General features: G+C 47.4%; 29 protein-coding genes across 29 annotated transcripts; 19 read left to right on the forward strand and 10 right to left on the reverse strand.

The window, feature by feature from the left end:
• The first annotated feature begins 4,278 nt into the window (after window positions 1-4,278).
• Window positions 4,279-5,306, forward strand: F5J12DRAFT_338947 (uncharacterized protein). Its single transcript, XM_051738959.1, has 3 exons — window positions 4,279-4,347; window positions 4,407-4,582; window positions 4,635-5,306. The coding sequence occupies exons 2-3, from the start codon at window positions 4,492-4,494 to the stop codon at window positions 5,258-5,260; spliced, it is 717 nt and encodes a 238-aa protein (XP_051596847.1). The 5' UTR covers window positions 4,279-4,347; window positions 4,407-4,491; the 3' UTR covers window positions 5,261-5,306.
• Window positions 5,307-6,316: 1,010 nt separating this feature from the next.
• On the reverse strand, window positions 6,317-6,601 carry F5J12DRAFT_851485 (uncharacterized protein). The gene has a single exon (XM_051746545.1). It carries the CDS (start codon window positions 6,580-6,582, stop codon window positions 6,325-6,327), a length of 258 nt encoding a protein of 85 aa, XP_051596848.1. The 5' UTR covers window positions 6,583-6,601; the 3' UTR covers window positions 6,317-6,324.
• Window positions 6,602-6,771: 170 nt separating this feature from the next.
• On the reverse strand, window positions 6,772-8,738 carry F5J12DRAFT_785172 (uncharacterized protein; the record flags this gene model as incomplete). The annotated part of the gene is made up of 7 exons (XM_051743189.1): window positions 6,772-7,007; window positions 7,122-7,186; window positions 7,245-7,593; window positions 7,630-7,903; window positions 7,952-8,356; window positions 8,410-8,500; window positions 8,659-8,738. 7 exons carry the CDS (start codon window positions 8,736-8,738, stop codon window positions 6,772-6,774), a joined length of 1,500 nt encoding a protein of 499 aa, XP_051596849.1.
• Window positions 8,739-13,749: 5,011 nt separating this feature from the next.
• On the reverse strand, window positions 13,750-14,259 carry F5J12DRAFT_338864 (uncharacterized protein). Its single transcript, XM_051738958.1, has 2 exons — window positions 13,885-14,259; window positions 13,750-13,824 (listed from the first exon to the last, which is right to left on the reverse strand). The coding sequence occupies exon 1, from the start codon at window positions 14,220-14,222 to the stop codon at window positions 13,935-13,937; it is 288 nt and encodes a 95-aa protein (XP_051596850.1). The 5' UTR covers window positions 14,223-14,259; the 3' UTR covers window positions 13,750-13,824; window positions 13,885-13,934.
• A 602-nt stretch (window positions 14,260-14,861) lies between these two features.
• On the forward strand, window positions 14,862-15,321 carry F5J12DRAFT_906961 (Metallo-dependent phosphatase; the record flags this gene model as incomplete). The annotated part of the gene is made up of 4 exons (XM_051748850.1): window positions 14,862-14,948; window positions 15,006-15,033; window positions 15,070-15,245; window positions 15,298-15,321. 4 exons carry the CDS (start codon window positions 14,862-14,864, stop codon window positions 15,319-15,321), a joined length of 315 nt encoding a protein of 104 aa, XP_051596851.1.
• Window positions 15,322-18,794: 3,473 nt separating this feature from the next.
• F5J12DRAFT_706721 (uncharacterized protein) lies at window positions 18,795-19,034 on the reverse strand (the record flags this gene model as incomplete). Its single annotated transcript, XM_051740575.1, has 2 exons — window positions 18,795-18,915; window positions 18,964-19,034. Coding segments are annotated over 2 exons (192 nt in total), but the record flags the coding sequence as incomplete, so codon positions are not given.
• Window positions 19,035-19,476: 442 nt separating this feature from the next.
• On the forward strand, window positions 19,477-20,131 carry F5J12DRAFT_338430 (uncharacterized protein). Its single transcript, XM_051738956.1, has 2 exons — window positions 19,477-19,529; window positions 19,675-20,131. The coding sequence occupies exon 2, from the start codon at window positions 19,829-19,831 to the stop codon at window positions 20,084-20,086; it is 258 nt and encodes an 85-aa protein (XP_051596853.1). The 5' UTR covers window positions 19,477-19,529; window positions 19,675-19,828; the 3' UTR covers window positions 20,087-20,131.
• Window positions 20,132-20,317: 186 nt separating this feature from the next.
• F5J12DRAFT_705671 (P-loop containing nucleoside triphosphate hydrolase protein) lies at window positions 20,318-21,070 on the forward strand (the record flags this gene model as incomplete). Its single annotated transcript, XM_051740563.1, has 3 exons — window positions 20,318-20,350; window positions 20,401-20,600; window positions 20,653-21,070. Coding segments are annotated over 3 exons (651 nt in total), but the record flags the coding sequence as incomplete, so codon positions are not given.
• A 577-nt stretch (window positions 21,071-21,647) lies between these two features.
• On the forward strand, window positions 21,648-25,212 carry F5J12DRAFT_338655 (uncharacterized protein). The gene is made up of 7 exons (XM_051738957.1): window positions 21,648-21,793; window positions 21,844-21,918; window positions 21,978-22,051; window positions 22,101-22,134; window positions 22,183-22,379; window positions 22,431-22,782; window positions 22,846-25,212. Exons 1-7 carry the CDS (start codon window positions 21,659-21,661, stop codon window positions 25,015-25,017), a joined length of 3,039 nt encoding a protein of 1,012 aa, XP_051596855.1. The 5' UTR covers window positions 21,648-21,658; the 3' UTR covers window positions 25,018-25,212.
• A 2,645-nt stretch (window positions 25,213-27,857) lies between these two features.
• Window positions 27,858-28,367, reverse strand: F5J12DRAFT_895869 (uncharacterized protein; the record flags this gene model as incomplete). The annotated part of the gene is made up of 1 exon (XM_051747881.1): window positions 27,858-28,367. The coding sequence occupies one exon, from the start codon at window positions 28,365-28,367 to the stop codon at window positions 27,858-27,860; it is 510 nt and encodes a 169-aa protein (XP_051596856.1).
• Window positions 28,368-29,509: 1,142 nt separating this feature from the next.
• On the forward strand, window positions 29,510-31,048 carry F5J12DRAFT_851576 (uncharacterized protein; the record flags this gene model as incomplete). The annotated part of the gene is made up of 7 exons (XM_051746546.1): window positions 29,510-29,593; window positions 29,647-29,680; window positions 29,731-29,930; window positions 29,983-30,132; window positions 30,155-30,734; window positions 30,791-30,859; window positions 30,949-31,048. Coding segments are annotated over exons 2-6 (1,029 nt in total), but the record flags the coding sequence as incomplete, so codon positions are not given.
• An 813-nt stretch (window positions 31,049-31,861) lies between these two features.
• On the forward strand, window positions 31,862-36,313 carry F5J12DRAFT_339063 (uncharacterized protein). Its single transcript, XM_051738960.1, has 2 exons — window positions 31,862-32,111; window positions 32,175-36,313. Exons 1-2 carry the CDS (start codon window positions 31,983-31,985, stop codon window positions 35,892-35,894), a joined length of 3,849 nt encoding a protein of 1,282 aa, XP_051596858.1. The 5' UTR covers window positions 31,862-31,982; the 3' UTR covers window positions 35,895-36,313.
• Window positions 36,314-37,031: 718 nt separating this feature from the next.
• On the forward strand, window positions 37,032-38,988 carry F5J12DRAFT_725336 (uncharacterized protein; the record flags this gene model as incomplete). Its single annotated transcript, XM_051741628.1, has 9 exons — window positions 37,032-37,243; window positions 37,304-37,410; window positions 37,472-37,521; window positions 37,582-37,674; window positions 37,749-38,018; window positions 38,078-38,221; window positions 38,281-38,439; window positions 38,524-38,703; window positions 38,863-38,988. 9 exons carry the CDS (start codon window positions 37,032-37,034, stop codon window positions 38,986-38,988), a joined length of 1,341 nt encoding a protein of 446 aa, XP_051596859.1.
• A 965-nt stretch (window positions 38,989-39,953) lies between these two features.
• On the forward strand, window positions 39,954-41,147 carry F5J12DRAFT_906963 (heterokaryon incompatibility protein-domain-containing protein; the record flags this gene model as incomplete). The annotated part of the gene is made up of 3 exons (XM_051748851.1): window positions 39,954-40,007; window positions 40,354-41,059; window positions 41,083-41,147. The coding sequence occupies 3 exons, from the start codon at window positions 39,954-39,956 to the stop codon at window positions 41,145-41,147; spliced, it is 825 nt and encodes a 274-aa protein (XP_051596860.1).
• Window positions 41,148-42,991: 1,844 nt separating this feature from the next.
• F5J12DRAFT_339259 (uncharacterized protein) lies at window positions 42,992-43,794 on the forward strand. Its single transcript, XM_051738961.1, has 6 exons — window positions 42,992-43,060; window positions 43,119-43,230; window positions 43,286-43,342; window positions 43,389-43,424; window positions 43,495-43,547; window positions 43,601-43,794. The coding sequence occupies exons 2-6, from the start codon at window positions 43,138-43,140 to the stop codon at window positions 43,749-43,751; spliced, it is 390 nt and encodes a 129-aa protein (XP_051596861.1). The 5' UTR covers window positions 42,992-43,060; window positions 43,119-43,137; the 3' UTR covers window positions 43,752-43,794.
• Window positions 43,795-44,157: 363 nt separating this feature from the next.
• F5J12DRAFT_746075 (uncharacterized protein) lies at window positions 44,158-46,496 on the forward strand. The gene is made up of 8 exons (XM_051742078.1): window positions 44,158-44,369; window positions 44,425-44,519; window positions 44,588-44,696; window positions 44,748-44,793; window positions 44,853-45,520; window positions 45,574-45,689; window positions 45,737-45,869; window positions 45,922-46,496. Exons 1-8 carry the CDS (start codon window positions 44,183-44,185, stop codon window positions 46,329-46,331), a joined length of 1,764 nt encoding a protein of 587 aa, XP_051596862.1. The 5' UTR covers window positions 44,158-44,182; the 3' UTR covers window positions 46,332-46,496.
• A 957-nt stretch (window positions 46,497-47,453) lies between these two features.
• On the forward strand, window positions 47,454-48,006 carry F5J12DRAFT_851643 (uncharacterized protein). The gene is made up of 2 exons (XM_051746547.1): window positions 47,454-47,583; window positions 47,641-48,006. Exon 2 carries the CDS (start codon window positions 47,654-47,656, stop codon window positions 47,873-47,875), a length of 222 nt encoding a protein of 73 aa, XP_051596863.1. The 5' UTR covers window positions 47,454-47,583; window positions 47,641-47,653; the 3' UTR covers window positions 47,876-48,006.
• A 470-nt stretch (window positions 48,007-48,476) lies between these two features.
• Window positions 48,477-49,722, forward strand: F5J12DRAFT_895874 (uncharacterized protein; the record flags this gene model as incomplete). Its single annotated transcript, XM_051747882.1, has 4 exons — window positions 48,477-48,680; window positions 48,730-48,985; window positions 49,061-49,468; window positions 49,526-49,722. 4 exons carry the CDS (start codon window positions 48,477-48,479, stop codon window positions 49,720-49,722), a joined length of 1,065 nt encoding a protein of 354 aa, XP_051596864.1.
• Window positions 49,723-49,970: 248 nt separating this feature from the next.
• F5J12DRAFT_906966 (uncharacterized protein) lies at window positions 49,971-51,767 on the reverse strand (the record flags this gene model as incomplete). The annotated part of the gene is made up of 7 exons (XM_051748852.1): window positions 49,971-50,396; window positions 50,447-50,769; window positions 50,793-50,936; window positions 50,987-51,059; window positions 51,117-51,339; window positions 51,392-51,548; window positions 51,596-51,767. The coding sequence occupies 7 exons, from the start codon at window positions 51,765-51,767 to the stop codon at window positions 49,971-49,973; spliced, it is 1,518 nt and encodes a 505-aa protein (XP_051596865.1).
• A 9,081-nt stretch (window positions 51,768-60,848) lies between these two features.
• On the reverse strand, window positions 60,849-62,439 carry F5J12DRAFT_851648 (putative 1,4 benzoquinone reductase). The gene is made up of 6 exons (XM_051746548.1): window positions 62,145-62,439; window positions 61,838-62,086; window positions 61,726-61,783; window positions 61,304-61,671; window positions 61,035-61,211; window positions 60,849-60,916 (listed from the first exon to the last, which is right to left on the reverse strand). Exons 2-5 carry the CDS (start codon window positions 62,061-62,063, stop codon window positions 61,081-61,083), a joined length of 783 nt encoding a protein of 260 aa, XP_051596866.1. The 5' UTR covers window positions 62,064-62,086; window positions 62,145-62,439; the 3' UTR covers window positions 60,849-60,916; window positions 61,035-61,080.
• Window positions 62,440-62,869: 430 nt separating this feature from the next.
• On the forward strand, window positions 62,870-64,012 carry F5J12DRAFT_851654 (flavoprotein-like protein). The gene is made up of 5 exons (XM_051746549.1): window positions 62,870-63,034; window positions 63,090-63,147; window positions 63,198-63,351; window positions 63,406-63,619; window positions 63,679-64,012. The coding sequence occupies exons 1-5, from the start codon at window positions 62,980-62,982 to the stop codon at window positions 63,804-63,806; spliced, it is 609 nt and encodes a 202-aa protein (XP_051596867.1). The 5' UTR covers window positions 62,870-62,979; the 3' UTR covers window positions 63,807-64,012.
• A 1,496-nt stretch (window positions 64,013-65,508) lies between these two features.
• On the forward strand, window positions 65,509-70,069 carry F5J12DRAFT_851659 (ATP citrate lyase). Its single transcript, XM_051746550.1, has 11 exons — window positions 65,509-65,692; window positions 65,747-66,063; window positions 66,128-66,695; window positions 66,751-66,969; window positions 67,018-67,166; window positions 67,221-67,287; window positions 67,337-68,087; window positions 68,145-69,130; window positions 69,182-69,333; window positions 69,455-69,553; window positions 69,612-70,069. The coding sequence occupies exons 1-11, from the start codon at window positions 65,680-65,682 to the stop codon at window positions 69,777-69,779; spliced, it is 3,489 nt and encodes a 1,162-aa protein (XP_051596868.1). The 5' UTR covers window positions 65,509-65,679; the 3' UTR covers window positions 69,780-70,069.
• A 27-nt stretch (window positions 70,070-70,096) lies between these two features.
• F5J12DRAFT_929024 (hydrophobin-3 precursor) lies at window positions 70,097-71,223 on the reverse strand. Its single transcript, XM_051749474.1, has 5 exons — window positions 70,717-71,223; window positions 70,504-70,662; window positions 70,408-70,451; window positions 70,209-70,352; window positions 70,097-70,149 (listed from the first exon to the last, which is right to left on the reverse strand). Exons 1-4 carry the CDS (start codon window positions 70,840-70,842, stop codon window positions 70,322-70,324), a joined length of 360 nt encoding a protein of 119 aa, XP_051596869.1. The 5' UTR covers window positions 70,843-71,223; the 3' UTR covers window positions 70,097-70,149; window positions 70,209-70,321.
• Window positions 71,224-73,533: 2,310 nt separating this feature from the next.
• On the forward strand, window positions 73,534-73,950 carry F5J12DRAFT_725253 (uncharacterized protein; the record flags this gene model as incomplete). Its single annotated transcript, XM_051741619.1, has 1 exon — window positions 73,534-73,950. A coding segment is annotated over one exon (417 nt), but the record flags the coding sequence as incomplete, so codon positions are not given.
• A 370-nt stretch (window positions 73,951-74,320) lies between these two features.
• On the forward strand, window positions 74,321-76,042 carry F5J12DRAFT_906972 (uncharacterized protein; the record flags this gene model as incomplete). The annotated part of the gene is made up of 7 exons (XM_051748853.1): window positions 74,321-74,489; window positions 74,541-74,614; window positions 74,636-74,780; window positions 74,829-74,878; window positions 74,932-75,270; window positions 75,295-75,658; window positions 75,714-76,042. The coding sequence occupies 7 exons, from the start codon at window positions 74,321-74,323 to the stop codon at window positions 76,040-76,042; spliced, it is 1,470 nt and encodes a 489-aa protein (XP_051596871.1).
• A 5,937-nt stretch (window positions 76,043-81,979) lies between these two features.
• F5J12DRAFT_785185 (uncharacterized protein) lies at window positions 81,980-83,249 on the reverse strand (the record flags this gene model as incomplete). Its single annotated transcript, XM_051743190.1, has 4 exons — window positions 81,980-82,068; window positions 82,117-82,315; window positions 82,408-82,610; window positions 83,015-83,249. 4 exons carry the CDS (start codon window positions 83,247-83,249, stop codon window positions 81,980-81,982), a joined length of 726 nt encoding a protein of 241 aa, XP_051596872.1.
• A 1,318-nt stretch (window positions 83,250-84,567) lies between these two features.
• On the forward strand, window positions 84,568-87,344 carry F5J12DRAFT_956987 (uncharacterized protein; the record flags this gene model as incomplete). The annotated part of the gene is made up of 11 exons (XM_051749877.1): window positions 84,568-84,624; window positions 84,682-84,772; window positions 84,811-84,885; window positions 85,029-85,075; window positions 85,193-85,276; window positions 85,333-85,508; window positions 85,561-85,658; window positions 85,710-85,711; window positions 85,779-86,077; window positions 86,400-86,608; window positions 86,995-87,344. 11 exons carry the CDS (start codon window positions 84,568-84,570, stop codon window positions 87,342-87,344), a joined length of 1,488 nt encoding a protein of 495 aa, XP_051596873.1.
• A 13,196-nt stretch (window positions 87,345-100,540) lies between these two features.
• On the reverse strand, window positions 100,541-102,158 carry F5J12DRAFT_956988 (uncharacterized protein; the record flags this gene model as incomplete). Its single annotated transcript, XM_051749878.1, has 7 exons — window positions 100,541-100,751; window positions 100,936-100,973; window positions 101,056-101,403; window positions 101,453-101,506; window positions 101,558-101,629; window positions 101,677-101,913; window positions 101,961-102,158. The coding sequence occupies 7 exons, from the start codon at window positions 102,156-102,158 to the stop codon at window positions 100,541-100,543; spliced, it is 1,158 nt and encodes a 385-aa protein (XP_051596874.1).
• Window positions 102,159-102,407: 249 nt separating this feature from the next.
• On the forward strand, window positions 102,408-103,326 carry F5J12DRAFT_339467 (uncharacterized protein). The gene is made up of 2 exons (XM_051738962.1): window positions 102,408-102,677; window positions 102,756-103,326. Exons 1-2 carry the CDS (start codon window positions 102,643-102,645, stop codon window positions 103,195-103,197), a joined length of 477 nt encoding a protein of 158 aa, XP_051596875.1. The 5' UTR covers window positions 102,408-102,642; the 3' UTR covers window positions 103,198-103,326.
• The last annotated feature ends 2,814 nt before the right edge of the window (window positions 103,327-106,140 follow it).

Raw genomic sequence — 106,140 nt, forward strand, 5'->3', positions numbered from 1 at the left:
GTGGTATACCAACAGCAAAACTAGCACAAGGAGCAAAGCCCTGGGCAGTAACTCTGATAAACTCAAAAATCAGCACTAACACTTGGGAGCAGGTCAACTTCCCATCTGTGGATGTGGTGGTTATGAGACTGAGAATGACAAAAGGAACATACATGCTGTTTAACATATACAATGATTGCAAGCACGACCACATGGTGGAAGGCATGGGATCCTTCTTAATGGCAAACATAAGGGACATCAGAAGAAATGAAGGCAACAGAATGATATGGGCAGGAGACTTCAACAGACACCACCCAATGTGGGATGAAGAACACAATCACCACCTGTTCATGGCCTCCACAATCGTGTCAGCACACAAGCTACTAGAACTGGTAGCGGACTACAGCATGGTCCAGGCCCTGCCCAAGGGCAAACCCACGCTCCAATCCTCCTCCACAGGGAATTGGACATGTCCAGATAACGTTTTTTGTACAGAGTCTATGCTAGCGGACCTATCCAAGTGTGACACCAGTCCAGAGGACTGTGGTCCCAACACCGATCACCTTCCGGTGCTGACACTGCTCGATATGACCCTCACCCCATTGTCGACATCCCCATCCTTTAACTTCAGGGAGGTCGACTGGAAGAGGTTCAACAGCTCACTCAAAGCCAAGCTGGCGAAGATCGGCCCTCCAGCAGCAATAACTAATGAAACAGTGTTCCAAAGAACAGCCAGAGGCATAGACGAGGCCTTGTGTAGGACCATGGAGAAGGAGGTCCCGAGGACACGCCTGCACCCTCACAGAAAAAGATGGTGGATGAAAGAACTAATGACCCTACATAATGAGCTAAAAATGCTAAGTAAAGCATCATACACGTTCCATGCAATATGCAATCACCCCAGTCACAGCCAATGAAAGATGAAAGCTAAGGAGTATGATAGGACCATTCAATCTGCCAAAAAGAGCCACTGGAGGGACTGGCTTGAAGAGGCAAACAACGACAACCTCTGGATAGTGAACAAGTACATATCCAAGCCCTATGGAGATGGCAGTAACACCCATGTACCAACACTGAAAAAACTAGACGACAATGGAGCTGCAACCACACTCAGCACCAATGAGGACAAAAGCCAAGCCTTCGCGCACATGCTCTTCCCACCCCCTCCACCCCAGTCCTCGGTACCACAAGACTACAGATACCCACCACCAGAAGTGCAATGGTTGGCCATCACAAAGGACCAGCTTGCTCAAACAATCAAAAATCTCAGCCCATACAAGGCCCCAGGGCCTGATGGGGTAGCCAACATAGTATTTCAAAAATCTCCAGTCCTGGAAAGCTACTTACTACACCTCTTTAACACAGTGTTCATGCTGCAGACCTACTACGACCCATGGAGAGAATCAACAACAGTAATTCTCCATAAACCTGGCAAGGCAGACTACACTACACCAAAGGCCTATTGCCCCATCGTGCTCCTCAACACCACCACTAAACTTCTATCAGCAATTGTAGCAGAAAACACCACATACATCCTTGAGAAACACCAACTACTCCCAGGCACACACTTCAGCAGTAGGCTGGGCCGTTCAACCAAAGATTCGCTGATTTTACTCGAGTCCATGATACAACACACCTGGTGACAAAAGCAAGTGGTATCAGCACTCTTCCTTGACATTGAAGGGGCATTTCCGAATGCCGTCACAGACTGCCTACTACACAACATGAGAAAGCAGGGTCTGCCTGTGGAAATTGTTAGTTACACAGGATGACTACTCTCCAACAGAAAAACCAAAATCCACTTTGACAACTACGAATCCAACTGGTTCGAAATAAAAAATGGTATAGGCCAAGGGGATCCATTATCAATGATCCTATATGTAATATACAGCTCGGATCTGGTCGATACAGCCAAAGGTAAAAATGAACTAATGCTAGCCTTTGTAGACGACACTGCCTTTATAGCTATCAGTAAAACCTTTGCAGCGACCCACACCATCCTACATGACATGATGGAACGAGATGACAGTGGCTTCATCTGGTCCAAAGAACACAATTCCCACTTCGAAACTAGCAAGTTTGCACTCATGGACTTCATGCTCAGCCACAACAAATCCAGACCACCACTAATGCTAAGAGACACCACCATAAATCCGTCAGCTACTCACAGGTTCCTAGGGATTATCCTCGACCAAGAGCTAAGGTGGAAAACACAAGCAGCACAAGCCTTAGCGAAAGGAACAAAGCAGGCCCTCCTGCTACGAAGACTCTCCACATCCTCATGGGGCATCCCCATGAAACAGATGCAACGACTCTATCAAGCAGTAGTGGTGCCAAAGATAACATATGCAGCATCAGTATGGCTACACCCACCCTACACTGGGGACCTCTCCTCCAAATCAAGAGGCTCAAGAGGTGTCACAGTGTGCATTACCACAATCCAGAGAATGGCTATTCTAGCAGCAACAGGAGCCATGAGAACCATGCCCATGGATGCCCTTCTAGCACATGCACACATGCTCCCAGCTCCCCAACTTGTCCAACAAATACTACATAGAACGTCCCTACGCCTGGCATCGCTGCCAGTTATGCACCTGCTTCACCAACACATCAAAAAAGCAGCAAAAAGGAATGTAAAACACCACCGCATGGTACTACACCGCCTCTTCCACAACCTGGAGGTCAACCCAAGAGCTGTCACAGAGATCTGCCCATGCCTGCTACCCCCATATGCCCTCCCCATGCACTCAACTGCCATAGCCCCAGATAAAAAACCGGACTCTAGTGTTCACAGATGGGTCGTGCACTGATGGAGGAGTTGGTGCAGCAGCAGCCTTGTACGTAGATTACCAACACATCATCACCCTACACTACTGTCTAGGCAGCACATCAGAACACACAGTCTTCGAGGCGGAAGTGGCAGCCTTGCTCCTGGCAGCCCATCTTCTGGCTACTAGGGACAAGGTTGACTTCCCAGCCTCCATACTTGCAGATAATCAAGCAGTTATACGATCCAGTGAGTGACCATCAGCCAAACCCAGGCACTATCTACCTATGCGCTTCAGGTCAATGATTTGAGATATATGCAAAAATGGATGCCTGACAAAAAAGGACATCACCCTACAGTGGATAGCTGGCCACATGGAAATAGAAGGTAATGAACTAGTGGACAGAGAAGCCAAATTAGCAGTGAAGGGAGACATACCCAACAGTCCATCAGGAGACCTCCCATCAACACTAGCAGAACATCTACCCATCAGTGTCTCAACCCTAAAGCAAGCCTATGCAGCCAAGCTTAGAAGCCTCTGGAACAGAGAATGGCAGAGATCCCTGCGTCACAGCAGGATCTCTCACGTCGACCCATTCCTGCCCAGTAACTCATTTGTAAAACTGACTGCTCCGCTCCCTAAAAGAAAGTCAGGCCTGTACATCCAACTCCGTACAGGTCACATCCCGCTCAACAAACACCTGCACCGCTTCAAACGCAGCGATACACCTCTCTGCCTGCAATGCAGCGAGACCACCCCAGAAGACGTACACCACTTTTTGTTCCAGTGCCCAAGGTACGACAGGGAAAGGCACGTTCTCCGTAATGCCTTGGGTAGGGACGCCAGTTCACTGCCGTACGTCCTGTCAAACGCTAGAGCTCAGCCTCATCTCCTCAAGTATGTGTCAAACATGAAACGACTAAAGGAAACATTTGGTGAGATGTATAAAACCAGATGAGACACCTGATAAAGCCCTAGCATAGGTAACATGACCGCTCCCCCGAGTCTACCCAATAGACTGTCCACCCCACACCTCACCAGGCTACTGCCTAAAAACCACAATAAACCACGACCTCATCCCCACTCGACTCGTCCGACTTGCACACGCCCCAACCCCTCGCTCCATCACTCCCATCAGACTCCAAAAAAAAAAAAAAAAAAAACCCTCGGCTTAAATGCTACCTCCGTTCACAAGCTCCCCAGTCATCTCACCCTACCATAATACCGCCACCACTGCAAAAAATGCAGTCCCTACAACATAGTCATCAAACAGCAGAGCTAAAGAACGCGATGTCTCCCTTACCAGCTTGCCTAACAGCAGCCGAATTAGTGTAGCCTCAGTTTAATGTCTAGAAACGTCTTAAGCCTACCCCACTCCAAGGCGGAGTGTCTAAAACAGCCGGCGGGAACGGAGGACTGGTGGGGGGCCGTAGGCCCTGCCACCAGGGCATTCACTCGCTTGTGGGAGTAGGCGGGCCACAGGGGGCCACCACTAGACAGCATAAACAGACGATAGTATAGTGCGACATAGGTTCGTTAGAACCTCATGCACTTAAAACTATGAATTAAAAAAAAAAAAAAGGCAATGGGCAGGCGGAATGTGAGTGTTTTCTATTACACTTCGGCTGGGGCACTGAAGAACTGACACCTCTACGACAGACCGGAATGCAATATTTTGCTGAATCTTGTTTACTGCTGTCAGATGTCCCAATCTCTTCGCTCTTGATAGGATTGAAGGTTGCGAATGGAGGACGCGGAACAGGTGGCATTCTCCCTCCTTGGTCGGGCCTCGGCAGATGTCTCTAGTATCTACGACTGCAACATACGCTCGGAGAGTATGTAGATTAATCCGATTCTACTAAATCAGAAGATTGAGATGTCCGTCAGGCTTTCGTTCGTTCGTTACCCCTTCGCTAGCAGGCTCAGATGTGCGATCTCCACCACCCCATCTTCGTATCCTTGAATATGAATATGATTGGGTAAGTAACGACAGGTGCACAGACAACCGGAAGGTGGGCCTTGTGCTACCGTCATATCCCTCATCTCCACTGTCTTCTCGCTCGAATGAAGCGCTGTCACGACGACGGCCTCTGGGACAGTGTTCGCGAGTAATGATCTGCGCCGTAGTCAGAACTATCAGTTCCCTACCCAGTGCCATCAGCTACACAGGCTCCACAGAACACACCTCTAGTCCCACAAGCTGGGCAAGTTCGCCTAATCAATCTCTCGTTGACCCGAAAAAGTTGCATCTGCGGAGGAGGGAAATGGACTGGTACCCTATCAGTGGAGCAGACGATGATAAAAAAGCCACGACAACGTACGAGGAGCAAGCCATTGGTGATCACAAGTGGTCGCCCGTAGTGCGGAAGCTGTTGTCCAGAGAATCCACTCAATTGCGTATGGGGCGTGTCATCGATCACGCTCACGTTGCCTTGCAGGGGGAAGACACTGTGCAATGCCCATGGATGTCCAGCGAGTGGGTTAGCCTGTTGGTGTTTCTCTGGCGACAATAACCCCAAAGGGCACTGTTCGCATCAACGGAGAAACGCTAGAGAATCGAAGCGGAGTGCTGGTATATGGCGTATCATACAGGTGAGATGTCATCTAGGAAGAGATAGTGATAAATTCACGCGACTTAGGGTCAACGTATGCACTCCTTTTTCGGCCGAGGAACAGCATCGATGAAACTGCTGATACCTCTGCAGTCAACTTCAGTATCCCCGAGATGCATTGAAATTTCGTACCGCAACAGCAGATTGTAAATGCGTACCACTTGGCGAGCATATCCATGTGACTATCCGATCTACGGGGTACCCGTACAGGATGGTATTGACTGAGTCAAGGATTTCTCCTCTTGTTCCTCCATCTACCAACCTCATCCTGCTCGGAAGGGCCAGCGCGTTTGCCAGGAGTACATGAGGTTCGTTGGCGTCCGTTGACGCGACGAGAACGGTCGGGGCTCGGCGTCGTCCATCAATCGTGATGAAGAGGGTGGACAGGGGAGTAGGTGCGCAGTACGGACGATGATCGTTGAAGAGGAAGGTAGGCGTGCAGAGCGGACGACCTGCGTGCTGAATCTATAAGGGCAGCTGTGAGCCTGACATCTGATTTCGGGGGTACTTTCCGGGTCAGCCACCTTTTGGCTGCCGGCTAGCCGAAGGGACGAGGCTTGGTACGTGATCATCTAAGTTTCAATGCATATCCGCACTGCTGGTTGTGATGCGTAGAGTCTACGAGACGTTGGTAGGATTCTCCCTCTAAGACGACTCGCAAATTGGGAGGCCGACATTCGATTCCGAAGGCTCTTAGATGTATGTACCACAAACAACCATTGGTAGAGCTCTCCATTGTCGCCCTTGTCCTCGAAGGCTAGTCGGAACCTGCACTCGAATTGAAGGTCGGAAAGGATTCACAACGAAACAAAATGGAACACCCACATATATGCCTCGTCGGTTCGTCAACTCCAACCTCCGTCCTCTACTAATTCTAGCCTCCTTCAATACGTACCTATCCAACCATCGAATCCCCATCTCCCTAACATTCGGTGGTGCGTGACACCCATAAAGAAACACGAATATCATTGGGTAAGTAACAGAACAAAGCACGTTTTGGAATACGTATGAGGTAAATACATCGTGTCGGTATATTCGTAGATAGATAGCTTTTGTTGGCCCGGATAGGGCCACGTATATATGCGACAGATGCGACGATGTCGGGAGGGGTATGATGAGAACGATGAACAAAGACAACGAAAACAGCACGAAAATACGAACACAGAAATGACCGCTGAAGGGAGAAATACAGACCAGATGTAACAACCAGCAGTCCCCCACATACACGTCAAAGGATTTCTAGCACTTTCACTCGAATGTTCTTGGAGGTAATGTTGGTTCCGAGCCCCGAGACGACAATCTCCCTCTCGGCAGCGACCCTCTTGTACGTTCCATTCTATTGTTGTACGAGAAGAAACGCGTTGAAGGACTGTCCGAGACGAGCGATCATCTCCAGTGCCCGGGTATAGCTGTCAACCTGTGGTACAGGGACAATCCAAGTCAGAATCAGGGTCAGATTCCGAGTCATTTTCCAAGGTAACACCACTGCTCAGGCCTCGGGTATGATCGATCCACGGATGCGCGAAGGCGAATTTCTGTGTCCCGTTCAGCGGGAGCTGATCTATGGTCGTGAATTCCACTTCACCAAGCCCCGATACCCGGGCAAGATATAACTTTTCATTGCCTCCACATGGCTTCTCGAGACTTCCTACAGAGAAGACGATGCATGGAAGGTGCAGACGTCAGGTTGTAAAACGGGCGAGGGAAAGATGGTTGATCTTATTATATATAATTCGCGCTTTTTGTCTGGGAAACTTGTCACGTAGCTTCGCGATGCAACTTTTCATTTCTGCCCCTTCGAGTGATGAGGGGTCGTAAGGAATTTGGCTGTAAACGGAAAATCGAAGCCGGGAGACAGCTGTTGTATGACGATGAATTCCCTGACCACGCAAGTACGGTGACCTCTCCATTGCGGGCCACGATCTCCTCCAGGAGATGTCCGAGAGCGTCGCTTCCTTCGCCGTAGTGGGGCCTAATATCAGACGTGAATATCCCGATCAGAGAGTATGCGACGTCTTCATCGAACTTCGCATTGCGCGTCGAAGCGAAACGAAGTTTTTCGCGCACCCCAAGATTGTCTGGAAAGAACGTGACGATGGTTCCGGAGGGGATCTTGATAGCATCCGCTCGCTCTTGCATGATCCCTGGAGATTGCTTGTGGCTCACGCCAGTATTGCCGAAGTACGGTTTCCACTCGGAGTCGTAGAAAAAGATGACATTTGGTGAGAGAAACTCTTATAATGTCCAAGTTCGCGCCATCCATAAACTACGCGAAAGGTCCCCGGGCTTGGGCGGATGGGTTACACCGGCAAGGAATACGAGCGTGGCCGCCGAATTCGCATTCCACTTGTACATGGAGGTAAGGGACTGGTTAAGGACAGAGCTCGCGGACTTGTCGATACAACACGTATATGACCATGCCCAATTGTGACCGAACCTGCGCGTTTCCAGGCGAAAAACATGCAACTTGTTATTCAGGGGCGTGTCGGGAAGGTCCCACACGGAGTTGACTACATTGACGTCCTGGAACGACGGCTCGTTCCCCTACCATGCGTGCGAGAACATGACGTATCCGAAAAACCTTTCAACCACATGTCGGATCTCCGTCCTGTCCACTTTTTTTGTCATGGATGAAACAAGTCCTTTGAACCTCGTATCAGCCTTGAAAATACGCATCCGCCCAGTATCATTGCAAAGGCAGCCGGTAGTGACATCAATGACGACGAGGGGACAACAGATCTCGCCGACGATGGAATCGATTGCAGCAATCACGTCGGGTGGTGAAATGTAGTTCTTACGGAGTTCTGTGAAACCGTCACTTGGGGTATTAGTTTCATAGAGGAGGTACATACGGGTGGTTGCGGGGTCATGGGACTGATCCATCCTATGCAGCATGGACTTGAAAGCCTCGATTGCCTCGTCATACTGCTTCGCGCCATGAAGCACCACATGCGTGGCCTCATAGCCCCAAGGACTGGAGGGATCCGCTTTCACCTCCTATACAACAACCGTAGGGGAACCCACTCATACAAGAGAGATACCATGCATACCTCGTTCGCATCCTGTATTGCTTCCTCCCACAACCCTTTTGTAGCGCGAGTTCTGCTTCGTTTGATAAGTAGACTCGCAGGACTTGAAGGACTGAGTATTATTTTATTGCGTCGTCATGTTCTGAAGATCCGAAAGCATCGTCGCCAAGACGCTCAAGCGTCGCAGCACATTTTTGGGTGAAGTCTGACGACAGATATGAATGTGAACGTCAACTAGCGGTTACAAGACATACCTGCGATCCAACCCACAATTGCATCTCGCTCCTTGTCTGACGTCCTGATGATATTGAGGAGGATCTCCGTGGCTTCGGCAGTACGTCCTTCAGCATAGAGGGTCTCACATAGATGTTGCCGGGCGGTGGTATCCGGTCCGTTGGGACTCCGCCCGGGTGTCTTCGTGGGGCATTGCATTAATAGGCAACGCTAGTAAGAGCAGAGGACCTACAAGTGAGATCGTCACTAGCGGAGGACGTTGTTTGTCCTTGGGGGCCAGGTTCTTCCCATGCTCGATCAATGATATCGCACGTCCGTAGCTGTCTTTGTTCGTGTACATGACCCCAAGCATCTGCGGGATGAATCAGCAGTGATACTTACATGTCGGCGTCACGCGAGGCACGTACCTGGGTATAAAGGTAGGAAGCGTTGAAATCGTTGTCCTCGCCCGCTATCGTAGCGAGGCGTTCTGCGCGCATTACGCGCTCCTCTTGATTTCCGGATTCAAACACAAGGATCGACTGAGCGGAACGCAGATTAATGGTGAAAAGGACGCAGATTAAGTCGCGCACCTTCAGTAGTAAGAGAATTCTGTGGTCATGCAGCTCACAATCATAAAATGCAAGGTCGAATGTGCGCAGCGCACCCTCCCGATCGCCCTGGGCAAGTGGAGCAATCGCCATCGCGATATGGCTGATAGGTGATCGCCGAATCCGGTGGGACTTGGGGTGCATGTGGGCAACCATACACATGGAGTAGTGAGGAAGCGGACTCACCTCCTTGACGTCCTCTATCACAGGTGCCGAATGTTTCAGTCTTGTTCGTATAAGTGCGCGGTTCGCTAGCACGTAGTGGCTAGGGCTAGAAGCGCCCGCAATCTCCTGAGAGTAACACTTCGTTTTTCGTCGGCTCGTCCTGTATCTGCGACTCGAAGGTCTTGTTACTCAAATCTACGAGCGGAAGCTGAGAGACGCGGAATTAGCGACAGATTAAAGCGTTACACAGGGCACAAGAATAGCATGGTGATTGTTAGTGAAGCGAGCTTCATGAGTGGATGTACACTTACACTGTAGTCGAGATACTGATCGCGGATTGTAATATTCTTGCCATTTCCACATGCGAGATACCACCCGCTTGGTGAGACGGCGGCGCATCCGACCGCTATGGTATGTGTGATAATGCTACCGATCTGCTTGTGGGACGCACAATCCCATAGCGAAACCGATGAATGTGCGGCACATGCGATGAATCTGCTGTTAGATGTTATAGATGGTTGGGATTGGTTTTCATGGATCGACCATTCTGAAGTCAAAGACTTGGAAAGGCCAAAACAGATAATTTTGCCTTCGTTCGCGACGAGCAGTTGCTGGTCATCAGGCGACCAGGCTAACGGAGTGACGAAATAACCGCTGGCGCAACCGCTTTGACCTGAATCGAACAAAATATTGTCGGTGCTGTAGACACGGAAACCTTGTGCCGTCGAGACGGTAGCAAATCGAGTGCCGTCCAGAGAGAACTTGATGCCAGCAACGGTAGAATGTGAGAGGGGAAGGAGTCGGTCGCCGTAAGGGATGCTGAATATTCGGGCACGGAAGAAGTCCGCAGTGGCAAGTTTAGTACCGTCGCTCGAGGTATCGACCGAATTTACATGGTAGCTGTGTTCTGTGAACTTACGCACATTCGCCTGAGTGGCAGCTGCGTTCCAAAGGATTGCATTGTTGTTGTGGTCTCCGAACACGATCCACTGGTCATCCTGGGACACGCCAACAGACCAGACAGGGCTACTCGCTTTCATGGTTTGCCCCTGTTGTCGTCCGTCTTCAATCTTCCGTCGTTGAATGTCACCTCCATAATCACCTCCTACGACTTGACTTTCGCCCGCAAGGGCGACTCCGTGTACATCATTCCGAAACACAATTTCGATCCGTTTCGCATCTTAAACACCAGAGCGAACATTCAGTAGGGCTGTCTCAGCCTCTCTGACTGCTGGTACGCACCTGTCGTCATCGCTAACAAGCCTGCTAACACAGTCTGTCCTGGAGTTTAGAGGGGAGAAGAATGATGCATCGTAAACTTGCTCGCAGTGCTCAATATATGGCCTACAGTTCCTCGAGCTATCCATACGGTAGGACCAGTGCGTACAGCCAAAGTCACATCGTGTTCTTCGAGATCAGGAAACCGATGCAGATTTGGCAGTGCAGGTCCTAGTAATGATCCCTGAGCTCCACAGAATCCGGACGATGTCACACAGGGTAAGGGTTGGTGGCGACATGTCGAAGGAAGACGTGGTGATGCTATTGGCCATATCTACAGCCGTCACCAACCTCAGAAAATTGTCCACCGCATGCACTGCCCTCTGCCGCACCCTCCGTGCCACCAAATCTTTGGGCTCCACCATGTCCTCACTCGTCGATACCCTCAGCCCCTCACATTTCCTCTCACCAGGATCTGAATCTGCCCCAAAAACCAGTGCTCACGCGATGATAAAACATGTCCGGGTCGCACCTCTGTTTCACGTTCATCAGTACGCTTGTCAAAACACGTGCGCCATTCCACTGAGATGGGAGAGGTAAGATGTAATACAACAGCAACATCGTCACCAGCAAACATCTCATTTATCGAATCGTGCGGCACCTGGATTGTCGATAAGTATCCTCGTAGGGATGCATCTGAATGTCGATGTTATACTTGAGACCTTTCAGTCTCGTCGGTGTTCCACTCAAGACCAACTTTCATGACGATCTCATCTTCACAGCGACAGCCAGCAACGTCTTCGCTGTACTCGATGCTACAGACGGATCATTAGATGGGCACTGGGCAATCTAATATTTAGTAGAAGTTCTAACTCGTCGCAGGCGTGGCGGAGCATCCACGACGACTCAAGAACATGTCTTGGTCTGGCGTCTCATCATCTAATAAATATCCTCTGCAGATGTCGCACTGCTCTCTGGACCCGGTGGGTGCACTTTGTGCACGTACGGCACATCTACAGGCCACCGTTCCCTCTAACGTCGCCTCCATAACCATGCAGACACTCAAGCACACGAAGTACTACACATAGCGATCACAACAGGGCGAGTTTCAGTCGAGGGGGGCACGGGGTTCTTCCACTCACCAATCACGACACGGTCAGTCACATAGACAACCAGTTTAACGACGTCGTGTGTACATGGAACTCTCCAGACAATGGGTTTGCCCAGTATCCTCCTTTACAGCAACACGATGATACCATGATAGGTCTCTTGTGACGTACTCCCAGATCGGTACGACACCAGACGCCATCTACGCGATGGTCTCGCCAAGTCCAAGGCGGCGTACACTCTCCACGTCACCAGTATGTTCATAGGCAACGGATCCGCCATTGCATTTGTCAACATCCCTGCACACCTCGCAAAGCACATACCTGGTTTTATCCTCTTTATGCAAGACATCGGACTCGCAGAGGCGGGACAGTTTATCGCATCACACAGGATGGGTCTACCCATGTTATAAGGTACAACGGTGAGTCCCTACGACCGATAGGGGAATTCACCGACGCGGTACGTATCCAGCTGGTGTATTCTGCGTCGCAGCCTGACAGGGACAAGCAGGCACTGTCACACACACCCCGAGTCGCATTTCGGAGGGGGCTTTGGTAAGGACGGCGAACCTCGCATTGCGTGAGTGTATTAGTCACACGCAAATCGTGTTTGTATCCTCGTCTCTGGCCATGCTTATGACGGGATCGAAGACTTCGATGATATAGCGAGTAATCCATCAGACGTCCACCCCGCGTCTTTCTGAGGGTACAAGACAAGCAACGGGATATGCATTTCCATTCCCAACACACGGTGCAATTCGACACGTAAGTGATCATCTCTCTTTATACTCTGCCACTTACTTCTCACCCCACTCAAAGATTACCTTCGACGGACGATCTCGTAGCTCTCACGAAAGGTATTGAAATGCCACACTGTAATAGTAACTTAAGTTGCAGATGCGGAAGATCAGCAGAGTACGTTCGTGTAACTATGCGACGAGGTCTCGACCAGGTCAAGGAATGTTCCGCTCACCCCTCCGTCTGTGGAGCTTGTCCTGCTCGAAGAGCCAGTGCGCTTGGCAGGAGTACATGAAGTTTATTGGTACTTGACGTCTTCTATCAATCGTGACGTAAGGGAGACGGGGGGGGGAGTATGTGCATAGTAGGTTGTTGATGATGGTTGAAGAGGAAGGTGGGCGGGAAGGGCGGGCGACTGGCGTGCTGAATACATAGGGGCAGTTGGGACCCTAACATCTGATTTCGGGGAGTGTACTCCGGGTCAGCCCCCTTTTGGCTGCCGGCTCGCTGAAGGGATGAGACATGGTACGTGATCATCTAAGTTTCAATGTATGCTCTAACTGCCAATCATTAGATGCGTAGAGCCTATAAACGTTGGTAGAATTCTCCCTCCGAGACGACTGGCGTGCTGCATTTATAAGGACAGCTGGGAGGCTGACGTCCGATTCCTAAGGCTCTTCCGGTCAACCACCTTTTGGCAGTCGACCTACGAAATATGTGGAACAAGCAACCGCTGGTAGTGCCATTCGTAGCCACCCTTGCCCTCGAAGGCTAGTCGTAAGCTGCTCCCGAATCGAAGGTGGGATAGGATTCACAACGAAATAAAACGAAACATCCACGTCTATACCTCATCGGCTCGTCAACTACAAAAATCCAACCCCTCGTCCTCTCCACCGATTCTGGCCTCGACCTTGTATAGCCCCTCCTTCAACGTCCAAAAGGCTTTATACGCAGACATCCACCTTGACTGGGCCCCTCTGTTTATGGAGGTTTCGTTAGTCTTGATTCGCGTATCGCTCAGAATCCTCGAACATGAACCTTGCAACCATCCTCCCCCACATTCGGTGGCACCTGACACTCACAAGGAAACGCGAACACGATTGGGTAAGCAACAGAACAAAGCACATCCACCTAAGCAGGCGAGGTAGTTGCAACTCCTGCTTAACGACGTCAGCTTTCCGCACTCCGTCGGTTACATGGGGACGCTAACCGTACCTCTTACACTGCCAGTCGCGATCTCAGTGTTCCACACTCCATATTCACCCGTTGCCGGAGGAACCCTTTCCACGCGAACCAAGAAGAGAGACCGGGGGCGTCTAATCGGCACCGCTCAGCCCATGAGATATCCTGGAGCGATACCGAGATCGAGAAAATGTTGCTGTGAACTGCAAGACCCATTAGCTCCAGTTATCCCTCGATCGTTAGCTGGCCGAATTGCAACTTACCTCTCTTATAGCTGTTTCTACGTCCAGGGAAACGCATCCTTCGCCCGGTTTTATCCTCGGCGTGACAGTCTATCGCACATAACCTGTAGGAGAACTAAATTCTTGGACACGCTCAGTGTCGTAGACACAAACGACTGAGGCTCACCAAAGACAAAAACATATCTATAAGTACAAGCACCATGGCCAACCACGTGACCATTCATTCCAATACATGAACGAAAAACACATACAGGGAAGCCATACGTAAAGAGAAAACCTGCGTAGAAAACCAGACCAGGGAAGAGCGGCCGTTGAAACCTGAACCCAGCGCCCACTGGAGAGTGAAAGACCAGCAGCATGCGAGGCAGCGTGCCAGAGACAACCTATCTCTTCATGGCACGTAGGTGTTCCTTGAGCATCGCAGCTTCGACAGCTCATATCACACTTCGTAGGGTGATTTCGTCGACTGGAGCCACTACAGTCTTGAAACCATGTCACTACTCCAAGTACTCAAAGCAGGGCAAGCTGTTCCGATCATTACTTGGCCCCTATTATTGTTTATGGTTATTCAGATATCCTGCCAAGGTCACGTTGTTGCGAGGAAATCACGAAAGTCGACAAAATCACCCAGGTCTACGGGTTCTATGATCTGTCTCTGCATGCACTCTTCACCCCGGTTAATTCTCCCCAGACGAATGCCAACATAAATACGGAAGCGCCGCAGTACGGAAAACTTGCTGTAACGTGTTCGGCTATCTGAATCTCGCTGTAGTACGTCGCCACACATTCCTGACGAACATCACTTATAACCCATCTCAAATCATCGGCGGAGAAACGCTATGCGTACATGGCAGACTCTCTCCGGATATACGCACCCTCGACTAAATTCGCGTCCTCGCAAGAGCCCAGGAGATTCCCCACGAATGCACATTCTGCGGTGCGTTTTATTTCAGCCTTCCTCAAGTTGGAATCATTTGATGATGTTGCACACAGGCTTCATGTGGTCAGATCCTGACGACATCGATAATTGGGCTGTAAATCCCAGCGGTGCGAGTTGGCTATTCGGAGGTAACGTAACTCGAGAGGTACTTCGTTCATGCCATTCAGGTTAATCGCATATACCCAGCCTAGCATCTTCACAGTTCAACCACGTCAACTCAATCTCACTCAGTCTTATCGCCCGCGCCCACTAACTGGTTCGAGAAGGCTACAAATACATGTTCGACAACGCCCTAGTCACCATATGGTCCGCACCCAATTATTGCTATCGACGTGGGAACATGGCGTCGCTGTTAACGCTAAGAGAAGGTGTGGAACATGAATTCAAGGTATTTGGTCTGGTTCCCTGGAATGAGAGGGACAAGGGGATGGGCAGGCCGAATGTGAGTTTTTTCTGTTACACTTCTGCTGGGGCACTGAAGTGCTCTACGACAGTCCGGAATGCAATATTTTGTATAGTTATGCTGTGTCTCGCTTATTGCTGTCAGATATCCCGGACTCTTCGCCCTTGATAGGATTGAAGGTTGCGAATGGAAGACGCGGAACCGGTGGCATTCTCCCTCCCCGGTCGGGCCTCTGCAGATATCTCTACGACTGCATCATACGCCCGGAGTAGGTATGTAGACTAATTCGATTCTACCAAATCAAAGATTTCTGTCAGGCTTACGTTCGTTCTTTATCCCTTTGCTAGCAGACTCAGACGTGCTATCTCCATCACCCCATCTTCGTATCCTCGAATATGAATATGATTAGGTAAGTAACGACAGGTGCACAGACAACCGGAAGGTGGGCCTTGTGCTACCGTCATATCTCTCATCTCCACCGTCTTCTCGCTCGAATGAAACGTTGTTACGACGACGGCCTCCGGGGCAATGTTTGCGAGTAATGATCTACGCTGTAGTCAGAGCTATCAGTTCCCTACCCAGTGCCATTAGCTACAGAGGCACTACAAAACGCACCTCTAGTCCCACAAGCTCGACAAGTTCGCCTAATCAATCTCTCGTTGACGCGTCTGCCAAGGAAGGAAACGGACCGGTACCCTATCAGTGGAGCAGACGATGAGGGTAAGGATCAAAAAAGCCATGACGACGCACGAGGAAGTGGTCGTCCGTATAGCGGAGGCTATCGTCCAGAGAATCCACTTAATTGCGTATAGGGCGTGTCATCGATCACGCCACGTTGCCTTGCATTTCCAGCGAATGGGCTAGCCTGTTGGTGTCTCGCTGGCGACAATAAGCCCAAGGGTACAGATTGCATCAACGGAAAAACACTAGAGAATCAAAGCACAGTGTTGGTATATGGCGTATCATACAGGTGAGATGTCGTCCAGAGAGATAACGATCGTCTCATGCGACTCATGTAGACCCAACGTTCAGCGACGGAACGGCATCGATGGAACTGCTGACGCCCCTACAGTCAACTTCAGTACCCCGAGACGCGTCGAGGTTTCGTACCGCGACAGTGGATTGCAAATGCGTACGACTGAGCGAGCATATCCATGTGACTATCTGACCCGCGGGAGTACCCATGCAGGATGGGATCCACCAGGTCAAGGATTGCTCCTCACGTCTCTTCGTCTACAACTACCCGGAAGGACCAGCGCGTTTGGCAGGAGTACATGAGGTTCGTTGGCGTCCGTTGACGCGACGAGAACAGTCGGGGCTCCGCGTCGTCCATCAATCGTGACGCAGAGAGGGGACGGGGGAGTAGATGCGCAATGCGGATGTTGATAGTTAAAGCGGAAGGTAGGCGGGCGGAGCGGACGACTGGCGTGCTGAATCCATAGGGCAGTGGAGAGCCTGACATCTGCTTTCGGAGGGTACCTTTCGGGTCAGCCACCTTTTGGCTGCCGGCTGCCGAAGGGATGCGGGCTCGCCTTGAAGTGTTCATTGAATACTGAAGCGATCCCATCTCTCCATGTCTGCGTTCCGTTGGCACTAGCAGTGTGAACGACACCAACTGACGATCATGGTCTGTAGATGAACGCACACACGTTATTCTCGGATATAGGCCCTCGTTGGGGCGCTCTGGGGCTTATAAGTTTTTGATGCCTACCTGAGGGAATCTGGTCATTCAACTTCAGCCAGTTTGTAGGATTACACAATCCATCCCAATCCTTCCCCCACGCTAAGTCCTACCAACTGGTGCAGTAGGCCACTCATCCCGTTGCCCTTGCGCCGACTATAATGATGCTGGTGATGATCTGTGATTCCAGGAGTACCGTGTCTTTCATCACGCCAATCATCATTGCAATACCATTCGCCGTTATCTCTATTAGCCCGGAATTATACGTTTGCAAAATGTCGATCCAGGAACTATCCCCGGACCAATTTGAATCGGTACGTCTACCCCCTAGCATGGCATTCGCCTCTCCTTCGTGGACACGAAAATATCTGTCCTCCCTTCTAGCGTGCTATGGATTCCAGGCTTCCAGTTGCAAGGATATACGCCTGGAAAGGATACGCACGTATGTTATGTCGCATACGGTCGTGATTTTAAGAGCTGTTTTGAGACACAAGGCAGGACCCTCCATACGATGTGCGAGAGCGTCATGGCTACGACAGTGATTTGACGAAGTAAGAACGCATAAGCGTGGCACAACGTGAGCTAGCGGTGCATCGAGTGATGCAACTACGGCGAATGACATTGCTAACGGTAGCACTGTGGCCGCATCTTCAGCCTGTCCGAAGAAGTCTTTGGTCTCCAGCCGAGTCTTGGAGGTTTTCAGGGGGAGTATAAAAATTGCAGTCGGCTCTATATTGTACATCGGAAAGAGGGAACCGAAGGAAGTGAGGTAGTGTGGAGGAACAGACACATTAGCGCCGGAAGTTCCCTTTTACAATGCGGAGAGATTCATAATCCCGTCACTATCGTCTGCATTCCTCGGGAAAATGTAATGAATTGATGACCTGCTTTCCAATGACGTGCCGCAAGTTAATTCCTCGTGGTGTGCCACTTGAATATGAGGTCAAACGTGTTCCATGCTGTTGTCCTCGTTGTAACCTCCCCTCGAGCATGTTTTTGATGTCCCTGTTGGAGTTAGGTCTGGTCGCCCTCCACGCCGTCACAGGCTGGCTAATAGCGGAACTCTCCATTATAGATTGGGTAGAAGGTGCGCCCTCTTCGCATGTTCCGTTTTCAGTTCCCGGTGACATCGGGGACAATACACGAGTCCTTTGTAGAATAACCAATACTTACCGTGAAATTCGATACAAGCTGGTACGAGTACTATCGGTTGGGATGACCCAGGTGGCATTGCTGCTCAATTTGTTGAATGTGATTGGCACGGTTGCTCTCGATGGAATCTGGCAACCGCTGTGAATGGAGTGAACAGGCTGATAGCGCATGATTTTATCGGGTATCGTCGCAGGTCTTGGATCACGGGTATCGGATAGAATGGCGTGAGACGTGGGTTCACAGGATTGGGACATCTGGCTCGACCAAGTCTCTCTCCCCCGCTAAAAGTAAGTCTGTGAATTTTCATACCGAATGTATACAGGAAGAGTAGGAGAAGTAACGGTGAAGAAAACAATTGAGGGGTGCACACAGCACAAGTCAAAACTTTGGGAGCAACTTACTGACCTGGCAGGTATAGTTCGATCTTATGCTGTGGATCTGCGTGAGTTCTGCGTCGGTGAATAACGACCAAACGGGGGACTTACAGATTGTGGCTTTTTAAAAAAGTGCAGTGCTAAGCGTCTGAAGAAGGGGATTTTCAGTTTCTCCATGTCATCCCACGTCTTCTGAAGTTTGGCTTCAGGCTTTTCCCGCAGTCCTCTCGTCTAGCCTGCTTTCCACATCCACCAGCTCTTCCTGAACGAAAATGGCCTGCCCTTCCCCCGTCAACCCTCGAATAATTTCCCACGCAGAACCCGAAGAGTTGTTGAATCGTTCATGGCGAGCCCCTGCGTCAAGTAGCGGCTTCCAGATCGCACACGCCCGACAGCCCTGTCTCCACACAACCGGCTCAACATGTGGAGGTGCTTGCATATTGATCCCGACATCCGATGATGCGTGTAGATGATGCCGGTCAGTTTGACCTCGTTGCGGTATCTGTTTGCGCGTGGGTGAGTGGTTAATCTAACAAACTCGGTCGCCCACTTCTCCCCCAGCCACCCAGCGATCGTGCGGAGTATATCTCGCTCTGATCGATAAGTGTTATCGAACCCCGGTGGAGCAGTGGGAGAGAGCCTTACGAGCGATGAGCTGAGCTCGAGGGATGATGTATCTACCGAACTTGTCCACGTCCGTGTCTACCACCGTCTGGCTAAGCCTAATGTGGCTGTGTCCTCACCTCCGGCCCCCAGGCCTCCCTACTACACCGGGATGTCGACGAATGCGTATAGTTGGTTGTTGGAAAGATTGACTGTGAGTTCTCAAGGGCCTTGCGTATCCGATTTGAGCTCGTGTGCTGAACTGTCCTCTTTTCTTCCCATGAGTTGGCTGATGAACTACATGTCTCTTTGGTGAATGAATCAGGAGAGATCATTCCTTCACTTACGTCGGATTTCCCTGTTCCCGTAGGACTCATCAATCAGGGACAGTGTAGTTAAAACGAAAAGGATCCACGGGGAGGACATACGCGATGATAACAAGCTTGGAAGACATTCTATGCGCCAGAGGATTTCGCCGTGGGTAGGGTAGAGCTCGCAGGGTTCAACGTTCAGGTATGTATAATACCGTCCGGGCACGTGCCAATACACCCGTATCAAGCTGTCCGCATGTTCTATCACCATCATTTATACTCTCAAATCTACCCCTTCTAATTGTGGCTTATTTCGATCGATCACTTAAAGCTCCTTTCATTCGTAGGACTATGACTATTCCCCTTTGAAGATCAGTGCTTTTGGCGCTCGATTCCGGGAATTCGGATGTCCGAAGAGAACGTTGTCCGTCCTCGTGTTTGTGGAGCAATAGTGATACCTGCCCTTCAAGGCGTGTCGTACCTCCTTGACGTGCCTCCTAAATGCGGCGTCAAATACTATGCATTCCATGCTCCAGTCCTTGTTGCAATCTCCTCTTTGCTGCGTCCTCCATTTTCCTGATGTCGCCGCCCAAGCCCAAGGTAAATCCCAAAGTCTTGCATGCACTCTCTTTGATAATAGCGGATATAGTCTCTTTCCCTGTCTCATTCTCCATTAAGGGATACCGACGACACTTCCTCTTCATCTACCCCGTTTGCGGCTCTTGGGGACATCAACTATATCTCAAGTTCTTTAAGTGACATACCTGAATGGAATGTTCGCGATACACCACCGAGGGGTAACCAGGATGTCCAAGCTTGGGTAAACAGCAACGCCGCCCTCGAATGCCGGTTCAGTGATAGTGCAAGTGATCTAACTGCAATTTCGACGTCTCCGCTCGGGGAAATTGCAATTGATGAGAATGATATCGTTGTCGCGTGCGTCAGTATTACTCCCCATATCGGTGTTTAACACTAATGCTCGATGCCAGTGTCATGGGTCCTACTGGCGCTGGGAAGAGTACTGTGAGTATTCCATGCATGCTCACAAGCTCATTCGAATTGAATGAACCCAGTTTGTTGACTGCGCGGTTGGAAGACCCGCTGTGAATGCCGGTCATGATATGATGTCATATACAAATGAAATGCGCCCGGTCCGATATCCTCATTCCGATGGCATCCGCAACATTGTTTTAGTTGATACTCCTGGGTTCGACGATACGTTCATGACAGATGCCCAGATTCTTAGGGAAATTGCGCGTTGGTTGAATGCAACGTAAGCCAGCCAACTTGATTTTTGCGCAGTCTCAGTTCTGACAACGTTTCAGCTACAAAAAGAACATCAAACTGAGCGGCGTGTTGTATTTTCACCGAATTTCAGATAATAGGGTTTCAGGGACACCGTTAAGGAACTACAATATGTTCAGGGAACTATGTGGAAAGGAGAACTTCAAGAATATCGTCCTCGTTACTACGATGTGGGATGAAGTAACTGAAGAGGTTGGCTCAGCACGCGAAAACGAACTGCAGTCCGACTTCTGGCGGTCCATGATCAACTTGGGATCAACCATTCATCGCTTCGATGGGACAGTGGAATCTGCTTGGAAAATTATTAGTTGCCTTTCCGTGGCACCACCCGTTCATCGCCGTCCACTTCAAATCCAGCGAGAAATGGTTGATAACCATGTGCCACTTCACATGACAACGGCAGGAAGAGCCGTCATGGCAACTCTCACTGACCTCATGTCGGGTGTCAAGGGAATTTTCAAGCGGCTCAAGAATAGTACAAAGAGGTCTCGCAGACCGGTTCCACAGGATAGCAAGCGTCTTCTTCAAAGATTGCCTTCGTTGCTTTCGACAAGTTCATTTACTACCTCCTCCGATACCTCCTCCAATAGTCGGTCTACTGAGTCGGGGATCATAAGTCTTAGAAGTTCTGGAACTTGCAGCATAGAGGGTTACCGGTGTAATTTGGTTCGGGTATTTCCTGTTCTGCAAGCTGCTCTTGGCGTGGCAGAACTTGTTCGTATACCTCATCTCAAGGACGTGATTTCTCCATCTCTCAGTATTGCTCTGTCGATTAAGGTGAGTCTTCGTCGCTGACTTCGCGTCGAGAATGACTTCATACTGTCCTGTCCTAGACCATGACAGGAGCGCACCACGTACTTTTTCAAGTCTTGGCAACTGCTACACTCCTGATTAACGCAGTAGCTGAACATACAAGACAAACCAGGTTACCAGCAAAGATAAAGACAGCAATCAAAGATTTTGCAAAGTAAGAAGATCATGGATTACATACAGATATAGCATGACCGTCTTCTACCTCTTAGGCAAATGAGTGATGTGCAGGGAATTGTCCAGAATGTTGCACGGAGGGAATCTGAAGTACGACAGGTCCTTCGATCGACAGATGCTCGCGTTATTTCGGCCTGCGCGAACTCGATGCGGCTCGTATGCGATGTCCTCCGCGTACGTGAAACGACCTACTCATGTTTGCCTGCAACTGACAACTTCCATAGCTGACGCCCTCCTTAAGAATGGGCATCCGCACCGTGGATGACAGCTTGGGAGCATTAAAGCGGAGCTTGGAAATTGTGAGTATTCTATCCCTTTCTTTGCGTGTTGTGGTTGCCCTCTTACGGTCATCTGCTAGGACATTTGCAGTTGCGGCATCCCCAGAGAGCTCGTGCAACTCGTCTCATCTGTTCAAAATGCTTATATAATCTTGTACGTGGCGGCATACTTCCTGAAACGTCGAGCCTAACGTCGTCGGCAGTGTGGTCGACCCTGCTGAGGCTGGCCAGAGTTTGGTAATGTTGGCATTGATTTACAGGCAAAACTTCCTAAACGGGTGCTAGTTCGCCAACCAATTGCTTGATTGCCACGGTATCAAAGTCGCAGAGATGGGTCCACATCGTTCAGAGCATGTCAAAGCATTGAGGTGCAACCTCGTGAACGGCCCAGTTAATATCGTAGTCGTCAAAATACCGTTATTCCATTCGAACCGTGAAGATCTCGATCTCCATACTGAGAATGCGATGATTAGTTGGTTAAGGTTGGGTGTGACAAATGCCCTTCGATTATAACGTTTTAAGTACTGCCACAGCTTGTCCGAAAAATGTCATTCTGGAATTCTCTTTCTCCACTCGCTCGAATCGGATCCGACAGATGGCCATACGTTGATGATACAGCGTTTCGAGTCGCTTATCAAGCGCTTTTCTAGCCAAGCCACGGTTCCGTCCTGCGTTTATGTGGTGCCGACTATCAACTTGGGCTCGCTTCTTCCCGACGAAACGCTGAGCCAACAGTTGTCGCAGCTCAAGAATACGATAGGAGCGTTGAACTGCAACAGAAACAATAAATGGCATGCATCAATATTCCCCGAAGTCTACAAAGGCCAACCAGAAACAGCGTGGAGTGCGGCACTGTTGCTACTCAAAGATATAGCTGAAATTCAGGTACATCACTCTGCACCGCATTCAATCCATCTTGGAAATAACTGTATTTTCATGCGTACGTAGGCAAAAGTGACCACCCCCCTCCCGAAGGAACCTGCCTTGAAGCGCATGCCCCTGCAACTCCCAGATGGTCACTTAGCTCTGAAAGATCTAGCCGATCTCCTTTTCAGTAATTTCAAGAGGAGAGAAAGGGTTGGTAATTGCGGAGTAATCACACTCGGGCGAACTGTACTGGAATTGACTCCGCCGGACCACCTACAACGCCATTCAGCTCTCATCAGTCTCGCTGCTCTCCTATTCGAACGGTTCCAGCGGGAAGGGACGAAGGAGGATTTGGATGAAACAATCACACTGAAACGGGCTGCATCGGAGTACATTTCCTCAGACGATCCGCAGAGACAAACAATTCTTCTCGAACTCGATGATTGCCTTTATGAACGCTTCAGGAGGAGTGATTCCATAGCAGACCTAGAGGAAATCATATCGCTTCGTCGAGTTTTGTTGGAGCATACTCCTACGCCGGATCGCTGCAGGCCTCTTCTCAACCTCGCTAATTCCCTTCACGGAAAGTTCCAAAAACAGGGATCGATAAGCGACATAAATGAGGCCATTAACCTCGCCGATGCCGCATTGGGGCTGTGCCGTCCAGGACATGCAGATCATGCATTGTCTCAAAACCATCTTGCGAGCTACCTCGAAACGAAGGTTAGCAAAGGCGCTGCCCGTGCTCATGCGACAGTTGTTCCTTCAAATTCCGGCTCCTCCGATATCAAGCAGTTCATCAAGAAAGTTGTTTTCGAAACGCTTGAAAGCATTCCACCACGTTTGTTGCATGCGCGGTCTGGCATCTTGTGTAACCGAGATGCACAGCTATCTCACTTCGAGCGTAGCCCTCAATATAGGCAGTTGCTATTGTCAACGTCTCCACCTGGCAGCCAGCAACTCCGCACGGAGATCAGTGATGCGGTCCTAGAGTTCTTTGCTTTTTCCACGCTATCTCACAGGTGGGGAAGTGGCGAGCCATTACTACGCGAGATTGAAGGTAAAAACATCTATGACTTGGGCGGTAAGGACGGTCGAGAAAAGCTCCAACGCTTTTGCATTCTTGCTCTCCGGCGTGGCTTCCAGTGGGCTTGGAGTGATACGTGTTGCATCGACAAAGATAGCAGCGCCGAGTTGCAGGAAGCGATTGGGTCTATGTTTTCATGGTACCGCCGGTCGTCGCTGACGATCGTGTACCTTTCCGATGTCTTCGACGCTGGTTCGCTTGCAAACAGTGTCTGGTTCAGGCGAGGCTGGACACTTCAAGAACTGTTGGCTTCGCACGCCATCCTCTTCTATACGTATGACTGGTCACTCTACACGAAGAGTGACACCGCGAACCATAAAACAGACCCTACCGTACTCGAGGAGCTCCAGAAGGCAACGGGAGTAGCAGAACAGCACCTTACCAATTTCTATCCCGGCGTGGACGACGCGCGGACCAGGCTCCACTGGGCGTCAGGCCGTAGTACCACACGACCAGAAGATATTGCCTACTCCCTTTTTGGAATCTTCAAGGTTCACTTACCAGTCCTCTATGGCGAATCTGTGGAGAATGCGCTCGGACGTCTCCTGGCAGAGATCATCTCACGTTCCGGAGACATTTCGGTTCTAGATTGGGTTGGGGAGGCATCATCGTTCAATAGCTGCTTCCCTGCCAATCTCTTGCCGTACCAGACGGTACCTGATATCCAGGTGATCCCCAGCAACCTTGCCAAACGCAATGACCTGGGTCCTGGGAAAGGAAAAGGAAAAGAGCTGTACGATAAACTTTCAGGGTTACCACGTGCCGGATTTGCCAATAGGAAGCTTGCCTTGCCCTCCACTGTCCATCAAGTCACAGCGGTCAAGCTGCAGAGTTCCTCCACAAGTCCCTCACGTTACACATACGAGATTCACGCATCGCGCCTAAGACCTGTAAACGTCACACTGTCGGTCAAACTTGGCAATAGGGATGCATATATTCTTGTCCGTCCTTGGCATCCAAAATCGCTCGAAACGCAGACCGAGAGCGATGACGATGCTGTTTGGAACTTGCTGGAGCAGCTGGGACAGCCGTTCATCGCACTTCTCCTGAAGAGGTTACCTCACAACGAGTACAAGAGAATTGCAAGCGATTGCGAGATTACCGCTTGCGTTCAAGACCTGGCCAGTACCTTAGATACTGAAGTGCTGATACCGGAGATTGTGTAAATCGTACTCGTCATGCACTCTCCTACTACGGCCCGTCGTATTTCTGTTATTCATGTTCCCTTTTGATATCCGCACCGGCAGTGCATTTTATTACCCAAACGCACGACGCACGAGGAAATGGTCGTCCGTATCGCGGAGGCTATCGTCCAGAGAATCTACTTAAGTGCGTATGGGGTGTGTCATCGATCACGCTCACGTTGCCTTGCAGGGGGAAGACACTGCGAAATCAATGGATATTCAGCGAATGGGCTAGCCTGTTGGTGTCTCGCTGGCGAGAATAAGCCCAAAGGGCACAGATTGCATCAACGGAGAGAATCGAAGCACAGCGTTGGTATGTGGCATATCATAGACATGAGATGTCGTTCAGAACTCACGCAACTCACGTAGGCCCAACGTTCGGGGATGGAACGGCATCGATGGAACTGCTGACGCCCCTACAGTCAACTTCAGTATCCCGAGACGCATCGAGGTTCCGTACCGCGACAGTGGATTGCAAATGCGTACGACTGAGCGAGCATATCCATGTGACTATCTGACCCGCGGGAGTACCTGTGCAGGATGGTACCCACCTGGTCAAGGATTGCTCCTCGCGTCTCTTCGTCTACAACTACCCGGAAGGGCTGGCGCGTTTTCCGGGAGCACATGAGGTCCGTTGGCGTCCGTTGACACGACGAGAATAGTCAGGGCTCGACGTCGTCCATCAATCGTGACGCAGAGAGGGGACGGGGGAGTAGATGCGCAATGCGGATGTTGATAGTTGAAGCGGAAGGTAGGCGGGCGGAGTGGACGACTGGCGTGCTGAATTCATAGGGGCAGTGGGGAGCCTGACATCTGCTTTCGGAGGGTACCTTTCGGGTCAGCCACCTTTTGGCTGCCGGCTGCCGAAGGGATGCGGGCTCGTCTTGAGGTGTTCATTGAATACTGGAGCGATCCCATCTCTCCATGTCTGCGTTCCGTTGGCACTAGCAGTGTGAACGACACCAACTGACGATCATGGTCTGTAGATGAACGCACACACGTTATTCTCGGATATGGGCCCTCGTTGGGGTGCTCTGGGGCTTATAAGTTTTTGATGCCTACCTGAGGGAATCTGGTCATTCAACTTCAGCCAGTTTGTAGGATTACACAATCCATCCCATTCCTTCCCCCACGCTAAGTCCTACCAACTGGTGCAGTAGGCCACTCATCCCGTTGCCCTTGCGCCGACTATAATGATGCTGGTGATGATCCGTGATTCCAGGAGTACCGTGTCTTTCATCACGCCAATCATCATTGCAATACCATTCGCCGTTATCTCTATTAGCCCGGAATTATACGTTTGCAAAATGTCGATCCAGGAACTCTCCCCGGACCAATTTGAATCGGTACGTCTACCCCCTAGCATGGCATTCGCCTCTCCTTCGTGGACACGAAAATATCTGTCCTCCCTTCTAGCGTGCTATGGATTCCAGGCTTCCAGTTGCAAGGATATACGCCTGGAAAGGGTAAGCATGTATGTTATGTCGCATACAGTCGCGATTTTAGGAGGCGTTTTGAGACACAAGGCAGGACTTTGCCTGCGATGTGTGAGGGCGTCACGGCTACGACAGTGATTTGACGAAGTAGGAACGCATAAGCGTGACACAATGTGAGCTAGTGATGCATCGAGTGATACAATCACAGCGCATGACATTGCTAACGGTAGCACTGTGGCCGCATCTTCAGCCTGTCCGAACAAGTCTTTGGTCTCCAGCCGAGTCTTGGAGGTTTTCAGGGGGAGTATAAAAATTGCAGTCGGCTCTATATTGTACATCGGAAAGAGGGAACCGAAGGAAGTGAGGCAGGGTGGAGGAACAGACACATTAACGCCGGAAGTTCCCTTTTACAATGCGGAGAGATTCATAATCCCGTCACTATCGTCTGCATTTCTCGGGAAAATGTAATGAATTGATGACCTGCTTTGCGATGATGTGCCGCAAGTTAATTCCTCGTGGTGTGCCACTTGAATATGAAGTCAAACGTGTTCCATGCTGTTGTCCTCGTTGTCACCTCCCCTCGAGCATGTTTTTGATGTCCCTGTTGGAGTTAGGTCTGATCGTCCTCCACGCCGTCACAGGCTGGCAAATAGCGAAACTCTCCATTATAGATTGGGTAGAAGGTGCGCCCTCTTCGCATGTTCCGTTTTCAGTTCCCGGTGACATCGGGGACAATATAAGAGTCTTTTGTAGAATAACCAATACTTATCGTGAAATGCGATACGAGCTGGTACGAGTACTGTCGGTTAGGATGACCCTGGTGGCATTGCTGCTCAATATATTATTGAATGCGATCGGTACGGTTCCTCTTGATGAAATCTGCCAACCGTTGTGAGCGGTGTCAACAAGCTGATAAGGCATGATTTTATCGAATATCGGACAGAACGGCGTGAGACGTGGGTTCACAGCATTGGGACATCTGGTTTGACAGGTCTCTCTTCTCATACCGAATGTGTACACGAAGAGTAGGATAAGTAGATGTGAAGAAAATAAGGGACAGCACAAGTCAAAACTTTGGGAGTAGCTTACTGACCGCCCAGCACGCATTTTTATTTATTTATTTTCTCTGAATTAAAGTGCTTGAGGGTGAAGCTACCCTATGTTGCACTACTCTACCTTAGTTAACGATCTAGCAGAGGCGCCCTGTGGCCTGCCACACCTTACCAGCGAGTGAATGCCCTAATGGCGGAGCTTTCGGTTCCCCATTAACCCTCCGTTCCCGCCGGCCGTTTTAGACACTCCGCCTTTGCGGTAAGGGTGGTTTAATACTTCGGCCAGTCGAATAACTCTAACTACACAGAGCGACCTGGCAGGCTTAGTTCGATCTTACGCTGTGGAGCTGCATGAGTTCTGTGTTGATGAGGAACGACCAAGCGGGGGACTCACGGATGGTGGCTTTTTAGAAAAGAAGCGTGCTAAGCGTCCGAAGGGGATCTTCGGTTTATTCATGTCGTCCTCCGTCTTCTGCAGTTCAGCTTCCAAGCGCCGTAGCTCCGCCTCGAGCTGCTTCATCAACTCCGGATCCTTCTGCGCGATGGCTTCTTCCTGCAGCCGTTTGATTGTTTCCTTTTGTTCATGCAAGACCCTCCGGAATTGCGTGTAGAGGGCTTTCCCAATTTCTGACGCGGAATCGAAATCGTCATAGAATCGTTCATGGCGAGCCCCTGCGTCAAGTATCGGCTTCCAGAAGTTCTCCAGTTGCAACACTCTGCTCTCTGCGAGATTCTCATCTTTCACCTTGCCCCACATAGTGGTCACCAATTGCACACGCTCGGCAGCCTTGTCTCCACGCAACCGGCTGAACATGTCAAGGTTCTTGTATACTGATCCCGACATCTGATTATCTTATGCGATGCGTGTAGATGATGTCGGTCAGTTTGACCTCATTGCGATATCTGTTTGTGTGTCGGTGAGTGGTTAATCTGATAAACTCGGTCGCTCACTTCTTCTCTAGCCACTTAGTGATTGTACGGAGTATGTCCCAGTCTAATTGATAACTGTCATCGAACCCCGGGGTGTCGACGAACATGTATTGTCGGTTGTTGGGAAGATTGACTGTAAATTCTCTAATGCTTTGCTTATCCGATTTGAGCCCATGTGCTGAATTGTCCTCTTTTCTTCCCGTGAGTTGGTTGATGAACCACGCGTCCCTTAACTAACGAATCTGAAGAGACCATTCCTTTACTTATGTTGGATTCCCCTGATCCCGTAGGACCCATCAATCTGGGACAGTGTAGTTAAAACGAACAGGATCCGCAGGGAGGACGTTCTACGAGCCAGAGGATTTCACTGGGGGTAGGGTAGAGCTCGCAGGGTTCGATGTTCAGGTATATATAATACCGTCCGGACACGTGCCAATATACCTGCATCAAGCTGTCCCACATGTCCTGCCTCACCATCATTTACAGCATGAGGACCCCCAAATCTACCCCTTCTAATCGTGGCTCATTTCGATCGATCACTTAAAGCTCCTTGTAGGACTATGACTATTTCTCGCTGAAGATAAGTTCTTTTGGCGCTCGATGCAAGGAATTCGAATGTCCGAACAGAACGTTGTCCGTCCTCGTGTTTGCGGAGCAATGGCGGTATCTGCCCTTCAATGCGTGTCATACTTCGTTGACGTGCCTCCTAAATACGACGCAAAATCCCATGCATTCCATGCTCCAGCCCTCATTGCAATCTCCCCTTTGTGGCGCCCTCCGTTTTCCCGATGTCGCCGTCCAAGCTCAAGGTAAATCCAGAAGTCTTGCATGCACTCTTGGATAATAGTGGAAATAGACTCTTTCCCTGTTTCGCTCTCCATCAAGGAATACCGACGCTTCCTCTTCATCTACCCCGTTTGCGGCTCTTGGAGACATCAACTATGTCTCCAGTCCTTCAAGTGACATACCTGAATGGAATGTTCGCGATACACCACCGAGGGGTAGCCAGGATGTCCAAGCCTGGGTAAACAGCAACGCCGCCCTCGAATGCCAGTCCAGTGATAGTGCGAGTGATCTAACTGCAATTTCGACGTCTCTGCTCGGAGAAATTGCAATTGATGAGAATGATATCATTATCGCGTGCGTCAGCATTACTCCCTATGTTGGTGTTTAACACTAATGCTCGATGCTAGTGTCATGGGTCCTACTGGCGCTGGGAAGAGTACTGTGAGTATTCCATGCATGCTCACAAGCTCATTCAAATTGAATGAACCCAGTTTGTTGATCGCGCGGTTGGAAGACCTACTGTAACTGCCGGTCATGATTTGATGTCGTATACAAAGGAAATGCGCCCGGTCCGATATCCTCATTCCGATGGCATCCGCAACATTGTTTTAGTCGATACTCCTGGGTTCGACGATACGTTCATGACAGATGCCCAGATTCTTAGGGAAATTGCACATTGGTTAAATACAGCGTAAGCTATCCAGCTTGATTGTTGAGCAGTCTCGATTCTGACAACGTTTCAGCTACAAAAAGAACCTCAAACTTAGCGGCGTGTTGTATTTGCACCGAATTTCAGACAATAGGGTTTCAGGAACACCGTTAAGGAACTACAATATGTTCAAGGAACTATGTGGAAAGGAGAACTTCAAGAATATCGTCCTCGTTACAACGATGTGGGATGAAGTAACTGAAGAGGTTGGCTCAGCACGAAAGCGAACTGCGGTCCGACTTCTGGCGGTCCATGATCAACTTGGGATCAGCTATTCATCGCTTCGACGGGACAATGGAGTCTGCCTGGAAAATTATTAGTTGCCTTTCCGTGGCGCCACCCGTTCAGCGCCGTCCACTTCAAATCCAGCGAGAGATGGTTGATGAACATGTGCCACTTCACAGGACAGCGGCAGGAAGAGCCGTCGTGGCGACTCTCACTGACGTCATGTCGGGTGTTAAGGGAATTTTCAAGCGGCTCAAGAATAGTACAAAGAGGTCTCGTAGCCCGGTTCCACAGGATAGCAAGCGTCTTCTTCAAAGATCGTCTTCTTTGCTTTCGACAAGTTCATTTACTACCTCCTCTGATACCTCCAGTAGTCGGTCTGTCGGGTCGGGGATCATAAGCCTTAGCAGTTCTGGAACTTGCAAAACAGAGGGCTACCGGAGTAGTTTGGTCCGCGTAATTCCTGTTCTGCAAGCTGCGCTTGGCGTGGCAGAACTCGTTCGTATACCTCACCTCAAGGACGTGATTTCTCCATCTCTCAGCCTTGCTCTATTAATTAAGGTGAGTCTTCGTCGCTGACTTGGTGTCGGGAATGACTTCATGCTGTTCTGTGTTAGACCATGACTGGAACGCACCACGTACTTTTTCAAGTCTTGGAAACTGCTACGCTCCTGATTAACGTAGTAGTTGAACATACAAGGCAGACGAAGTTACCAACAGAGCTAAAGACAGCAATCAATGATTTCGCGAAGTGAGAAAATCATGGATCACATACGGACATAGTTGATAACCATTATCTGCCTGTTAGGCCAATGAGTGATGTGCAAGGAATCGCCCAGAACGTTGCACAGAGGCAATCTGAAGCACGGCAGGTCCTTCATTCGACAGATGCTCGTATTATTTCTGCCTGCGCGAATTCGATGCGGCTTGTATGCGATGTCCTCCGCGTGCGTGAAATGACCTACTCATGTTTGCCTGTGACTAACAACTTCTGTAGTCGACACCCTCCTTAAGAATGAGCCTCCGCGCCGTGGATGATAGCTTGGGAGCATTAAAGCGGAGCTTGGGTATTGTGAATATTCTGTCCCTTTCTTTGCGTGTTGTGGTTGCCTTCTTACGGTTATCTACTAGGACATTTGCAGTTGCGGCATCCCCAGACAGCTCGTGCAACTCGTCTCATCTGTTCAGAATGTTTATGTAATCTTGTACGTGGAGGCATACAGTTCCGGAAACGTCGGTCTCAATGTCGTCTGCAGTGTGGTGGGCCCTATTGAGGCTGGCAAGAGTTTGGTAATGTTGGCATTGATTTACAGACGAAACATCCTAAATGAATGCTAGTTCGCCAACCAATTGTTTGAATGCCACGGTATCGAAGTCGCAGAGATGGGTTCACATCGTACAGAGCATATCAAGGCATTGAAATGCAACCTCATGAACAGCCAAGTCAATATCGTAGTCGTCAAGATACCCACATTACATTCGAACCGTGAAGATCTCGATCTCGATGCTGAGAATGTGATGATTAGTTGGTTAAGGTTGGGTGTGACAAATGTCCTTCCGTTATAACGTTTTAAATACTGCTACAGCTTGTCCGAGAAATGTCGTTCTGGAATTCTCTTTCTCCACTCGCTCGACTCGGATCCGACAGATGACCATACATTGACGTTGCAGCGTTTCGAGTCGCTTGTCAAGCCCCTTTCTAGCAAGGTCACGGTTCCGTCCTGCGTTTATGTGGTGCCGACTGCTAGCTTGGAATCGCTTCTTCCTGACGAAACGCTGAGCCAACGGTTGTCGCAGCTCAAAACTACGATGGGAACGTTGAACGGCAACGGAAACAGTAAATGGCATGCGTCAACATTCCCTGAAGTCTTCCAAGGCCAACCAGAAACAGCGTGGAGTGCAACACTGCGTCTCCTCAGGGATATCACTGAGGCTCAGGTACATTGCTCTTAATCGCACGCAATCCACTTGGTAAATAACGATTTTTTCATCACTACTTAGGCAAAAGAGTCCACCCCCTCCCCGAAACCTGCTTTAAAGTGCATGCCCCCGAAATCGCCAGACGCTCGCTTAGTTCTGAAAGATCTTGCCGACCTCCTTTCGGAAGAGCTCAAGAAGAAAAGAGGGAGTGCCGATTTGGCCGCCATAGTCACACTCTCGCGAACTGCACTCGAATTCACTCCGCTGGAACACCCACAACGCCACTTAGCCCTCATCAATCTCGCAGATCTCCTATTTGAACGGTTCAAGCAGGAAGGGTCGAAAGGGGATTTGGATGAAGTAATCGCGCTGAGACGAACTGCGTCAGAATCCTTGGCTCCAGATGACCCCCAGAGACAGACAATTCTTCTCCAGCTCAACAATTGCCTTCATGATCGCTTCCGGAGGGATAGTGCCATAGCGGATTTAGAGGAGATCGTGTCCCTTCGCCGAGTTTTGCTAGAGCATACACCCACCTTAGCTCTGAAAGATCTCGCCGATCTCGTTTCTGAAGAGCTCAAGAAGAAAAGAGGGAGCGGTGATTTGGCCGCCATAGTCACACTCGTGCGAACTGCACTCGAATTCACTCCGCTGGAACACCCACAACGCCACTTAGCTCTCATCAATCTCGCAGATCTCCTATTTGAACGGTTCAAGCAGGAAGGGTCGAAAGGGGATTTGGATGAAGTAATCGCGCTGAGACGAACTGCGTCAGAATCCTTAGCTCCAGATGACCCCCAGAGACAGACAATTCTTCTCCAGCTCAACGATTGCCTCCATGATCGCTTCCGGAGGGAGAGTGCCATAGCGGATTTAGAGGAGATCGTCTCGCTTCGCCGAGTTTTGCTAGAGCATACACCCACCTTAGCTCTGAAAGATCTCGCCGATCTCGTTTCTGAAGAGCTCAAGAAGAAAAGAGGGAGCGGTGATTTGGCCGCCATAGTCACACTCTCGCGAACTGCACTCGAATTCACTCCGCTGGAACACCCACAACGCCACTTAGCCCTCATCAATCTTGCAGATCTCCTATCCGAACGGTTCAAGCAGGAAGGGTCGAAAGAGGATATGGATGAAGTAATCACGCTGAGACGAACTGCGTCACAGTCCTTAGCTCCAGATGACCCCCAGAGACGGACTATTCTTCTCCAGCTCGACGATTGCCTTCATGATCGCTTCGGGATGGATGGTGCCATAGCAGATTTAAAGGAGATCGTCTCGCTTCGCCGAGTTCTGTTAGAATGTACTCCCACCTTAGCTCTGAAAGATCTTGCCGATCTCGTTTCTGAAGAGCTCACGAAGAAGAGAGGGAGCGGCGATTTGGCCGCCATAGTCACACTCGCGCGAACTGCCCTCGAATTCACTCCGCTGGAACACCCACAACGCCATGTAGCCCTCATCAATCTCGCAGATATCCTACATGAACGGTTCAAGCAGGAAGGGTCAAAAGAGGATTTGGACGAAATAATCGCGTTGAGACGATCTGCGTCAGAGTCATTAGCTCCAGATGACCCCCAGAGGCAGACAATTCTTCTCCAGCTCGACGACTGCCTTCATGATCGCTTTGGGATGGATGGTGCCATAGTGGATTTAGAGGAGATCATATCCGTTCGCCGAGTTTTGTTAGAACGTACTCCCACCTTAGCTCTGAAAGATCTTGCCGATCTCCTTTCTGAAGAGCTCAAGAAGAAGAGAGGGCGCGGCAATTTGTCCGCCATAGTCACACTCGCGCGAACTGCCCTCGAATTCACTCCGCTGGAACACCCCCAACGCCATCTAGTCCTCATTAACCTCGCAGATCTCCTATCTGAACGGTTCAAGCAGGAGGGGTCGCAAGAGGATTTGGACGAAGTAATCGCACTGAGACGAACTGCGTCAGAATCCTTGGCCCCAGACGACCCCCACAGTCAGACAATTCTTCTCCAGCTCGACGATTTCCTTCATGATCACTTTCAGAGGGGTCATTCCATAGCGGATTTAGAGGAGATCGTGTCGCTTCGCCGAGTCTTGTTAGAACGTACACCCACGCTGAATCGCTGCAGGCCTCTTCTTAACCTCGCTGATTCCCTTCACGAAAAGTTCCAACAACAAGGTTTAGTGGACGACATCGAGGAGGCCATCAGTCTTGCCCATACTGCGTCGGGGTTGTGCCCTCCGGAGCATCCTGATCATGTACGGTCTCAGACATGCCTTGCGCGTTACCTCAAAGTGAAGGTTAGAATCGGTGCTCACCCAAAGAGAGCCCAGATTGGTCTTTCATGTTCCGGCTCTTACGATATCAAGCATGTCATCAGAAGGGTCTTTTTCGAAACAGTGGAACACCTTCCGCCGCGCCTGTTACATACTCCGACAGGTGCCATGTGCAACCGAGATGACCAGCTATCTCATTTCGAAGACAGCCCTCAATACAAACAGCTCTTGTCCTCAGCCTCTTCACTCCACAGGCGGCGGCTCCAAACGGAGATCAGTAGTGCGGTCACAGACTTCTTTCAAGTTGCCATGCTATCTCACAGATGGGGGAGTGGCGAGCCCTTGCTACGCGAACTTGCAGGCAAAAATATCTATGACTTGCACGGCACGGACGGTCTGGCAAAGCTCCAAGACTTCTGCCTTCTTGCTCTCGAACGTAATTTCAAGTGGGCATGGAGCGATACGTGTTGCATCGACAAAGATAGCAGCGCCGAATTGCAGGAAGCGATTGGGTCTATGTTTTCATGGTACCGCCGATCGTCGCTGACGATCGTGTACCTTTCCGATGTCTTCGACGCCGGTTCGCTTGCAAACAGTGTCTGGTTCAGGCGAGGCTGGACACTTCAAGAACTGTTGGCTTCGCACGCCATCCTCTTCTATACGTATGACTGGTCACTCTACACGAAGAGTGACACCGCGAACCATAAAACAGACCCTACCGTACTCGAGGAGCTCCAGAAGGCAACGGGAGTAGCAGAACAGCACCTTACCAATTTCTATCCCGGTGTGGACGACGCGCGGACCAGGCTCCACTGGGCGTCAGGCCGTAGTACCACACGACCAGAAGATATTGCCTACTCCCTTTTTGGAATCTTCAAGGTTCACTTACCAGTCCTCTATGGCGAATCTGTGGAGAATGCGCTCGGACGTCTCCTGGCAGAGATCATCTCACGTTCCGGAGACATTTCGGTTCTAGATTGGGTTGGGGAGGCATCATCGTTCAATAGCTGCTTCCCTGCCAATCTCTTGCCGTACCAGACGGTACCTGATATCCAGGTGATCCCCAGCAACCTTGCCAAACGCAATGACCTGGGTCCTGGGAAAGGAAAAGGAAAAGAGCTGTACGATAAACTTTCAGGGTTACCACGTGCCGGATTTGCCAATAGGAAGCTTGCCTTGCCCTCCACTGTCCATCAAGTCACAGCGGTCAAGCTGCAGAGTTCCTCCACAAGTCCCTCACGTTACACATACGAGATTAACGCATCGCGCCTAAGACCTGTAAACGTCACACTGTCGGTCAAACTTTGCAATAGAGGTGCATATCTTCTTGTCCGTCCTTGGCATCCAAAATCGCTCGAAACGCAGACCGAGAGCGATGACGATGCTGTTTGGAACTTGCTGGGGCAGCTGGGGCAGCCGTTCAAAGCACTTCTCCTGAAGCGGTTACCTCACAACGAGTACAAGAGAATTGCAAGCGATTGCGAGATTAATGCTTGCGTTCGAGACCTGGCCAGTACCTTAGATACTGAAGTGCTGATACCGGAGATTGTGTAGGTCGTACTCGTCATGCACTCTCCTACTGCGGCCCGTCGTATTTCTGTTATTCGTGTTCCCGTTTGATACCTGTACTAGCAGTGCATTTTAGTACCCGAACATGAGTATGTACGTACCTATGGCTCTAGCAAAGATGTCTGACCGCGACGGTGTTGTGGCTGGTGATAAAGTCCTGCTAGGTACGGATTACAGGTAGTACAGGGGGACGTCGCACTTGGGCTCGTCTTGGGATGTCTACCGAATACTGAAGCAATCCAATCTCTCCATATCTGCGTTCCGTTGGCACTAGCAATGTGAACAATGTCAACTGACGATCATCGCCTGCAGACATGGACGCGTACACGTTATTCTCGGATATAGGCCCCCGCCATGAAATGTTCTGGGGTTTATAACCAACCAGTGTTTTCTACAATTAATGCCTACAGTTTGTAGGATTACATAATCCATCCCACTCCTTCCGCTTATTAGTACACGAAGTACTGCCAGCTGATGCAGTAGGCAGTTTGTCCCGCTGCCCTCGTGCCGACCTAGTGAGTAAACTCACCTTTTCAAACCCCGTAATTTATGTTTAAAACTGATGATAATGATAATGATGCTGATGATGACCTACGATGCTAGGAGTTCCGTGTCTTTCATCACGCCAATCATCATTGCAATACCATACGCCACCACCTCTATCAGCCCCGGAGTCCTACGCTTGCAAAACATCGATCCAGAACATCTCCCCGAAGCCATCTGAATCGGTATGTCCATACCCTAGCATGGCATTCCTCTCTCCTTCGTAGCCGGTCCCCACATATCAGGATGGCGGGGCTTTACTTAAGGCTTTCACGATCCCGCAACCTGGATTACAACCTTCGAGGCACACAGTATTAATCAGTTGCTTTCTTATTCTGATCTTCGTGGTAGGCACTGTATCCCCTGGTTACGATGAGCGAGAGCCTTCCAAGCCCACCGGAACAACCACCCCGTGCGATGGAGCCCGAGGAGCCAGCATCGACATCTCCTACCGCATCCACGTCCGCCTCTGCATCAATAGTGGCTGCAGAGGCGACAACACCTGCAGCGGTAGTCGCACTCCCCCCGACGGCGCCCGGAGCTCCACCACCGTCACCTTCAACGGGAGCAGTACCCCTAATGCCTGTTGGCATTGACAATGACATCTCCCTCATGAACGTCATCACAGCTATTACGACGGCCACGTCTCCGCCTCACCTAAGCCAATATCTCAAAAACTTCGCACCCAAGGAAGTCAGAGAAGTCGTTCTTGCTAGCATGCTCCCTGAAGGTCAAGACCCCTTGGCCATACTTGATATACAAGCCAATACGTTAGGCATCCTCTACATCTTGTTCGTCAATCATACCTTTGTTTTGGTGTTAATAGAAGTGACATACACACTCTTTCACAGATCTGCTCGGCTCCATGTTCCCAGTGCACCACGCCCACCCCTGAATTACATAGAGGACTTTTGCAGCAATTTCGTGGCAGAGCAAGCACGATTTGCCCCTGACCGAGGTGCGATGCTACTCATTAACATTTGTAATCTTGTGGTGTGCGTGCTGAGCCTACCATTCAGTCACGTTATTAGCAGCGGGTATCGCTCAAGCGGCTGAACAAGAAGGCAACGTAGGGTTCTATAGAATATCTCGGACTGCAAGAAGCTGATGATACGACTGCCTTCCCCAGCTTCGAGCTGCCATCTTGCCTATGCAGGCTCTTCTCCTTCGGTATTCACCATCGCCATCTCATCTCACAACCATCCACCCTATCTTCGCGAGGGTAAGCTTGTCGAAGCGTGTCTTTCTGCGACGTGGGATTCTTTTCCCGCGCTGATGGACTGATGACGTTTGCAGATATGCGTCTCCTCGCGCGTGTTCACAGTTGCCCTTCCTGTCCTTGCACACCCCATCACGACGATCGACCTTGCCATTTCTGATTTGACCTACAATGACAATTTGGTGTACCATTATGCGGGTGGCATGATATACGCCGCTTTGAGGCGGTGGGCAGAAGCGGAGGAATACTTTGAGATTTGCGCGTGCAGTCCTGGTGCTGTATCGGCTGCTATACAACTGGAAGCGTTGAAGAAACTCGTACTGGTTCAGCTAATTCGCGAAGGAAAAGTAATTACATCTTCTTTGTGCGTATGGCGGGGAGCTGACGGCACCTGTCTGTTTCGCAGACGTCGCCGCTGCCAAAGTATACTCACCCGAATTTGTCACGTCTCTTCAAGAACACGCCATACTCTGCGTTTGTGAATGCGTACCCTCACCATCGTAGTCAGTTGCGAACTATTGTGGAGGCTGAAGGTCCCTTGTTCTCTGCTGTAAGCACACCGCAACTGTTGCCAACTGTTGGGGTGGACGTTGACGCGTTGATTCATAGGAGAAAACGCTCGGACTCATCAATGAGGCTCTTGAGCGAGCACCACGTTGGTCCATTCGGAAGCTTACCGCAACATACCTGACGCTACACCTTTCGGATATCGGCCGTGCCGTTGGGATCGAAAATGAAAGCCACGTCCGAACACTCATCTTCGACATGGTCAGTCCTGTTCATACAGACTCATCTACGAATTAACCACATTGAACTGAACCAACAACGTATGGATCTCGGGGGGGAGGACAGATCCAATCTTCAGAGATATGCGCGCGTCTTTCTGCAGATGGTACCGTCTCATTCTCAGATCCGCCATTCCAATTCGGGAAAGCGGATGTAGATAAGGTATTGGGCAGTGCTCAAGAACAGTGTGCCTTGTTGGCAAGGTTGGAGAGGGAGATGGCGAGGAGTAAAGAGTACTTGGCAAAGGTTTGTTATGTTGCATTTTCACGACGCCTGTTTTTGGGTCAGCGCTAGTGCGTCCGACAGAAAAATGACCGTTGTTTCTCCGTGATACTTCTTTTTAAATTTTTTTAAAAAAAAAGTTCTCATCTTCTTAATCCAACATGCGCTGACCTTTTCACACAGGCTGTCAAGGGCAAGGACGATAATGTTTCTTGGCCAGGTGCACCTACGGCACCGATGGAAGAAGACATCTCGGTTGACCGCGTTGGATCAAATTTTAGCTGGGCCGAGGACGTGGGGTTTGTGTAGGATGTTTTGGTCGTGTTAAGCCGTGTATCATAAATTGCAGCCGCAATTCTGAGGGCGCCGGACTTGGGGTGTGTGCGGGAACTTACGGTACTTTGTAAGGGGGACACAAAGCCGCTCTTAAAAGCTTAACTTTCGGTGCGGGCGCCGTATCATACGCGGTCATGACTGCCTTGTTCTTTTACGGAGGAAACAGGGGGGCTTTCATTACGAGCATAACGCAACATAAAGAAAACAGATAAACTTCAATCAAAACAGGAAGGGGTGGGGTTTCGATGAATGGCCATGAACCCGTTCCTTGTCCGCTCTCAAGTCAGCCGACAGAAATGCATTTCGCAGTTTGAGTCACCGGGTATCCCTAACGTGGGTATCTACTAGATCTTGTGCTTAAAAACAATCTCCCAAAAACGACTTTCCGCGGTGCAACACGATCTCCAATTTCGAACGCCGAAGGTACATCTGGAATGCAGGATCCTGGACGATTACACGACAGTCCGTTTTCAATATTCACAGTATCTCGTTGGCTTAGGTATTTGAAGCTAAACTACACAGCGGGGGAATGGCTCGTTCGTGTCCGAAGATCTGTATCTGACATTGTCGGGACTTGACGCGATTGATACGGTTGAGCTTTTGACATCCTCGAGAGCGCCATGAATTTCATCATCATAGGCCCATAGTCATCCTGCGGAGGCTTTTCGACAAAGATCCATAACTCGGTTTGACGTCCGCTTTTGCTGAATTAGATGGGACCGTTTTCAAGCGGAATCCTAAGTATTGACGATAGCCATCTTTGGCCCGGTTGCAACTTGCGTAGTGGGGGGTCAAATAACAGTCGCAGTCACGTCAGCAAAGCACGCTCATGAGATCTGAGACGTGCAACTCAACATATGAGGACGCGGTCTTTGTAGTCTCCTCCCCTTGCAACGGTCGTCCGGGCACCTTACGTTAGCTTTGATACGCAAGGACACATGATTGGGAGGGCGAAGACGACATTACTTTGTATTGAGACTGCGAAGAGAATGGTAAGTAGAATGGATCAGAGAATGCTGTGTCAATGACTCAAAGTCACAGCGTGTCCTTTAGCCGAATAACATCATCCAACCCTAGCGCCTGCCGCCTGTGGCGAGGCGCTAAGGTCTGAGACGTTGGTCCAGGCCTTCCGAATGTCCTTCACTGCGCTCGTGGATCTTGGAACCCGGAACATATAGAAAGTACGAGTAACGGCTGTAATTGCTGATCGAGTGCTAAACTTCGAGTTCAGAACTTCAGGAAATGCGGCTGTTGGACGTGGAAGCTGTCCTCAATCGGGACACGGACACCCAAGGAGTCGAACACGAACTTGAGATCCTGAAGGAACTTGATGACAAGACTACTAGTTATGCGATACTGTCACATCGCTGGGGAACTGGCACGGAGGTGACGTACAAAGAGATGACTGGGCTCATGAAGATGGAAGGGCAGAAGGGGAACGAGGTCAAGCGGCGCGACGGCTACCGGAAGATCATCAAGAGTTGCGAACAGGCCATGAAGGACGGCCACAAGTGGCTGTGGATCGATACCTGTTGCATCGACAAACGAAGTAGCTCGGAGCTATCGGAAGCTATCAATTCGATGTATAGGTGGTACCAGAACTCGCAGGTGTGCTACGCATACCTCAGCGACGTTGACGAACCAACTTTTCCTACCAAACCAAACTACAGCAAGTTCAGCAACTCTAATGGCTGGCCAGAGTGGTTCATCCGCGGGTGGACACTCCAGGAACTCATTGCTCCAAGGGAAGTCAAGTTCCTCAACGGAGTCTGGGCGCCTATTGGCAATAAAGGTGACCTTGCAGACACACTGCAGGAGGTCACGCGAATACCCCTCAAAGTTTTGACGAATGGCCTGACCTCGGTTCGCCCTTCCATTGCTCAGGTCATGTCGTGGGCAGCCGACCGGAAGACGACGCGGGTGGAAGATCGAGCATATTCATTGTTGGGGTTATTTGGCGTGAATATGCCTATGTTGTACGGGGAGAGGGAGAAAGCATTTCAGCGGCTACAGTTGGAGATCATCCGGCAGTCTAGCGATCATAGTATATTTGCATGGGATCCCAAGGGAAGGATTCAGCGGACTGGTACTGTCCTGGCAGACGACCCGAGCTACTTTCAAGATTGCCATGACATCACCAAGGTCGAAACCGACAGGTTCGTCGATGAACTGGTGCGGTATGCGCATCGCCACGGACTCGGCAACTTTGCGGACAAAATGCATAAACTTGTGGCATTGCGAAACGCCGTGCGCTCCCAGCGACTCAGCAAGTTCTCTGTCACCAACGTGGGTATCAAAGTGAGACTTCCCGTCGTACCCTACCTGGCCTCTCCAACTAGCTTCAAGGTCGTTTTGGCGTGCAGCGACTGTCGTGAAAATTTGATCACCATCGATTTGGCTTGCTATGGGTCTACAACCTCTGACAGATCCTTCCACACTACGGAGATTCGCAAGATATATCCGGAGATTAGGACACTCTACCTCACTTATTCTCAAGACCTCGATGAAACTCGGCACGTTCTTGTGCTCGACGACGCGACTGCCTTGAACCGCGGGTTCACACGTTGCGGTATCTTCCCGCGCGAGATTACAGGCGATACCGTTACATTGTCGTCAATCACACAAAATCTCGTCATCGTTGTCTATACCGATGGCAGATCCCGCTTTGCGGTTGTACTTGGGCTCTACTTCAGCCAAGGGTGGGTACACCTTACTTATGATGAACACCCTGCAGCAGAGTATTGGGCGGATTTCGCCAAAAAAACGTATGACGTGATGGCGGATGCGCGTGCAGACTATGCCCGGAGCCTTATGCGCAAGCCTGGTAAAGGCAACAAGGGCCGCCGCGATGACGTCTTCGTAAAGCATGCTCACCTCCCCCAAACCATTTTGGCCGCGATTGTTGCCTGGGGTAGATGGGAAACAGGCAATCTCAAAGTCGTGGTTGGTGTCGAGACATGTCCTGGCTGTTGCATTGGGCCACGCCAATGGAGGCTCAAGTCTGTTGGTACTTTCTTTTCTATATACGTACGAATATAACGATCCCTGCTGTTGTAGGATGACCAGAACCGAGATTATGAACGCAAAGTGGAACAGTTCGAGAGAATTCGGTGAGCCTGTGACAGATGCTATGTGGTGCCGTGGACTTGACGTTTTGGAATGCAGGGAACACTTTCATACCTTAGTAAATCTGGTATATTGTCCTGCTAGCAAGCCAGGAACTCTTGATTGTTTGACTAATCATATTACTTGCAGCCTCAGCCGCAAAGAACTGGCATATATGACAAACCTTCGGTACGTTGGACAATTTCGTAGGCATATGATCATGTTCTTAGGACTGAAACAGAACAGACAAGCAGTCACCGAGGCAATCCAACTCTTTTCAGATACATTCGGTGTCAAGTACCTGCAAGATTACGTACGTATCCATTCTTTGACATCCCTACTTTTCCACACCTCGAAATGTAGGTCGGGGAGATAACATTTCTGAGAAAGCTCCCTTTGATAGTGGAAGCTGAGTCATCACTTGCTGGCGTTGCCAGAGGTCAGACTATTACATTTCAGTTTGTTAGTTCGCAAACTTACACCTGTAACTTTAGGAGATCGTTTACTGGAACGACTGCCGTTCGTTAATTGGGCAGTCACACGTAACCCTTCCAATAACAGATGCCAGTCGGCAGCGCAGGATCAGTGCGTTGAAGTAGAGTTACCTGTTCTGCGCAAGAGGTGCCATGCTCTTTACCCATCCGTGAACGAGACACGTGGGTACGTTCTCGAAGAACGAAAGGTGGAGCTCGAGGTAAATTCGGTATCACAAACTCTGGGTGCTACGGTAAGCATTGCTACTAATGAAAAGAAAGGAGGCTAAATTCAGTCGCAAAAAAGTTGCTTCGACACATCGGTATTGCCTTTAAGGACGCGTACCATAACCATAGCCGCCGCCGCCCGTAAGTACCCTTTTCTACTTAAATTATTACTTCCTTTTCACAGTTTTCTCTGGATCCAGGCAGATAGATCAAACAAACGGTGACCTCAATTTTAACAGGTCAGTGTCATAAATGCCTTCTAATACTCGATAGTTTACCTCTGAAGATTGTATCTAGACATGCTGATGTCAGCTCCATGGTGCATGAAATACAGGGACTTCAAGCAATGCATAATGCGATAGAAGATGAGGATGAAAAACGAGCACTGGGGGAGGACATCACAGGAAAGGCAAGGACAACATCAAGTTGCTACTATCCTGGATTAGTGGTTCATTTGTTAATAGATTCTGTGGATTTGCTGGTGCGGAATCTGCTCGGAAGTCGAACGACTATTACCGAAGGCAAGCTGACCTTGTCTGATCCCCGTAATTATTTATCGTGGCTCAGGTCATCGAATACATCCTCAAAGGAAGAGAGGTACTTGTGAGTGGCAACGCACACATCAGAGTGTGGTCTAAACCGCTGTCGCCAGGGTTTGCTTAAAGTTGCGCAGATTATCGAGGGGATGCGTATAGACCCAGACGACAATCATAGGCATTTGTGGCGGTGGGCGATATTATCGGGCATATGGCACACAAGATGAACTGACATTATTGCAGAATTATGCTTGATGCTGGAGCAGGCATATCGAAACATCGATTGCTGCTCGCTACTCGGGCTTCGACCCCTTTGAGGGACCAACGCACTCTCGACACCTTAGAAATACTCCCGAGTACAAGTTATGAAACACCATATACGTCGATGACTTAGCAAACGCTGGGTACGCATCCTTGGCTTTATGCGAATGTCGATCGGAAACGGACTACAGTAGATGGATACTTGGTATCGGTAACTGATCATGTGTACTGTGATCGTCCTTCTAGTTTGGACGGATTCCGTGAGTCGGCTGTGAGACCTGGACTGGCAATGCGCTCAACGTCAGTGGTTGCTTGGTGCGAACCTGGCGAGCAAAACCTACTTGCAAATTTCCGTAATGAGTTGTTTTCATTTTTGTTACCACGAGCAGACCAAACAGAAATAGGGACGTTTGGGAGCTGGGTTACGGGGAACTTAGCGGAGAGATCTAAGCACCGCACTACACGTGTTCCATATGGTACGCGCCTCTTGCCGAGATACACACATACTTAGCGCGGCCCGTGAGACATTTTGCACCTTACTTAGTTGTCTACCCTCGGAGCCTCATGTTCATCACAAGGGAGTCGGGGCCTCAGCAATGTCCGTCGGAGGCAAGTTCGGAGGGCAATCCGTTACGAGATGTTGCACCTGAAAGTCTTATGGTCGAGGTCGGGGTCTTCGCTAGGGAGAGGGGATTGATGCACATACTTGGGGACCTAAAAAAGGGGGCTCTATTAGCACAAGATGCGCTTGGTAAGTGTGACTTGGAATGGCGTCTCCATCTATTTCGCTGCTAGAACCGTGCCAGCCTACAAACGGCACAGCATCTATACACGCGCAGACATAGACTGTCTAAAGGTCGAACTCAACCACAAATGGAGACAAACCTGGCCCCTCTACTACGTGCGCACTCCAAATTTCGGCTGTCACGCATGGAATCAATATAGTTGGCGTGCGTTCCTCACCTTTAGGTGGTCGTCGTGTCCTCCCTGGCTGCTGTCGCGCAAGGCATGGATCAGGCTGTGATTAATGGCGCCCAACTTTTTTATCCGAAACAATTTGGAATAGATGCCTCAACTTGTGTGTTATTACCTTTTATATTTGGTTACCCTTCTCTCATTGTGGCATAAGTGCGTGGCAGCTGGTTGCTCGGCGTCGTTAACTCTGCGCCGTATCTGTGCGTTGTCATTACCCTCAGTTGTCTTCCTCGCCGCACTATCGATTCTCATATACTAGTTGCTGTGCAACCTTGTCATGTTGGCTAACCCATCCCCTGAACCAATGGTTTGGGCCGAGAAAAACGATTTGCGTTGCTTGCTGGCTCTCTTTTGTCACTTGTATATGGTCGGCATTGACAAATAGTTGGTGGGGTCTTTTCATCGCAAGGTTCTTCCTCGGTTTCGGCATTGGTCCTAATTCTGCAACCGTGCCCGTCTACGTCGCTGAATGCGCCCCAGCTGGAATCCGCGGTGCACTTGTGACAATGTGGCACGTGTGGACGGCATTTGGCATCGGACTTGGCAACTTAATCGATGTAGCATTCTACTTCATTCCCGATTCAGGAGGCATCAAGGGCCTCAACTGGCGTCTGATGCTTGCCTCTGCGGGTGTCCCGGGTTTGATCGCTTGCTTGCAAGTTTTCTTTGCACCCGAATCTCCTCGTTGGTTAATTGGCAAGGGCCGGTACGAGGACGCCTTCAATGAGCTGTGTCGCTTGCGTTCCTCGCGTCTTCAAGCTGCCCGGGACCTATACTATATCCACGTCCTGATCGAAGCGGAGAATGAGATAAAGAAGGGTAGAAACTACATCGTGAAGATGTTTGCTATTCCCCGTAACAGGAACGCAGCGATCGCAAGTTGGATTGTCATGTTCGGTCAACAGTTCTGTGGCATAAACGTGATCAGTTGGTTTACCTTGTTGCCTGGAGGGATATCGCAGTCTGATCCGCTCTCGCAGCATATTACTCGTCAAATATCTTCTCCCAGTCTGGTTTCTCGGATGCTTCCGCTCTCGTGGCGACGGCTGGTTTTGGAGCTTTGAACTGGATATTCGCACTCTCAGCGGTCTTTACCGTATGTCGTCTTTTTACGGTGCCTGTACTGTAACTCACCCTCCCTAGATCGACAGGTTCGGACGTCGTAATTTGCTCTTGTTCACCATTCCATGTATGGCTGCGTGCCTCCTGATGACCGGCTTCTCTTTCTGGGATACCTTGAGGGAAGGACGAATTGGTGGGGTAGTGACTGGCATCTGTATGCGAACTGCCTGTTTTGGTCCGTACAACTGTTGCTCACATTTTCCCAGATCTTTTCACCATCTGCTACTCGCTCGGCGCAGGGTCTGTGCCGCTCACCTACTCCGCTGAAGTGTTCCCCCTCTACATCCGTAACATCGGCATGTCCTTTGCAACCGCAGTGAAATGGTTCTGGAACTTTGTCTTATCCGTCACGTGGCCATCTCTGTTCCTTGAGTTTAAGCCGCAAGGTGCATTCGGATGGTACGCAGCGTGGTGTGTGGTCCTCTGGTTCCTCGTCCTCTTCTTCGTGCGCGAAACGAAAAGTATGACGCTCGAAGAACTGGATCAGGTGTTCTCGGTACCTAACCGTGTCCATGCTGTGTATGGGCTTAGACAGATCTTGTATGGCATCAAGAAGTTCATACTGTTCCAACAACCGACGCCAGAGGTGCTCTACCAGCGGGAGACAGGGATATAGGGTACCAGTCCGACGTTCGCCGGTATACCGGTGTGGAATCCTAGAAACCTCCTTTGATGTTCCATTCGTCATGATTCTGCTCTGCACAATTTTGAACTTACTTATTGCCCCGCCCCGTCGTTGTTTGTATAATTGTAGGCAGACTTTTTTTTTAAAAAAAAAGTCTGAATTAAAATGCGCGAGGGAGCGTCTACCCTATGTTGCACTATTCTAGTGTAGTTATTGATCTAGCAATACCCCCCTGTGGCCTGCCATTCCCTACAAGTGAGTGAATGCCCTAATGCCAGGGCCAATAGGCAGACTTGTTTGAGTGATTTTTCGCAGCGAGAAGGTCACCCTGTGGCTGGTCTGCACATGCGGTGGAATGATGGATCTTCAAAGCCGACTGCACACTATCTTCGTCAACTTCTGGCCTTCTTGTAACATCGGTTTGAGGAATGATTCAGCAGCCCAGAAGATTAAAAAAGGTATTCGATATACATGGTACCCAAAAGTATCGCCTAATGGGTTAAACACGCTCGTCAGACACTCGATGCATTAATGGATGAAGGGCGAAACGGGTTAGTAGAAAAGGACCTAAAGAGACAATAAAATATTGGTTCTCTGGAATGCGTACCTGTCAAGCACGCGATCGGAAAACGAGAACCCATCCGTCAATCCAATAGCGCCGGGCAAAAGGCAGCGAACAATGTTGATGTTTGATTACCAAACGTAATTCACTGTCTGGACTGCTGTAACAATCCCGTCGAGAAAAAATCGACCAAAGCACTCTGGCAGCAGTGAGTAAATACTGGGCAGCGCAAACATCACTATCTGCGTAGCACGAAAGATTGGTGCAAGGAAGCTTACTAGGTGATACCGGGTGGCCCTCTTGTCGCGGTAACAGCTCTAAACTTGCAATCATTCCCCCAATTTCAGGAATTCGAAGTTACCGGGAGAGAATCTCTAGCTACTATCCGAAATTAAAAAAACAGTTTAGATTTGTTTCTGGAGAGCGTTTAGATTTGTTTTTGGAGAGAAATTTAAATTTGTTTTAGAGATTATTTAGATTTGTTTTAGAGATTATTTAGATTTGTTTTTGGAGAACGTGCTTGGTTTTGGAGAATCGGAGATTGCCGACATCGCTACCCAGCATGTTCCAAGTTTTTAAGTCGACCAACGACGGGCGTCACCGTTGCTCGCCCCCCCCCACTGCCGTTGCTATCATAGTATGCCCACGTGCCAGCTTACTGCTTTGACTTGTGAAATATGGGTAGGTATGTGTCTTCTCTAGCTTTCTGTCAGTGCTGAGGTACTCTATTTTTGTCAGTGCTATTCCTTGGATGGCGACAACAGCAGGGTATGTTATTGCTGTGTCATTGCATCCATTGCCAGTCACCTTGTTGCATTCAGGCTGTCACTATGAATGTAATGGCTGGTGCTTTGTGGTTGGTCATCTTCTGTTTGGTAGGGGTTGTTACATGTCAACTTCATTTCTCTTGTACTCTGATACATACATTCCTGTGTTTGTGATGTTGTACCTGGGTTTGAAATGCTGTTGCTAGCAGGGGGTTTGAGCCTCTGCTTGACCCATGGTATATGCAAGGCAGGTCCTCTTTCTTTCCTCCATTGCTGACACCATTCCTGCCTGGAACAGTATCATGGCCATTTGGAAGGAGAAGCTTGGACATCTCTGTGTGGATGCATTCATTTGTTCTACTGGTATGTTCACTGCTGAAGTGTTGCTGCTTTTATGAACTTTTGAGTTTGGGTAGCACTCATTTTTCTTGTCACTTTAGCTCCATATTTATGTGCACAAAAGCAAACCAGATACTATTCTGTCCAATTGCTAACTGCTGAAAGGCTGATGGCTCTGCTCATGCAGCAAATGCAAAGTGTAAATGGCAGCCACCCTACTGTGCACAATGCTACAAGTTGGCAGGTGGCTGTGGACTTCCTGGCTACCAGCTGAAGGGTGCCCTTCCTTTGCCATTGCTGTTGCCACTCCAGCCACTGTGTGATGTATCTGAGTCCTTAGTGACCTTGCAGGTTATTGATCCTTCATTGATGGCAGTTTCCACAGAAGCTGTTGTAGAGGGTGCAACCTTGCTGACTGTTGGCTCTTCCCCAACTGAAACCTTTTCCTCTACTCCACACTCATTCTCAATGTCATCTAATTCTACCTTGATACCTTCAGCTTCTTATACTGGACCTACTACTCATTCCTATGCCCATCCCCTTGATCAGCACTATGCTCAGGCCTACTATGAGGCTCATGCAAAGACCTTTGAGGTGGAACACTTATTGAAGCAGTCAGCACAGGTGCAGGCTGATCTGCAGAGTATTGTTATTGTTGTTGTGTGGGTTGGGGTAAGCATGACTGTATAGTATGTGATGGATAGTCCTTAGTTGTTAATAGGCTCAAGAAGCTCCAAGGCATATTCATGTTGTCAATCCAACTCCAGGAACATTTGTTCCTGCAGAACACAAGCTCATTACAGACCTTCTCACTGCTGACAAGATGTCTGTGTACTGTCAAGATCTCTGGTTTGAACAGTTATCAGCTGCTTCTTTTGTGGTGCCCAAGGCTGATGCCACTGTCTTCCTATATGATGCATCACTTGCAGACTCTGATATTCTTGGACTTGATACAGAACTCACAAGGGTTTCTACCAGTAGCAAGTGCCTTCCTGACACTACTATGGAATCTACCTCTCCTCTCAAATGTTGTTGAGTTACCTTGGGTTCAGCTGGCCTAGCTGTCATGCCCCACAATCCCATGCCTCCCTCAGCTTCTTCTGATCAACTTTCCCAATGCTCTACTTTGGCATCTACACCACCTTCACTTGTGCTTCCTGGGTCTCCTCCATCACAGAAGTCAGGAAGTGGAAAGAAAATGTTTCCATGGAAATATGTCTGTGATATGTATCCAGGCATGACCATGCTTTCTGTGTTAGGAACTGCAGAGGAGATTGAAAAGAAATTCCCTTTGGCATTTCCAAACACTGACTTTGTGCTTAGCACATTCTACAAGCATAGAAAGCCATTCCTGGATGCATCTGCTCTTGGACTTTTAGGACCTAGAGTGGCATTGGATCATACAGAAGAAGGAAAATGGGCTGCATTGAAGTCAGACACTGAAAGACTTATGAAAGAAGGTATGTATATATCAAGTAGATGATTTCTATCTCATAGCATTCCTATGGTTACCCCAGGATCTTTGAACATGGGCTCCTCTGTCAATTCTTTATCCATTCCTTCCAACCCCTCTTTCCCTGAGGATTCAAATCAGCAAGATGGTCATTCCTTGAATACAGGATCAACTTCTGCTCCTGAATTGCTAGGAGTAACTGATGATATTATGGATATGTCTTTCAACTTCACTGATTTTGACCTGGCCTCTGTTGGATGAACTTCAATCAGATAATACTCTTCCTCTCACTGCAGAAGAGTCCCAGCATAATTATCTGTTTGATGATCTTCTGCAAGATGATGCTTTTTGGTTTGAGTCTTAATGCTCATTTGTTTACAGACAATTTAGTGCTAGTCTTCTCAATGGCAATCAAGTGTTTGAATCTTTTAATATGGGATGATTCTAAAACTGAGGAAAGAAATAATAAGAAACAATGTACATTTTTCAGTGCAACAGGTGGTCAATGACTATAATGCAGCAATGGGTAACAACCATGTATGAATTCCTGCTTTCTTCAGCTCTGAATTAACATGTTGATTTTGTCTTTTGATCATCTCATCCAAATAGAAGTTGTACCTATGCACTGTCATATTGCGTAAAATGGCTTGATATCCACCCAACCAAACATTTGTCTGTTCACAAATGGAAGTGTTGAAGTGCCATTTTCCATTTTCAAGGAGATCTGGAAATGCAGCTGGATTGCAATGTTGTTGACAATAGAGGTCAGTCTCCTTGTGTTTGGAATTGAAATGAAAGACATCAACAGGCAATGCAGTATCAGAGAAATGGTGATCTTGCTTGGCTTCTTGGTGTGCATGAAGTTTGCAGTTGTTATCAAAAATGAAATATTCTGGTGTGGACTGAGGGGTTGGAAACACAGCCTTTGCAAATTCCTGAATAGTAAAGATATATTAATGGATTTCTTGTCAAATTTGTGACTCACACTGACAGCTGATATTGCCTCTGAGCCATAGAATGTTGCCCAGGCAAGAATGATGCCACATGGTCTCATAATAAGCTGCTCATTGTGTGTGCATTGTGTACCAAACCTAGCTTTGAGGCAATAGGCATTTCCCTTGTCTGATTTCCCAACACATTCTGTAGACTCCTCCCCAACATCTTCACCTTCATCACCAATGACTGAATCTGATGGGACTGAAAGACCAGCTCTTGTTAGCTGTGCATGAAGCTGAAATAATGCTTTGGCAGGCTTGTAGTAAGCCTCTTCCAATTTGTTGTGTTCCACAATATGAAATGTCTTTGATCCTGGGCTACATGGGAAATTGCACCTTCATCTGCACAGATACTGCAAAGATTTTGATGATCTGAGCAAAATTGGAGCCAATGACTGTACAGGGGCATTTTACAGTCATGTACTGCACAGCATGGATGGCCAATTGTATTACCATTACATACAGCAGCCTGAATTTTGACTAAATTAAATGACATTAATAAAAGCAAACATTTAACAACAATCACACACCTTTCTGCCCATGTTCATTATCAAGTACAACAAAGCACTTGTCACATGCATGAGGATATATACCTTCCATTTCCTTGTTTCATGCAATCAGAGCTGCATCAATTCTTGCATGATGCTGGCTGTCATGTACAAGGATAAGTTGACTTTGCTTTTCAGCTTTGTCAAGAAGGAGAGAGTAGATGAAAAAACCATTGAGGACATTCTCATCTTGCATCTGCAAAGAACAAGGCCAAGATTTGCCCATGTGCTCTGCTTCTGGGGCCATGGCAAATGCATGCCTATTATTGAGAATGTAGGCATTGGAATGTGCCAAGGCAATGTTGTAAATGTGTGCACAATTCATGCTGGATAACCTTCATATATATATTATGTTAATTTTTTTGGGTAAAACAATGCATAACTTGCCAGCCAAATGCTTCTGCATTTGCAAACAACTCCAACAATGGAGTATCAATAAAGAAATGGGTGGCCACTTGAATAGTACTTGGAACTCCATAATAGTAAGTTTGTGTATTGGTGCTTTTGTGAACACTGAAGTTGTGATGATATCTTTGAAAGCACTCTTTAGGAATATTAGGTACTCATAATCAAGAGAGAAAATATACTCACTGCAACAATACATTGATGTGGTATAAATGGGCAATACACCATACTGAAGGGTGAATTGTGTTGCTTGATATGTGATTGGGTCTGTTAACACACCCATCTGATAGTTGGGGCAATCTGAAGAAAGACAGACATATGTTGGTGGATAAATATCACCATATGCTGGATAAATCATTCAGCAGCCAGATGTTAGACTTGCCTATCTTTTCAGCCTCACCATATCTATTGAATTGCTGGATATCATTGGCACTAGGTACAACAACCTCTGCTTGCCAAACTACATGGTGCAGCAGGACCCAGTAGCTTTGAATGACATCAACTCCTGTACCAAGCAAACCAACCAACAGCCTCTCAACTGATCCAGGAAGATTCCCAGGTTGATGGTGTATATCCACTGTATGATGTTCAATTGCAGGTTTTACCATGCAAGAGAACTTCATAAACCTGAGATCATGAAATGATGTATCACTAAGCACTGGCAAATACTCCAAAAACTTCCCAACTTCACTTAGAGTGCACATGGCAAATGGTGGACAGAATAGATCTACAACAAGTACCAGAGACTAGGTGGCATATATAAACAGCACAAGACAGTAAACCTGATGGAAACTAACTCACAAGTGAGCCCAAATGACCAGTAGATGCACTAGCAAATCATGAGTATGAACAACAGATACTGGCAAGGGCTAGCTACAACTTACAAGTGATCCAAACTTGTCACTCACACTACTAGTAGGGTACTACTACAGACAGTGTGTACAAAGATAGTGGGATACAGAAATGTGAAGGGAGTGGGTGGAAGTATGTATGGTAGAGTAGCTGAGGACCAAGGTAGGCTACAGAGCTGGCAGGATGAATTTCAGGTAGAGTAAACCAGGGAGACACCCACCAGTTGCAGAGATGATAAGATCTTGTCTTGTAGACAGTGCACACACAGAAACAAACACAGTAAGTGTACAGAAGGGGAAGTGACAGATGCACAGACATACAGAGGTCACGGATGCACAGAGGTGGAGATGGTGCAAGGTCACAGTTACACAGAGATTGAGGTAGGGGAGTCTAGGTAGCTGGTAAGGTCAGGGGATGGGGGCAAGTCTAGTAGCCTACACCATCACAAGTGGTCAGGAAATGTCATAAAGCACTTATTAATGTAAGAAAATGGAGAATGATGTACTCACAGTGCAAAGGATGGGTTCATTGTGACTTGTGATCAAGAAGGCTATCACAAACCTTACTAGCAGGGGTGTCTGAAGTGTCCAAAACCTGTGAACAAGCACTTAAGTAACTGTAGATATGGCACAGCGAGTGGGAAAGGTGTGGGTTGATGGGAATGGGAGTGACAAGCAGGGCAGGGCTCCAATGCAGGTTGTTGTTATAAGTATCAATGATCAGTCCCAGTGAAAACTTGACATGTCCAAGCATGGCCAGACATGACCAAATATGAGTCAGAGCAGACATCAGAATTATACCACAAGGGAACATGTTCCAAAAGAAAACTGGACAATTCTTATATTTGTAAAATGTTGGGGCAGTACTTGGCATGACCATATGTTAGAATTTTACCACCAAAATAAATTGTCACATTCCAACATATTCTTCAGTGCATGCTGTGTGCTCATGAAATCTACTTGAATCTCACTAGATATGGTTATTACTGGCTTTGCAGTTTATACAAAATATTGCCATACATGCACCAATATCATTTGCATTGCTACAATAACTAGTACACATTACCCCCTACCAGCTGTCCATGGAGACGACTACAGGAGAGCAGGGAATGACAAGAGCAAGTCTAACATGGGTAAATGAATGCAGAATAAATTAACAAAAATGCCTTGAAAGTGAGACATGTGTGGGGGAATCATTGTGACACAAATGCGAGTGCAGAGACATGAAAGTGAGATGGGCAGGTGTGAGAAGTGTGTGAGTGCAGGGACATGAAAGTGAACTGAATGTGAGTGACACAGTGTGCAAGTCCAAAGTGATATAGCAATAACTTGAGTGCTTGAATGCAAGATGAATGCAAGTTGTCCTCAGTAGACAGTGCCATTACATATAGTCTTTGGGTCCCAGCCACTGCTTTTAACCTATACTCTGTTAGTTTGAAATCATCACAACTAATGGCTACTTTACCAAACTCACAGCCTCATCAACATAGGACTAGAATATGACCTCTGTTAGTGGTGAGGGCAGTTGAAAGAAGTAGATGATACCTTGACTTTGTCAGCAGAAAGCAAATTGTAGTATTTCTGGAAGTCCTCTGTGGTTCTGTTTGGTTGAATTCTCTTGAGCCATTGAAGTGTGCAGAGGTTTCTGATAATCAAATATGTCAGACCAAAAAATAGTAACAATTTAAACATACCATCCATTCTTGGTTGGACTAGGTTGCATCCTGCCAGGCACCTTCACATTGCCCTTGGCAGACTTGGTGGTTGTCAATGGAATCACCAATCCTTCATTCTCTATCTTGCTGCCATTCAGGTCACTTGGGAGCTCAGGTAGGGACTCCTGAGCCTTGTTGGCAGCAATTGCCAAGCATGCTTTAAGAAACATCATCAGAAAAGATTCCTATTCATGTGTATACTCACAGTGGGTTAACTGATATCTTGGTAGGAATGACAGTGACTGGCTCTGGCTCCAGTTGGGGCATGCATGGCACAATCTCCTTCTCATTTGTGCATGTTGTTTCCTCTGCGACAGAAGGGAGATGGGACATGTTGCTAAGAGGCAGAGACAGTAATGCCATCAAGGCTGTGCCCTCTGTGATAGACAGAAGATGGGATGTGTTGTTGACAGGCAGAGATGGTAACACCATCAAGGCTGTGCCCTCTGCAATAGATGGAAGATGGGTCATCTTGCTGACAGGCAGAGATGGTAACACCATCAAGGCTGTGCCCTCTGTGATAGATGGAAGATGGGTTGTCTTGCTGACAGGCAGAGATGATGACAATGTTGGAGAGAGGTTTGACACCACCAAACCAGTGTCATCAATTTTGTGGTCCTCTTAAAAACTGGCTTTCACTGCGGTTCATTGAGATTGTATGGAATACACTCACATTTCATTCTTTTATCCAGTGTTTCTGACTTGACATTAGCTTTGAGGAGTTTCAATTTCTTGTCCTTCTTGTCCATCTCCATGTCCTTGTTGTCATCTTTGCAGTCCTGAGATTTTTTCATCTTCCAATTCCCCTCACTGTCCAAATGGGTCTTCCACCATGCCAGATATGAGTTGCTTGCTAAGTAGTCCAGCTTCCAACCATTCTTCACAAATCTGAAAAGTGGGAATGTGCTCTCCATGAGGTTATGAGTTAATTGCCTACCACTCACACACAACCAACCCCAAGATTTTGGAGCCAGTTTGTGGTTAGCTAATTCTGCCCACCCCCCTTGAAGTGTCTTTCAGATGGCCTTTGCTGTGCTGTCAGATGGTGGATTGCTGTTGTCTTCCTCAAGGAATCCAAGTGTCCCACACGTGCTAAGTCATCCCTCAGACAACTCAAGGAAGGTGTTCCAATCACTTTGATCCCAGAAATGGATTTTCAGATGAGTTTCAGGTGTTGGGTGTGTAAAATCACTTGGAGATGACTGTGGGACCATTTTTGTATCAAACCATGCCAGGTCTGTTTCATGTAAGCCAACTGCATCTGCTAGGTGCTGAAACATGCCCCTGCATCTGTCAATCCAAAGTTAGTAGATGTGTCAGTTAGATGTTACTGTAGAGTATTATTTTCAACAGTCAACTTGAAAGCTTGTGACTTGAGTACTTTGTTGCACTCTTGTAGTACTGCAATCTGCTTCAAGCTGGGATGACTATATGTGCCCTAAAACAAAGTGATCAGTCAAACTGACTTGAGAAATGTGTAACTTACACTATGAAATGGGGACAGTGCAGATGTGGTTGCCTCACCTGCCATTGGCAAAATGCTGAAGTCATTTAATGACTGTGAGAAACTATAGTGATCTGGCTGTATCATTGGGGTGTCCACTTGACCAAAGTCATTTAGAAGCATCATTTGAGTTCCCATCATTCCCATTGTGTGCAGAGTCATGCTTGGATGCATCAGGTGATGTGATGGGAAGACGAGCAGATGGTAGACTGCCAAAGACATGTATGCAGATGTGTGACACCCATATAGTCATGCACCCAGGTTTAGTGTCCCTTAATCTTCACCATGTCATCCAAGTCCCTGACATGTGTCCTTGATGCAGTGCAGGATGTTATATACCCTGAGGTTGATAGATTCATGTCTGATTGGAACACTCATTGTTTTACAATTGACATCACAATGCCTGGCCCCAAAAAAATTGTCTTTCATTTGAAGAATCTTACCACCACACCCACAAAAGACAAGTAAGTCTTAGTTTCAGTTTTAATTAAGCAGGGGTCACTAAGATATTTTTGCAGTCAGCCAGCTGATGCAGACTTGGCACCAGACAAGATTGCATTAAACAAAGTCAAGGAGGCTAGTCTTGAACTTGATGTCACACAGAGAATCTTTATGCAAGCATATGAGGGATCTATCAGACTCCAAGAGGCATATCTCCAAGTCTGTGAAGCAGACAGTAGGCTCAATGAGGCCTGCAATGAGCTTACTTGGCAATGTGCTGGACATGCTGATGCTGGAGCCACTTCACAAGACCTGAAAACTGAGAGTGACTTTCCAAAGTACATCTATTCTTAATATCATTGAGGACTTACAACTGATTTTCTTTTCAAGATTTGAACCTATCTCTGCTTCTCCATGCAGAATCCTTCTGAGACACTTGGGTAATCCAAATGTGCCCCCCAACACTTACAAGTGTAAGCCTTGGGCCTACTGTGTCACCCCCTTTGATCCATTCAAAATCCCTACAAATGTGGCCAAGAGGAAACTCAGGGAGGTGGATGTGAGTGTGAGCAATGCCAATGCACCAAAATGTTTTAAATCAGAATTACCTTAGAGGTTTATGTTTGTACATCTTCATACCCTCTGATGCCACTCTGTGTCTCGTTGACACTACTCTGCTTTTGTATTGATGCTATGTACCTCTGTTTTGTACTATATACTGATTGGCAATCAATTGATCATTCAACCATTCACAGCTTGGATATCAAGACATGCAGCAAATGGATTCATAACTATTCTACATCATCTCCCTTGTCATCATTGTCATCACAATTTGAATTGTACTGTATACCAAGCTGTAGGACATCCAGACCTGGCTTTTCTACAATGAAATAGCAGTCTTCTGTGATTCCTGATGTGAGTGTTGGCTTGTGTGGGATCATCCTGATGATGCTCTTGATCTTCTTCACATCAACAATGATGATTTCTTCAGTGAGCTTTGATGAGACAACAGTTTGTGATTAGAGGAGGAGAAGGGAGTCATCAGGAGGGTGTAGAGTCAAATGAGCACAATGTTGATGAATCTGTCACAATCTGGCATTTGTCCACTGACTGGCATTCTTGTAGCCAGCCTCACAAAATATCAGACCTCACCAAAATGTTCCTGACCTGCATGTATAAACTTTATCCTGTTAAAATCATTCTCGAATGAAAGAAAACAATTTCACCTTGACATTCCAAGACACACAAAGTTTTTCTGGCTGTTTCAATTGCTCTTGCCACAGTGATCACACAACCTGGCCATTGGGGAGCTGTAGGCAAGCCCACCACTGGAACTGCTGTAGACCTCCCAGGAATTGGGCTATGACAAGTGCATCTTGTCCTTCAGGAAGCCACAGTTGTTTGTCTCATTTGAAGAGTAGTACATATCCTCTGCCTAGCTGTACAGAGAGGTGGGGAGAACCTCTTGTGCCACTGTCATTGAGCTCCAGCATGCTTGCAAGTAATGCATTTACCTTAGTTCATTGTCAGTTTCATTCAATACTCTGAAAAACAAGGAAATAAATACCCTGCTTCGCTGTACACCTTCTTGTGCAAGGTTTGCATATGGTTGCAAAGGTTGGCAGATTTCTTGGCCCAGATTACTGATTGTTTGCTCCATTGTCCACTGCACATACATTATTGGGGGTCCCTTGTGCATCATCTCTGTCACAAGGTGGAGGACTTGATGAACACATGGGCATATGAAATGCAGATGGTTCTCCTGTAGTTTATAGTACAAAAGTTTGAAGTCACACTCCCAGCAGCAAAAGAGCATGTAAGCATGCTCGAGATCCTCCTTCTTGATACAGTGCTGGGACATGATTTGAATGCCATAAATGAGCTTGCAGAATTTGGTCCAATAGTGCTCAGGAAGTATTTGGTAAAGAAGTGCAGGTGCAAGACAAAATATATACAAGTGGAATTCCCAGGTCTTGTAGTCAGTGTTGAGTTTCTCTGTGGTGTTCTGCAGCTTGTGATTGAAAGAGCCTGGGATGTAGGAGCCAGCCCATTCAACCACCAGTCTGTGTGCAGACCACATGTCCTCATCACAAAAGATAGCCCAATCCCAAGACTCCTTGGTGTCAGTAGGAGTGCATTCAATCATACCTCACCACAGGGATAAAAAGAGGTCTGACAGATTACCAGCAAGATGCATAAGGTCTGTTGTCATACACAGTGGCACTCTGAGTGATCATGTCAGCTTCAAGCCTAAGATGAGAGGTGGCTTGGTAATCCCAGTCTCAGTCTTACACTTATCCCACTGTCATTGGCTAGGAGAATTGATGACAAGGTGCAGGTTCTCTGCATAGTCACTGGAGCCACCAAGAGGAAGGCAAAAGACATTGATGTCAGGGTGGTTACTTCTGGAAGGGCAATTGTTGCATGGTCACAGAAGTATGGGATAATAGTGTGTTCCATGAGTCTTTCATCGGCCTGGTGTTGGGCAGTACATGCAGCATCCATTTCTGCTGCTATGACCAACCATTCCATCCCAATAAACGAGCCCCAGCCTGTCCACTGTTGTGAACAGGAGATATAAATTTGCCTGAAACTCAGTATCACATGATGAGTCCCATATGTGAAGGCCCTTGGATTGAAGCACAGAGAGATTATGCATGCTGATGAAGAGAAAAGAATCAAGATTCTTGGGTTTGTTTGGTCCAGGTATAAACCCACTAGGAAGAACATGCATTTTCTTGTATCACTTGTCAGGAGATAGATTGAGGATGATCCAGATATAGAGCCAACAGTCAGACTGTTTGCTCTCATACAACTGAGCACCATCAAGTGACACTGAGAGAATGATGTCATTCTCCTGGATTTTGCCATCCAGAATGATGCTGAGATAGTCCCACCCTGCAGTGAAATCATCAGTTAATGATGTGGATGTAATTTCTTGGAACTTACCTGCAACAATGTCATTGATTATTGATATCAATCCAGTCTCTCAGAGTTCTGCTAGAACCTGCTGAGTGCACTCATACAGATAGCACATGTCACGAGCCTGTGCAGGATTGCAATAGAGTGCCTGTAGCTGTGGTCCTAAAGGAATAGTAGTGAATGTCTTGGTGAGGATCTTGTTATGCCCACTGGTGCCCTGCAAGCACTGTTGATTCCAGTGAGAAGACCCACAGATGGGACATTCTTTGAGGTTAACATAGGGCCCCATGAATGCAATGCAGCTGTTGGGGCACATGTTGTGCTGGACATGCTTGACACCCATAAGATGTGCTATGAGAGTTTTGACCTTGTAGAATGATAGTACATCATCAATACCATTTCCAGTAGGAAAGTTTCAAATTGTTGACTGGCAAACTTTTTTGTATGTCTCCTGCAATGAATGCTCCATAGCAAGATATACAGATATGCTGTGCCAGTGGCCAGGATTATCAATTGACATGGGAAGGTGGGGTGGATTATGAAGGCATATCAACAACTCTGTACTCAGCTTCACAATAGGATCTTCTAAAGTCACTTGGGAAAGAGCTGTGATAAAATGAAGTGTATCCTTTAGTACCTGAAGAACTGCTTTCTCTTGCAATTCTGAAAGGTTGATTGTGGGACATGGGCAATGTTCATGGTGGATTTCAACCTGCACAGGACACAGAGGTGAGTCAAGCAAATTGTTGTTGGGAAAATGAGGAGGCAAATCATGCATATTTTCATTGGGAAAACAAGGAGGCAAATCAGGCATATTTTCATCAGGAAAATGAGGAGGTGAATTGGGTATATTTTTGTCAGGAAAATGATGAGGTGAGGAAGGCATATTTTCATTGGGAAAATGAGAAGGTGAAGCAGGTCTATTGCCATCAGGCAGGTGGAGATTCTGAAATGGTAGAAGTTACATTGTACAATCAGTAAGTTGATGATAAAACATACCTCAAGTTCTGTATTGTTTTCTGGATGCACTTGGGCATTTTTGGCATGCTTGTGCTGTCCTATGAATTGGTTAGGGACCTTGTTTTCCTTGGCTCACTTGGCTAGTCCATGGCACACCTCAGCCCTATGAACACTGGGGGGCACAGAATCATCAAAAGCCTGTGGTGAGTCTGGTGTGCCTGGGGCAGCCAGTATATTGGAAACACACTCTCCCAAGAGTCTTGCCAAACATATATGTTGCCTTTCTTCATTTGTTGGTGCTTCATTGAGATGTTGTAGCCATGTAGTATGGGTGGACACCTTGTGCAAGTACCTGAAGCCATATTTCGTGCAGACACAATTGTATTGGTCCATAGCAAATACAACAGTTGGTGGAAAGTTGCAGAGGACAAGGCAAAGAAAAGCTTCACATGCACACAAAGTAAAGCTAGTAAAGCATTGCTTTGCATTTTCACTATCAACCATTGCATCAATGCAGACTTTGTGTCACAAAAAAGTTGCATTATCAGGTCGAGTAACAAAAACTAAGAATGGGTAATAGTCCTAAATAGGAAATTCATAGTGCAGCATTTCTGGCTACACCTGGACATGTCGAGTTTTCACTGGGGATCAGTGTTGATCAGCGTGGGAAAGACTCTCCGGCTTTGTTCTGGAGAGCGCAGCATCAAAAACAACACGTTCTCCAGTTTATTTGAATTTTACCTAGTTTGTCTGCAGAGAAGATCATGCTGTCGCCAGAGACTATCTAGCAATCCTCTCCCAGTGGATTATTTGCCCTCCCCAATTTGGACAGCTAAGATGAAGGCATTCGTGACAGCCTTGGATAGCCTCTGATTTGCATTCGTGTCAAGTTCATTCATAGTCTGAACCCACACGCCACTCATGCAAATATGCAGATGAGTGAGCATAAATTGGGGACGCAATTCTCAGCGCACTAGGTTTGGCATATGAACAAAACTGGCGAGCGATTGCACGTGCTTGAAGTCACGATACTTACTAAATGAGAGACTTGAATAGCTTAACTTTTAGTGCGGACGCCGTCCCATGGGCGTTCACGGCCGCCTTGCTATTTTACAGGACTTTGATTACGTGAAATATCGCGAAATTACAGTAAGAAAACAGATACAGGCCTCGATCAAAGCAGCAGGAAGACATGGCTTTCGATGAGTCACCAAGAGCTTATTCCTTGTCAGCCAACAACGCGTTCCGCAGTTCACTGGGTATCCCCAATGTGGGTATCTACTGGAACTTGTGCTTGGAAACTATTTCCCAGAACGATTTCCCGTGGAGCGACGCGATCTCAAGTTCAAGCGCTGAAGGTTGACGGGAACCGTCTGAGCCAGCAAAGGTACCTGAACCCCAAGGCGATCCTGCGCATCCGAGGCATATGAAAGAAAGGGAACAGGAAAAGAATGACTGCGCGTCAGCATGACCACTGCGACGATGGGAGTGTTGTACGCACCGCCATGTATTTCCGACAGGTTTGACATTTGCGCGAAGGTATTCTTATACCCCAAGGGAACGTATATCATCCCATGGTGGACGAAGGTCGACAAGGCATTCATAACCGTGACTTCCTGTCCACCGCCTTGCGTACCCGTGGAAACGAACATACTGCACATCTTCCCTGAAAGCGCGCCCTTGCTCCATAACCCACCCGTTGCGTCCCAGAACGCCTTCCATTGGGCGGGGAAGTTGCCGAAGCGAGTTGGCACGCCAAAGAGGAAGGCATCGAAGTTGACGAGGTCGCCTGGGACAAGGGTAGGGTAGTCTGGACGAGGAGGAGCCTTGAGGAGTTTGAGGACGTCTTCGGAGAGAGTTTCTTGAATTCTAAGAAGGGAGTGTTAGGAGGGAAGGGCCAGGTGGATCAAGGGGGAGACGTACTGGTAGATGGTGGCGTTACCGCCTGTGCTGTTAATGCCTCCCTTGACGGCTTCAGCGACTGGAAGAGGATCTCGTTTGCACATTCCCTCGCGATGGAACCGCAGTGACGCACCTTTAGCGATGTGCCCATACATAGAGTAGATGACAATAGCAACTCTTTGACCAGACATATTCTGGAGGTTATCGGAGATGGCAAGAGGTGCAGGAAGTGCAGGAGTAGCAGTGGATGCGGAAGGTTTGGGCTCTTCAGCGGCTTTAACCTCCCCAGCTTTTGTACCCGACCGCGTAGGGTCTGAATCAGCAAAGTTATTTTTTTGCTTCTTTGAAGGGAAACACATTGTGATACTAGTGTGGCGGCCGGCTTACGAGGACCGAGGGAATGTGAGGGCAGAAAGACAGAAATGGACGCAAACACGTACGTTTTTAACCAAGGAGCTGTTGTGTGCGGGAGATCTGAGAAGCTGCCAATGGGGCTTCAGGGGCTTAAATAGGATTTGTTGTGAGGGGGATTTCTACCGCCTTCTCTACCTCATGCATCATCATCATCGAAGGGGGGTGTTGCACGTGAGGGTTGAATCATCCCAAGCTGGTCTTACAAAATGGCACGGACCGGGGGGTGTAATTGTAATCACCTTGGAAATCGCCCACCCATATCGGGTTGGCGATGGAGGATGAGCGTGGTCGTGTTCAGTCCATTCGGGGACAAACCCTGAGGATGTTATCTCCACGCAGCGGCTTCGGTAAGCTGGCATTAATGACGCTGATTCAGCCATTTCCTTATATGGAAGGTGTTTCTGGACATTGCTAATGAGGTGATGACATAATCTGACATAACCCCGCCAAGAAATTAAAAACACTGGCATCGTCGTATCCTAAACTGGTAAGACGAGGTTCAGGCAGCTGTGCTATGAGGAGAGTCGTAGTAGGAGAGCCTGGAGCGGCCGCTGCTTATCCACGCTAGCCGTGCTGCCCGTTCGCCGTTTACTAATGTTGACGTCCTCGCATCAATTGGGGGAGGTCGTCTGGTTCTGCCAGCATGGCGCAAGTCCGCGTAATCAGCTAATCCATAACTTTGTTCTAATCGATGCTCATATATGGTGGATTGGTTCACAGGGGGGAAATCTCAGTGACGTCTTCTCCGTGCCTTTCAAAGCACATTAGGAGCAACGTCGGGCACACCCGAGACCTACAAATACTGGGTCAACATCTCCTCTCGATCATCCCCCTCAAACTCGTCTCCTTCCACTACTTATCATGTCCCCCCGTGTCGCCATCGTCATTTATACCCTCTACGGCCATATTGGCAAGTGTGCGTGCCCTGACTTTGTGATTTAGTCCTGGCGTCGTGTTGATTATCAATCAAGTGGCTGAGGCCGTCAAGAGCGGTGTCCAGTCTGCTGGGGGCCAAGCCCAGATCTTCCAGTACGTGCCTCCACACAATAGGCTAGGCTCTAAACAAATCACGCCGTTAGAATCCAGGAAACTCTCTCTGAAGAGATCTTGGCCAAGATGCACGCCCCGCCAAAACCGAACTACCCCGCCTTCGCACCAGGAGACCTCGCCAACTACGATGCCTTCCTCTTTGGTATCCCCACACGTTACGGAAACTTCCCCGCTCAGTGGAAGGTAGGCAGTTACCATCAGTTGCTGCTGCGCGCATTTCTAAATTTCTGATCGCAGGCCTTCTGGGACGCCACTGGCGGTCTTTGGGCGTCTGGTGCCCTGTCAGGCAAATTCGCCGGCGTCTTTGTCTCTACCGGTACACCAGGTGGTGGTCAAGAAAGCACCGTCATAGCGTCTCTTTCTACACTCACCCACCACGGCATCATCTACGTGCCCCTTGGGTACAAGCACGCTTTCCCACAGCTAGCCAACTTGAACGAAGTTCGCGGTGGTACGTATTTCGATGCACTTTTTTTCAAACAGAAGTCTGATTACTACGTTGCCCGATAGGTTCACCATGGGGAGCAGGCACGTTTGCGGCTGCTGATGGCTCTCGTCAGCCTAGCGCCTTGGAACTTGAACTCGCTACCATCCAAGGGAAGATGTTTTACGAGACTGTCTCGAAGCACACGTTCTAGGATGCTTGACTTGTCCACAAATGCGTTCGATGACTGATGCGTATGATGATCTTTCGGGTGTAGGATGTATAAATATGTATTTAAGTTGATACGTGTACGACTTTATGCAACATGCCTTGGCATTACAAAGCTCATCATCATCCAAACTTCTACTCGCTGCTGTTGTTCATGAAGGGCTGATTCGTGACAGTAGCATCCAGTGTAAAGGAATTAAAGTTGAGCTGGATTTGAATTCTGAGGCAATTCCGGTCATTGCCTCGGGACACACTGATAGTCGGAGTTAGGCCTCACACGACAGCAACCAGCGTGAAAGGCTTGCGCCTGACCACGTTAAGTCAGTGCATATCAAGGATCCGCGCCGCAGACATTTTCACAGCGCTGTTACCAACAAAAGTCGGGGAGACAGTGGGGGACTCATGACTAAGAAGTAATGGTTCAGCTCAGAAATGAAGTGACGGGTCACCCTAATCAAAACAACGTCAGTGAGCTTGAACGTCAACAGAACCAGTCGCCACATTGCCTAAATCGGTGGGCAATCCAGATTAATTCACACTTGAGGGTGAGAAGGACCATGGAAGTGTACGGACATTAGTGCCAATGCTTGCAGTAGCACACAAGTCAGCCCTGTTCGATGAGTACTGGTGGCGGTTTTTGACACCAAATATAGTAGTTCTGGTGATAAGCACGATCGAAAAGCTTTCCTACCATTCATAGGAGGAGCACGACAACGAGATACAGACACAAAGCAAGTGCATTGCATACTACAAGCCAACACAGGCGGGGACGTGGGTGAACTACTTGTCAGGGTGCACAGGGGCTGCTTGGGAACGTACGTTACTATCAAGAAGTCGTCGCCAGCATGCCCGGGGACTTCGCGAAATACGTACCGAGCAGGGAACCGAGCTGACAGCATGATAAGACTCGCCTAATAATTACAACGTCGGAAGACACAGCTAACCGGGGCCGACGATGGATGCGATGATCGTTCTCAGCGACTTCTCGTTGGCCACACTAGCCACAGCGTGCCCAGAGTCGGTGGGGAAGGAGTAACAACGTCTGGCCTATGGTATCGAAACCTACAGAGTGCACCGGTGCGCATTCTTATCCGTGTTGGTGGAGTTTAACAGGTAGAATGGGTGTGAAGGGACTGGGCAGGACATAATTACACAGCCTGGTGTGCCCTCGATAATCACGTGTGAAAGGGGTGAAAGATTGATCAAACGTTACAGGCACAGATTCTCGTCAACTGCGAGGGCAGAATTGGTAGAACCCTGTAGGTGAACGGGGAAAAGATCAGGCGAAGTAAGAGACGCAAAGGTGCCGCCTTTTTATCCTGGAACAACAACGGATTTCAGGTGGTGGCAGAGAATGTTGCTTAGATGTGTACCAGCGAAGGAACCGAGAGCCGAAACATGCGTCATAGTTTTAAGTAAACGGGAGGAAGGCAGGGAACGTGTAGGGTCCATTGGTGCCCGGGACGGTGATGGAGAAGGACACGTTGCGACACGCGGGTCAGGCATGGTTGAAAAATAGCTGATATGATCGATTGAATCAATCAGTCTTTAAATCGGCATCGATGTATCAGAGGGGGGGTGGGCTGAAACAGATGGTAAATGGCAGATGCGGGCTATGTCAGAATGTTTTCCTGGCCGCACGGCAGGAGTTCCAAGCTCCTCATCGTCGGTCGCGAACTCGGTAGAACACCCCAAAGAAACAGAAAAGTGGGCCGAGCTCTTTTTCTGGTTTTATGTTAGTGCCTGTGGCTGTGCTCATATTATCCCCGTGTGAACATTGGGGGTTTCAATGATAGACAGTGTTTTATATACCACATTAATATCAGCTCACCCGCCTCCCATCTTGCATTCCTTCCATCATGTCCTCCAAGGGTCAGTAGCTTGGGATTCATTATCGTATGTAGAGTTGATTTGACATTGGTGCAGCTATTCGCGAATTTGATGCAAAACTTCTCCTCGCGTATTGGCTTGAGCGCGCACCTGCCGCCCATCCCAACTTCGCCCTCCCTGCCAATTCGGTCCTCACCTATCCATCTCCAAAAGTAGCCCAGATCTCTTGGGATCCTGCTACCAACGCGATCACCCCCGATAATTCCCTCCCAGGTTGGGTTCATACGACACCCCTTGTCGCGAAGCCAGATCAGCTTATCAAGCGTCGCGGAAAGGCTGGGTTGCTTGCTCTCAATAAACCTTACTCTGAAGCAAAGAAATGGATCCAAGATCGCGCCGGAAAACCACAACGAGTAAGTCATTTCACCGCCTATCGTGATCGCGTGATATGGGGCTGACGAACACGTACTCGTCCAGGTCGAAGCAATCGTTGGCACCCTCAATAACTTCATCGTAGAACCATTCCTTCCGCACCCTCAACATACGGAGGCTTACATCTGCATAACGTCTTCTCGACCAGGTGACACGATCCTCTTCTCGTCCACCGGTGGTGTCGATGTGGGTGACGTGGATGCTCACGCGCTTCGGCTTAACATCCCCGCCCTTCCTTCGGCGTCTAACCCATTCCCTACGCGTGAAGAGGTGCAGAAGACCCTTCTCGCGTCGTATGGGGCTGGAAAACGCAAGGAAGCACTCACGGACTTCATTCTCCGTCTGTACTCCGTATATGTAGACCTCCACTTCGCTTACCTGGAAATTAACCCTCTCGTCGTCCTCGACGATGGATCCATCCATTACCTTGACATGGCTGCTAAACTCGATCAGACGGCCGAATTCATTTGTGGTCCCAAGTGGTCCATCGCCAGAGATATTAGCGTGTATAACCCATCTGCTGCCGTCGCTGCCGACAACAAGATTGGCGCAGACCGCGGACCACCAATGGTCTGGCCCGCTCCGTTCGGTCGTGACCTCACGAAGGAAGAGGGTATGTTTTTTTTTGGCCATTAGAATCCCATTCATGCCTCACCCATTTTGCACAGCCTACATCCAAAAACTTGACGCGTCCACGGGGGCTTCTCTCAAGCTCACTGTTCTCAACCCCAACGGCCGTGTCTGGACTATGGTTGCTGGTGGTGGTGCGTCCGTCGTATACGCAGACGCCATCGCAGCTGCCGGTTTTGCACACGAACTCGCCAACTACGGCGAGTACAGTGGTGCACCTAGTGAGGGTCAGACGTACGAATACGCCAAGACGATCTGTAGGTGTCTTATGGAGCCCACAAGCGATTACTGATGCCCGGAGTCAGTGGACTTGATTACCCGCCCGGCCCCTCGCCCGGATGGCAAGATTCTGATCATCGGTGGCGGTATTGCCAACTTCACGAACGTTGCTGCAACCTTCAAAGGTATCATTCGTGCGCTCGAGGGTGCCAAGGCTGGATTGATCGCCCACGGGGTGTGTAACGCGTGCTCAAGCACGAGATCTTCGAAGATGCTGATACCGCTTTAGGTTAAGATCTACGTGCGCCGCGGTGGTCCCAACTACCAGGAAGGTTTGAAAGCAATGCGTCTGCTTGGTAAATTCATCTACTCTTTTGCGTATAATTCTAATCGTCCTTCCTGTAGGTGAATCTCTCGGCGTTCCGATCCAGGTTTTCGGTCCCGAGACCCATGTTACTGCGATAGTCCCTCTTGCGCTGGGTATCAAATCCAATGACCTTGCACCCCAACCCATTCCCCCCACACCTGTCACACCCGCCACCTTCCCTGCCACACCGTCTGTTCCTTCTTCGACCGCTGCGCCGACGCCTAGTCAAGTGGGCATGATCCACGAAGACGGAGAACGCACTCAACCAGACGATGTTGTCATTCGCTTCGAGAGTGCCGCGACCGAGAATGGTCATGCTGCTAGCCGGCCTTCATATCGCCCCTTCGACGCCGAAACTCGTGCATTTGTTTATGGTCTCCAACCCCGTGCTATTCAGGGCATGCTCGACTTTGACTACTCCTGCAAACGTTCCCGGCCCAGTGTGGCTGCTATGATCTACCCCTTCGGCGGCCATCACATCCAAAAGTTCTACTGGGGTACACGGGAAACGCTTTTGCCTGTCTACACGTCACTGGCTGAGGCTGTTGGCAAGCACCCTGATGTGGATGTCGTCGTCAACTTCGCCAGCAGCCGTAGTGTCTACTCCAGCACTCTTGAGTGCCTCGAGCACCCTGGAATCCGCGCGATTACTTTGATCGCCGAAGGTGTACCAGAACGTCAGGCTCGTGAACTGTTGTGGCGTGCCAAGGATAAGGGTGTTCTCATCATCGGCCCTGCTACTGTCGGTGGTATCAAGCCTGGTTGCTTCAGGATTGGAAACTCTGGAGGGTGAGCCTTTCTTTTTCTTTCGGTGTCCGTAACGCATTATTGACGGTTTGAGTACAGGATGATGGACAACATTATCTCATCGAAGCTATACCGCCCTGGTTCCGTCGGCTACGTCTCCAAATCTGGAGGCATGTCCAACGAGCTTAACAACATTCTTTCGCTATTCACAAATGGAACGTACGAGGGTATTGCTATCGGTGGTGACCGTTACCCCGGAACCACCTTCATCGACCACTTGCTCCGCTATGAAGCCGACCCCGCTTGCAAGATGCTTGTCCTCTTGGGTGAAGTTGGCGGTGTCGAGGAGTACGCTGTTATCGACGCTGTCAAACGCGGCGAGATCAAGAAACCTATCGTTGCATGGGCTATTGGTACTTGTGCCAAGATGTTCACCACCGAAGTCCAATTCGGCCATGCAGGCTCGATGGCCAATTCCGATTCCGAAACTGCCGATGCAAAGAACCGTGCGATGCGTGCGGCCGGATTCATCGTTCCCGACACTTTCGAGCAGCTTCCTGATGTCCTGCGTGCGACGTACGCCAAGCTTGCGCAGGAGGGCACGATCGTCCCCGCCCGGGAGGTTGACCCCCCTGTTATTCCGATGGACTACAAGTGGGCACAGGAGCTCGGTCTAATTCGCAAGCCGGCAGCATTCATTTCGACTATCTCTGATGAGCGTGGTCAGGAGCTCATGTACGCTGGCATGCGCATTTCCGATGTATTCAAGGAAGAAATTGGTGTCGGTGGTGTCGTCAGCTTGCTCTGGTTCAAACGCCGCCTCCCTCCCTATGCGACCAAATTTATTGAGATGGTTTTGATGTTGACGGCTGACCACGGTCCTGCTGTCAGTGGTGCGATGAACACGATCGTCACGACTCGTGCAGGCAAGGACTTGATTAGCAGTTTGACGAGTGGTCTCTTGACGATCGGAAGTCGGTTCGGTGGTGCGTTGGATGAGGCGGCTGCGATGTTCAGTTCGGCCAAGGATCGTGGTTTAACGCCCAGGGAGTTTGTCGATGAGAGCCGCAAGGCCAACAGGCTGAGTGAGTAGTTCTATTGGACAATTGCGTGTGTGGTGTTGACCATAGACGTAGTCTCCGGTATCGGACACAAGATCAAGTCTGTCAACAACCCGGACTTGCGTGTCGAACTCGTAAAAAGATATGTCATGGAAAATTTCCCCTCGCACTCCTTGTTGGACTACGCTCTTGCTGTTGAGAAGGTGACGACGGCCAAGAAGGATACGGTGAGTTTCTCAGCTTGATCGTAGTAAATCAATGAGGTAGGGCGAGGGTTGTTTCGATGCCTGGACCGCGCTGTCATCGTATTTGTGGTGGTGTTAGTGCGGATGACTGATGACCTCTTAGCTGATCCTGAATGTTGATGGGTGTATTGCCGTCTGCTTCGTTGATCTCTTGCGCGACTCCGGTGCGTTCACACCTGAGGAAGCCGACGAGTACATCAAGGCGCGTATTTTTACAATTCAATTCCTGCGTCCTGCTAACTCGAATGGGTTTCTCACAGATCGGCACGCTTAATGGTCTGTTCGTGCTCGGCCGCTCCATCGGTTTCATTGGCCACCACCTCGACCAGAAACGTCTCCGTGCACCTCTGTACCGTCACCCTGCAGACGATATCTTCATCAACATGGCCGACGTGCCACAGCCGAGGGTGTTGGGCAAGATGCAGTAAGGAAATTCCTGACTATTATTCGGAGTAGCCTACGCTCCATTCGCCGAGGAAAGAAACAGAAGTACGAATCTTGTTTGTTTGGACGTGGTACATGTTAGAGCGACGACTCCGTCATGATTTTACAGTGTTTTAGAACAGACGTTTGAAAATGGTATACGTACATCATTGTGTTGACGAATCCGTTTTTGTAATACCTTGCAAGTAGTTTTCTGCGATAGATCACGGATTTTTGTTCGCATTGCGTGATAAGATTTGCTGTAATACTTAGCGTGTCTACGTGGAACGTAGGGAACTTAGGCACATGTGCCATACTGCATGACAGCACGAGGACATCTGAAAGTGTGATTGCACATGGCATGAAATAGCCGAACTATTCGGAACTTTAGCACACAAAACATTTTTCACCATGAAGCGGCGGATTGAACGTACAAACACAGCACACATACCACATAGCGCATATGCCCGGCACCCAAGCACCAGTGACCAGTACTGCACAATTGGACAACTGAGCACTGTTGCGAATATTACCGACCTTAAGGGTATCACAATGCGAAACGAAAGGACACGGAACTGGTATATTATTCAGGTACATCACCCAAGCAATGCATAATCTAACTAAAGTAATTAGGCATTGACGTTAACGGGCATGCAACCCATGTTGGCGGTGCCGAGCTGAAATGGGTTAAGTGAGATCAATCTACTGCACGTGGATAAAGCAACGTACGAAGGTGTTGTCAGTGCAGCAAACGGGCTGAGTGCTGCACTGAGCACCGCTGCCAGTACCGGCAACGGTGACAGGGGTACAGCTAACACCGACGAGAGCACTGACGGGGACGGAGGCAGCGACAGCAGTGAGGCCGGACGCACTGAACAAGTTCTGGACCTACAGCAAGCGGTTCAGCAATGTCAACTAAATATCAGTGAAAACATCACATACAGTCTGGACCTGGCTGCAGCACGAGAGAGTACCGGTGTTGCACTGCGAGGAGCCACCACGAACTTCGAGGGGTCCAGCAATAGCAAGAGCAGCGAGGGCAGCAACGGCGAAGATGCGGGAGAACATGACGATTGTTTAGAGAGTGACGGGGTTGAGTTGGCTCAAGAGAGTGTGTTGTAGTTGGCAGAAGAACGACGAGTCGATGAAAACTCAGCTCCCCACTACCATCCTTATATACGTTTTCTGGGTCCGTTTATCGCTTAAAAGTCGGTTTTTGTTCCGTTGACATGTCAGAGTAATAGTATGTAATTAGCACTGAAGCCGAAGTATGCTGCCATGCATGTCAGGGTTAATGAACCTGAAAGTTCGTAAGTTGTGTTACCGGCTTTGGTAACTCGGCACGGGCCACTATTAGTCGCCAGCATCTGCAAAACTACCCGAGGGAGTGAGCAGGTTATACCTGCCTCCGTTTGGAAGTGACTTGTCGTAAGACTCGCTAAGACACTTGTTGGCCAATGAGAGAGCTCGCTCAAGTGCGGAAGAGCTGTTAACAGCCGCGTCGCGTAGCTGTTTCCCAGATGCACGTTCTCCGTGCTTACCTTCGAATCTAATACATATTCAAGTATTCCCGACGGCGGTCCATGGGTCTATCTGCTCCAAGTCCTAAGCTTGGAGTAAGTGGTCCTTCAGAAACGTTCCAGAGGCTCAGTCGCAACACGAATAACTCGTGGTAGGTGTATGGTCTTGACATGTATCCAGTGCCTGTATTTTTCGCGCTCGGGTTTCGAGAATTCTTCCAGCATCAGTGAAACAACAGCCGAAGCTATCAAAAATTACCATGTTGTTACTGAACTACCAGTCATCAGTATACCTAAGTGCTCGAAAAGCTGCTTTTCGAGCACTTAGCTTTTCCGCATTTAGACTAGCAAGATTTTATGCTCAGCGGCGATCTGTCTTTTGGGTCGCCGAGGGGCACAATACACGGGATCTCTCGTTCTTATGAGGCGCATTCGGGTGGCACCGTTATCCCCCTTTTGCGTGACCTCACTGGTTGAGTATGGTGTCATACCTCATGGCCCTTTATTATCTGGTGTGCAGTAGTTACAAAGGATCCATCTCCTTTCTGACCTGTCCTACTGCATTGCCAGGTAAGTTACACTCCTCACTTATTAGATCTCCTTTTCTGACCTGTTGTACCTCATTGCCAGTGCCATTTTTGCTATAATTATAATTAATTTATTGATTGCTGTGGGACACTACCTCTGGGTAGTGTGCAATTAGGGGGAAAGCTGTAGGGTAATCCCTAGGCTCAACCCAAGGGGTGCTGAGTAGGAAGGAAACATAGAATATGATGGTAGAGTTGATTGGGAAGTTGAATGTAGGGTGCAGAATTTAACTCTGCAGTGTTGTAGATGATTTGGGTCTGAATAGACTTGTTCATGAAATTCCAAGTGATGATCTTGGCATGAGGAAGTAATTTGAGACTCATGAGACATGAAGGTGAGACACAGATACACAGGGGACACAAAAGACACAGTAGACACAGATGATGCAGCAGACATGTTGAACACTTAGACACATGAATGACTCAGATAGTGACTCCAAAAGATGGGTGGTATTTTTCCATTGCTGAGGCAGAATTATATAGTACATGGAGAGTAAGGTACTGATCAGGATAATGTGGGGTGGGTGAAGTAAAAATTCTGAAAAATAAAGGGAGATGTGACAGATGTCAACACACTACAGAATCATGTGAAAACAAACTGAAAAGCAGTAACTGAGAGAAACAAAAGGGAAAGATGGGTATCTTTCAACAGAACAAGCATACCACATACTGTAGAGTAGTGTACATGAAGGATAGAGGCCATAGATGCAAAGGGGTTCTCACATTGCAGAGAAAGATTTGCAGGGAAGGAATGAGAGGGGTAACTGGAGTTTATTACTGATGATCTGCATGATTTCCCAGCTATGTGGTGAGGTGAAGGATGAGGCAAAGTGACTGTGGAATTCCAGATAGATGTATGTCAGGTTGATGTTGACCCAGAATTCCAGGATGATGACTGGTGTGTGTTATTGATGGACAGGGGAGCTCTGAAGGTTTGACAGGCAAGGTGGCACATGAGGCTGATGCAATAATTCCAAAGACAACAGATGTGGAACTCTGATAGGGGTTGACTTTGGTAATGGTGGAATTTTGGTGTTGGCATCCCTATTTCGGCCTCAGGGAGTATACAACTCCCTACATCACCTTCAGCTCAGCCTATGTCCACTGAAAGAAATGCCTCGGAGTCTTGGAATCCCCCCTCAGAAGAAGGGGAGAATGCATTTGAATGGGATGCTGAATGCATCAAATGGTGTGAAGAGTTCATTGACAGATATAGAAAGGGGGAAATCATCAAATCCTTGGTGTTGCTTGGAATCAGGGAGGTTCTCATTGATGCACCAGCTGTCAAATTGGGAGGATCAGAACACCTCTCAATTGCTCTCACCATCTATGTTGACATGCTTGATGAAGTTGATAGATTGACTGACAGAGCAGCCCAGCATGGAGAGCAACAGTCAAGCCAGACCTTGTCTGAAATGATCTTGGGAAGGGTTGAACAGTGAGATGAAGAAAGGAGATCAGACAAGGATGAGACTGATGGATCAGATAGGCTCTCTGAACACTCATCTCAAGGAGGAGATGATGAACAACACCCAGTTAAAAGAAAGCAAGTTGAGCTTGATGTTAGACGTTTCCCTTGGAATGAGTGGCAACAGGCACAAGTTGCCACTCTTGCAGAGGATATCAGAATGACCTTTGAACAAATTTAACTTTACTCAAAGGATCCCAGACAAGTTGTTGAGCACATCCTCTCCACACCAGGATGTCCACCCTTTCCACCCAGTCAGTGGACAAATCTTGTGCAGTGGAAATACATCAACTTGGCCAAAGTCCTTGAATTGGCACATTCCACTGAGCTTGACCCCAAACAATCCCACATTATTGACAACAAGGTTGAATTGTCCTTCAGAGTACTGAAACCTGCAGGAACCATCAAATCAGTGGCAGATCACAACACCACTTTCACAATGTTCATCAAGGCCCTTGCATTCATTTTCCCTCAACAATGGGAGGAGTATTTGGAATACCAAGAACACATTGGTTGCCTCTTCCATTCCATTGAACTGGTCTTCCATTCAAGAGTCATCAACTATGACCATGTGGTCCAAAACCATGTGTCCATCCAATGACACCTATGTGTCACTGATCCTTCCCAATTTGATGACCTTAGGACCACTTTCTTGTCCTCTCATGGCATTGGTTCCCATTCCTCTGAATTCACACCTTCAGTGCAGAGCAGATTTAGATCAGGACTGTCTGGTTGGTTCTGAGACCCCTGTCATTGGTGGAATTGTGGCCTCCATCAAAAGTCTGAAGCCAAGTGTTTCTATGCACACTGCTGCAACTGAAGAGGGTGTCATAGATCACACAAGAGACCTGAATGTTCAAAGGTGGTGAGGGTTTGAGAATGATCAAATTGCACAGGGTCAATGTTTTCATCATCAGTATGTTTGGGGACATAGTCATTCCTTTGTTAGTTGGACTGCTCTTTGGACTGAAATGGCTGTACCCTTGCCTCCACCTCCTCCTGAGGAATTTAAAAACACTGCAGCTGTTGATATGATCTCCTCAAAACCTCATCTGTTCCAGTTTATTACACCCATCAATGTTGACTGCTTCAAGGAGCTCTTATGTGATCATCCTAACTGGAATTTCATCCAGTCTATCTGTTGCAGCCTTCATGAAGGCTTTTGGCCTTACATGCATACTCATCATTGAGACTGGCCCTCTTTATGGGATAATTCTTGTCACCCCTTAAAATCTGCTGAAGAAATAGTGTTCATTAATGCTCAAGTTGAAAAAGAAATTGCCAAGGGTTGCTTCTCAAAAGATTTTGGACTGAACCTTCTACCAGGGGTGTACTCAATGCCTATACACACTGTGCTGAAACCTGGGGTTGAAGAATTCTGGCTGGTCACTGATCATAGCACTGGGGAATATGCACTGAACAATATGATCAGTTGAGAAGATGTATCAGGTGTCACACTTGATAACATCTATGATTTAGGCCAGGCACTCTGTCACTACTGCCTCACTCATCCCTTAGAACATTTGGCTGTTTGGAAAGGGATTGCCTAATGCCCATGCATCCCCTCTGGCAAATCAAACAGGTTGTCACTGTAGGGTCACACTGTTATGTTGATTGTTGCAATGTCTTTGGAGGATGGGCATTGCAGTGCCTCTGGCATGGGTTCATGTCATTAGTCCTTTGGATCATCATCTTCAAACTCCTTGTCATTTATAGCTTCCTTTATGTTGATGATTCATTTGGGTTTGCACCTGAGTCATTGACTGAATGGTATCAACCCTATTCTAAATCGCTTCCAGGCCCACTCATAACTGTTCTTCATCTGTGGGATTCACTTGGCATTCCACATGAGGAGAAGAAACAACTCTCAGGTTTGGTTCTCCCTGTTATCAGTTTTAAGGTTGACCCTAATCTCATGCAGGTGTGCATGACCCTTGAATCCCAGGAATGGCTCCTTGACCAGGTCCATTCCTTTGCACACCAGGGGACTCAACACTCACTTTGTGATTTTCAATGTCTTGCCAGCTACCTCAACTGGGCTCTAAATGTTTATCCCATGCTTCATCCAGGGCTCTCTGCCCTCTATGCTAAAACAGCTGGTAAAGAAAATGTGGGAGCTCTTTTGTGGGTCAACTGCAACCTAGTTCATGAGCTCCAATGGTTTGCCTCACATATTGAGATGTCTGATGGCATCTTTTTCCTCTCTACTGTATCCTGGACTCATTGCTGTCTTCCCACTTCCACTTTGGTGGCTCTCACAGATGCCTCTGATGATGGGTTAGGTTTCTGGTTTCCATCCTTGGGTTTGGGTTACACCTCATCTGTCCCAACTTCCTACCACTCACCCAATTTTCTTCCTGGAAGCCCTAGTTGTCCTGGCTGTGATTCAATATGCCATCCATTTCCTGCCACATGGTGGATGCATGGCTGTATATACAGATAACTTTAACTCCATGTCAATGTTCAATACCCTTGCAGCCCTCCCCCACTACAACTGGATCCTCCTCTCTGCCATTGACACTCTCCTCACTCATGACCTTGATTTCTGTGTGTTTTACATCCCTGGTCAAGAGAATGTCATTGCAGATCACCTTTCTCATGGGCATGTGTCTGATGCTGTGGCCCTTTCCCTGAAGCTTAGTGTTTTGGGTTTTACACCCCCTCAGGATGCGCTGGGGGTTGCCCCTCACTGATGAACATCTCCCCTTTGGCCAGGCAACCATTCCAGGAAGCCTGGCCTTTGGAGCATTTGATCTATGAACACTCCATAGCCCTCAGCATGACTCTTCACCCTAGCACCCAATGCACTTGTTCATCACATCTCAATTCTTACCTGACTTCCTGTGAGATACATGGATTTCCCATCTCTCCCACCCCAGACACCCTTTCCTTTTTTGTAGTTTTTATGTTCCATTACTAAGCTTATGTAAGCAGCATGATCATGTGCCTAAGTCCAAGTATGGACAGGGGTCATTTCACTCCAACATAGAGGAGGTTTTGCAAGTTGTTTTGTCTGTCAATCCCAGTTGGTGATGGGAGGTCTGTGCAATTGAGATCCATGAATAGTAAGTTCTGCTACAATTTGGTGTGTGTCACTGACTGCCCCCCACTTGCAGGATGGTCAGCTGATGACTGAAGTTTACTTGGAAGAAGTCAAGCTCCAGACTTGGTGCAGGTTACTGTCTATATCAGGCAAGTTTCCTGCTCGAAAAAAGCGACCACCTTTGGAGACCTGTAGCATGACATCAGGCTATTAGAATTCAAAAAGCACAGTGTTGGAGTCAGACAGGCATAGAGAAAACATTCTGAGTGGACTGATAAACAAATTTTCATTCCTGAATTGTGGCATGCCAAGATGTCCATGGAATTTCCAGGATTTGTATGGTGGCATTCACTTAGAAAATGTACATCAAAACTGGATAGATTGTAAACACCACTACTTTTGTGTAAGTGCCAATTTGGGGATTGACAAAAGTTCTAATCCTAATCCTAGCAAGAGGTGATTGAGGGTCAACCATCAGTGCAGCAGCATGCATTTAGTCTTAACCATTAGAGACTAGCATGATTTGTGCATTGTATACTCTGATGTCATGCTCCAAACACAACATACAAAAATTGTTAATAACAAGCTACAATGGCTGGCAAAGCTCAGAAGCCTGCAGCTGCTTGTGCATGAACTACTCAATATGCTCCAAAATCAATGAACACCCCACCCAGTCCTCCAAGTCCACCTCCTGGTCACAGGCAGCCACAAAGATGTGACATTATCTGCTGCAACAAGCACATATGTACTTGAGAGACAAGATCATTTCTCTGAACAAAAATCCTCAATACAGGAAACCATTGAGGTACATGGTCACCTATGCATCTTCCTTTCAAAGTCCTGTTGTGAAATTAATTTTATCAAGTTGTTTCAGGGTTGTGTCAAGAAGTATCTGCAGGACCACTGTGATTATACCTTGGACATGCTCAAGCATGTAGAAATATCTGTATCCTACCTTACTGAGTTTATTACTATACCTGTAGGCTACTGAGGGACTACTAGTAGAAAGTACTACAATAGCTTTTTTTGCTTGTGTAAGCACTTTATGTTCCAACAAAGCAAACTTGCTCCTTGTACTTGCATCTGTCTCTATCTCTACCATCTGTTTATGGGAAGTGCAAATGCAGCACTGGATGGAGGCCTAGTGCCCAGGCCTCAGGTCTCACCACAAGGGATGTGCAGCATACAGGCAAGTGCCAGGGGGTCTTGCACATCAGTTTGATGTGGAATAGGCCTTGATGCACTGATCCAACCTTGGTACCTTTTTTTTTCACTCATTTTCAAGTTTTTTTTGTTGATTATATATATATAACCCTCTTGGAAATGTGCTCATACCATAAATTAGAGCATTTTTAGCAAGAGAGATAAAAAATTGATTATTTTTGAAGGCATGAAATGTTTATACAAAAGTAGTGGTATTGAACTGAGTGGCACCATTTGTTGACATATCATCAGACACTGGGCATGGGGAGATGCTGTTGTTGCATTGGAAATCATACACAGGCACAATGATTTCCCATTTCATATGGGAAACATCACAGATGAATGGGATGTGCTGGATGTATTGAAATACTCAGGCACTACACATATCATATGCATTGCCTCATGTCTGCATCAACATCAAAGGCACCTGAGTCATCATCAACACAGCCATCACAGATGCAGTCAGTAAGCCCATCTGCATGATTGTCAGGCACAGAGACTGCCAAATGACTGCCAGGTTAAACCAAGCTTGAGTTCAATTTTTCACTTTGAATTTGTGTCATTTCACTTATGGCTGTGTTCCTCTAGAAGATGCAAAGCTCTAAGATTCAACATCTCCCACCAACACCATGTATGACTACATCTCTCTTTTCATGCCAATTGGGACTGGCCCAGAGCTCCATTGCTGTGTAGCAACCCATTTCCAGCTTGGTGTCCTGGTAGTGACTCAACATCCCATCTCCCTGTAGTGATCATCCCTGTTTATTGAAAAATATGACTTGTACTGCTTGTCTGGCAGCAACTATGGCCATGGTTAAGGAAGTGGCATCAGCATACCAGCAGCCTGGAGTGGGGGTGCATGATCGTCTCCAAACCTTGAAAATCTCTGGCATTAATATTCCAATGGTAAACCAGGCCCTCCTATGGCTTTCCATACCATTCTTGTGGTTCTTGCCAATCTGCACTGGTCATTAGCAGCACCATTTGCACTTGGGCTGATGTCACATACTAAATGTATTGATATCCCCAGTGGCAGGTTTGTTGAGGTGTGGTTCATCAGCCAGTGAGTAAGAGAGGTGAGCTTTATATAGACAGGAATGTGCTTGTAAGGACAAGAGACAAGGGGTAAGAAAAGATACTAGGAGCAGTACATAACCTGTCAACACTGGAAGCATGGGAAAAAATTGCTGGTTCATTAAAGGTTCGTTTTGGTTCATCTAAGGTTCATCTGGCCTTGTAGCTTCCTGAGAGATGGATCATGTCTACCCACATAAAATTTCTCAAATATATATAGAGAGGAACTGGGCATGAGCAGGGCAGCCATGAAGCACCAAGTGATATTCAATGTTGCAGAGTGGTGGAGGTGTGTGATGACAAGGTACTCTGTGATGATGGATGGTAAAAATTGTTGACCCAAGAACCAACAACATCTGACTCTGGTCACCCAGACACCTCCAAGCCAACTCCATTAGTACACCCATGCAGTAAGATTTTGCAGACAGAGAAAACTCCAAAACATGTGCACCATCTCCATATAGTTGAAGTTTGTCACTTTGTTTACAAAGAGAGGGGACTTCAAGGGGGAGGACAGTTGTGGCTTCGATTGGGAACAAGAGAGAACAATGAAACCAAAGCAATGCATCTAATGAAACCTCTGAACTCATGTCATGCAGGACATCATTCCAATCTAATAACATCCTAAGCATCTGATGATCTGCACAAACATGGTGTCTGGCACTTCTGACTTAAGTATTTACCATTGGCCATCCCCTGAAAGCACTTGTCCATTCAGGTTGCAACCAATATTCATTTCCTACTGGCCCCTGATGCTACCTGAATGCTTGTCTATAAACCTACCATTACTAAGGGTGATAGTGATATGTGTATATGTAAGTCAAAAAGCGCAGGGTATTGTCCCCATGCTCACCAAATTAAAGTCTACAAATGCATGGGATCAGTCATACTTCTGACCTGATATCCAAACTGCAAAATATTGAAATTGAGACCACACCACTCACTGATGCCTTCTCAGTCAGTACCAGGTATGTGGTGTGAAAGTCTCAAACTCCTCCTTCATGAGATCCCTCCAGGGGCTTGTCCCTTCATCTGGTTTGGTGACCTTGGCTGAAGAAGGGTCTACACTGTGTATTTTAGCTCTGTGACATGCCCCAAGCATCATAAATTCCAGTTTACAAACCAATACTTACTGCAGTTCCTCCAATGACCAATATGCTAGGACCCAGCAGCAGTGCTAGTCACCATTACTGGCATGATATGTCCACCTATGATGAAGACCCTAAATCACTGGGCAAGCTGCACTTGCACTTGCTGCCACAGTGGCAGGCTTTATCATACCTCATCATCACTAATCATATTAACCTACAACATGAAAAGCCTTGGTCTGATTCTGGTGTGACCTAGGTGGATGAAGCAATGTGTTATTTCACAGGGAGTTCATAGTGAGGATACAGCCTCAGCCATGGCATAGTGAGACTCATTGTCACTGCAAGATTGTATGAAGATAAAACAACCCTCCTTGGGAAGGATGCATGGTGCCCATGTGAATGAGATGGGGTTTCTTCTTGCCTCACAGGATGACATGCATGGGGGGGAGCCCTCCATGTGTAGACACTCCTCAAGGAAGCTGTTGCAGCCAATCATGGCACTCTCTATCTGCAAAAGCTGAGAAAATTGCCACATGCAATGACTGGGATATCAATGTATTTGATTTCCACTCAGCATTCCTAAATGGCAAACTTGGAGATGGTGAAGACATCTACATGGAGCTCCCTGAGGGCTACACTGTAGAGCAGAATTTTTCCTGTCCAGTTGGGAAGCTAAACATCACATTATATGGCTCAAAACAAGGCACACTTCGATGGTACCAGAAGCTATGTGCCACTCTTGCAGATCTTGGACTCACCAGGGCACACACAGACTGGGGGGTATTCCATGGTCACATAGGACCAGCAATTCTCATTCTTGCCAGCCATGTCGATGACTGCACTGTAACAGGCAGTTCCCCATTGTTAATTTGCTCATTCAAACAGGAGCTAAACACTCATTTTAAAATCTCTGACCTAGGGCCCATCAGTTGGCTACTTGGGATGAAGGTGACATGGAACAGAGAAGCCTGCACCATATCACTATCCCAGCAGTCCTACATTGAGGCCATTCTGATGAAATATAACCTCACTGACTGCAAGCCTGCCACAATTCTGATGGACCCCAGAATAAAACTCTCATGTGGAGAAATTCTGCAGCCAGCTGAAGAAGCTGCATGCATGAAAAATGTACCCTACTATGCTGCTGTAGGCTCCCTTATGCACCTTGCTGTTGGAACATGCCCAGACATCACATTTGCTGTCTCCACAGTCATGCAGTTCAATAATGCACCCAACATGGCTCACTGGGAAGCTGTAAAACAAATCTACAGGTATATCACAGGCACAAAAGCACTCGCTTTGATGTTTGGAAATACAGAATGAGGCCTCGAGGGCTATACTGATGCAGACAGAGCTTCACAAGAGCATTGACAGGCTATCAGTGGATACACATATCTACTGGATGGTGGAGCTATTAGTTGGGCTTTGCACAAACAAGAACTTGTCATGCTCTCAACTGCAGAAGCAGAGTACATTGCAGCAACTCATGCAGCCAAAGAGGGCTTTTGGCTTCAACAACTCATCAGAGAAGTTTTCTGACCACTCAAACATCCTATCCCACTGTATTCTGACAGCCAATCTGCCATCACACTCACCAAGGATGGCAGCTACCATGCTCACACCAAGCACATCAATATACAATACCATTTCATTCATTTCACTGTGGAAAACCATTCCTTTTGTTTAATTTATTGTCCTACTGATGACATGGTTGCTGATACCCTTACCAAACTGTTACCTAGCATCAAGGCAAAACACTTTGCATCTGCACTCAGACTCCATTCCAATTGAGGGGGAGTGTCAAGAATGTGTTCCAGAATTACAGTAGCCTCTCAGAGTTTTGCCCAGAGGGCTTGGAATTTCTCCCCAACCCTTGGAATTAAATTCCAATGTCAATGCACTTACTAATTACCATACTATAAATTTTCTGCACCATTGTTTTCCACCTCAATGACTACTTCATACACTGAGGTGAGTATAGCTAGATTCCCACTCATTTACTCAGTACTGATGTAGTGTAGAAACTCATACCTTCATTAGGTACTAATACAGTGACTACTTTGTACACTGAGAAACTCATACCTTTGTTAAGAATAACCTCCCTCTCCCATTTCTGATCTTTATGCAGATCCAAGGGGAGATCTGAATTGTTGAAATGCACTTGTGCAGGGATGGTCTGTACTTGACTTGATGAATCACTCGCTATGATAGATCTCTTGCTAGTAGATGTGGCTGATAAGCTGGACATAGAGTTGCAAGCTTGTATCTTGATCTTCTTTGGCATGCCCTTTGTAACTGTGATGCACAACTGAAAGAAAATAAAAGATGAAGGAACACAGGGAAAGGTGGTTAGTACATACCTTGGCCATGGCATTCTTGTGCCCCAAAACACAGATGGTATCATCTAGATTGCTGCAGTTATCATCAATGCCATCACCCTCAACCTCAGAGGTTGAGACATATTCCAACTTGGCTACTTTCCTCTTGACATTGGTGAGTCTGGTGGCAGTATCATTGGCCTCACAATCCTTGGCCATTGTGGCAGCACACTGAGACTACCATTGCATGAGTAAAAACTGTCTCAGTGTGAAAGATACTCAACAAGAACATTTTGAAGAGTGGGGACATCCAAAACCAGAGGTCTCACTGGCCAACTAGCTTCACCATCTTTGCAATCAGGTGGCAAGTCCAAGTTTTCTGGTAGTTGGGATTCAAACTCATAGTTGTATTGGGGGTCATTTGGCAGTGGAGAGCCAAGATTGAATACATGGAACTCAATGTTGGTAGTACTTGTAGCAAGGGTACTTGTGGATGGAGGTGGTGCAGCTGATGTGCAAGGACTGGCATGCACTTGAAGATCATGTAGAGCTTGTGTTGACAGTGTTCACCCAATTTTTGACATGCTTAGATAAAGTCAGTTTATTGTCAGAGCTAGCAGTTGTTAGGACATTCACAAAGAACAGTGTTGCCTCAGTTAGGAGGAACATGTTAAGAAGTGAGATGCACATCAAACCAGCACTAGTGCTGATGCTATTGTCATGTGTTGATGGCAGGGATGCTTTGTTGCATGTGGAGATTATCGCTTCATGCAGCAATTTCGCATTTGCTGCTTTTGTCCCTTTCCCCTTCATCACTACAGGTCCAGTGTTGTCTTCCATGTCAGCTAATAGGGTAAGTGGCTCACTCATCCCTACAAAGAAAATCAGCCTCATTCTTTCTTGGTTAAGCATGATAGATACTGCTATTTCTCTCACTTCTTTGCCCACCAACAGCATGAGGATGAGGACAAGGACATGGCTTGACTGGCTTAGCACCAGTGGCAACACCACATTGGTTGACTTCCATTTTATCCTCAATTTTGCTGATCCATTGGTAACCTTTCTTCATCACTGCAATCTTTTTGGTAAGGGCTTCCTGGGTGCATTCATCATTGGCCTCCTCCATGTCATCTTGATTGGCTGTCAAGGACAATCCTACCAGGATGCACATTAGCCACCTGGCATTTTGGGAAACCACACACAAGTGTCTCCTGTGGACACTCTGCAACTGGTTGGTTGTCCATATCTTGAAGTGCAAAGGGTCATTGGCAGTGCATGAAGTAATGAATGTATGAGTTTCTCAGTGCACAAAGTAGTGACTTTATTAGTACCTAACAAAGGTATGAGTTTCTACACTACATCAGTACCAAGTAAAGGAATGGAAGTATAGGTATGCTCACCTCAGTGCATGAAGTAGTGACTGAGGTGGAAATAATGGTACAGAAAATTTATAGTACCATAGTTAGTAAGCAGATTGACATCGGAATTTAATTCTGAAGGTTGGGGAGAAACTCTGAGCCCTTTGGGCGAAACCCTGAAGATGCTACCATAATTCCAGAATGCATTCTCAACATGAAGGTGGAAGATGAAGAGATGGAAAAAAAAGGTACACCCTGCTGCCATCTCTTTTGGCTTAGTTCAATTCTCTGTTCAGTCAGCAAATCTTTGCTGTCCCACAGTAGCCCCCATTACTCATAATTTTTCTTTCAGATATGACTCCCTGCATGAAGCCTGGCTGCTGTCAATGGTTCAGGAATAAGTCAGGCCCAACCCAGCATGTCAACCTATACCACCCAGTATTTCTGCCTATCAGCATCACTGCACTGGTAGAACAGCCAGATCAGGCACCATTGCCCAAAGAAGAGGAATTCCAGTTCCAGCCAGATGATGACTATAGTGACCCATCCACAAACCTTTTGAATCCAACCCTTTTGGCAGAATTCATTGGACCAGGCAACAAGTATTATTGGAATTATCACCCAGACCTCACCAGTATGCAGCATGGGTTAAAGAATTAAGTATTTACTGATGCATTATTCAACAGGGCAGCCTTGTGATTCATCTGGAAACCCCCTCCCAGTTGGACAGTCATCCCTGGAAACTCCTTCTGAAAAGCAACCTAGCAATTGGTCACCATACTCCAATCATTTGGAGTTTGAGCTAGCTGACTTTCTGTTCACCTGCAGCCAATATCAACAAGTTACTAGATCTCTGGAATGTGACACTACTCAGTGCTGGCAGCCAGCCTGTCTTCAAGGATAGTGCTGAAATGTACAAGATGATCAATCACACTATACTTGGTGATGTACAGTGGGAGAATTTTTGCATATCCTATACCAGTGAATGGCCAACTAATAATGTGCCATCATGGATGAATGCTGCATATGATATTTGGTTCTGGGACCCTAAAGATGTTATTCACGATATGCTTTCCTGACCCAAGTTTTGGGTGACATGGATTACTGGCTGTTTGGGAATATGAGAATGTGATGGACAAGAGACAATGGGAGGAGTTCATGTCTGGTGATTGGATGTGGACACAAGTGGTGCATCATTTATCTTCTATGTCTCTGAGTGCTGTACTAATGGCATGCAAATAACAGGATATAATTTCTTGTGATTCAGACACACATGTGTCAACCTTCATTCCAATCATCCTTGGCAGTGGCAAGATGACTGTGTCAGTTGCAACTGGTCAAAATGATTATTATCTCCCCTCTACCTTTCAATAGGTAACATAAGCAACAAAGTCCATCATGCACATCACAACAGTGTCACTCTCATCACTTTCCTTGCAATCCCACATAGTAAGTGCATCTGATAGATTCATAGGAAAGTAATGGTGCTAATGAGAGATATACTTGTAGCTGACAAAGAGCATGCACCCATGATGTGTTCTGACAATGCAGTTCAGTGATGGACACTATTACCACATAACTTTTGGACTCAGCCCTTACATTCGCTGATTACAAGGAGCAAGTCCTTCTGGCATGTATTGTGTGAGGATGGTGTGCAAAGTATGTCTTTCTACTTTCCAACTCTTACTATCAACTAACTAGAATCTCAGATGTCTTGCAGTGAGGCAGGAACTCAGATACTGATGCACTTTATCAGAGTCATGGACATGCAGAAGCACTGATTGAGGAGTTTGATCTCAAGACCTTATGGGATGTGTGTGGCATTGTGGGTGATATAATTGTAAGTATTGTTTCACTTAGATTCTACTGTGCCTGTGTCCTGAAAACTGATTTCAGCTGTTCACCAGCAGCTGTCCCTGTGCCAATATATACCAACTCATCACCCCTGACATACTACACCAGATCATCAAAGGGACATTCAAGGATCATTTAGTTGAGTGGGTTGAAAGCTATTTGAAGACTGGGCATGGCACAACAAAGGTGAATGCAATCTTAGATGATATTGACTGGAGGTATGTCTGCTTTAATTTACATTTCTTTCTTTCCTCATGTAGGATACCTTAGAATCACAGCCATTGTGCCTTTCACAGGGCTCCATCGCTTTCCTGAGGGCCACCATTTCAAACAGTGGACTGGCAATGAGCTCAAAGGTGCTAATGAAGGTAATTTTAGAATGGGTTATTTACTGTCTGTCATTAACAATTGACCCATAGGTGTATCTACCTGCCATTGAGGGACATGTACCAACAGAGATTGTGTGAACATATCACACTTTGTTGGAGTTCACATACCTGGTCCATCACAATGTCTTCACTGAAGAAACCTTGGTTGCAGTTCAAGATACCATTGACTGCTTTCACAAGTACTGGGAAATATTTCTCCAATTGGGAACCATTCAAACCTTTTCCTTACCATGCCAGCATGTGATGAAATGCTACCCTGATCTTATACATTTATTCAGGGCACTGAATGGACTTTGCACATCAATGACTGAATCAAAGCATATCAATGCTGTGAAGGACCTGTACCAGTGGACCAAGCCGCTGGGCCAAATGCTCATCATCAATCAGCACTTAGATGAGTTGGCAGCCTCAAAGGGATTTCAATGAATGAGGGATGCTAGAGGGACACTGCCTCATGGCAACTATACAGCTCCTTTTGACTCAAGTTTAGTCATTGGACAATCATATTGATTTTCATCATATTCACATGAAGTAAACAGATGGCAGAGAGAATGGTGGTACATCACAAGTCCTAGGTTCTGGTCCCTATAACAAAGACAATGGTGAGGCTGTAGACTGCCCAATGTCCATGGAGGCACATGTTGAACTTGCTCGCACCACTCATATGTACCTTATTAACCTGAGTATTGCAGCAGCTCACAATCAACCTCTTGTGTTCAGAATGAAGTGGGCCAGAACTGTGACAGATCTTGCAATTGAACTCAGTCTATTGTGTCTCCCTACCATTTTGGAGGAGTTCCTGTGTCAACAAGCCAATGCTGAAGACTGCTGTGATCTCTGCAACATTCTACTATCTGAGCACCCCATCTACAGCAACAAAATCACTGTCATTGATGTTAGAGCACAGTATGCTGTCCAGTCGACACTGAGTTGATTATGTAATATGTTAGGTACTTAGTTTACACTGCATCTTACCTTACACCTCAGACTTTGTCATTTCAAGTCTGAGGTACAGTGTTATTCCACTACTAAAGTACACCTTTCTTTACTCACTACCTACGCAGTTCTGTGTCTAGGTTAGTAGATAATAAAGACTTTGTCATTTCAAGTCTGAGTTCTGTGTCTAGGCTAACTTGGGTAGCCTTCTGCTCTCACCCTACCCACAAAAGTTGATTCTGCAGCTGCACTATTCTATGTGCCAAGTGATATCAGTGGTATTGGTGGCATGCAGCATGAGCATATCATATCTGCTTGTGTCATTTGTGGCAGAACAGGCCACCCCAGTATCACTGTGCATTTGTGAATACTAATCTAGGGCTGAAGGGGATGCAAGGTTTGGACATTGTGCATATCCTTGGGTTTTTTTCCTTCATTTCCCAAAGCAAGTGTTGCCCATGTGCAGTAGTGCAGTGGTTTCATCATGTTGGGGATGACCCAGGGATGTGGATCATATGCCCAGCCCTTACTGCAGATTGTCACCCAGCCACTGCTGACATACACATAGACATCATATATTGTGTGGCACACCTTGTTCCCTTGTATGGCACCCACCCCATTCCCAGAACCATAAGGCCACATCATTCTTATGACATATTTACCACCTTCTATATGAACAGATTTATTGATCATCATGCATTTTCACTTTTATCAGATTCATATTTGTAGTGTGCTTGATTGTATGCTTGAATTCTATAGTAACTTGACAGAAACTAAGTAGGAAGTAACTCAGCCACTGCCTGAGTATGGGCAAGATGACTGAGGTTTTGTAAGTAAGAGAGATTACATTCAGTCATGCTCAGTCAAAAATTACTTATTGGGTATCATCTCCCAGCTTGAGCCCCATTTTCCTGACATATGTTGTGTCTGGAATTCCAACTTTGTGTGCTGAACCCTACATGGGTCTCTCCATCATTTCACTCAGCCTGCTTCTCACACACAGTCACTCTTGTGGGACCATCTCCTACATGCCCTTCATTCCTGCCCTTCCCCTTTTGAATATGACAACCTCTGTTGGCTTGTTATGCTCTTCTGCAGTTTCTTTGGGCTCCTTCATGTTGGGGAATTAGTCTGGCCTGACTCTAGTGGCCTTTGTGACCATGCCTGTCTCTCATCTCACTCATCTGTATCTATTGATCAATCCTCCTTCACTTTTGGTGTACCTCAGCACAAGTCTGATGTTTGCTTTGAAGGTCACCTTATTTGCATCACTCACAGCACTCTGCTGGGTGATCCCTATACTATTTTTCTGTGATATCTTGCAGGTTGCGATTCCACCTTTCCTCTCCATCCCTTCCTTTGGCTGTGAGCAGATGGCTCTATCCCCACTTGTGCTTGGTTCTTAACTCACTTTTGCACCTTCTTCCCTGACCCCTGTTGATGCACATTAATTATATTTCTTACACCAGTAATATCTTACATAAGCACAGTCATTTCAGCACATTGTTTTTCCTTTGTGCACCTCAGCCTTCTCCCAATAGAAGCCTGAGGTGAGGTTCCTTTATTATGAGTTACAGCTATCTTACTGAAGCTATTTAGTATTTTCTCTTGTTAGGTTAGTTGTACCTCAGTCTTCTCCCAATAGAAGCCTGAGTATCTTCTCTTGTTAGTCTGTCACTACTCAGAAACACCCCTTCAGAAGGTTATGAGCCCTGCTCAGCTCTAACCACTGCAGTTTTAATTCCAGTCACTCTCTAGTTCTACAAGGTCATGCTAAACAATGTTGAATCCAACTCTGTCTATCTCAGTTGGTCCTCAGATGGGTCCTTCTACTGCTACAGTCACTACTCTGTTGTCATCTAGCAAGGTTGCTGCTCCCTCAAGTCAGCTCTATGATATTCCATTGCTTGCAGATGATGGAGGAAACTTTCAAATGTGGAAGTTTCATGTACAGAAGGTTCTCAAGATTCAAGGCCTGTGGGAGGTGGTTGGTGGCTCAGCCATGAAGGCTCCTGATGCTGCCACTCACCCAGACAAGTATATGGAGTGGGTGATGAAAGATAGGGAAGCCAGTGCACAGATTACCCTGACACTCAAGGATGAGCCTTTGAGTGGGGTCATGTATGCAAAAACTGTGTCAGAGACCTGGAAGCACCTTAGTGAACAGTATGAGGGCAAAGGGAAACAGACAATTGCCTACCTCATTGGAGAACTTTTTTGTGGAACCCTTGTTGATGATAGCCCAATGGAGACTCAGCTAAATGCAATGCAACAGAAGGCACTCATACTGAACTTGCTTGGACAGACTCTCAATGAGTCACTGGTTGCAATTGCAATGGTGATCTCCTTACCTGCTTCATACTCAGTTCTTCAAACCATTCTCATGTCAACAAATGACAAGTTGGCTGTGGACTCTGTAATCTCACAAGTCCTCATAGAGGAGAGGACATGCCAGGGCTTGCAGGGTCACTCAGCCCTCACAGCTGGAACTGGTGCAAAGTCAAAGTCTAAAGGGAAAGGGAAGGAAAAGTCAAAGATAAAGTGCTACAACTGCAAGGAGGTTGGGCATACAAAGAACAACTGCCCAAGCCTGAAAAAGAAGGCAGATGATGAGAAGACTCCATCCTCATCAGAGAAGAAAGAGAAGGGAGCAGACAAGGCTGATCTCACAGTGAAGGTTGCCCAGGTAGTTGAGGATCCAGCTCTTTGGCTGTTTGTGGCAAATGCAAGTCCAGAAACCAGCCCCTTGGAGTGGGTGGTAGACTTGGGTGCATCAGCACATATGTGCTGCCAGCGGTGGTGGTTTGCCACATTTAGGGTCTTGGAACCATCACAACTGGTTGTTATTGGTGATCCCCTGGCAATGCTGCATTCCCATAATGCCCTGCACAGAAAAGAAAGTTGTGAGTTGAATGGTGACTGGCAACTGACAATTTTCAGAGCTACTATGAAATATCAGGTGGCTACTTATTTGATCAAGGATGTGATCAAAAACTTCTGGCCATACACAAAGGCATCTAAGAAACAGATGAGGGCAATGGTCAGCAAAATGGTCAAGCAGGCTGAGCTGCAATGACCACATCAATGGTACAGCAGGTTTTTCATGAACCTGTGCACACTCTACTTTGTCCTTCAGAGCCTCAATTGCATTCAGGAGCTGTCCACACCACCTATCCCTCTCAACCATCAAGTCTGTATCATCAGAAACACTGGAGTTGGAATCCATTGAGATCAGAGAGATCAGAGAGATCAGAGACAGCAGAGTAATGAAGAGGATGCTCTGAGATGAATCAGAATCCCTGTATGTTGCAGTTGAATCACTATTATCACTACTATCAACTTCACAATGTGCATTTTCCAGCCCAGCTGTTGCTACTTCCAAGCTAGCTTCATCAAGTTGTCTGAGGAGATTTTTGTGGAGAGATTTGCAGGGCATTGTTCTTCAAGTCTTAGCTATTTAATTATTTGATATACTGCTAAAACTACTGTAATTTATTTTGAGTCCAACAGGATGCCACACTGTTCAGCTTGTTGGAGTTGAAAATGTAGTGGCCAGAACATGATTCCAGAGCCAGTGCCAGAACACAGACAGAGCACTTCCAGAGCACTTCCAGCACCACCTTGAGCACCACTACTGTTCTAAGCTCATGGTTGTGCTTGTGGACACTAGCAAAAGTAAACTCTGCATTTGGCACAACCCCAAAAACAAAAGTACATATGCCCTCCATTTTTTATGATAGATGAGTACTAATGCAGCTATAGCAAATCTGCTCACATCCAAGAGTTCAGTTATCATCAGCACCCTGCCATCATTTGACTTGAAACTGCCAAGGGGAAGCAGATCTTCTGTAGTCTTGCAGTTGATCATCTTGGACTGGGTTGACTCCCCAATCAAGAAGACTAAGCTGAAGAGGGCCACACCTGCCAGAGGTGATGTTGAAGAGGAAAACTCAGCCACCATTGACACTTCCAACAGCATTGAAGAGGTTCCTGTGACCAAGCCTGGTACTTCCACCACTGCCTCTGGGATGCAGTTTGTGGGTGTATTTTATCCTCAACAGCCTTCCAAGTCAAAAATCACAATAACTTCTGAACTTGTCATCTCTGACAATAGCTTGATCTCTGCAAGCAAGTTACCCAGTGATCACTACCTGCCCAATCAACAATCCTGAGGTGTCCAGGACAGTGAGATGGATATAGATGATGGTGAGGTCAAAAGGAATGGCATTGAGGACAGCATCTCTGACTATGCACAAGAACCACTGTCATGTAAGCATAAAGTCAAGGGCCATGAAGTGGGTGATCTGAAGCAGAAAAGGAATGGCTCACCTTTGTGTAGCATGGGCCATGCATCTAAATGGAACATGACCATAGGGTTCAAAGGCTCATTGGCTCCTATGACCTGTAGCAAGACCCACCATTGCATTCCTTCTTCACCAATGTATATTTCATTGGAGGATGCTTTTGTGTGGAGAGGTACTTGGTCTGATGTTCCACTGGATACTCACAAGGAGTCCATTCAGACTGTGCAGGTGCTCCCCCCCCCCCCAATTATTCCTGACTCTACTGTCATTCCTGGTTCTGCACAGGAACATACTTCATGCAATATTTGGGACTCTCACAAGGAGGCTGCCAACATTCTGAAGGTGATCATCCCAACCATTACCCTGGGCAGCTCTGTTGATTGCAATGTCTCACCTACTGACTCTGATAATCTGTCCATCCCCATCACTTCTCTCCTTGAACCCTCTGCTGACACCATTATATGCAGTAATACTCATTTACTGGACACTTCTGTTATGCTTGACTGAAGTCAAGATGTAGGGAGAGCTCAAATGCAGACAATGGGTTTCTACTGAGCAACAGTTGCAGTAACCTTTGTAAATGACAAAGGATTTGGTCAATGCTGGTAAGAGTGATCCAGGTTAGGGATACTGAGGGCAAAGTTCTGAGAGAATGCTGCATATGATTGAGCAGCTCAAGCCTGGGTTTCCAGGACTTGAGCCAACAGCTTAAATACTGTACAAGAGACAGACCATGAGGCATCCACATGTAACAAGGTAACTATGCAATTGGTGGAGATAGAGAGCCATCAGATCAGAGAAGAGATGGCTCTAAAAGGAAAGATAGTCCAACAGATCAAACATGAGGTAAACATAACATGAAAAGAGAAAACAGGGGTGAAACATAACATTACCTCCTTTCTAAGCATTGAAGTCCCCAACTTCAACTACTCTCTGTAAGGCTCTCTGGTCATGTTGCTAATGGTGGAGTCATCAAAATCAAAGTCATTGTCATACAAATCATTATCCTCACTCCCAATGAGGGTATGATCATCTACCACTCCAGGGGTGGCAATTCTTTCTTGTAATGGCTGGCAAGGGTGCAAGGATGGGCATTGAGCCTGAGTATGTCCAGGACAAGTGGCATGGCAAAGTGGGCACTCATAAAGTCCACAGTTAACACAGATATGACCAAGACAGTGGCAGACATAACACACTTGATGATAGTGTGGATTGGAAGGAGTAAGAGGGCAATCAGTCTTGGTGAGTGCATTCAACACAGGAGATGGGGGCAACTGTGCAAGGGTTTCAACAATGTTTAAGATGTAGTCAAGTTCAGCTCTGGAGATGCCAAAGGCAGTCTCAGGGTCAATTTCAGTGGAGAGTCATGGGACTCACAAGGCTGTGGATTAAGGCCTGACAAACAGCAGGCACAAGGTCTGTCAGCTCTTCTGAGAGAGTGAGATGAGTGGGAGGATCAGGAGGATGATGGTGACAACTCCAGAGGGGAGGACAACACAGAGGAGACCAGAGGGGGGGTTGCAGTTGAAGGTCTTCTGGACCCAGGAGGGGGAGGAGCAATCAACATAGGGTACTGACAGACATTGTAGATGAGGTCAGCTCCACCAAGAACATCAAAGAGTCAGAGGAGTAAGGGAACTTGTTCATATGCTATTTCATTCAGGATGGTGCATGCAGGGGACAGAAGAGGGTTCTGTCAGTTAACATATCAGGACAACTCTTCAAGTCAAAGAGCTTGGATGGTAGTGTGATAAACCAGATTGAGAGGGGAGTTCTCATCAACCTCATGATAGACAGTGCCAATGATGGCAGGGTCAGTGACAAAGAGGCAGTATGAAGCAATCATTTGATTGCTAGTGGGTTATCACTGGCAATGAGCGAAGGGGGTGTGACAGCAAGAAGGCTCATGGGGGTAAGTGTAATGACAAGGGGGGCATTTCTATGAGGACTCTTCTGATGGTGCAAGTAGAGCATTGAGTGGGTTGTTTCTGAGGGGGGAAGTCTTTAGGGAAGCATTTCTTATATGCAGAGAGTGTATCATCCATGTGTTCAAGGTGTGCTTCTTTTTGCCATGAGTTTTCAGATGAAGGATAGCCCTTCCATTTGATTAAAAAGGCATGTCCATGGCTGGACCTTTTATGGCTGACTATCACCTCAACCTCATATTCCTCTTCCTCATTGATCAGGTCAGGTGGTGGAGCCAGGAAGTTCAGTCCGTGAACATCATTTTCATGGTAGGGTGATAAGAGAGGCATGGAAGACATTATGGATCTTCCATCATGCAGGAATTGTGAGGTGGTAGGTAATTGGAGATAGGACTTTGGAGATGACAAAGGGTCCTTCTCATTTTGGAGTGATCTTTCTATTTTCATAGGAACATTTCAGGTTTCATGCTTCAAGCCAGACCTTATCACCTTTTTGGAAGGGGGAGAAGGGTTGTGATCAGCAGTCTTTCATCATTTTTCTGGCTAGATCATGTGCTGCAAGGGCTTCTTCTCTAGCCTTTTGGAGTTCTTTGAGTCTGGACTCAGCATCAGGAAGGTGGATTTCTGTGATAAGGGATGGGAGGGGTTTCAGTTCATACCCATACATGAGGTAGAACAGTGACTGATGGGTGATGGAATGAGGGCAGTGATTATGTGCAAATTCTGCCATAGGGAGGTTGTCCACCCATGAGGTGGGGTTGTTCTGGCAGAAGATTCAGAGGTATGTTTCAACTTCCTGGTTCATGTGTTCTGTTTCTCCATCAGTCTGAGGGTGATATGCTGTAGAGAGGGCAAGGGAGTATCCCAGGAGGGAATCAAGTTCTTTTGCAAATGCAGAGGCAAACTGAGGGCCTCTGTCAGATATAATCTTGTCATACAACCTGAAACAGGAGTAGACTTTCTTGAAAAAGAGTGCTGTGATGTCAGCAGCAGAGGCAGTTTTCTTTGTGGGAGTTAAAACTACCCCCTTTGTAAGCCCATGGTCAACCACAACCAAGAGAGAGTCATATCCCTTAGAGAGGGGAAGGTCAGTAACCAGATCGCAAGAGATCTGTTGGAAGGGGCAGGTTGAGGTCAAGGGGATAGGTGTAAGGGGTGGTGTCATCAGGTGGGTGTTCACCTTATTTTGCTGGCACACAGCACAGCTGTCAACATAGTTCCAGACAAACAAAGTGAGTCCAGGCCACCAGAACTCAGAGGAGACAAGCTGTCAGGTTTTTAAGACACTGGGGTGTCCAGTGGAGGGGTGATCATAGTGGTTGGACATGACAGTATGGTGGAGGGCAGGGTCATCAGGGATGTAAACCCAGTCTTTATAAAGTAACACTCCATTATCAAATCTCCAATTGGAGAGATGGGATTTGAACAGGAGTGGCATATCAATGTTTTCTATGACACAAAGTGCCATCTGGACCACAGGGTCTTTCATAGAGGAGGATGTGAGCTTTTGAGTAAGGTTCATGTCAATGAGATTAACAAACAGTGTTTGCAGGAGAAGGGTAACTCCTTTGTTATCTCCATTGTCATTGGGGATGTGGTCAGGTCATCAGGAGAGTGCATCAGGAGTGGCCAGGTCCTTGCCTGGGACATGTTCAAGTTGTAGATTGAAGTCTGCAAGGTCTAGTAGCCAGCATGCCTGGTGACAATTCAAGTTCTGGGGTGCCTTGAAGTAGGTCAAATTCTTGTGATCAGTGAACACTTTGACCAGGAATGGTGATCCATGGAGATAATGTCTCCAAGACTTTAATCTGTGAATAACCCCTAGTAGTTCCCTATCATAGATGTCATAGTTTCTTTCTGCAGAGTTAAATGACTGGGAGATGAAGGCACAGGGTTGCCACTGGCCATTGGAAACTTCTTGGAGGAGAATGCCTCCAGTTGTGTATTTTGATGTGTCAGTTGTTATTGCGAACAGCTGAGAAGTGTCAGGCATTTGAAGGGTCAGTTGTGCCATGAAGATCCTTTTTAGGAAATCAAAGGCAGTTTGGCATTTCCTCAACCACTCCCAAGCAGTTGTTTTCTTGGTGAGGTCAATTAGGGATCAGGTGATGTCCAAGTAATAGGGGATGAATCTTCTGTAAAAGTTTGCAAATCCTAAGAAGGATCACACATCCTTGACCTTCTTTGGGACAGGCCAATCCACAATACCTTGGACCTTCACAGGATCCATGGTGACAGTATTTTCCTTGATGATCATTCCAAGGTATTCAACCTCAGTCAGATCAAAGTGGCATTTTTCCAATTTGAGAGGGAGTGACAGCTCCCTCATTCATTCAGGAACACAACAGGTTCTTTGTTTATGTTCTTCTGGGTCAGTGGAGAAGATAAGGAGGTCATCCATGTAGATGACCAGCCATCCCTCAGTGATCATGTCTCGAAATGAGTCATTCATGAATCATTGGAAGGTGGTGGGGGAGTTGCACAACCTGAAGAACATGATGGTTGGTTCAGAGAGTCCTTTATGCATGATAAACATGGCCTTCCATTGGTCCCCTTCTTTGATGCAGACATTATTGTAGCCCAACTTACATCCATCTTTGTGAAGATAGATGCTCCCTTGAGTTTATCAATGAGATCTGAAATGAGGGGAAGGGGGTATGCATCCTTTACTGTGTTTTTGTTCAGATATTGGTAATCTTGGCAGGGGCGAAGGGAGCCATCTTTCTTTCCTACAAAGAAGGGTGTGGCTTGAGGGGACCTCAAGGGGCAGATCTTTCCTTCTCAAAGATTTTCTTCAATGAACTTCTCAGCAGACTCTCTTCAGAGGGAGAGAGTGGGTATGCTTTAGCCACCTTGGGGATGAAGTCCTCAACAAGGTTGATGGCATGATTGTAAGGTCATGATGGAGGTAGGACTCCATCAGAGACTTTTTCAAAGACCAAAGCAAAATCCTTGTATTCTTCTGGGAGGACAGCTTTCAGTTTCTTTTTATGTTCTTCTTGGGCCAACTCAGTGGCCATAGTGATCTTCTGAAGAAGACTATTGTTTGGATTAATCTTCTTTTCTTCTTCTACTAGTTTCCCAACTGACATCACAAAGTGTGCTTGGATGGTTTTGTCTTCTGGTTCTTCATAATCCATGAACTTGTTTATCCCTTTCTTTTCAGCAGGGGACACAAGGTTCACAGTGGGTTCTTCTACCACAACAGAAGAGATGTTGCAATTCAGTTCTTTAGACCTGTTGGTCTTTTCATTGATGGAGAGAGTACCCATTCTCCAATCAACAATGGGATTGTTTTCTTGAAGCCAAGGGAGGCCTAGGATAACATTTTCTGTTCCACAGTTGATAATGTGGAAGAAAGACTGATGGACAAGTCCTTTGATCATGAAGTAAAGAGTGGCAGAAAACAGGATTTTTCCCTTGGAATTTTGAGTTCCATCTGTATTTTTGGCAAGAATGGGTTCTGTGAGTCATTGAGTAGTAATTCAGTGCTTTCACATGAATCCCCAGTCAATACATGATATTTCAGCACTGGAGTCAACCAGTGCAGTGGTGTTGACAGCTTTTCCAGTTCTTTCTGATGTGTAAAGTGTAACAGGGATTTGCATAGTACAATCTGGAGTGGAAGATACTAGTACAGGTGCAACAGAAATAGAACTGTCCTTAGTATGGGGAACATCTGGTGTCGACGTGGAGTTCCCTTCTAAAAATCCTTTCCAACTGCCCTAGCAATGTTTACCAAGGCAATGGAAGGACCAGCAACCTTTTCTTCATCATCACTTTCTTCAACCTCCACAATTTTGCAGATTTTCTTTATCTTCTTTTGGGGAATTTTCCCTTTGTCTGGACATTCTCAAGAGAGGTGTCCTTTGTTTCCACAACTGAAACATTTTCCTTCCTTGATGTGATGGTTTCTTTCTTCTTGGGAGTCTCACTCCATCCACATCCATGGTGTTTGGATCTTTTTCTTTGGTGAGATTGTTCTTGGGATAGAACATTCTCTTCTCCTTCTTTCCAGAGAACTCATTTACCTTCCTCCACTTTGCATTGAACTTTTGTGCCTGTGTATACCACTCAGTGATCTTCATAGGAGTGGTTTCCATCATGTGGATACAGTTTGCAATGAAGAGTTTGAGTCCTTGTGAGAAGAACTTGATCAAAGTGACATCTTCCATGATGGTTGAGTCAGCAGTGGCAATTCAGAAGTTGGTGATATATTGTTCCACTGAGTCTTTCTGTTTCATGGTATGCAATTTGGCAATTGCAGTACTGGCAGTGTCAGAGGAGGTGAAAGAGTTCTTGAAATCTTTCATAAAATTGGCAAAGGAGCCAAAACTTGGGGGGTTCTTTTCCAGAGATGTCTTCTGGAAGGTAGCTGCCCAGGAATGAGCAACACCTTTCTTCATATACAACAAGGTGTAGACAACCTTTTTGGTGTCAGTGTCATAGATTTCTTCATTCACTAAGAGGTAGGTCTGTACAGAGTACAGCCAACTCATAGCATTCTTCTGGTCACCATCAAAATTGGATGGGGCAACAATCTTCAATTTGGTGGCTTTAGTGGCAATAGCACTGACCATTGCCTTTGACGATGAACCAGACATCATAATCTGGGGTGGGGGCAGGGGTGTAGGAAGTGTGGTGGCAGGTACTGGTGGGATGGGAGTACCAAGTGTGGCAAGGGACTGAGTAAAGAGGTTTGAGAGGATACCAGCAGTGAATCATCTATCCAGTTGTTTGGGTTCATTGGAGGAGGTGTTGATGACAGTGCTCTCCTGTTCTTCATCAGAGGATGATTCTTCACAAGTGGGTTGCAACAGTGCCCAACATCAGTTATTTCAGGGGTTCATGGTGGTGCACTAAACAGTGACCAATTCAGCCAAAGGCTGGTAGACTTGAGCTTTTGTTATGCTCAACCAAAGTCAAGACATAGGGAGAGCTCAAATGCAGACAATGGGTTTCTACTGAGCAACAGCTGCAGTAACCTTTGTAAATGACAAAGGATTTGGTCAATGCTGGTAAGAGTGATCTGGGTTAGGGATACTGAGGGCAAAGTTCTGAGAGAATGCTGTGTATGATTGAGCAGCTCAAGTCTGGGTTTCCAGGACTTGAGCCAACAGCCTAAATACTGTACAAGAGACAGACCATGAGGTGTCTGCATGTAATGAGGTAACTATGCTATTGGTGGAGATAGAGAGCCATCAGATCAGAGAAGAGATGGCTCTAAAAGGAAAGATAGTCCAACAGATCAAACATGAGGTAAATGTAAGGTGAAAAGAGAAAACAGGGGTGAAATGTAACAACTTCTGGGATATCTCACAGCATTTCCAACAACTTATCTGATGCTCCTGGAACTGTGGGTGGCACTGTAGGGAATAGGTACTCCCTACTCAGGAGTTTTAGTTATCTTATCATTTCTACAGTATTTTTGCTTTGATTTATGTTAGTGATACTTGACCTACCTTTGTGGCACATTTTTGGTAGCTTAGTCAGCATTTTTGCGCACTACTGTAGGTCTACAGTACACAATACAAAAAAAAAAAAGAGGGGAAGAACCAGACAGCAAGACAGCAATAATCAAAGACTGTGAATGAAAGACTGTGACAAGCCCTCATTGAGGCACTCCCAGATGACCTCCAGACACCATTACTCACTCCTTTCACTGCTCCATTCCTTTGTCTCTTTTCACTTGTCCAAGCACAGAGTCCCTCTAGGTCAAACTGGACCCAATTCTATCTACCCCTAGGAGTCCCCTGCACTCCTAGACTTCATTCTTTACCCAACCTACAGCACCTCTGATAGTACTCACTTGCATGATACTCCTGGAGTCACAGGTAATAGTTTTAGAGGTGCATACAGTTACCTTGATTATGTGCACTACTAATGAGTCATCACTATCAATTGTCTAGCCTTGAAATCAGTCATGCTGGCTGCAAGAAGCTCAGATACTCATGATGCCACTGACCTTTTTACTGGACAGGGTGATGGACCAACTGCCCCCCTCAGACATGGACTTCTTCACTTCTTCTCCTGATGTATGAGCAACACCACCACTAGATTTGGTTCATTGATTCCACAGCCATCCCACTTAGAACCCCCAGTGATCCATGTCAACCTGCCAGTGCCAAGTCAAGCAGAGCACCCAAGACCTCATGTCATGCAGGGTGGAACTCATTCAGGTGATGAGAATGTAGCATTTAACCCTCAGTGTTGGGCATTTCCCAAGTTGGATGACCTGGGATTATCCAGCAAGTGTCTGTCTACTGTTTCTGCAAGACTTTTGGCTGCTGAGGAAGGTTTTTTACCCATAACCAAAGTGGAAGCTGATGGTCCCCAGGGAAGTGATCATGGTGGGCACTCTGACCTGACAGTAAGCAGAGTTCATCTGCCCCACCCTTACTCTGCTCCTCATCCTATATCTTGCCAAGAGTTATTTGTCCATCCACCTCAGCAACACAATTTCATTGATTGGCTCCCTGGGCCTGGAGTGCCACCATAGCAAATGCTGGGTGCACCATATGATTACAATGCTAGCCCACATGGAGGGTGGCACAACCATCCAGCAGCACCCTACCATCCTGCATATCCACTGCCCCATCTGGCCTACCATGGCTCATATGCAATTCCCAGTGCTTCCCATGTCCCCTCCACCAACAATGCAGGGCATCCAAACTATGGTGCCCAACTCACCACTGTCACTCATGGGCCAGGTTATCATTTTGGCAGTAACATTCATCATGACCCTGCACCACCCAGATGAACTGCCACCCTCCCTGATGCTAATTCTGCCCACATGTGCCCACCCCCCCTCATGTCTTGGTGATATGACAACATCAAAATCATCTGGTGAGTAATCCATTGGACATCCACAGAGGATCTTGTGTCTAGTGGGGTGGCAATATTTACATAGCTGATCTTCAATTGATGTCTGTATCTTGATATACATCCTTTTCTATTTATGAGTCACATCTACCCTGAACCTTCTACATTCACTCTCTTCTTCCTTGACTTGAGATTGCCTTATGCTGTGTATTAGTCATCATGCAATATACTTCTTTTCCATGTACAACATATTAATGCATTGTGATTTAGCAACATAAAGTTCACAAGTCAAAACTTGAGGGGTACCTCTGGGAGATTGTCAGTATATACTTAGATGAGCTCCCAGGAAAAGGCTTGTGGAGCCCCCTTGGCAGGATAGAAAATACTTAAAGAACCCTCCCAGTCTGATTAGCACCTCTTGACAGATGGTTGGAACATAGTTAGATGAAACACAGAAAAAGGCTTGGGAAACCTCCTGGGAGAGATAGAAAACACTCAAAGATCCCTCCTGGCTTTATGGCAAATCTTGCCTGATAGCCAGGTGGGCCTCCATAGAGGGATGGAACACACTTGGCTCACCTTTGCCACAACATTGATCTTTGCCATTAGGGATAGGGAGGGTGCCTCATGACCATTGCTGGAATTGGCTGGAACCTCCCCCTGATCACTGGCATCTATTAGGTACATTATTGCATACACAATAAATATATCTGAAGACTGTGGGAAGGCCCAAAAACTACTGCCAAGGGTGTGTGGGTAGGGTTACCAATACTTGTGAAGGTTTGGCATACCTGTACTGATCCCAATAGACATCAAGGGAGATGCTGAAATTAATTTTGATGCATTTGGGGTGTCCAGTCAAAAGTTCTAGGACTCATGCCTGCACAGTAAGGATAGATGTATGGAGGGGAACAGGTGGGGCTTTGGAAAATATCTGATTGGATGGATGAGGCAATCTGCAGCAGGGTGACAACAAGGAAAGGGAGTAAGCATCTCCAGCAGATGGCAACTTGTCTGTAACAGCTTGGAGGACTGCTGGATCCTCTAGCACTGCCTTCAGACCAGTGTGGACATCAATATCCATCCTGCAGTGTATCATTGGGAGCACACATAGGGAAGCCAAGTGTCAAACTCTGATATTTGATTTTTCACAACACTTCTCATCCATTGTCCATTAGGTAAGAATGAACCATTTCAACAGTGACAATTGAGATGTTGCAGTACATATGAACACATCTACATACACTCTGCACCAATCAAGGCCCTCACCTGTTCCACTTGAATCTCTCTGAATTCCCACTGTAATTCTACCAGGCATGATAAAATGCTTGTCATGAGATGTTGGAGGCTAAGCAGTTCTCTGGTGGCTTGTCTAATACAAGCCTCTACTTGAGCAAGATGAGCTAAATGAGAGGTGGCAGTGGTGCTCAGGGCCACTTGAGAAGTTGAGGAGAGAGGTACAGGATGAAAAGAAGTGCAAGCCAGTGGTGGCTTGTCTAGACATGAGGGGGGCCCCCTGACAATCTTCATGGAGCTGTGCTCCTCAGCTGCAGGCAGTGCTGACAGTGGTGGTGGCTGAGGTGAAGAGGTCTGGACCACCACAGTCAGTAAAATGGATGGAGATGTGGTGCTCTTAAGCCATTTGGAGGCTGGATTGGGGGGTGTTGCATCTGGTGGTGGTGGGGACCACAGGTGTTTGTTGGATGATAGCTTCATAACCTGTTGCTTATTTTTGACCTGCAAGTTGGTTAAATCCAGTTGTCAAGATTTGCAGTTGCAAACTCACCTTCCTACCTGCTGTCTGTGGCTGAATGCATGGGTCATTGGCCATTTCAACCTCCTACAGAATTGCACTGATTAGCATCTACAGGGCAATGGAGAAGGTACATACTTGAATACCTGTTTCACCACCATGGTTCTTGGCTGAGCCAACACTAGCCTCAGTGCATGTGACCCCTTCTTTCTGTAAACAGGTAAAACAGATGGTCTTGATTAAACATTATGACTTACTTGCAAAGGGGCAACTCTCTCCTTGCTCTTTTGCATGTGGGAGCTTGTCTTTGACAGCCCAGGTTGGGAATTGTCACTGCTAGCTGACTGATCCTCTTGCTGATGATGTGAAATCATGCCTTCAAATTGGCATTGAAGGGCCTTGCAGCGGCAGATGTTCCAATTGTCCCCAGGGGAAAATTCTGGCATCTTAATCTGCACTCGGCAACTCTCTTTGAGCAACTCCTCCAAGTTAGCCTGTTAAAATGTTAGCTGTGGAACTTTGCAAAGGACCCATATCTCACATAAAACAACATCCAGCTGTTAAGCCAGTACTCCAGTTCAGCATTGGGCTTCTGCTCGACAGGTGCAGATGCCGCACAAAGGTCAATCTCATCCAACAACTTCTTCCACTTCTTGGTGAAATCCTCCTCGATGAGTTGGTTCTTGCCTGGGGTGGCCATATGGGAAGGTGGGTTGAAGACCACAGAGTGTGGGAACATGTGGCTAGTGGGCGGCCAAGTGCTCGACGAGCAGATTGTTTCAGTCAAGAGCTGTCCGAGCTCACCCACTCCCCAATATATCGTGACATTCCGGCGGTATTCCAACTTAGGAATGTCAGGGAAGCGTTGGTGTGGACGAGGCAGTAATAATAATAAAAATTACTAGTGATGCACTCTGTATGTGTGCTATAAGTATAAAAGATGTAAGTCGTGCTGCGTCTCTCGCTTTTTTGCAGGATGACGATAGCTTCCTGTTGATCCTAGGATCTTCCCGACAGGCCAAGCAGTTCCAGAGTTATTCGCACATTTGTGGGAAGGCTCGCCCTTGAGGTCTCGTCGTATCCCGCACGTTGCTGTGCCGTTGCTCTCGCCTTTTGGGTCGTTTGTTTCCCTCACTCAGCTCTCGCTGGGGACGGCTCATTCATCCAATTCCGTGTGGTTGTTATAGAGATATGACCGTTTTCGTGTTAGGAGTGCTGCTGCGATGCTTTTGTGCATACCTCGTGACTGGGTGGTCAGGTTAGCATGATTCCCTTTCCTCTGCACTCTTATAAGTGTTCCCCACCATCTCCCATTGTTTTGTGTTGATCTGCCTAGCCGTTATCGTTCAGGCGACTCTCCTCTCCCCACCTTTGAGGACTTGAGATCGTATCTCATGCCTTTCTCCGCCATTCCTCTCGCTTTTTTGACGGTTTGTTCCCCTCGCTTGTCCCTTCCTTTGGATACCTTTTCCATCCAGTTCCGCGCAGCCATCGTCGAGATATACCTGTTTTTGTATTCAGAGGGTGGTAAGGCAACTTTAGGTATAGCTCTGGATTGGGTGGTCGAAATGGCATGGTTCCCTTTTCTGGTGTATGTCTGCGGGTTCCCTACCATCTGCCATAGTTTTGTATTGGTCCCCCCAGCTGTTGTCACTCGAGGGTCTCCCCTCTCCCTCCCCCATGTGATACCTCACCGACACGTACACAATAGCTCGCCCGTTTCGCCATCCTACTTTTCACTTTTTCAGATTATGGTGCTACTCGACAAGACCTTGTGAACAGTATATAGCTTATGTGCTTTGCTTCTGTTGCTTTCCTTTCTGACTTACAACTACTGTGTTTTTGCCTCGTAGTACGCATTTTTACATGCTTAGTCAGCACCATGTGTGTACAAGTTTTTATTGCACAAAAACAACAGACAAGTTGCAGTTTGACCAGATATTCCTGGACACCATCAGGCCAGGTCTGCAAACTCTTTGTCCTCAACAATCATACCAGACTGTTAAGTCCAATCACATGCAATTTCCTTTCAGGGGGGGGACTGGTTGCATTGGGGTTCCTGCATTTTGTTGTACATGTCATGTCAGATAACATCATGCAGATGACCATGGTCAGTGGCATGTGCTGCTTGTGTATTGATGTGGCTGGTGCCAGCATTGTTGCTGCTATCAGCTACAGGAATTTACTGCTGAGTCTGTGTACCCTAGAGGATCATTGTTGGTATGTCGAGCAGACTCAGTGTGCAAGTTTGTGGAACAGTACCCCTTCCTGATGTTGAAGGATATTAAATCTATTGTGGCATTTTAGGTGCCATTCAACCTGTGAATGCAAAGTCCAAGTTTTCAACTTCAGCTTTGGTTAAGAGGTTCACATGATGTGAACTATCACATGCATCCACCTGAGGTATGCAACCATTGTCACCCAGTTACTGTGATCATCAAATGTCTGGCTCATCTGCAGGATCAACCCACTTGTTGCACTTGTATGGCCTTACAATCAATCCCCTAGACCTGCAGAACCCCCTGCCTCCCCCCAGGACTCACAAGAAAGCTGTAGTATGGACAACAGAGGAGGAAGGCATGTTACTGGATTTCTTGGCCTCTCATCTTTCACAGGCCAGCGATGGGAACTTTAAGAAGGCTACATGGAACACCACAGCAGCCCACATGGCTCATAATTATCCACTGGGTCTGGATAACAGTGATAAGACAGCTGAATCATGTGAGCAGAAGTTCAAGGCAGTAAGTCATCATATCATTCTTTTTTTTGCCTTGCTAACAATTATTCAGCTTGAAAAATCCTACTATGCTGTCACTGATCTTAAATCAGTGGCCTCTGGCTTTGCTTACAATGATGAGCACAGTGCGATGGTCTTGCTGGACAATGCCAATCTTTGGGATTGGTATGTAAAGGTAATGTAGTTTTTTTCTTGTCAGATCATCCATTAACATCTAGTCAGGCACACAAAGATGCAAAGCCATTTCACAATTCCAGGTTCCCCCACTTCACCAGTGTAGAGCTCCTTCTCCCCTTGCATGGCTGAGGTCAGTTTATCTACTGGCCACATGCCACTACTGTGCCTTCTACAACCATGACCTCTGCCTTTGATACTCCTGCCTCTACTGCACCCCCCACTGCTTTGACTATTCCTACCCCCCCTCCCTCCCTCTCCCTCCTCAACATGACACACAGTCCATGGATCCAAACTTCATCCTCCCTTCCATGCCATCAAGTTTTTTGTCACATGTGTCAGCCAGGTCATCATCATCATCAGCTGTTACCAGCATCAGTCACAGAAAAAGGAAAGCTGAGTCCACTGTGATGTCCAAAGGTGGATCGAAGCACTCTCGGCCCCCATCAGCCAAGACACATGCTGAAGAAGATCACAGTTCATTCATCACCACCATCACCTCCAGGCTCAATAACTTCATGCATGTGATTGCTGCCCCATTGCCCCCACCACCCATTACCAATCCCCTCATCAATGCTGCCATGGACTACATCAACAACATGCCACAGCTCTCAACAGACAATCAGATCAACATTGGCGACTACTTCTTCAGTGCATCTCCAGATGAAGTGAATATTTTCCTCAAGCATCAGGAGCTGGTGAAGCAGATTTGGGTGCAGCATCAGCTGATGAAGTACCAGGATGGGCAGAGATAGGTGTTTGTTTGTTTGTTTGTTTTTACAATATACAAATGTACCCCCCCCTGCATATCTTTTCAAGTCCCCCCCTTTATACAAATATGTACATAATAAAATGTACATGACTATGACTAGCTTCCTTTTGACAATGGAAGTTATTTTTCTACATGAGTGTGAAACAATTGTAAGAACATATATTTGTACACCATGAAATCTGAATGTTCAGGCTCAGAGAAGGCCCCTAATTGTAAGCTGGTGCTGATAGTCAATCCACATCTCCTCCACAATGTTGTCACACCTATTATCAGCCCTTCTCCTCTCTGCAGCATCTGCTGGTCCATCACCAAGGCTTCCAATACCATCACCCTCTCCTATGTCCATGGCAAGTTCAGGGTCAAAGAACTCTTCTGGATCATAGTGCCATATGAAAATGTGGAGGGCACAGAGAGCAGCAGGTACTTGAGTTTGGGTGTGGATGCTATATTCAGGGGAAATTTGAAGAATCCTCCACCTGCATTTTATAACACCAAATATCTGTTCAATGGCATTTCTAAGTCCAGCATGGTGAAGGTTGAATAACTCCTCTTAGTTTTGAGGTCTATAAAATAGAAGTTACAGGTACACTGAGCAGGATGGAATAGCAAGTTACCTTAATCCAGCCTAGCACCATTCTTTCAGATGGTAACAAACACCTTGATAGGGAACCAGAAGTGCATCACAGGTCCCAAACCCTGCATCTGCTGTTGACCCATCAAAGCCAGTGAGGGCATATGTGAAGAAGAAGTCAAAATCACAGATGAAGAGACAGTTTTGAGATAGGTAGCCCTTCTGGTTCCTCATGTAAGGCTGGTCCTCAGCAGCAGTGAATGCTCAAATATGAGTGCCATCAATTGCACCAATACAATCCTGGAAAAATTGGAAGCATGGGTCACTAGTAATTATAGTTGATATGGGAGTGTTGTTGGTGGGGAATTGCACTTGGGATGCATAGAATTGTCCCCCAGAAAAAAAAGCCAACATTGCTTTGAAATATCTAAAAAATTGTGAGAAAAATATCAGACAGTCCAATGAAC

This window comes from Pisolithus orientalis, assembly GCF_024613125.1.
Source record: "Pisolithus orientalis strain OTSU chromosome Unknown F5J12scaffold_34, whole genome shotgun sequence".
Lineage (NCBI taxonomy): Eukaryota > Fungi > Basidiomycota > Agaricomycetes > Boletales > Pisolithaceae > Pisolithus > Pisolithus orientalis.

Excerpts from the sequence above, each read along its gene's own strand:
- F5J12DRAFT_338947 (XM_051738959.1), top strand. The coding sequence starts at position 4,492 with ATGGAGGACGCGGAACAGGTGGCATTCTCCCTCCTTGGTCGGGCCTCG. Across the intron at positions 4,583-4,634 it reads CTGCAACATACGCTCGGAGA|GCTTTCGTTCGTTCGTTACC; the intron begins GTATGTAGATTA and ends GATGTCCGTCAG.
- F5J12DRAFT_851485 (XM_051746545.1), bottom strand. The coding sequence starts at position 6,582 with ATGTGGGGGACTGCTGGTTGTTACATCTGGTCTGTATTTCTCCCTTCA.
- F5J12DRAFT_338864 (XM_051738958.1), bottom strand. The coding sequence starts at position 14,222 with ATGCTGCTGGTCTTTCACTCTCCAGTGGGCGCTGGGTTCAGGTTTCAA.
- F5J12DRAFT_338430 (XM_051738956.1), top strand. The coding sequence starts at position 19,829 with ATGCGGCGTCAAATACTATGCATTCCATGCTCCAGTCCTTGTTGCAAT.
- F5J12DRAFT_338655 (XM_051738957.1), top strand. The coding sequence starts at position 21,659 with ATGAGTGATGTGCAGGGAATTGTCCAGAATGTTGCACGGAGGGAATCT. Across the intron at positions 21,794-21,843 it reads TCGTATGCGATGTCCTCCGC|CTGACGCCCTCCTTAAGAAT; the intron begins GTACGTGAAACG and ends CAACTTCCATAG. Across the intron at positions 22,135-22,182 it reads CTGAGGCTGGCCAGAGTTTG|TTCGCCAACCAATTGCTTGA; the intron begins GTAATGTTGGCA and ends AACGGGTGCTAG.
- F5J12DRAFT_339063 (XM_051738960.1), top strand. The coding sequence starts at position 31,983 with ATGGGAACGTTGAACGGCAACGGAAACAGTAAATGGCATGCGTCAACA. Across the intron at positions 32,112-32,174 it reads GGGATATCACTGAGGCTCAG|GCAAAAGAGTCCACCCCCTC; the intron begins GTACATTGCTCT and ends ATCACTACTTAG.
- F5J12DRAFT_339259 (XM_051738961.1), top strand. The coding sequence starts at position 43,138 with ATGGTGCATGAAATACAGGGACTTCAAGCAATGCATAATGCGATAGAA. Across the intron at positions 43,231-43,285 it reads GGGAGGACATCACAGGAAAG|ATTCTGTGGATTTGCTGGTG; the intron begins GCAAGGACAACA and ends ATTTGTTAATAG. Across the intron at positions 43,425-43,494 it reads TCAAAGGAAGAGAGGTACTT|ATTATCGAGGGGATGCGTAT; the intron begins GTGAGTGGCAAC and ends AAAGTTGCGCAG.
- F5J12DRAFT_746075 (XM_051742078.1), top strand. The coding sequence starts at position 44,183 with ATGTTCATCACAAGGGAGTCGGGGCCTCAGCAATGTCCGTCGGAGGCA. Across the intron at positions 44,520-44,587 it reads AAACCTGGCCCCTCTACTAC|GTGGTCGTCGTGTCCTCCCT; the intron begins GTGCGCACTCCA and ends CCTCACCTTTAG. Across the intron at positions 44,697-44,747 it reads TGGAATAGATGCCTCAACTT|TGCGTGGCAGCTGGTTGCTC; the intron begins GTGTGTTATTAC and ends TTGTGGCATAAG.
- F5J12DRAFT_851643 (XM_051746547.1), top strand. The coding sequence starts at position 47,654 with ATGGCGACAACAGCAGGGTATGTTATTGCTGTGTCATTGCATCCATTG.
- F5J12DRAFT_851648 (XM_051746548.1), bottom strand. The coding sequence starts at position 62,063 with ATGTGTTTCCCTTCAAAGAAGCAAAAAAATAACTTTGCTGATTCAGAC. Across the intron at positions 61,784-61,837 it reads GTATGGGCACATCGCTAAAG|TCGCTGAAGCCGTCAAGGGA; the intron begins GTGCGTCACTGC and ends ATCCTCTTCCAG. Across the intron at positions 61,672-61,725 it reads GGTAACGCCACCATCTACCA|AATTCAAGAAACTCTCTCCG; the intron begins GTACGTCTCCCC and ends CTCCCTTCTTAG.
- F5J12DRAFT_851654 (XM_051746549.1), top strand. The coding sequence starts at position 62,980 with ATGTCCCCCCGTGTCGCCATCGTCATTTATACCCTCTACGGCCATATT. Across the intron at positions 63,148-63,197 it reads GGCCAAGCCCAGATCTTCCA|AATCCAGGAAACTCTCTCTG; the intron begins GTACGTGCCTCC and ends TCACGCCGTTAG. Across the intron at positions 63,352-63,405 it reads ACTTCCCCGCTCAGTGGAAG|GCCTTCTGGGACGCCACTGG; the intron begins GTAGGCAGTTAC and ends TTCTGATCGCAG.
- F5J12DRAFT_851659 (XM_051746550.1), top strand. Across the intron at positions 66,696-66,750 it reads TGACCTCACGAAGGAAGAGG|CCTACATCCAAAAACTTGAC; the intron begins GTATGTTTTTTT and ends CATTTTGCACAG. Across the intron at positions 66,970-67,017 it reads CGAATACGCCAAGACGATCT|TGGACTTGATTACCCGCCCG; the intron begins GTAGGTGTCTTA and ends GCCCGGAGTCAG.
- F5J12DRAFT_929024 (XM_051749474.1), bottom strand. The coding sequence starts at position 70,842 with ATGTTCTCCCGCATCTTCGCCGTTGCTGCCCTCGCTGCTCTTGCTATT. Across the intron at positions 70,452-70,503 it reads GCTGCACTGACAACACCTTC|CTCGGCACCGCCAACATGGG; the intron begins GTACGTTGCTTT and ends AACCCATTTCAG. Across the intron at positions 70,353-70,407 it reads ATGCCCGTTAACGTCAATGC|CAGTTCCGTGTCCTTTCGTT; the intron begins CTAATTACTTTA and ends TGAATAATATAC.
- F5J12DRAFT_339467 (XM_051738962.1), top strand. The coding sequence starts at position 102,643 with ATGCTTTTGTGCATACCTCGTGACTGGGTGGTCAG. Across the intron at positions 102,678-102,755 it reads CCTCGTGACTGGGTGGTCAG|CCGTTATCGTTCAGGCGACT; the intron begins GTTAGCATGATT and ends TGATCTGCCTAG.